At 40.9% G+C, this 115,262-nt stretch overlaps 1 protein-coding gene across 4 annotated transcripts; it reads right to left on the reverse strand.

Moving 5' to 3' along the window:
- Window positions 1-1,114: 1,114 nt before the first annotated feature.
- On the reverse strand, window positions 1,115-92,655 carry PDS5A (PDS5 cohesin associated factor A). 4 transcript variants are annotated; one of them, XM_061583796.1, is made up of 34 exons: window positions 92,026-92,655; window positions 91,005-91,175; window positions 64,275-64,478; window positions 63,370-63,456; window positions 62,415-62,512; window positions 60,872-60,998; window positions 56,507-56,587; window positions 55,229-55,369; window positions 54,743-54,858; window positions 53,745-53,839; window positions 53,105-53,250; window positions 51,090-51,241; window positions 49,341-49,454; window positions 47,751-47,832; window positions 46,583-46,631; window positions 46,360-46,499; window positions 44,854-44,969; window positions 44,326-44,431; window positions 32,100-32,260; window positions 30,422-30,545; window positions 28,065-28,223; window positions 27,841-27,909; window positions 22,633-22,769; window positions 21,435-21,558; window positions 21,008-21,212; window positions 20,622-20,736; window positions 19,645-19,777; window positions 18,580-18,699; window positions 16,812-16,874; window positions 14,756-14,901; window positions 10,202-10,307; window positions 9,132-9,487; window positions 6,497-6,656; window positions 1,115-2,242 (listed from the first exon to the last, which is right to left on the reverse strand). In XM_061583796.1, the coding sequence occupies exons 1-34, from the start codon at window positions 92,050-92,052 to the stop codon at window positions 2,150-2,152; spliced, it is 4,323 nt and encodes a 1,440-aa protein (XP_061439780.1). In that variant the 5' UTR covers window positions 92,053-92,655; the 3' UTR covers window positions 1,115-2,149. The 4 variants fall into 4 exon arrangements, with proteins under 4 accessions (XP_061439780.1, XP_061439779.1, XP_061439781.1 ...); XM_061583795.1 differs by having other exon boundaries at window positions 6,497-6,659; XM_061583797.1 differs by lacking the exon at window positions 92,026-92,655 and adding an exon at window positions 91,895-92,010 and having other exon boundaries at window positions 6,497-6,659.
- Window positions 92,656-115,262: the final 22,607 nt, after the last annotated feature.

Consider the following 115,262-nt stretch of genomic DNA (forward strand, 5'->3'; position numbering starts at 1 on the left):
TGGAGAGGCTTTTCATGGGTTGCTAGGAGGAGACTGGAAAGGAGAAGACTGGTTGCATAAGGGTTCTCCCATGCCTACAACAATTGAATGCACCCTAATAATAATGAAGAGGTATTCTGCTTCATTAACACTGGGTAGAGTCCAGTGGCATGCAGGTCAACAGTTGCATCCTGTGGTATCACCTTAGTGAAAACATGCTTTCATTTATTCATCTCTTCTAAAGTCAAGCAATCTGCAGAGAATACAGAGCATAGTCAAGAGTGAGGTGTCCTTAAACTCCCCATGCAAATGCCTTTCTGCTAATTATCTGCTCACAAAGCTCTCCTAGACCCCTGCCATCTCCAAGATACAATCAATCATCAACAAAATAAATCATGGTACAAAACCCTTCATATGTAAGATTTCTTGTGAGATCACATTCAGTAGCTGTTATCATGGCCTTCAACCAAAAGGAGCTAATTAAATATAAACACTAGTTGACAAGTATTTGTTACATTCCCTGATCAGTGCTAAACTTTAAAAGGTGACAGAATTCAGTTTTCAGAAATAATATTCTGAGATAGTCCTAAGACCTTAAAGTAGACTGGTTTTGACTGAGCAGATCAAAAACCACAATTTTCCACAGCTAGCCTTAAATTTGAGAAATTGGCCACGTCTTAGTATCATATTTGCGTTGCAATCTCTGCCATTTCTGTTGACTCCCCTGACATTTTGGTGCTTTATAGCGTCTTTGAAGTGTTGTGTGCCACCCTGGAATGTTCTTTGCTTTCTGAACATTCCAGATTATGCAAGTGGTCTTACAATGAAAAATGTGACCAGACGTTCAGTTCACAATGCAAAGTCTTGCTATGCTGCATTACCCAGCTGGAGTAATGCCTGATTAGTTGTTCGATGCCTATTTCATTGTTCTTTTAATCCATGAAATCCAATGGATCAGGGCACAATTATTTACACTGCCATCTTGTCCAGTGGCAGGCCACACACTTCCCCCAAATGTCCAAATCTTACATGCCAATATAAATGTAGGGAGTTTCTTGGTCCTACACACATCTAAAGATGAGACATAGAGCTGAGGCCCAGTAGAAATTACTTAAAAAAAAATACAATATGACACCTAGAAGCATTTATTTTATGCAACAAACTTAAATATGATCATGTGTACATTAGAAGTGTACATTTTATGCTGAACAATGCCAGGAAAATCAATATTGATGCAAGTCTTCTAAATTAAACATTAAAAAATGAGCTTGGCCAGGAAGACAAAAATGTAAAACAGACTTACTTTCAATCAACCAATGCTTAAAATTGAGAGCAATCCTAAACATTTCCAATGTTCCTTACAAAGCTGCCAAAAGTTCAACTATTTTTAAAAATTGATTTTTTACATCAATAATAAAAATCTGGTGACAAACATTATAAAATCAAATGCTGGGCTGTCTTTACTCCATTAAATTTAGAATATTCCAACAGAACCACAGGAGTAAACCCACTTAGAAGTGATAAATGTTTTTATAAAACAACCAACGATATGTACATTTATTGCAAATTATATTAAACTAAAATGGAGAGGGAAATTAAAAAAGATGAAATGTCTACTTGCAAATCAATCAAGTGATTAGTCTCCCACTCTGATAAAAAGTCAGAAAGCAACATGTATAAAAAAATTGCCACTATGTGACTTTTCATAGCAGGAACCAAAATCTGTACATCTTATTTTGCTGGAAAGAATTATACATAGAAGTCTCCAAAAGGAAAGCAGATGCGAATTCAGGTTATTTTTCTTCTGTCTTGGATTAAAATTCATTCCGTAAGCTTCTACATTTTCTTGCAAAAAGTTGGGCAGTACCTGATTCCATGTCTGAAATTTTTTAAACATTGCTATAAGGATCTCCCTCTTTCTTTTAAAAAATGCAGCATGAAAATTAATGAAGTAAAATGCCTTTAAACTCCAGATATGCAGAAACTGGAATCAAGTGTTAAGCAATTTGCTTAATTATTGACTTTTCATAAAAAAAGTCTCTGGGGAAATAAGTACAGATGCTTTTAGCCTCTCTCAAGAGTTTCTGCAGGTTAATTTCATCTGAAAGGGAAACAGATTTTCCTTCTGTTTTCAGAGCTGAAAGCTGTGTGATCTGGGTATTTTCAGTTCCTATACAGGAAGTTTCTTGTTTTTTGCAGAAGCTTGGAGCACACCTTCTTTTGGCTCTCCTTTCCTCCCTTTGCGAGTAAGTTTTCTTTTTACCTTGAAGAGGGAAAAAAACAAATTTTAGAAAAAGGAACTTAATGAAAAAAGTTCAATAGGTAGGGAAGGATTTTGATTTACTGATGTACACATTTGGTTTCATACAAAAAGGCTGCAATCCTACTATTTTTAATTTTCTTAAATTTATATCCCACCTTTCTTTGATCATGGAACCCAAGGTGGCATACATGCGGTTTCAGGGAAGTCACCCATCCTATGCATACTTAGCTGAGAATAAGCCCCACTGAACACGGTATTATACAGCCAGCATGGATTTTTCGCATTCTGCAATGTTAAATTGAAAATACCCCCATGCCATTCTGATGCTTCCCATAAGCTCATTTTAAACAAAACCTTACAAAACATATAGTCCTGAAATCAGAAACATTTGTTTAACAACCCTCTATATTTTCACGGCGATACACAAAACAGAGAGAATCAAGAGTTCAAAGTGTAAAGAGAGAAAGAAAAAAAACCAGACCCCTTTTGGACTTTTTTCCTGTCAGAGTTCTCATAATTTGTTGAAATTAATTAAAAATCAGCCATGTTCACAGAGTACCTGTAATCCTTTTACTGACCTGGCCCCATACTCTGACCTTCATCTTCTCCAGTTTAAATGTTAAAAAAAAAAGAGTCTAAGCTGATTTTTAATTAATTCAAGAAATTTAGCACTGAACTCAATGAAGCCCAGGTATGCTCAGTAAGAACCAACTGTCAGTGTTGTAAAGCCAAGCTCACAGTGGTTTGGCTTGGCTAATCAGGGGACCACACCAGACCTTTTTTCACTTTAGACAGCCATGGCTTTCCCCAAAGAATTCTGGGAAGTATAGTTTGTGAAGGGTGCTGAGAGTAGATTCTTATTTCCCTGACAGAGATCCAGGGGCCAGAGTGGTTTAACAGTCAGCCACTCTGATTGAAGCTCTGTGAGGGGAACAGGGCATCTCCTAGCAACTCTCAGCACCCTTCACTAACTACACTTCCCAGGATTCTTTGAGAGAAGCCATGACTGTCTAAAGTGGAATAAAGGTCTAGTGTGCATGTGGCCAGTGACAGCTTTGGTTTAAATTTGAGTGGGAGGCTACATGTGCCTGCTGTAGAATAAAAAGGTGGGGGAAACGTTGAAAAAGAATGATACTGTTTACAATGTTTTCCTTTCTGAAAGGAAAGGGGCTTCCCCTCTGCTCAGTGCCCACCTACCCAATCTCCTCTCCTCCCCCTTCCTGCCCTTCTCCTCCCCTCGGTCAGTTTCACCTATCCTAAGCATGACTGCAGAGCAGTAAATCTCACTGAACTCAAAAAGCATGCAAATGATCAAACCTCACCTCCCTCCTCCTATCCCCTCTCCCTCTTGCCCCTTCCCTCCCACTTCCTTTGCCCCTCCTTCTCCTTCCCCATCCCCTTCCAATCTCCTCCTCCTCCTTCCTCTCCCTTCCTCCATGGTCAGTTTTACCTATTTTAAGCATGATTGCACAGGAATAAATCCCATTGAACTCAATAAACATGCAAATGATCAGACTTACCTTTCCCCTACTTCCCCACTCCTCTCTTTTCCTCCTCTCCCCTCTTCCTCCTCTCCTGCCCACTCCAGCCCTCCCTCTCCCATGGTCAGTTTTACCTATCCTAAGTATGATTGCACAGGAGTAAATCCCACTTGTAAACCGCCCAGAGAGCTTCAGCTATGGGGCAGTATATAAAGGAAATAAAGCATGCAAATGATCAAACCTGTCCTCCTCCCCCTCCTGCCTGCTCCCCTCCCCCTCTGCCCTTCCTCCTCCTCCCCTTCCCATCCCCTGTGGTCAGTTTCACCTATCCTAAGCATGATTACAGGGGAGTAAATCCCACTGAACTCAATAAGCATGCAAATGATCAATCCATTCTTGGCAAATTTGCACAGGATCCCATGTCTTACCTCCAGGATTAAAAAGCAAAGAAATTCACTCATAGGCAAAAAAACTTGCAGTTTAAGAATGTACCTATAGCCAACAGATATTTCTATTAAACTTTAAAAAGCAGGGAAATTGGGCAGGTATAATGAATGCACTAGGGGAGCAGGAGACCTGAACTCTTCTCTGAGATATTGGACTGCCCTAACAAATTTGTCAAAATGCAAACACAATTTGGGTTGGTCTTTCACAGTCCAATCCACTTGCTGTGTAGCTTGGAAGAATTTGGTAACATGTGCCTCTGAGCATATGGTGAGTGGTGGCAACACCTGTAATCAGCCCAAATAATAGAAAAAAGATATGTCCTGTGCTGATCTTGTTTTACCTGGGAGGAAGCAACATTATTAAGACAGTTGATATAGTTGAGATGGTCACTTTAAATATGTCTGATTTACTTTGCAATTTTAGTGAAGTTTCCTATAGGAAATCATTTTATTTTGCTTTTGTTTCTATGAATATGTGAAGTACAGCAACACTTTGCAAAATTTATACTAAAAAAACTCAAAATTGGGCAGCTATAGTGAACACACCAGGGGAGCAGGAGACCTGACCTCCTCTCTGAGATATTGTACTGCCTTACAAATTGGTCAAAATGCAAACACAATTTAGGTTGGTTTTTCACAGTCCAATCCACTTCCTGTGTAGCTTGGAAGAATTTGGTAACGTGCCTCTGAGCATATGGTGAGTGGTGGCAACACCTGCAATCAGCCCAAATAACAGAAAGAAGACATGTGCTATGCTGATCTTATTTTAGCAGGAAGGAAGCAACAATATTAAGACAGTTGACAGAGTTCAGATAGTCACTTTAAATATGTTTCATTTACTTTGCAATTTTAGTGAAGTTTTCTATAGTAATCATTTTCTTTTGCTTCTGTTTCTGTGAATATGTGAAGTACACCAACACTTCGCAACACTAAAAATACTCCAAGAACATTGTGGAATAATGGCACTGACTATTCTGCACAATAGTTTCCAATGGACATGGGGAGTGCCTCCACTTGCACAAGACAGAACAGTGGGAGGTGAAATATATTCTACCAAATTCTAGGTGTGCTCCATGTTTTTAATCAACCATGTCCACCTTTCCTTTACTGGAGTGGTTTAAGCATAGCAGGCTGAAAACATGCATCTCGGGCAGGCTAAGTTTGTTTTTTCCAACAGCTAAAGTAGCAACGTATTGTAATCAGTCTGATTTTACATCAAACTGAAGTTTCAGATTCAATACACCCAGAATAGAAATAAAACATAACCACCAGTTTAAAACACAAAAGGCTGTTTTCACCATCATATGACACTGACCAATCAAAAGGCTTTGAAATTAATACAAATAAATTTGACACAGATTTCTAGGATGAATGATGATGAGAATATAATTTTCTAGGTTAGATGCTCTGTAGTAACACAGGAAAGAAGCAAAGTAGGAAGAACACCAACAAACATACAAAAATGTAATTCTCCATCTTTGGAGATGACAAGTGTTGCCACCACTCACCATAGGCTCAGAAGCATGTTACCAAATTCCTCCAAGCTACACAGCAAGTGGATTGGACTGTGAAAGACCAACCCAAATTGTGTTTGCATTTTGACAAATTTGTAGGGCTGTACAATATCTCAGAGAGGAGGTCAGGTCTCTTGCTCCCCTAGTGCATTCACTACAGCTGCCCAATTTCCCTTCTTTTTAAAGGTTGATAGAAATATCTGTTGGCTATAGGTACGTTCTTAAACTGCAAGGTTTTTTGCCTATTAGTGAATATGAATATACATGCCTAGGATTGCATTGCAAGTTGTGTTTGTATCAAAGTCATCTGTGTTATAGAAGATAAAGGTCTAGTCCAAATTTCACTGAAGTCAATATTGTGCATTTACAGGAGGCTCAGAAATGTTGATTAACTGATAAGGAAAAACACGTTTTATTTATTTATTATTTGATTTATATCCCGCCCTTCCTCTCAGCAGGAGCCCAGGGCGGCATTTTAAATGTAAAGCACCAACATTTCACTCCACTGCAATAATTAAAGAATAATACTGATCATAAAGATGATTTAACATTAGTATAGAAATGCCCAGCAGTGGAAGCTGTTATTAAAGAAAGGAATGGTGTGTGTGCACGTCAGGGGGGACGGGATGGGGACAGGGACACAATAGTACCATGTACTCCTAGTTTATCAATTTTCATTATCTAACTTCCATTAAATAACATATATATTTTGTGATGCTCAACATCTATGTCAGCCACTTTTATACAAGGACTGACCAACAGCACCTACAATTATATAAACAAACATAGCCCTGTATAATCTGCCTGCTGCACCTTCAGGAAGCCTCTCTCTGTTAGATCTGTATCCTCAGTATCTTCCTGGCTGCCTGTATCCTCAGTGTCACAAAGTTCAAAAAGGTCCATTTCACTTGGAGAATATCCAGGACTTGATTCTATCTCCAACACTGAATCTCCATCACTTCCCAGCACCTTGCTTCTGAAACATGTTAGAATGGGAATATCATTTGGGAGTAAAATTCTAACTAATCAAGCTAGGAATTATGCTTCTGTCTTCAAGTTGAGACAAGGTGATTTCTGCTTTTTAGAACCTGTCAATGTCCGTTGGCATGAGATTTTTCTTAACTTACTTTGAAAGGGCAAACAAACAGTCTACATATAGAATATCCATGTACTTTACAAATGTGTACGACTGGGTTCTATAGTATTTTTAAAAATTATATTTATTGGAACAACATATGTTAAATAAACACTGGATTTATTGGAACAATGTATCCTGTTAAATATGCTAGCTAGAATGTCAAACCAAATTTCTGATATAAAAAACTCCTCAGTCTTTAACTAGATCACAAAGAGCTAACGTGTGACCCACCAAGCCCGACAATTTAGTAGCTATGTACCAAAGTGACACACCATGATAAATCGGTGGTGAGACTGCACATGTCTGATAGAATTTTTTACTTTATACTTTGAACACCAGACCCTTATGCCACAACTTTGGTTGCTTCTGAAGCGCCTCCCATTTTCAAAAATACCATGCCACAAAACACGGATGATCCACATATTTTGCTTGGCCTTTGCAGCCAGCCATTATTTGTGACCACTGACCCCATCTCTTCCCTGAAGTACTCTAACATATTGGGGGGGGGAGAAGGCAGGTTCAGGACTTGATAGTATCTCCAATTAAGGAATTAAGTAGCTTGTTCTACTCCTGCTAACTCACTTGGGGAACAGCTAGTTTTAAAAAAAGAAACAATGTTTTAAAATCGACCAAGGGCTGAACAACTAACAAGACTGGTATGGATCCACAAATTTTGACTGCCTGCCAACCATCCCCACCAACCCCTCTCTTTAAGTCTTCCAGTGTATGCAGAGAACTTGGGAACGCCACAGATCTCGTACCACCACTTTGCACTGCTGTAACAGAACATATTCTGTCCTGTCACACTCCCTGACCCCAGTGAAAGCCGTCCCCACTAAACCCTCAGCCCCATACCTATAGGCAAAGCCCCTCTTCTAAAAGATGTCTCAATCCCATCCTGCTGTGCTGTCACTATCCCCCAACAACAGAGGACAATGCAGGAAGGAAGTGAATAGTCCAAATCAGGAGAAGGAACCACGTTGCTCAGATGCAAGTCCAGGCTGCAGCTGCAGTTCTTCACTGTGTATTTGGGGAACTCCTGGCAGGAAATAGGTGAGCCCAAAGTGCAAGAGCAACCCTGACTTTCCCTGATTCGTTTGTATGCACCAGAGCATTCTGAAGGAAAGCAGAGTTTCTCTCATACCCCAAAAGAGTTATCTTCCTTCTCAAGAGTTCTTTACCCTGGAGAGTTGGGATTATCTCTGATGGGAAAATTTGTAGAAACTTTTACGTTGACTTTCCTCACTAATTCCTATGTGAACTAAGTCACAGGCAAAGGATTCTAACTCGCACTCCAATTATGAAGAGTCTTCTTCCCTATGCATTTAAGCTGCTTACTCTGATATGTTTATGTCTTGTGCAAGGTAAGCAACACCTGAGATGCATAATACCTAAGAGGAAAGATCTACCAAAGTCAGTATTGTTTTTTAAACATGTGTTGAAATAACATGTTACCTGCATCTCAACTTTCACTGAAGAAAGCAATCAAGGTGCATAATGGCAAGGGAGAAACTGGAGGGGAGGCAAACTGCACCTTCAAACTGCCTACTCTTAACAAGAAGGGACTGGGGCAGCTCATATGGTTGCTTCTTTTGATTCTGACAAAAGCAAATCTCAACGAGTTGGCCACTCCCTACTTAACAGCAGTCACTGCTGGTTGAAATGCTCCTTTTCAGCGGGAGAGAAACACAAGCTTTTATAATGAAGACAGCCAAACTTTGGTAAGCTGTCTTCCACACTCCTTGACCCTGACATTCATCTATAGTCACACAGAAATAAAAAAAAAGCTTTGAGGGTTGTCTTTCGCATATCCACACAAATCTAAATATTTGTGCCAAAGAAAACCTATATTCTGCAAATGAACTAGTTGCATTGATTGAAAAAATGTAATGGAGTAACTGGATTTTCTGTGGAGACATGGGAAGGACTAGGATGACAAATAGTAAACACAAAGGAAATAGGAGAAGGTTTAAATAATCAAGTGACACGGGAGCAGGAAGTAGTACAGGGAGCAGCGTGCAAGTGGGTGCACAAGAAGATGTTCTAGAGCTGAAGCCACAATCTAATCACTGATTTCAGAGCTATCAACACACAGTTTGCATCTTATAATGTTTGGAAACCTGAAAATACCACCAGATTCTTTATTTCCACACTGGAAATGTACACATAGTGCACACTGGTCACGCTCAAGTTAAATTAAAAGTTAAATGGAGGAGGTTTTGATTTACTGTTATGTCAGTTTGTATTTACAGCAAATTATTACCAATTCAGGATGATTTCTCAGAGAAAGAAAGCAGTATATTTTTTTACCTTTGCAGATCAATCTGTCTCTGTGCTGGTACTGCTTTTTTTGCTGTGTCTTGCTGTTTTGGTGCTTTGGCATTACTTGCCTCTAAACTCCCTGGCCCTTCTTGGCTGGGTGCTGCCCTTTTCCGTCCCCTACCAGATGGCTTACTTGCTTCAGCATTTTTTGCCATAGTGCCCTGAGATTCAGACTTTGGGGGGCGCCCTCTTCTCGGTTTGGGAGGGGCTGGCTGGCCCATTTCATCTGGGTTTTTTTCTTCTGACTTCTGATGAAAATTTTCTGCTCCAGCTGCTGTTGTAGTTTTTTTTTTCCCACGTTCAGTACTAACATTTCCTTGTGTTGCCTGATCAGAATTTATCTCCTAGAACAAAAATGGCTTCTTAATTTGTTGTCAACTGAGTCCCTAAAGGTCATGTGGGAGTTATATCTGTTTCCAAAACTTGCAAGCATTTTAAAAGCACATTTTCAAGGGCAACTACAATAACCTTGCAAGCACTTCGACATAATTAATCCAACGGGATTTACTGTGGCAATTGGGAATTCTCATTTCCCCCAAATAAAGAGCAGCATTTGGAAAACTCAATATAGAAATACTTTCAACTGTTTTCCAAAAACATGGTTGAACAGCAAGCCCTGGTAGAAATTAACTTTGGTTAAGTACACACCTAGCACAAGCAATACCCATCAGTATAGTATCTACTGCTTAAAAAATATTAAATTCAAACTCAAAACATTATGAACATGACACACACCATTAAATGTTGGCATGACAAGTCCTTGTGTAATATTATTTAATGTACTTCAACAGTGCAATCTGTCCCATACTCAAAAGAAGCTCAACTGGAGCAAAAACATTTACAACATTAGAACTGGATATTTGAATAAACAAGGAAAATCTTGTTTAAGGTACTCAGTTTACTTCTTCCCATTTGTAAAAAATTATCAGCATTATTAATTTGGGGTCTATTTTCATGGTATGGCAAAGAAAATATTATACAGCAATTCCAAGTTACTATTTTTAGTCAGATTACCAAAAAGAAAAAGAAAAAAGGGCTTTTAAGAAAATCAACCATACCTTGTTTTTTACAGGTTCTATTTTTGCTGGAGTGACAGAAATAATTCTCACCGGATTTTCATCATTTTCACTGACACCAGTTTCTGATATGTCTGAGTTCTGCTCTCTGTTGGATAAATTTTTTAAAAATCAATATATTTTTCTGCTTAACCATGTGCAGGTGAAAGATATTTCCTCTATTTCAGCCTAACTGATTAACAAGCTAAAGGTAAAAGAACTGATTGAGATGTACTTCATTTGAAAGCTGATAACTTTAATAAAGGTTTTTTTTGAAAGGGACCAAATCAAAATTATTCTGTCACCTCTGAAGACTGTAATTTGAGCTAATAGTAACTTTATGAACTCAAACTTCTTCCTTGGATGATGAAGGTTCTCAAATGGGATGTAGCATCATCTAGTGTTCGCAGGCAGGAAATGAAGTGCTCCTCCTCTCCCTTAATTTCCTGCCTTCACCTGGAGATTATTTTTTTGTCTCACCTATCTGTTCCTTGTCCATCTCCCTTGGGCTTCTCTTCGTGTAAATGCTGTGTATGAACATTTTTCTAGTAAGTTTTATCTGGTGTTGCTTATTCAACAGTTGTAACTTGACAAATTTCTTTTAGTTTTTTGCATGGTTCTGTTACCTCTTATTCTTAATCCCTGCTTTTACCTAAGCTTCTGCTATTCGGTCTCTGTGTTTTTACCACAGCCTTTTACCCCTCTCAACCTTTACCATTTCTTTGATAGTGCTTTCCTTAAATGTTCATGGATACTTTAAGAGACTACTTTTAGAGTGTTCAAGAAGAGGTCACAATGCTGCCAACACCGGGTGCTGTGGCAAATGCAGCATAAAAACTAAGCAGTTTCAGTCCAAGATTCAGGGTGGAGATCAAAAAGTGATTGAAGGATTTTCTTCATCAAAAGATTGGAATACTAATAATCTGATAAGAATGCAGAAAAAAGTATTTTCAATGGAATGCTTGGATGGTAAATCAAAAGTTTACATCACCATCGTCATCTGGAGTTCCCTTCTCCTTCACCACTGAGGTTCATCCCTTCCCCTGTCTTCCTCTCAGGTCAAGAGGGCCAGGATGCAGGAAGAATGTGAATTCATCTTCTGCAAATCATGGCTATAGAGCCAGTGCCTCCAGGGAAGAGGTTCTCTGGAAATTATTCCACCTTCGTTACTGTGCCAAAAAAGATGGCTCCTACAGGGTGGTGCTTGACCTGAAAAATCTGAAAAAATACATCTCCTACCACAAGTTTCGTAACCTTAATATCGATCAAAGATGCCCTGAGACGGGAGGATTTTCTCACCTTCATCAACTTAAAGGAGGCTTACCAACATATTCTGATATTTCCACTTCACAGATGCTACCTCAGGTTTGCAGTGAGGGATGACCACTTCCAGGACAGGGCCATGCCCTGCGGTCTGTCATCTGCACCCAAGGTATTCACAAAGACAGAGATTACCCTAGTGGCGTTCTTCAGACTGCAAGGGATTCATGTGTATCCCTATCTCAATGACCTCTTAATTTGGTCCCCATCTCTACATTAGTTGTGGGATGATCTGCACATGACTCTAGCATGCCTGAAAGATCAGATTCCTAGTCAACCATGCCAAGAGCCAGTTATCTCAATCTTGTTGCATTGTGCACTTGGGGGCGACAATAGACAGGAAGCTAGGAATCATAGTATTATCACAGGACAGAATGTGCAAGGTACAATCAGCGATGCTATCCATCCCTGCTCTACAGTTGACAGACCTCATACAACTGGCAGCTGCGTTGGGTCTGAAGGTATCAAAAGTTTCAAACAACCCCATGGGCAAGATACCATTCTTGACCCCTTCAACGGGCACTGTTACTGTTCCAGAACGCCATATGTCACCATCTGCCAGATGCCACCATCAGGTGGTGCTGTTCATCAGTCCCTCCTATGGTGAGTACACAATCCCAATCTGCAGAAGGGAGTTCCTATTCGAGACCTTCCATGGACAATAATCACATCACATGCCAGCCTGACAAGCTAGGGAGGCATATTCAAGGAACAGATGGTGCAGGGGGTGTGGTTAATGGAAGAGACCTTATTCCCCATCAATCTCCTGGAGCTCCGAGCAATTCATCTGGCATTGAGGCATTTTGCCACGTTGAGACTGTTGAGGGTGATGCTCATCCGATCCGACAACATGACCACCAAAGCCCATGTGAATTGTCAAAGGCACATGCAGTCAGTTCTCCTTCAACAGCAGGTCTCGGAACTCTTCCAATGGGCAGAGTCCCACTGGGAGTTGCTCCTGGCAGAACATCTGAAAGGGGACAACAACATGCAAGTAGATTGGCTGAGTTGGGAACAAGTCCATCAAGGAGAATGGAAGCTTCATCCAGCAGTATTTGACCCACTTCGGCAGAGTCAAAGTGGATCTGTTTGCCACTTACCTCAACTGTCAGGTCAAGAAATTCTTCCGATATGCGGTACTGTCAGCGGAGGCAATAGATGCTCTCATGTCTCCATGGCCTCCAGGTTGCCTGTATGCCTTTCCTCCTGTTTCAATCATTTCCAGGGTTCTTCAGGTTCCACGACAAGAGGGCTACTGTTCTACTGGTGGCTCTGTTTCGGCTGCGGAGATCGTGGTTCTCTGAAATTCTTGATCTAACGGTCACACAACCTTGGGAAATCCCTCAGAAGAGACCGACCTCCTTTCATAAGGCTGACTCCACTATCCCAACCTGAGGTGGCTAGCTTTTCATGTATGGAAGTTGAGAGGCGATGTTTGTTGAAAAGCAGCATACCACTACTGGTGGTGGATACCATGGTGGCTTCTCGATGTCGCTCCACTGTACGGATTTATGAGGGTACATGGAAAGTTTTCTCCACTTGGCCAAGAAAGAAGAAGCTAATTCCTAGGAAGGTGGGCCTTAATGATATCCTGGGTTTTCTGCAAGATGGCCTATCCAAGGGGTCAGACCCAACACCTTGAAATGTCAGGCTTCAGCCCTGTCAGCAATTCTATCTAAATCTCTAGAGAAATCACTTATATCCCATCCTTACATTAGGTGTTTTCTGCATGGAGCCACAATATCTGCTCCACCTACCCAGCACTGCTACTCAACTTGGGGCTTGCATAAGGCATTAACTCCTCTTCAAAACCCTCCTTTTGAACCACTCAGTATGGTGTCTCTTTGTGTCATCTCCTTTAAAGTTGTGTTTCTTGTGGGTATCATCTCTGCTCGAAGAGTGTCTGAGCTGAATGTTCTGTTGACAAGCGTTGCTGTGTTTTTCAAAAGGATAGGGTCATTTTCCGCACTAACCGTTCCTTTCGCCCTAAGGTTATTTCTAACGTTCAGTGTCAGCAGGAACTCATCTTACCTTCTTTCTGTCCTTCTCCTGTCCATCCCACAGAGAAGGCGTGGCACTCCCTTGCAGTGTGGAGAGCTTTAAAAGTTTACTTATCTAGAACACAGCCTTTCCACCAGACAGATAACCTTTGTTTCTTTTCACCCAATTTCATTAGGGAAAAAAGTCTCCACCTCAACGCTGTCCAGGTGGATTAAAGCATGCATCACCCTGGCATATACATCCTTGAAGTTGACACCACCTTCTAAAATAGTGGCACATTCCATGAGAGCGGCAGCCACATCTGCCGCTTTTTCCCTCAGTGCTTCTCTTCATGAGATCTGCAGAGATGCAACATGAGCTAGTCCTTACACTTTTAACAAACATTAAAAAACAGATGCTTATGCATGAGCTGAGGCTGCCTTTGAGAGTACTACAGCATGTTCTCCCACGACAGTAGCATTGTATAGCCCAGCTTCTTTCTTTCCCTCCCTACATGGGTCAGCTTTGGTATGTCCCATCTAAGATCCATCTTCCATGCACAGGAGAAGAGACATTTGGTCTTCCCATGAAATGGTCTTCTCTGTGCATGTAAAGATGATCTCAGGGCCACTCCCTATGGAGTGCTTGGCTGCCAAGTTTATTTCTATTTTTCTTTTATTAGGAGAGAATGTTTGGGTGCTGTTCTGTTTTTCTTTGGTTGATGTTATGTACCTTTATTTGTCTAGTTGGCTTATCATCAAAGAACTGTTCCATGTAGCCAGACAGAGCTGGAAGACCAGCAAAATCAAACAGCGCCCTTTCTGCCTTCAACCGTTAGGTGGAGCTAGCTACCCACCTGAGATCATCTTTACATGCACAGAGAAAACTATTTCACTGTAAGACCAAATGTCCCTTTAAGTAGAATGGTGGAGGGTGAATAAAAAGTTTCAAGGAATTTCCTTCCTATATGACCCTGGGAGTTTGCAAACTCTGAATTTATACTCTGAATTTTAAAATTAGGTTTAGAAAAATAAAACAGAAAAAATGTAATCTTCCACATAAATAAGGTGAGTAAAGTATAATTTTTGTAAATTGTATTGTTTTTATTGTATTTTTATACCTGTGTTTATTTTTCTTTGTAAGCCACCTTGAGGGCCTTCGGCCGAAAGGCGGGGTATAAATAAAATTTAATCATCATCATCTTAAAATAAGAACATGCTTTTATAATCTGAATTATGTTACTGAAAGGTAGTGTACCTTGATCTGTTTCCTGCAGGAGAGCTCAGTTCTGAGTTTACATTATTATTGCTTCCAGTTTCTGATCCTGTGCTTCTGATATATGGCCTCCTTCCAGTTGCAGATAAAGGTTTATTTACAGCACCTAGTACACCAGTTGGTTTGGGCTAAAATGCACAAGAGTATGATTATTTAAGTTGAAATACTTACAAACACACAATTTACAGTAAATCAATTTTGAAAAAAAAAAACCCTCTACCGTGCAGTAGTTTTAGTGTACAAAATGGCCCTTTGAATTTGGGTCCATAAGACATATTTGATATAATTAAATAGCTGCAGCTGCACACAAATGCAATATAGCCCCATGGTTATTTTGAAAAACCTTCATCTTTCCCTCCAAGATCAGAGCATACTTAAATAGTATAGCAGCAAGTTGTCTAAAAGTAATAGAAGTAAGCCCATAATTTCTACATAATCTTAGAATAAATTTACTCTTTATAATAAATGTAAGAGTGCTCACACCTGCTACATAAAAATAAAAGTTATTGTTTTATCTTCCACCAATTTGCACTGAAATCAAAGGGGCTAAGATACTTTAGGTGGATGCATGAATGATTTAACAGCGCAGTCCTGTTTTGCCAGAGGCAAGAGGTTCAGGGAGGGGATTCCAAAGGCAATGATCAGACCAATGGAAAAGATTTACAATGCTTTAATTGAGAGCACTTTGTGTTTTCACAGCAAGCAAGGCTCTAAACAGATAAAAGCAGCTCCTGAGCACAGTTATCTTACATTTCCTTTCTGTTGTTGGAAGCTCCGGATAACACAGAGATCCCAACTGATGGCCAACAGGTACAGAATACCTCCTCCTGTCTAGGTCTGTATTGAGGCTTCCCAAACAGGAGTTGGGGATCCTTATTTATACCTAAAAGAGCCCCTGGACCTGGGTGCAGGTTTGCACCTGTGACTTTAACTAGCTATACCTATGGGGATGTTTCTTTACATGCTTCTGTCTTTGTTTATGAATCCTGTTGGTCAGTGTCTTTGGGCTTTGTCGCAGCATGATTCATTGGACCTGCCTTGAAGGCCAAGTTCCCAGGCATTAGCAGTGAGAAAAAACATCTTCACTACCAAGTGACTGGCATCCACTGTCTACTTAGAGCCTCTCCTTACCTCATCTGTTACATAAACAAAGCTTATTCTACATAGGCAGGGTGAGAAAGCATGCAAAAAGGCCCACCTGGCTGGCATGCAGGGGAGTGAGACAGGAGCATGGGACAGGGGAAATGAGCATGTCATCCTATCTCCTTGTTACATCAAGATGGCTTCTGGATTTTCCCATTCAAGTCCCATGCATGTTAACTAAGAAATAAGTCCTAATAAATTCAACAGGATCTGCTCTTAAGTAAGTGCAGCCTAAATGAGCTGCAGATGGTACTTCATTTAGTGGCAGAGCAATCCAAATGACAGGGAGCCAGTGGAAGGGGGCCAGCAGAAGAGGAGCCAATGGAAAGCCTGATTGGATCCTCTTCCTGCTTGGGAGCTGCTGGCCCGGCTGAATGCTGGCTCTGTTGGGAGCTGCATGCATGAACCGGCCAGGAAGCATCGGCTCCCGCAACAGGCCTCCCAGGGTGTAAGTGCTGTGCCAGAATGTTTACACTATGTCGGCTTTTTGGCCAGCAGAGTTTCTGGGTGGATCAGGACCCAGGGGAAGGCTCTGAACACAAGGATGATCTTGCACAAGTCCCTCCCACGGCTCTGCCCCACTACACCCTATTTTTGGGACTTCAGCCAGCTTCTGCTGGCCCCCCATCTGCCAGGCTGACCATCCCCTAGGGACCCCAGGCAGTGCTGGCAGGCTCCTGGATGCGGTGCAGGCTGTTGCCAGTGGAGCCTGGCGGCAACAGAAGCCTGCCTACACAGTCGGGCGTCTGCGGCATCCAACTCCCCCCAGCCAGCGGAAAGGTGAGTTGGATTGTGCCCTTAGTTGTGTACTTCATTTTATTATTTCTCAAACATTTGAAGGTTCATTGGTAAATACTTCAACATTTAAATCAAAAACTAGAACCAAACACAATACCTTTCCTGTTAAGAGAAGAACTCTTGTCTCTTCTGAAATATAATTCCTGTCATTGCAAAAATCCTTTAGGGAAAAAAGGGAAGTTATTTAGTTGTTCATATTAAGTTTTTTAGGATGTTTTGTTAAGTTCAATATTGTCAGGATAGGATATGTAATTTGACAGGCAGCAGATTGAAGTTCTTTCCAGTGTTCAAGAACTGGTGCTTCTAAATCAGGGATGGGGAGCCTGTGGCTCATCAGATGTTGCTGGACTACAACTCCCTTCACCCCTGATCACTGGTCATTTTAGCTGGGGCAGATGGGAGTTGGGAGTCCAACATCTGGAGGTTAAAGGCTCCCCATCCTTGTTCTAAATAATTCTTTCCCCTACCCAAATAAAGTAATCTTCCTATAAAAAATGGACAAAGAACTGTGTAACCAGTTCTCAGCCCAGGGTGGTAGTGGGGGCAAGCAACAACTAGCAGGCTATATCATCTGAGCTAGGGTGACAGACTGTATCCCCTGCTTTTAGAACATCTTCCCAACTGAACACTTTAAGTGCAGTGGAACTTTTCTGGCACCTCAAGCGTGCAGGTAAAGGGAGATGATGCCAACCCTGATCTCCAGACCAGCAACATCTGAGCCAGCTCTGGGTACTTCCTTGGGAGGGCTCTGGCTGGCGCTTGCAATAGGGATAAAAGGAGGTGCTGCTGTGAACCTTTTCCTGGCAGCAGCAACTAGCAGAGGCTATAATTTCTGAGTTGGAGTCACATACTGTTTTCTTGTATTTTTGTATTGGAATGCTTATTTGTCAATTGATAGGTTTTAATTGATTGTTTTGTGATGACTTAAATATTACAATACTCATGTAATCAAATTGAGTTATATGGAAGTTATGTTTTTAAATGATTTAGTATTTGCTGCTGATGAAGTGATTTTATTCTGTCATGAGCCGCTTTGAGCATATTTATATGGAAAAGCAGCATACAAGTTGTAATAACAACAAAAATAATAACAGAAAACTGCTTTCCAAAAAGAGGCTCTGCTAATCTCTCTCATTATGTTTCGACAAATGAAGAAAACCTTTCTTGTCTAACAGGCTTTTGTTTTACTGTACAAAATAATTTTCTCTCCAAGATTTCCATTTTATCTGCCAAATCTGTCTGTTTTGTATTGTTATTTCATAGAATGTTTTGGGGTGATATCCAATGGTAGTCATACTCGGGAGTACGCCAACTGAAATCAATGGATTCCAGTTATTTCAATGGTCTACTCTGAATATGATTAACAATTGATCTCACCTATTATATTTATAACTGGTTTTAATTGTTGATAGCCATCCTAAGGTGTGTGTAAACATTAGAAAACAGGATATAAATCCCTATATAGAAACAAGTCAGCTCACAAATGCAAGCTCCTAAGATATTTTATGCACTAAGCTAAACAGGGTAACATTTTGTCCAATTATGCGTGTGAATACTATTGAACCCACATATTATAGACGCATAGATTTAATTTCTTTAGGTTGGAATTTATAAAAAAAATTAGTTATGACAGATAAATATTTAATATTATTGAATGTCCACAAAATATGTCTGCAAATAAGTTTTAGTAGCATTTTTCTTTCACTGGAGAGAAAGAGAACAGAACAATATTTAGAGAATATATATTTATCTAAATATGTAATTTAGGAAATACAACCAAGAAAAATTCAAACTTCTTTTCCCACATTTGAAGCTATGCTTAAGTAGAACAGAAAGCTAAAATATTTGCTTTTTTTCAAAGTTACCTTTTCAGGTTGTGTAAAAAATTTGGTTGGCAATACAGGATCCTTAGGAGAATCTGCATTACATAAAGCACTTTTGCTGTTGATTACACATAGGGCCACATCACAAACAGTATAAAGTTTCTGTGGAGGGAAAAGGTTATAACAGGATGTTGGAAATCACTATACAACTTGAAAAAAAACACAAATTATGCTAACCCCATCACACATAGAAATCAGTAAGCCATCTATATTAAAGACTTATTTTATGCTTTTTTAAAAATGGGATTCCCCACTGGGATTCTCCCAGTGCAAGTCTTGGCTTTTTTTCTATACTATATTTTTGAAGAAAACAAAAACAGGCCTTTTCTAAATTATATGAACATATATGACTATTGGTTTAGAAGATTCCAGTAACAGTTCTTTTAGCTTCTTACTATTTCAATATGCGAGTCGGTCTCATTTTCTCTCCTCACTCTCCCTCATTCCCCCCCCCACATAACATTATCTTGCCTACAACATAAAGCAGGGTGAGAATGGAACCAAGAATTACATGTAGACTGAAGTGGATTAAAAATGATCACAATTTTTATCGATTACACAGCCAATGATATTTGAGAAATTTGCTTTCTATGAATTCCGATGTGATCCAATCCACACCTCCTGACTAATTTTACATATTTTGTGATAGTTCTTGGCTCAGTAGAGTACCAAAATATGTTAAAAATGAGTATTTTAGGATAAAATAATGTTTAGAAAATAGTACATAGAGATAAAATTGTATTTTATAATAATATATATATGCATTTTTGGTGTGGGTTTTAACTTTAGTCAGAAAAGAAATATTCAACATAGTAAAAAAAACCACTATGATAACTGAATAAACATATTGCTCCTTGCTTGACAACTATATTCTGCTGGATGAACTTTTTTGCTCTGTAAAGATGAGATTGCTAACCCAAAATGTTTACAACTAAAATTGTCTCTAGAGATAAATGAGATTCTGGCTTAGTGCTTGCTCTGAAGCATTCTGTCCATCTTGTTCAATAACTGATTTCAAAACCCTTCTCTTTCCATCACATTTCTTACCTCATTGGCTTTTGGCTCATCTGGTGACTGTCCATCCCGTGTAAGTTTGATACTTTCTGTCATCTTTTTCATGAAGGCATGACTATTGTTCTCATTCTTTGTCATTAAGACTTCTAACATGAACCAAAGGCACCTAATGAAATAAAAGCATCCAAAAGTAATGCATCAAATGTAACACCACCACCACCACCTTTCCCTATAAAGAAAAGTCCAAGAACATCTCCCTTCAAGCTCTGCATTTTATGTCCAGGAAGTCCACATTGCTTGATTTTAGCAATGTAATAAACTAGATTCCCCCCCCCCAAAAAAAAAATTAAGGCAAAAGGAGGGAATTGTAGGCCAAAGGAAGAAAGTTCTACAAAGCAAGGGGAGAATGCAGTGGAGAGTGTGAATATTTGGAAAATATGGTCTGGAATGTTAGTGTGGGGCTTTGAATGAAGTGGAATCCTCTCAAATTAGTAGTATTTTGGAAACAGATTTTTTTAACCATTTATTGGTAATCCAATAACCAAAACATCTAAAAAGAAGCCATCATGGGAGCCAGTCTGCATTCAGCAAGCAAGTGCTCAAGACTGCTGTTACATAATTTTTCAGGGAGTAATCCTTGTCTAGATAGTGGCCTGAAAACACATGATGCAGTTCTACTGCTGAAGCCAAATAGGTCTGCTCCAATAAGCTGCCTGTATGGGAGACTGCTTGTGAACAATATCTAGACAGCACTCTGAACTCCTCAGAGTATATGTGAACATAATAAAACACACAGCGTGAGAAAAAAACACCAAAATGAACCCTCCCATTGAGAATTCCTGATGAAGTCCTAATATTGCACAGTTTAACATAAAGCATTGGTGAAAAAACAGGCATTGTTCTCTTTATAATCAAGAAAGGAAATGAATGTTCAAAATGTCCAGACATATCTCCAACATCAAAATTTGTACCTACAGTTTTTCAAATATCTAATACAGAATGACACATACTCTTTGATATCACGAAGTTGATCAACATCTTGAGGTTTTGTAAAATCTGGATCATGAGCCAGCAAGTGAATCATGTATGGTACCACATATTCAGGCAGCAGGGACAACAGCTTTTCTGGAATAATAAATAATAAACACTTCATAAGCATAATACACAGACACATACCAAATATCAGAGATTTCACAGATTTGCTATTATGTAAGTAGGTAATACATCTGCAACCCATTTTACAAAAGTATTGTGAAATTAATTCAATTATATGATTAATAAAAATTAGGAATGGCCTTAGAATATATATAAATGTAACTACTTCATTCTTCACCCACAAAGAGTATTTGAAATAAAAATGTCATACTATAATTTACTTGTAAGCAAATTTACTAACCATTGGCCATAGGATTCTGTTTAATGTACTCTCGCCGTATACTTATATTTTTAAGCAAGCACTGTCTGGCATGTGCTCTTCTTTCTTTTACAGGGTCTTTGGCACACAATGCAAATATTGCCATGTACTCCAATGGGAGCAGTAATTTTACCAGTGCTTTATGTAGCTTCTGAGCAAATATCTGCCTCACCTGGTAACATTCATCCTGCAAGACGAAAAAACATGACAAGTGCAACTGAGCCACTAAACAAACCATATGGGTGTCAACAGAAAGAACTCTGTGAGATGTTATGTTTACATACAGCGTGATACCTGCAATGTTTAAGAAAAGGAAAATATGTAATCTTAGCCAAATACTAGTTTTATAACAGAAAATGTGCCCTACCTTAATTGTTTCCCTCACAGCTCTTCAAAGGTAATTACTTACATTAATGACCAGTGCACAGAGTTGGAACTGCTCTGGGGTTATAATTTCATGATAACAGGGCTCCTGTGCAAGTTTCATTATGGCACTGCCAGCAGCCAGACGTAGACGAGACATATCAGATTTGCTGCATACAAAAGAAGACAATCATTCCTGTCTCTCAGAAGACAATCTTGTCTCTAAAGATGCATGAGCACTACGAAACTTCTAGTATGTCACATAAATTCCATGACTTCTGGCTATCACCATTCCATAAACATTACCATGTAAAAGACAACACATTGACATATTTCAGGTGCTCATTAGCAACTCCATCTTTTAATGAGATCTGTTAACTATTATGCTCTGCTGCAGACTTAAAAGATTTAGGATTTGTGGAAATGGGTAGGAGGATTGCATAGGCAATTTGTGCCCTTGATAAAAATACACACCTCTACCACCTGGTATGCGTGCTGTCTGTATGACCTGGTATGCATGCTGTCAAGAGCATACAACTCTCAAATGAATGCAAAAGCAATAAACAAAATGGCACCCAAAGCAGTAACTTGAGTACGTATTAAACTACAAGTTTAACTTAACTGCTGTGAGCAGGGGGTTGGACTCGATGGCCTACAAGGCCCCTTCCAACTCTATGATTCTATGATACAAGAGACTTGCTAAGCTTATAACGAGCTATAACAACTGCAAATGGCACAATTCTTATGAACCTTCTGGGAGGAAGGGTAGGATATAAATGTAATAAATAAATACAAAATACAATAACATTCTTAAGATGTCAAAGTAGAAAGTACTACTTCTACTACCTCTCTTTTCGATATGAACTGACAGACTGCCCCCCATCAAGTAAGCCTTAAAAATTGCTTACAATGTTATTCTTCAGAGAGAAGTGGACATACAACTGGGATGAGAATGAAGTCAGGTCTTTCCACAAAAGTCTCTTAATGGATTTTGATAGCACCAGCTCCTCGTTACTCAAATGGGGTTCCACATCACTAGCTGCTTTCAAAAATTACATTTTACTCACACTGCAACACAAATGAGAATGCTCATCCCAAAGCACACTATGTAAGGTGCAGTCTGCATCCGCTGTTCTGAAGCCAACAAGGAAATCTGCAAATGGAATCCGTACTTCTGTGTGTGAAAATCCCTTGCTGGACCAAGGCACACATATAAACTAATGAGAATTTTGGGAATGTCTTACCTGATTCTCTTCTGTTCCGTCAAGTCTCCTTCACTGACCAACATGGCCGATAATAGCCGGAGCGTTGAATTTGCAGATTTTGACTGGTTATTTTTCATACCCAAGAGCCAGCGTACTAGAAGTTTAATTGCTTGAACCTATTAATAAATAAAATGTTTGTTCACTGCCTATAATTTGACAGCCAACTCTGCACTGAAATATAACAATTGAAAAGAACACAAATTGTATTCATCTTCAATTTTAGAACAGAAGAAATGTGTGTGATTTTCATGTTAAGACAGGGGATCTCAACTTTTTGGGACTAGTGGGCCCAGTTAAATTTTTGAGAAAGTGCTGTGGGTGCCAGTCAGAAAATGGCTGCCAGGGGGGAGTGGGGGCATAGCATAACACAAGATTAGAGAGTGCAGTCATCGCTGCTTCCCCCCTCCCCTCAGACAACCTCATGCTTGCTATGGAATGTCAGGTATGCCTTGCTGGTCTTGATTGTGGAAGTCACACGATATTGATTGCCCACACATTGCTGTTGCTGTCTAATAACAACAGGGAGCATTTCCCAGTATCAGGAAAAATATACAAAATATACATTGTATTCCCTCTTTCTTGCAAACACACACTCAGCACTCACATACAGATCACAGACCCCCCTCTCTCTGCCAAGTACACCTCTCCATCTCTCAGACTACACATGCAGATTGCACACACACCACATACATCTCTCCTCTTACAGACCACACATGCATACATACATACCTTCTCCTCTCTCACACACATTTCACATAAACACAGCTACACTTACACCTCACTCTCTCTGCCAAGTGCGCCTCTCTCACACACAAAGACCACACATACAAATAGACTACATACATCTCTCTCACACACACATACACAAAACCATACAAGGTACACAGAGGAGAGGAGGAGGGCTAGTTACATCAAAGCCGTTGCCTCCTCTGCTTCGCCTGCTATATTACAGAATTTGGGGATACCAGTCAGCTGACACCTTGGCATTGGGTGGTGGTGGTGGTGGTAAATGCCAGGTATGCCCAAAATAAAACATCTGTCATCCACAATTTGATCGTGGATGAAGGAGCAGACTTGGCATGTATAACCGGGCGGGTGAGTTCAGTGGGCCAGTGCTGACCCAGCTGTGTCTGCCTGGGTACTCAGCGCAGCACCATTCTAGGTCAAAGGGAGGGAGAGGGGGAGTTGCAATCATCCATAAAAATTCCATCTCCCTCACCAGAGTAATCTTTATTGCGTCTGGGTTCGAGGGATTGTTTGTGGTGGTGGGCCAGAGAGACAGAAAAAGTAGTTATGGGAGAGGTCCTGTGGTTATAAACAATAAAAGTAGTTATTGTTTTGCAGCATGGGAGCTATCCTCTGGTGTTCCACAGGGTCCCATCTTGTCCCCCATGCTATTTAACATCTATATGAAGCCACTAGGAGCTGTCATCAGGAGATTTTGAGTAAGGTGTCATCAATATGCAGATGACTGTCAGCTCTCTCTCTCTCTCTGTTCCATCTGAATTGGGAGAGGTGGCTGAGGTTTTGGACCAGTGTCTGGAGGCACTGATGGGCTGGATGTGGGCCAATAAATTGAGATTGAATTCTGAAAAGACAGACGTGTTGTGTGTCCAGAGTTCTCATGCCTGGGAGGAGGGGAGATGGCCTGTTCTGGACAGGGTTGCACTACCCTAGAAGAAGCAGACTGCAGCTTGGGGTACTCCTAGATCCATCATCACTGGAGGCTCAGGTGGCCTCAGTGGCTACAAGTACCTTTTTTCAGCTCCAGCTGGTTCGCCAGGTTTTGCTTCTTTTGGATAGAAATTACTTGGACTCAGTACTCCATGCTCTGGTAATTTCCAGATTAAATTATTGCGATTTGTTCTATGTGGGGCTGCCCTTGAAGACGAACAAAAACTCCAATTGGTCCAAAATGCAGCAGTCAAGATTTCTGGCTGGGTTCCCTTTAGAACTCATATAACCCGTTCTAAAACAGCTGTCTTGGTTGCCAGTTCATTTTCCAGGCTTAATTTAAGGCGCTCATGTTAGCGTTTAAAGCCCTAAACAACTTAGATCCTAAATATTTAAAAGGCCGCATCCTTCCCTACAGCCTCCCCCTAGGTGTAGTTCCACCACCCTCAGGAACTGGGAGCTGGTGGCCCAGGAGAAGGCATTATCTGTGACAGATTTTAAGTCGTGAAACTCCCTCCCCACAGAGTTGCATCTGGCAAATTCACTGTACAGTTTTTGTCGAATGCTGAAGATTCATCTCTTTACCCTGGCCTTAAGACACCTGAGATGTATATTTTTAGAACCCACCCTATGTTTGTGGTGTTGTAATTTTAGGTTGTTTTAATTGTTTTTAATGATGTAGTAATTGTTTTTTTTAAGTTAGTAGCAGTTTTAATTGATTTAAATATGTTTTAATTACTTGTTTTTAACTGTTTTGTTGATAATGTTAATGTTTTTTGTAAACTGCTTAGAGGTCTTTGCATTCAAGCAGTATATACATTTTGTTTAAGTTTTTTTTTTAAATTACAACTGTTGTAACCTACCCTGGGATCTCTGGGTGAAGGGTGGATAATAATAATAATAACAACAACAACACCTCCCACGCAGAGATGACACATACTTCTTTGTCTCTCCCAGGGCTACACATACACAGACCACATGTTCTTACATACTTCCCCTCCCCTCTCACACTTACACGCAAACACACAATCTCCCCTCCCTCCGTCCAAGGGCATCTCTCTCTCTCTCTCTCTCTCTCTCTCTGAAACAGGAGTGGAGAAAAGGAAGATGAATAATTTTACATCATTTTCAGTCACTTTGCTGTATTACCTATTTGAATAGATATACACATGTACTGCATTATGAAAGAGAGAACTGAAACATTGTGAATTCATTCTTTAAATAGATGTGATACAATTCCATTTTTAAAGAACTTGCAAGTTTTCTAACTTTAGCTTCAGGGGATAGTTATTCTGAAGTCTAAGCAGTTATGTATTTTCTTACCTTGTTCCATTCTCTTTTTTTTTTTTTTACAAAATCATTATAAAAGGTTAATAATGAGAAGGTGCCATTGGCCTTCCCTGAACATATTTTCTCCTGGATAACAGGAGCTCTAGTCTTTCTGTGCACCTGATTGGGGCTTTCCCCATATATCCTGCATTTTGATGCAGAGGCATACAACTGTAGAATTTTCTCTCACAGCCCAAAGGAGAATCAAACAGCTCAATAACAATGTGCCTCCCCAGTTGGGAATCACCAGAAAAAAGGCTAAGTGGCATGCCCCCTGGCATTTGGAGATCAAGGGAGGTCCAAGCAGCTAAAAACAAAATGGAGGCCGCCACTGTCTTCTTTGCCACAACACTGGGGTTCAAAAATGCTCTGATATGCCAATGTAAAAAGCCCTCCTAGGAGCCCTGGATTTAGACTTTGCCTCCTGAGGCTTGCTGTTTGACTTGCGCTGAGCACTGTCAGTAGCATGACCACGAGAGGTAGCTTTGCAATGCTTTTTCTTTTTAAGTGCCTTTTTCTGCTGTTGCACAGATGTAAAGGCAGACACCTTTGGGGGGGCAGGAAAGTGGCAGGTGTCGCAGAACCAGAAGGCACTGAGCTACTGGTGTCATCTGGAGGAGCTGTACCAATCACCTGGACCTGGCCATCAGCTGCAGCAGGTTCAGCCACCGTGATAACTTTGCTTAACTCATGCAAACAGGTGGGGGGCATGGAGGAAGCATATTCTGAATTAACTGCTCAACTCACACACACAGGTGGAAGCATATTTCAAATTATCAACTGCAAGGCACTAGCCTGCTTATTTGGGGGTGGTCATGCAAGCAAATGGGCACTAACACGGCCCCACGAAGACTCACCTTGCTGCAGAACCAGGGGAGGATTGGAAGGAAAAAGCAGGAGGGTTTAAAAAAAAACAACCTTTGAGAAGTGGACACACAAGGAACACGTCAGGAGGGTGGGGTCCAACTACAGGGTCAAGAGTCAATAGAAAAGACTGAGGTAGACGAAGATATAGGAGAAAAAGGAAACAAAGTGTGCACTTTAAACACAAACCATGAATCATGGTTAAACAAAATGGCGGCACTGTACTGTTGCTCGAGAAGGGAAAACAAACACAACAAAAACGGGCGGCCTCACAAGGAGACAGAAAACAAGTGAGGGTAGGGAAAGAAGGCAGGAGGAGCTGAGCTGTAAATAAATCAAACTGAGGAAACCAATTTAGAAAAACAGGGAGGGAGCAATTCACAAGGTTCAAGAATGGAAACAGAGGACTAAAAAACGAGACTGAAAAAGAGTGAGTGAATAAATGATCTGTTAGGAAGCAGGAGGCAGGAACGGTCTAGAATCTTGTGAGGCTTGCTACCTCCTCAAAAAAATGATTCCTGCTGTGGACACTAGGCAGCAGCGTTTCCCATCTGATGGGCTGTTCTCTAGGGAGAAATGATTTCTGCTATTTCTTAGGAATGTTAACAGGTCAACAATATATTAATTTATCATATGTACCTGTATTAATTGAATAGAAATGAAATAGACACTGGTAACAAGTTAATTCCACACAAACTTTGAGGGGCATTTACAGAGCAATCCAACTCAGGGGAAGCTGCACACAGGGACTAGAAATTAAAAGCCTGCTCCCCAAATACCCCTACTAGGGAGTCAGCCCTCTCCATTGACTTCTATTGTATTTATTTTCTTAGACCAACCTTTTTCCTGGCGTAACTTGTGCCTGAATTGGGACCTGCAGGAGTGCTCCAAACATGAGTTGGATGTGACCCAAGTCTCCTCACTTCTGCCCCTCCCCAACACACCCTTTTGTCAGGACTTACACCAGGTTATGCCAGCTTCATTTACGCTGGTTTTGGTTGAGCTGGCTAAGGCCTGGCTGAGCCCGGCTGCTGAGCTGGAACCCAGCTGGCTCAGCTGGAGACAGATCCACCACATCCAACTCCCCTCAGCCCAGCATAAATGTGAATTGGACTGTGCCCTTAATGAAATCATTTATCAGTCAGCAGACAGAAATCAAAGTACATGTATGAGTAGACACACTGAAACTGAATTTCTTTGAAGGCTGAGATGTTACAAAGGCCATTCTATATTGTTTATACTGATTAATAGCCTTAGTAGTGGTCTATATTTTATGTGAGAAATTGCTATGCCTCAGTTAAACGGAATAAATTAATCTACCTTTGCTAGAACTTCTGGAGACACTTCTTCATCTGGGGACCACAACTTCCCATTTTTCTCACCTGTAGACTGCAAAGATTTATGCAAGATTGAAAGCAATTCAAAGAAATAAATGCACAAAATAATTTTGAGAAGAATTCTTTTACAGGTTCATCTAATAGCAGATATTTACATCACATTTCCTCATTCTCACCATAAAGTCATTGTATCATTCTGACCCTTACCCTGTCATTCATCAGGAGATCTTTCACAATGAAATTTGCAACTACTGATTTCATTGGTGATGCAAACTGATCTGGTGCCAACATGGAAATGTGACCCAAAGAAACTAACGGAGTTATAAGTTGCTCTGGAACATCAGCATTCAAACTTCTACTTAGAGGCTGAGGAATGAAAGAAAATGAATCTATTACACATTAATTAGATGTTTACTTCCAAAACAGTATATTGACTTGTATAATTTGTTACAAATATATATATCAAGATCCAAAATGCAACTTCAGTTTCTTATGCAATATATTAGTATGGACTTTAAAAAAAAAAGACCTTAAACATACCAGGAGAGCAATTTGTGCCCTATATCCCATCTCACTTTCATAAGCCGTATATACTACAGTTTGCACACCTCTATAAAGTAGTATTGGTTAAAACAGATCATGTCCAATGAGCTCCTTAGAAGAAGGGTATGATGAAGACAAAGGGTGAGATCCAATGTAAAACAAGTGTGTATCTGCTCATGCAGTGGGACTTCTCTTTCCTCTCCTCCCCCTGCAGCACTCCCTCTACCCCCAAAATCTGCTCTGGTGAGTTGGAGGAACTTCTGGAGCAGTTTTGGGGGGAATGTGGGAGGCTGGAGGGGGAAGTGAAAAGAAACTGGAAGTCCTGTTGCACAAGCGGGCACACATTACTTGAGGTCAGTATGCTGTTTGAGAGGGCTCAGTACAGATGCTCTAATTCGCTGCAATACATCATCTTCCTTGAACAGTGAAAGGTCACTGTGAAGGTCAGCATATATATTTATGACATACTTCAAAATCATAAAAGCAACCTCGCTCCAAGTGTGGGGAACCTTTGGCCCTCCAGATGTTGCTCCCATAAGACCCAGCAAACATGACCAATGGCCACAGATGATGGATGCTACAGTTCAGCAATATCTGAAGGGCTAAAGGTTCCCCACAACTGCTGTATTCCATTCCACACACATTTCCAAGGGGCAGAAATAAGATGCAAAATAGAATGTATTTTTCCTTGCCTGTTTTAAAACAGGTACAGGGGTCAAGCCGGGGTTCATGCTTTAAATGGAGAATTATGTTGCTAATAAACATAAGTATTATTATGATCCCTTAGTGCCCAGTATCAAATTACAATCTTTCCTGTACTCTTTGGAAATGGTTATGGGGTTGATCTCACATCTGAACATGTAGAACTGTGTCCTGAACATGCATATTTAAATTTCATTAAACCAAAGGCTTCACTTGTTTGGTAAATAGATAAATACACAAAGTGTTCACTTCCTGTTAAAAATTGGAAACCAGACGAACTATCGAGACAGGGATTGGTTCTGGCATTATTTTTCCATACTTTGTCTTCAAGAAACAATTTTCAAAGTCATGAGCATAGATTCAAGTAGATAAACAGCTGAGCTTTCCAGTCTTCATAATGGTCTGATAAACAGGAAAAACATTGGAACCAGCTCTAAATGGGGAGAAAATTTTATAGGTTTCTTACAGGATTAGACAAAATTCATGGAAAATAAGGCTATCAATAACTACTAGCCATGATGGTTATGTTCTCCCTCCACCATTGGAGGCAGTATGCCTTTATATACGTTGCTGGGAATCACAAGTAAAGGAGAGCACCATTTCACTCAGGTCCTGCTTGCAAGCTTCTCAAAGGCATCTGGTTGGCCACTGTGAGAACAAAATGTGGGACTAGATTGGCCTTGGCCTGATCTAACAGGGCTCTTTTTATGTTATAAAATGATTGTACATGTGTGCACACACAATACACACCAACTTTCTAACACCAGGTGTCAGAAGAGCATGCTGATACGGAGAACTTCTCCATTCCATCAAAAGATTATAGGTGAGGAATATTGGCAGAATCTTTGAAATGTGCTTGAAACACTTACCAAGTGAACCAGCAGCTGTTAAACAATGATTTTTAGTTATCAAGTACCTGTCTCTTAACTGATGGTTTCAATTTACTACTTGCATTAAGCCAAAGTTCAATACTTTTCAAGACACTTAAATTTAAGATGGCATTTATTTATTAAATTATAATTACTTTCACTTTCTTCTTCACTTGTTTTACAGTACATGAGAACCAAAAAAGTTGACAAATATGCTCTTAACTTTGAGCCCACCAATCAATCAAATATAGCCCAATTGACTAATTTACCAGTACAACTTGCTGCCCAAGCTTTTATGGAAGAAAAATATTGCTCAATGCTAATGGATACTGCCCACTTCTTATAGTGTTATATATTTGAAGAGCCTAGATTATTTGAACAATTCCCAAAAGCCAAGTAACTGTGATTCCATCCTTTCATGGCTTTTAAAAAGAAGTCAGACAAACCTACCTCAAAGATTTGTGCAAGCTGAACTTCTTTATTTGAAAATATTGCATGTATACAATGGACAGCTTGTTTTGCTTGGTGAGGTGTTCCTCTCTTTGCTTTCTGATGCAAAATAGGAATAAGGGTTCTGTACAGATTTAGCACAAAAAAGTTATACCAAAAATAAATTCCTGTAATTTTTGAATGGTCAGTGCAAGATTTTTAAAAACATCTGTAAAAAGTCACTATATAAAATTAAATTAAGAGCACACATTCTTGAGTGGAAATGTAATTCAAAAGCATTGGCCATTAACACACACACACACAATCTTCTACGTATAGCCTTAATATGCTCCTTTTCTTTGTACATCCATTCAATAAATTTCTTATTTGAAAATATTGAAAGGAGGTACTATGCAGACAATACAAGAGGACAAGTTCACGTGTTTTTTTAAACACAAATTTAGCAACATTGGACAATATCCATCTTCACATGAGTGGATGGAACAGGACTTCCCCTTCCACTCCTCATCCCTACAGCCCCCTGTTGTCCCCCCCCATCTGCTCTAGACACTCCTCTAACTAAAAGTGCATTGTACAAAGATGTTACCTTTTCTATTTTTCCAACAGTAAAATTTCTACAACTGCCATCAAGGTGAAGAGGAACAATTTTCACTGCTAAGACAAAAGGTGGTAGCTCTGGTACCAACTTGAATTGTATTTTTCTCAAATCTCTGCTATATACTCACTCTCTTCCAAATATATTTTATTTTTCTTAATCAAAATTAATGTATAAAGAAGAAATCTGCTAAACAGTTGCTCACCTACTATTAATAACTTTCATTTCTTTTAGTTTAATAATTGTGTGTATTTTGATGCATGATAGCATGTTTGGCATTCTTATATTCCATCTATTGTATGCTACATTTTCTTTGATTTTCAGCATTATCACCCCAAAATTCACTAACACATTTTGGCACTCTCTTAAGACCTTGTCTGTAATTGGACTGGTGTATTGCTTAACAAGAAATTTATCTGGTGAAATGTTAGTTTTTAGTAAATTAATTCACCCATAGAAGGAAATACACAAGCCTGTTAATATAAATAAATCTTCCTTTATTAATAAAAATATTTAGTACAAACTCCCCCCATCCTCTTAGGTCCTCCTAGAAGACTTTTTGTCAATAAGCTGTTTTTATTATGGCCAAATGCCATTATATCAGTTTTATCTAACTTATGCTTGTAATCCAATATCTCACGGTAATATACTTCCCACTTTCATCCCATCTAAGGCACAGACTGTGATCCAATATGTCTAATGTAGGAGCTAAATAGTTACTAGTTGTATCAGCTTTTTGCAAACTCCAGGATCACAGGCAACATGCCTCTGAATTCCAGCTGCCGGGGAACAGCAGGAGAGGGCTATTGTGCTTATGTCCAACTTGTGCGCTTCATGTAGACACCTGGTTTGCCACTATGAAACAGGATGCTAGACTAGAGATCCAGCAGGGCTCTTCTGAGGTTCTGAAGCCATACATGTGCACCCAGGTTTTTCTTTTTCAAAAGTACAGCTGCAAATTAAGGGATGTAATAGTAATGGGCAATGATAGGAGGTTATATATATTTGCACCAGCAAGAAAAAGACTGACATAAAAAAATTGAAAGACATAGTATCAAAAGCTATGCGAAGAAATGAACTCACGATCTTATCTGTGGCAGATCAGTTTCTATTTTGTGTCCAGTGTTTCTGAATATCTGAATGGCTGCCTCTGCTACCTTATCATCTTCCATCCTGAGGCACTGCAGGAGAGATTCATATGTCTCTGCAGAGTGGAACGAGGTAGGATGCGTGAAAGACAGAACCTATGGACACACAATCGAATAAAAAATAACTTTAATGAATGCATCCTGAATATTTGGGAGTAGGACAGGCTATAAATCTAAAAATACATTAATTTTCCATTTGAGCTTGCCTTAATAAAGGAAGGGGAAGGCAACATGAGGTATCAAGTTATCTTGTGAAATCCTAATTTTTGCCTTCCATTATTTAAGATCTTCCTAAAATAGGTTTTATCCTCATGAATGCAGCTATAAATTTATGATGGCAACATTCTTGAGATGGTTCCCATTTCCAGCATTAAACAAGTCCATTCATTTTTATGTCAGAGATTATCAATACCTCAGCAGAGTCATTCACCAAAATGGAGACAATAGTCAAGAAATCAGAAGAAGGCTAGGACTGGGGAGGGCAGCTATGAGAGAATTAGAAAAGGTCCTCAAATCAAAAGATGTATCACTGAACACCAAAGTCAGGATCATTCAGACCATGGTATTCCCAATTTCTATGTATGGATGTGAAAGTTGGACAGTGAAAAAAGTGGATAAGAGAAAAATCAACTCATTTGAAATGTGGTGTTGGAAGAGAGTTGCGCATACCATGGACTGTGAAAAAGACAAATAATTGGGTGTTAGAACAAATTAAACCAGAACTGTCATTAGAAGCTAAAATGATGAAACTGAGGTTATCATACTTTGGACACATAATGAGAAGACATGATTCACCAGAAAAGACAATAATGCTGGGAAAAACAGAAGGGAGTAGAAAAAGAGGAAGGCCAAACAAGAGATGGATTGATTCCATCAAGGAAGCCACAGACCTGAACTTACAAGATCTGTACAGGATGGTTCATGACAGATGCTCTTGGAGGTCACTGATTCATAGGGTTGCCATAAGTCGTAATCGACTTGAAGGCACATAACAACAACAAATACATTTTAATGGTATATGAAATACATGTATTAAGCACACTTCAATATTTGTCTTTTCTTCTTTTAAAAACCTTTTATAAACATGTTCAAATTCATTTCCAAAGAATTTTGGAACTAGTTTTATGTGCCTGTGTGTGTTTTCATTTTGTATTTCTCTAGTCCTCATGCCACATGGCAACCAGTTTTTGAAACAGAAGAGACCTTTGGTCTTACTGTAAAACGGTCTTCTACGTGCATGTAAAGATGATCTCAGGTGGGTTTTGACCTCCACCTTGTGGTTAAAGGCAGAATAGCACTGTTCGATTTTGCTTGCTTCTTCTAGCTTCCCCTTAGCCTCAGGAAACCAGATTTCAAATGACAAGCCACACCAAAAACATGGAAAAAACCATAACTGTTAACAGTGCATACAAACCAACAAACAGCACTCTCTGCACACCAGAAGACAAAAACAGGTGAAGAAACAGGCACATGTTGGGCCTCACCAGTACCAAGCCCAGATGCCCTAGCATGGCAAAATGTTGTAGAGCCATGTGGATTGCAAATAGCTCCAGCAGGTTGATAGGCAGGAGTGACTCCGATGCTGACCAGTTGCCTTGAGCTATTCTGCCATTGCATAGGGGCCCCCAGCCTGACAGACTGGCATCTGTTGTGACCACAGTTCTCAGTGGATCTCTGAATGGAACCTGTTTGTAGATTTGCAGCCTGCATCCACCAGTGGAGAGACTTGAGAACCTGAGATGACATTGATACCTGAAGATGTACCTTGGCTGCTATCTGTCTCTGGAATGGCAGCAAGGTGCAATGCAGGGGTCGGCAATCTCTTGCCCATGGATTTACCTGAAATGCCAAGGCCATGAACCCCAGGATCTTTGCCAGTTTCATCAGGCCCACCGAGAAAGTTGTTGCGATGGATTGTACCATCTGCATGATCTTAGAAACTTGTTTGGGAGACAGAACCATCATTCCTGTGAAGAGTACGGTATAAAGGACAAAGATGACTCTTTCTCTGGTTGATAAGAAAACCGTGGTCTTTGATGCATACCAGAGTGGAATAAAGATCCTCCCACACCTTCTCCAGAGTTGGTGACCGAATTAGAAGATTGTCTAGATAAGGGTAGATGTGAATCCCTTGTCGTCTGAGGAATGCTACTAGGCTGACCAGAATCTAGGTAAACACCCTGGAGGCTGACACCAGATCAAAGGGCATCACCCTGTACTAGTACTGCTGACCATTCATTGCAAACCAGAAGTAACAATGATGGGCTTGGAATACTGGAACATGTAGGTAAGCCTTCTTGAGGCCTATCAATGAGAGGAGATCCCCGTCTGAGAACCTCCTTGGACATCAGGGTGTCCATCCTGAACCTGTGGTACTTTATGAATGTACTGAGCTGTTTTGAATCCAATATCGCTTGGAAGGAGCCATCCTTCTTGGCTACTGTAAAGAAGATGGAATAGATATCCAAGCAGTGCTCCCTGGCAGCACTGTCTTGATTGCCACAATGTCAAGAAGATGGTGAATAGCCCCCTGAACTCTGGCTCTCTTGACCAGATTTGTTGGAAAAGGAGATGGGATGAACCTGTGAGGTGGCAACACAGTGAGTTCTAGTATGAGACCCCAAATAAGACTGAGATAGCAAGGCTTAGAAACCTACATTGGAGATTTATTACAAACCACCTCCGACATGCAAGTGCTCACTGGGGGAGACTTCAATGCCAGACTGGGACCAAATGATAATGACCTTTATGCACACCATCATGTGTGCCTTCCAGAAAGGCCCTTCTCTTCCTTGATAAATATACGCCAATCTAAAGACAATAATTGTAATTATGCAGGACTTCAGCTGGCCCAGATGACACAACGAATGGACCTGTGTATTCTAAACGGCAGTGTAATAGGTGACACCCCAGGAGAATTTACATTCTGGTCAGGTGACAGGATGAGTGTCATCGATTATGTAATTTCCTCCCGTAACTTGCTAAATTTTGTGGTCCAACTGGAGACAGACAGTCACCCAGACAGTGACCATCTTCCATTGGCCCTGGCTTTAAAGCCTTTAGACTGGCACATGTTTGCAGTAGCCACCTTCCAGCCTAATACTGAGGCTAACATTAAAACCACCAGGATTAGATGGTCCCTGAGGATCGAAAGAGCCTTTACACAGCTTCTATGCACTGACCAACTTCACATGATCCGCTCTTTGATCACTACAACAGGCCCATATCAGGGGATCTTAGATCACTATGATATACTGGTTAAAGAGCTGAAGGACCACCTAACAGCAAACTGCACAGGGAAATCATGAACCAACCAACTCAGATCTAAGAGCTGGTTCGATCATGAGTGTATTGCTGCAAAAAATGCTCTCATTGTGAAATTCAAGTCGTATAAGAAAAATCCCTCAATGGTACCATTGAGCGACTTAATATACTGTAAAAAACAATATAAAACCTTGCTTAAGGCAAAAAAGGTGAACACACAACGAGCAGCATATGAACAGCTCATCTGCGCAATTCAGTCCAATGATATGGCTTCCTTTTGGCATTTAACTGCAGCTTCATCTGATTCTGGTCCATTGTGTTTTGACTGTCACATTCCTGCTGAGGCTTGGAAAGCCCACTTTTGTGGATTGTATGCAGAGGGGGAGATACCAACCTTACCACTGGAATGCATCTTGGATCTCTACCCAAATGGCCCCCCATCTCAATTTCTGAGATAACTGACCTGGTAAACCAAATAAAACCAGGCGAGGCACCAGGCTGTGATTAATATCCCCTCAGAGCTCATTAAAAGAAATATCGAATGGTGGGCCCCAATACTAGCCAACCTCTTTATCTATATAGACAAAAACGCTCACATCCCCCATGACTCGGGCCTGGCTGTTATCATTCCTATTTTTAAAAAGGGAAGGAAAGATAACCCAGCAAACTATCGCCCAATTAGTTTACTGTCTATAATCAGCAAGCTATAAGCTAGACATCTTTATTGGAAACTTCTAGCTTGGATGGACCACGAAAATATTCTAGCTGACTAACAGGCTGGATTTAGAGCAGGCTGATCCACAATGGACCAGGCACTAATTTTGCAGCACCTAGTGGAGAAATATAGCAGCAAACCCAAAACACATCTGTTTGCTGCCTTCATTGACCTCAAATCTGCCTTTGAGTCTATCTCCCGAAACAAACTCTTGCAAAAACTTGAGGCCTCCACCATGGACCGTTGCTTGCTACTTCTCATGTATAAACTACATGAAAGCACCTCCTTAAGAATTAGGTGCAATCCAGAGGGCCTCCTTTCAAGCCCTGTTCCAACCTCTAAAGGAGTAAAGCAAGGATGCATACTAGCCCCACTGCTGTTTAATTTTTATATAAACTCACTGCCTACAGCACTTGATTGCCTAAATATACATCCTCCAAAGTTAGCCCACAGGCACCTATCAGTGCTACTGTATGCTGATGATGCAGTAACTTTGTCCCAGTCACCCACAGGACTGAAGAGAGCCTTGTGTGCCCTTGCGCAATACTGCAATGATGAACAACTACAAATAAACTATCAAAAAACAAAGGTCATGGCCTTTGCTAAACAACCGAAGATGTACAAATAGTCTATAAGTGGGCACAAGATTGAAGAGATAAAGACTTTCAAGTATCTGGGTGTTGTTTTTCAGGCAAATGGCAGCCGGAAGGCCCAAGCAGAGTATGTTGCCCAGTCAGTCCAAAGGAGTGCTTCTGCCATATTAAACTTTATCCGCACCTGAGGTGGCCATTATGTACCAGTGGCAATAAAGCTGTTCAAGACTAAGTCTTTAACGCAGCTTTTATATGGAGCACAACTTGGCCCTTATCCCAGTTTCACACCTCTGGAAGTAGTACAATCCAAATTTTTAAGGGCCGTCTTCCAAATACCTCATTGTGTCCCAAATGTTGTCTTATGATTAGAGGCTGGCCTGCAAAAGGTCGAAACCAGGGTTTGGCTCGCTGTCTTCATATTCTGGCTGAAACTAATCTTTTTTCTGACTGGTTTGGCCCCATTTACATTACAGGACAAGTTCCAGTCATTATGGAAACAAACCTTGCCTCAAAAGCTCCAGCTATATGGTCTTTCCCTGGGCTACCTTATTTCCCAAGGATATGATATGGCTTGGTCAACATTTAGACAACGCATTGCTGATATCGAGCGCCAACAAGACTTGGGCTTGTCCTCTAACTATGCCTCAATGGATAGAGCACTATATTTCAACAAACCTACAAATTATCTTTTTACACTCTCAGTGCAAAAACATCGCAGAGCTTTCACATTGGCACATTTTAATGACCTTCCCTCTGCTGTCCTGGAGGGCAGATATCATAAAAAACCCTACTACAATCGTAAGTGCACTTGTGACGCTGGAGAGGTGGAAACAGTGACCCACGTCCTCCTTCACTGCCCATTCTATTCTGATCTACGAAGATCTTTAATTGTACCTCTCCTATCAAATACCCTAGGTCAATCAGATGCATTTTATGTCCTCCTACTTCTCTCTGATCAAAATACTTCTATCACCTCCAGTGTTGCTAAATTTTGTGCTGCAGCGATCAAAATCCGCCACGAACTGACTCCAGCCGCCTTGTAATTCTTGGTTGTTTTGTTTTTATAACTATGCCTTTGACAATTTCTATTTTATAGTATTGTGTTTTAACAATTTTATCTGATTACCTCATGCTGGTCATTGACCGTAACAATAAAGATTATTATTATAGTATGAGACCCTGTTTTAGCATCTGTAGCACCCATTGGTCTGAAGTGACATTGCTCCATTTGTCTGAAAAAATCTGCAGATGACCACCCACAAGGGGAAGGGCATAGCCAGGATTGGTGTTTGTTCCCTCATGTCTGCAGACCAGAGCTCAGCTTCCCCAAGAATTGTTGCTGCTGGCTACGGAGAGTGAAATGCTGCCTGTCCCAAGGGCGAAAGGTCTGAACATCTCTGCCCCTACCTGGTTATCAAAAGGAATGAAAGGACTGGAAGGACTGATTGGTTGAGGATGGGTGATAAGCTTTTCAAAAACTGTGCTTGCCCCCCCCCTTTTTTTTAAGGAAGGCATGACCTTCTTTTTATCCCTGGACTCCACTGAAACCTTCTCCAAGCCTGCATCCCTGAATAACTTGCCTCCTATGTATGGCTCTGAAGCTAGGTTTGAACATGCTATGGGGTCTGCATCCCAGTGCTGAAGCCACATGGTTCTCCAGGCAAACATGCCAGCACCCAAAGCTCTAGCTGAAAACTGGACTGCATCCATTGAAGCATCTGCCATAAAGACCACTGCCTGTGAAATTTTCATTAAGGATTTTTGAACCCAGTCAGGATCTTGCTGAGAACTGTTGAACAGCTCCTCCAACCACAGCATAGTAACTCGTGCAAATACTGAAGCTGAGGCTGCAACCCTTAGCAATAGAGTGCTGGTGTTGTGCACCTGCCAGAGGCTTAAGTCCACTTTCATTCCATCACATCTTTGAGCTGTGCATCCAAGTTTTTAGGTTTTACAGGGTGGCTTACCAAACCTTGCATGGAGCATCAATGAGCGGGAGCTTCAATTGGTCCATAAGTGACTGATACAGAAGATAATATTTATTTGCAATGGGTAGACTTTTTATATTGTAAAGGTGTGTCAAACTTTGTTTTAATGACCTTCAAAAGCAAAGATGGGAGCTTAAGCACTCAGGCTTGGGGTTTGGATACATGGAATCTTGCAAAGGAGCCTCCTCTATAGTGTTAAGTTCAGAGCCTCCATGGCCTTACAGAGCAATGGGAAGTAATGTTGTTCCTGAAACACTCCATAGGAAGAGACCTCTCCACTCCACTCTTCTTTGTCCACTACAATTAAATCTGTATTGGACACCTCTGAACCTTCAGTAGAAGGTAGCTGATAGGCCCTTCCCCTGGATACCACAGGAGGGTCCAGTGAGGCATGCCTATGAATCCTCCAAACTTGCTGAGGGTGCATGCTCTGGGCCTGAGGATTTTGTGGCTGAGCTGACTGAGGCTGCTGAGTCCCTTGAAGTTGTGACCCTGAGGGATGAATGATGATATTAGGGCTATGTGCAGCAGCCATCAAAGGTCGCCAGGTAGGAGACAGTTCTTTAGACAGGTATGCTAACAAAATATCTTTCAGCAGCACTAGTACGTCTGAAGTCAGCTGCATCTGCATAGGAGGATGAGTCTGCAGACTCTCTGAGGAAGTGTGCTGTTGAGCCCATCCTGACAAGAGGGATGCTTGAAACGAAGATGTGAAATGGCTAGACTGCATAGTGGCTGAGTCCCCAAATCCACAAAAGGCATCAGGAGAAGACTGCTGCTAAATCCCTTCTGTGTTGGTCTCCTTCATTCCTCAATAATTGCTCCTCATCTCTTAAAGAGTCCTACTCAAGTCGCCCTCAGAGGCAAGCTACTCACAGTCTCCGAGACCAGCTGTAGTAAAGGGCAAAAAACTGGCATGAAAGCTGCTGCTGACCTGGAGAGTCCCTTCCTATGACCAATGAGACTGCCAAATTACCCGCTGGGCTATTAGATGAGAGGTTGGCAGTAGTAGTTTGAGTTCCTGCTGCACTTGTAGAAGCGGCTTGGGGGTTGGGAAGTGGCGGTAATGGCAGCAACAACCAGACCTTCCTTACGGGTGCGGCTGACTTTTCCTTAGATTTTCCCATAGCAGGGTGGGAGATTGTGCTGCAGTGCAGCTGGCTGGCTTGCAGAGTGGCAGTCGGGTAGCTAAGAGCTTGCTCTGCCAGTTTGTTGGCTGTGCTGTGCTGTGCCAGTTCGCTCGCAATACGAGGGGTGTTGAGAGGGGATGATGGTTGTGGAGGAGAGGACCAAACGTGATCTAGCACAAGAAAGGAAAATGGCAGGAGCAATAAAATCAGTGCTATTCTGCCTTTGACCACAAGATGGAGCTCAAACCCACCTGAGATCATCTTACATGCACGGAACAAAAGGCTTTTAAAGGCTATACCAGTGGTTCCCAAACTTTATGAGTATGGGACCCCCTTTGTAAGCTCAAAAAATTTAGTGACCCCCCCCAATGCTAATTGTAATTTTAGTCTGTTAATTGAAAAAATGATGCATGACAAAATCATATTTCCAAATATCCCTTTCTATTAAAAGCTCCCTACAGATGGGGAGGTGTTGCTTTCTTTTCTTAATTTATTTATTTATTTCAATTTATATACCGCCCTTAGCAGAATAGCTCTCAGGGCGGTGAACAAACAAGATAAAATACAATATATCATAATAAAAATCATAAAAACATATACAAACAAACAACAAAAAACACTACAAAAACACAATACGACAAAAAATTAAAAATACGGATTAAAAGATTAAAATGGTTAAGAAAATTAAAAATTAATGCAAAGGTCTAATCAAATTGGTATCCCCTCCCCCCATACACAGTCTGAAGATGTGCAGTCCTGTCTCTCAACACTAGTGGGTTACACTGTTGGACTAAGAACCAGGTTCAAATCCCCATCCAGCCATGGAGCCCACTGGGTGACCTTGGACTACAGGGTTGGTGTAAGGATAAAATGGAAAGAGGGAAGGAACCATGTGCACCACCTTGAGCAATGTGGAGGAAAGATGGGATATAAATGCAATAATAATTAAATAAATAAATACATTTCTTCTGCAGCACCAGGACCCCAGCCTCAGCCAACCTGCTGAGCTTTTTTTCTCTTTTAAAAAAATAATAATCAAGAAGCAGCAATGTGTTGGTGATGCGGATGCTAGACTGTGCACTGCAAACAAGGTGCACAGACTGAGGAGAGTTAGTGCTTTTAGGCCTTGGGATGATCATCAAAACTGATGACTTGATTAGCGTGTACTTGGGGAATGAAAGCAGAGGAGAAGACAGTTTAGTGGACACGCACGCACGCACACACCCTGACCCTCCTGCAAGCATCTGCAGGAGTGCATGCATTCGGGCACATGGGGAGGAAGCCCTCAACTGCCACAGCATCTTAGAGAGAGAGAGAGTGGGGGGGGGCAGAGTATAGGTGGAAGAAAGGAGGGATGCTGGCGCACACACACAGCCTCAGAAATGGAGGGTGAGCAGGTCCTGTGCTTCCTCCCTGCTTCTTGGCTCTGTCTGGGCTGAAGGCGAGATCTGGGCGGCCTTGCAAATAAGAATAATTTTTAGAAGGAGGTGGCAGCGAAGCAGGAGCCAAGAAAGGCAGGCAGGCAGGCTGCCAGGAAAGAAGGGGGAGAACAGCCTTTTCTTGCAGCCTTGTTTCTTTTTGCTTCATGAAAAGCCCTCTCCTCTTGTTCTGAGCAAGGGCAATGTCAGCAGTGGCAGCATGAGGAGATGGGAGTTGGGATAGTAATCCCCTCTCCTTCCTGGTAGCTCTGCCCTCAGCCTCCTTTGGCATCTGCCTTGTGTTTTACAGGCAGAAACCTGCCCTTGACGCGCCTGAAAGACACCCTGCCACTTCAGCAAAAGTCCTCCCCTCTTGTCTGGAGCAAGGGGGAGGTGTCGTCTGGGGAACAGACAGCATCCAGGGAGGAAATATTTTTTAATAAATAAATAAATGCATTTCTTTATTGTTCGTGCCCCCCCATTACTTCACAGCCCCCAGGTTGGAAATGACTGGGCTATACTAAATATGCAAACACAAAATGCACAGGGTGAGGAGGAGCAAGGAACCTGTGGCCCTCCTGATATTGTTGGACTCCAACTCCCATTGGCCCAGTCAGTATGTCCAACGGTCAGGGGTGATGGAGATTGTAGTCCAACAACATGTGGAAGGCAGTTCCCCATCCTTGCAGTTAGGGGAACATATTAACGAGAAGCCTAGCAGGATGCAAATATTTTACATTCTCAGCAATGGATTTCCTAGACCAGCTGCAAACCTTGTGCATAATCATCAAAAGTAAATCCAACTCATAATCTAATCTGATTTCTTCTTTGTACCACTGCAGCTTAACTTGGCTTGCATTTCCTTTCTAAAATACAGCCATTTCTGTCTCATTGCAAAATTCAGAACAGTCTTAATTGGTTCACATAATTTTTCACCCTAGTTTCTTGCAAATACCATTTGTCTTTTGAGTCTTCCCATTTAAACCCAGAAACACTGAAATCATTTACAATGCATCATTCCATCTACATCCATCTTCTAAAATCTCTTCTGTGGCTTCATGTTGCCTTACACAGAATACTTTCACTACACTCAGCTTGGCTCCCAAGACTGCTGGCTTTTCAGCTCCTGCTGGGCAGACTTCCATTCCCTCTGTTGTTATGAGGGCTATTCAGCAGCTGCTATCTCAGATTAGGGAGGACTGCTTGAAATCCTTTAAGGTCCTAAGCCAAGCATCAGAATCATACATCTGTTCTGAGAATGCTCAGAGATGTTCTCTGAAGGCCAGATAACCTCATAGCTATTAGTATGTTCTGGTAAACAGAGAAGCAACAGGGAGTGTATTCTACCTTGATGTGCTTTTTGTTTGGTTTAGTATTTGTTTTGTGACCTTGCTAGAGAGAGAGAGGAAACAACCAATCAACCATGGACACAGTGCAAGCCTCTTTTTATCTACCTAAATATCTACCTATTTTTTACTTAATCGTTTTGCATTTATTTTTGTCACTGGACTGGGAGTAGAAATGGTGGATGGCTTATGTATGTGTTGCAACAAAGTGGGTTAATTCAGTGAAGTCCTACTCATAGTAAACCCACTGAAATTAATGAGAGTCATGTCTATTAACTTCAATGGGCCTACTCTTAATAGGACTACCAGCCTCTGCAGTAACCATTTCCTTGCATTCACTCATTAAAAGCTACAGCAACTACTGGGTGGGGTAAGGCAGGTTTATCCGAGCCATGTGCAATTCCAGAGTATTTTTCAGAGTATTGCCAGAAAAAGTATGTGGATCTGGTTCCAACAAGTCCTTGCCCTTGCTTAAGTTCAGAATATTTTGAATGCAGAACTGAGGAGAATGCTGCTGCTATTATTTTTTGCTTACTTTTTTGTAAGTTTGTCAGTGAATTTCTAAAATGAAAAGTTTGGGTTCTATGCCTTTCTGGATATCATACTGACTTCCCCAAACCGGGAAGATATTCTCCCTAATCTCAGTTATTAGAGACTGATTTATGATTACTCTGGTGTGATGTACTCTGCAAAAGAACAGAGATAATTACTTCACATTTTCAAGACTTAGCCATGCATTACAAATATGTTCTGCTGTGCTCTGATGTGCCCTGCCTCAAATGAAACAATCACTTTTTGTCTACTGGTTGGAATATCTCATTCTTTTAATTTAGAGAAAAAAGTGTGTTCGATAATGAAAAGTTAAATTAATTGTTTTTGGGCAAGGAGAGAACTGCATATAATTGGAAGCAAGTGTTCCTCACATTTTAAAAGTTTGTGTGTGTTTAATTTTTTGGCAATGGATATGTTGGTGTAATCAATACATGAATTAAAAAACTTATGTCATGTGGTATGGCTTAATTTCTAAATAAGAGACATAGTGTCAATTTTCTTCCCTTATCTGTAGATGTGCAGAGAATAATTGATTTTTTTTAGTGAAGAGACAGTTGCAGTCTGCACATTTATTTCCCAAATAAATGCTCTATAAGTCCTATTGTGATGAAAAAGCAAGGTAAAAAATTGCAGCCCTAACAAGTCAAAATATTACTAGCCGCCACTGATCATAACTTTTATTTAATTTTAATTCTAAATCTCTGCTTCTAATGTAAATGGATATTGATAGCAAGAGGGAGGGGTGCATAATATATAGTTTGCACTTGGCACTGTTATGGTTAGTTATGGCATTGGCTCGCCTTAATTTTGTTTTATGCCATGCCTCCCATGGCAGCTATTTTGTGACTGGTGCCCACCAGTCTACAAAGGTTGGCAACCCCTGATTTAATCTATCTTCACATAATATAATTTACTGTGCTATTACCTAGAACAACATACCTCAACAATCCACTGCACTAAGCAATACACAAAGATTAAGAGGATGATTGCAGTTGGTCCATTCCACAGTTTTCTTCAAATGAATGTCAGAGTTTGAAGAAAGGTTTTAAAATGTCAAGAAGCAACAACTGACTCTTTGAAATAAATCTTATTAAAATCGACTGTGATTCAGTCAATTTAGATGTAGTATTAAATGCCTGTTTTTACAGGGAGTACCTTGAGAAGTTCAAGCCCTGAACGAATAGCTGTATCGGGGCTTACGCCCTCCTCTTCATCATCGGCTGTCCCTTCTATTGATTTATTCATCAGCTTTACTAATGCACTAAAACAAGAATTGGGGGGGAAAACTCTTATATATACACTCAATCATGTGAAGAATCATGACTTACATGTTATATACATGTTCAATCTACTACTTTTTGTAAAAACTGACAAAACTATGTAACAAAGTCAATCTAATATTCCTCTCCTGAAAAGAGATTCTCTTGCTTACCTTCAATACATTCTTAGTTTTGTGTTCAACTTATTTCTTTTCCTTTTTTTTAGTTGACCATACATTCAATATGCAATTTTATTTTAAAAAGTAAATATGATTCTTGATGTTTTGGTTTAAATTTAGCTTAATTCTAAGCAACTTTTCAAGGCATAAATCAGATTTTTAAAAGATACTCATATCCACCCTGAAGTAAATGTGAAGAGTTGTGTTGCAAAAACTAAGTGGGGCAAGCCCTCAGTCATGCTTACCTGATGGCTTCTGAGTCAATGTGTACAGGGGCAATTCTTTCTAAAAGAAATTTTACCATCTCCAGGAAAGGATTGGTTGGCTGCTTAGGATTTGCAAGTTTCCGCGCTATCTCCCTCTGCATAAAACAAAATAAGGGTTGAGTTGTATGACAAATCAGAAATAGATTTGTACAAGCGATACTCTGAACGAATAAAAAAAACCTAAATGCCACACTAGCTTCAAAACTCATAGTACATTGCTTAAAATCAAATACTGCTGAACAGAGATAGATTTCTACCATTATTATTATATTTATTTGTCACTTACTACAAAATGTTTTGTCTCAAAGCACCTTACAATTTTTCTTAATTAAATATGTGAACTAGATGGAACGTTCAAACATCAATGGCTGATGTGTATGTATGTGTTTGCCAAAAGGTATATTAAACTATCACCCCTTCTGGACTATCTCCCATCTTTCAGAACTTGGAAGATCACATCAGCCAACACTCTACACTGGTGTTGCAGTAATCAATGCCAGGTCAGTCCAAAGCCAGTTATATGTCCTCCACGATTTTAGTATGATCTTATCATGGAGGAGAGGGCCAATATGATGTGCATTAGCGAGACCTGTGTATGTCAGCTGGGTGGATAACCTTTATTCTAGCTGAGCCCCGCACCAGGCTAGATGGGAGGTGGGGGGGTGGAGGTATCTAATTCTGAACAGAACCACGCTAAAAAATTCTGCTGGAAGACTACTCAAGGATGCAATGATGGTGAAGAAGTGTTCTTCGTAGGCATAATATGCCCATACTTGTTTTTGATCGAACTTTTCCCACAATTTGTGCCACTTAAGCTATAGCCATCAACCTACTTGCTTCACCACTCTCAGTTCCCTGAAAACCAGGGTGCTTTGCAGGCTCCACAATGTTAGAGGAGACACTTAGGGCTCTCAACAGAACTGCTACTTTCCACCTAGTCATTCCATAATGAGACCAGGGCTTCATCTACAGCACCATGTCGCTCAGAAAATCCCCCAGAACATTCAAGAATCCTTCAGGTTTCATAAGTCGGTGGGGGTGGACCATAGGTTCCCTACCTCTGCAGGGCTGTGTGCTTCTTGCTACTGACAGTCTAAATCTCACCAAGAAGTGATCCATCCAAGACAACAGGGTTCATACCCCACTAATGGATCTATACCTTTCCATCCTGTAGTAAACACCAGATCCAAGGTTCCTGTAGCATGGGCTCAACCCTCGATGTAATGAGACAGCTCCATAGGAATAAGACCAGTAAAACCTGCTTCTGGGTAAACATTTAGAAGGCCCAGGGTATGTGTATGTACACTTCTTAAGTATTTTCCATTGTCAAGAGTGTTCAGAAATGAGCTTAATTTTTTTGACTCATCTTTCTGTCCCTTACTATCATGGCAAAGCCCACATTTTTACTGTTGTGTTCCTGTTCAGAAATGTATAAAAGAGGCATATAACATCTACTGGAAACAATACAAAAACTCTGGTTCTTACCACACAGACGTCTGCCTGTTTACAGGAACATGTAGGACTGATTAATAGCTCAAGCTGAGAACGAAGCTTCTCATCATCACCAAGAACCTGATTGAACTTTTTCACAAAGTCTTGTGCCTTCCCAGGGTCAGGAAGATTTTCTACAGAAAATTTGAAAATTTAATTTACAGGAGCAGTTTCAGCTGTACTGAAAAACACTGTAATACAGATCTACATATCTTACTTGCAATGGTCATCAGCTTTCCAAACATAGCAGCACTGTTTGCTTCGGACTGAAAAGAGAAGTTCAGAGTGAGCATTTATACAGAAAACTTCCTATGCAACATGCTTGCTCAACTTGCTTCTACTGTTGCAGCATCTCTTTCCCTCCCACTCCGCTTTAGTATTCAGGAGAAAGAGGACATATGTATGATTATCAGAGTAATAAAATAAAATATCATGCAAAATAAATATTGAGCATTTTCCTATCATAAAAAAGCCAAATTGCAACAACAGAGCAATCCCAACCTAAAAGTGGGGAACAGTGGAGCTTGATGGAGCAGCGTAGTCACTACCATATCTGCAGCCCTGCCAGTCACAATGGCCAGAGTGGAAGACAGAGAGGTAGGCAAATCCCTAGAGATGGCATACTGACTGGGCCCAATGCTGTCAAGAGACTGCAATGGAGCCAGCTCGGGATCCAGTGAATCCTGTGCTGGCTCAGCCCCTCCCCCTCCCATTTTGGAGCTTACCATGGACTACCACGGGCTACCCCAAATGGAAACCACACCGGCAGGAGCAACAGGGAGCTCCACATCAGAGTAACATCAGCAGAGCTGTTTTGGGTTGGGCAAAGGGATACATTCACCCCATCCAACTGCTCCCAATACAGTAGATCGGGAGTTTGGATTGCAAGTTAATAAAAATAAAAATAAGTTAATAAAAGGAAATACTGGGTTATATTCATGTCTATTAAAGTTAGTAACTTACAATAACTTTAAACTAACATTGAATACTACCTCATTGTTGTTTCCTCTGCTATTCCTCAAAATAATCTTAAGGAAAACACTAAGTATTATTTTGCTCATATATTATTCTGATGCATTACATTAAATATTGCTGCGAGTTTGTTCTTGCAGGAATATTAGAAAAATTTAATGCAAGAAGACACTAATTGTGAAAGATTGACAGCAAACATTTCTGAACACTGTGGATTCCCACTTTAAAAATTCCAGTAAGGAATGATTGCTAAGCTCTGAACTAAGAAACATCCTCAAACACAAAGGCAGCATTAGAATCTAAAAATAAGTTTGAAACCATTATTTAATGTATTAATTCTAAGTTATGTTCAGTAGCTGTATTACAAAGAATTAAATATAAAACAAAGCAATTAAGTTATTCTGAAACCGTACAGTGGGTTGCTTATGCAAATCTAGTAATTCCCGCATGTGACTCCTAAGCATGTTCTGGCATTTCCACATTTCATTCAGTGCCCTGGGCATAAAAGAAATGACAAATGTGTTAAAATGTGACAAAAGCAGTGCGATTCTATAAACACCACAATAGGTCCCAAGGCCACAGTTCATCCATCACCTTCTCTCTTGTAGGCCCAATATCCTACTCTCAAAAACTTCTCCAGCAACCAGATAAAGCTGGTTGCATATTATGTTTATATGGAGACCTAGTTTCTTCCCCATCTCTTAATTTTTAAACACTGTAGGTGGGTGGATGTGGGTGTAGGTGTGCACATACAAACACACAATATGAGAGCTCATTATTCAACTAGCACTTCCCAAATACCGTATTTTAAAATTCATTAAAGACAAAATATAACCTTTAAGACTTGACTTGAACTATGCTAGATATTAGGAATGTGCATTGGATCTGTGAATACTGTGAATAATGGGGCAAATTGGGATGAGTAGGGGAAAGTTTTCATATTTCTGAGTTGGATCACACTGTTAAGAAAATGTCTTGAGGTGGATCAGGGACTCTCTAAGCTTCTGAGTCACTCTGTGGCCTTGACTGTCCAAAAAACACACAATCAGGTTGGTTTCTTTCAGAGAAGCAAAATCAAGCTGACAAGGGAATTGCCAAGAACAGAGGGGCTGGAGAGGTAGGGTTTAGTTTGTTTTTGTTTTTAAAAAAGGATAGGTCTAGCTTTTAATCACAGTGAATCATTTTCCCAGAGCAATCTAATCACAGTGATTTGTGGGCAGGATTAAAAATTGATTGTTTTTCACAGGTTCTATGCCTTCCCCTTTGCAAGTCTATGTAGAGATTTCCATTGTTCTCATGAAAATCTGGAGGGAGGGGAACAGAAACCCACCCCCCACTAATGATCCTTGGGACAATACGGTCCTTGCTGAGGAGTGACAGTTTCCCCAACCGAGTCTTTCTTGGAGATTTAAACTTTTTCCACCATCCCCTTCCGCTATGCAAGTCAATGGAGAGACACCACTGTAGCCCCCAAAATTCAGGGGAGGGGCAGAATCCCCCCCAACAACCCTTGGGGCAGGGGCAGAACTTCCCCCACTCCAGTCTTTTCTAGGGATGTATGCTATTTCCCCCCATCCCCTTATCTATGATTCCTACTGCATCCACCCCACTTTTATGAATAGAAAAAGTTAGTTGCTTTTAGATCCCTCATTAAAGTGAATGGGGGGGAAAACAGACCTTCATATTAAACAGATCTAATTCTGTCCCGAATAACAATTTGAATTGACAAGAGACACAGCAGCTTCAAAACAGATTGGGCTGCTTCCCAAAGCTACAGTTAGAGAAACAAATCATATCTTGTGGCCAGCTCACACCCCTGCTACATATCCTATTTTGCAAATTTCTTAAACTAGTTAGCTCATCTCAACAAGTCATCTAAGAAATCATGCTGACTTACAAGTCATTTTGTTTTTGAATTTCCTATATGCTATGGAAAGGGATTCACAGGATTGCTGAAGCCCACTTGAAACTCTGAGGTATTCCCTCTGAGGAAGTATACTCACTTAACAGCATTTGGGTCTAAGCTAGCATACAAATAATATAAGCACTTCATCCGCTCTTCTGTTTCCAAGTTATGAGGAACAAGATACTGAGCAAAGATTTTCTCCACCAATAACCTGCAAAGGAAAATGAATTGAGAAACTGTAGATTTTCTAAACTATTCATACATTTCAAATTATAAGCATAACCCTAGATATACTGACAGATCATCCTCTCATTTTCACTTTATCCATTATCCCCAAAACAAGCAGGCTTGATTGAATCCAGAGAAGGGTGTGGTGGAAAGTGACTTTCTTGCCCATTCTTTCCCTTCAGCAGCTTTCCCGCCCCCCGCCTCCCAATCCTCTCCTAGGAGGTTGGGAGAGTCTCCGGAATAGGAAAAGTCTGAGGGGGAAGTCACCAAAAATTGTGTGGAGTCACTTTCCATAAGTAAGAGCTCCTGCTCATGGAAGATGCCTCTGCTTGATTTTCAGCCGCTGCCGCCAAAACGCTACAGCCCAGCCCGTTCAACAGGCTGAATGGGGAAGGGGGGACAAGAACGTAATCTTCTGCCCACCCCCTTCTGCTGCACTCTTCTGAATCTAAGCCACAGAAAGCATGTCTTGCTGCTGTAAAGAATGTAGAATATCCATTATTACTATTAATTATAATAATAATGGGGATCCTAATTAAGGTAAAGGAACTAAACAGCCCCTTTTATTTATCTGGAGTAAACTAATACATACATTTCTCTCATCTCATGAAAATGGAACAGTGAAATGGCCTACAAAATATTGAGACATCTAAGAGAAAGACATCAATTTAAAGAAGGCATGCACTTTTGATTATGAAAAGACAGAACCCTGTTAAACAGGAAGAATTATCAAGAAAATAAAATTCAATTTTTAAAAAGGAATGTTGTGTACACTATACTATAAGCATGCATAAGAGAAGAATGTCACTGTATCTAATAGCTCCCTGGATTACATCATCGTTCATATGTGAGCTAAAATAGCCTATGCTGCATTGGGTTGCTTGCACCAGTGTGCTTCTTGTGCACACTACAACCCTGCAGTATTCCCTTTGGAAATCATTATTTATTTCAAACAACTGTATCTCATTGTCCTGTCAAGATACTCAACATGGCAATCAGGGACAGAAACATCTAACAGATCTGAGACCCAGCATACATCAATGACCCTTCCTTGCATGGTTTAAAGATAATTGTAGCATGCTATAATGTCTGAATCAGAGAAACTAGTTGGCGGTAACCAAAGATTATAAATAAACTAGGACTGAAAGACTGCATGTTTTGATCTCTGGTTTGCAGGCAAGCTATACTTAGTGATAACCATAGTTTGCCCAATTCAGACATCTTGGCAAGTTACCGTCATCGCAAACCATAGAAGAAAGAGGGAAGGAGCATACAAGCCCATAGCGGCATTCCCAATTACCCAAACTATTGTCTGGCAATAGTTCCTTAATGGCTAAACTGAACCACGTGGAATTTTATTTAAGTTTCTTTGGAACAGCAGCTACTCTGGGGTGTTTTTGCTGGGGTGTGTTTGCCACCAGTTAAAGTATCTATTTACCCTGGCTTTCCCCAACCAGCAGTACAGATCCTGGTTGCCCTTGGTTATTGCTGTTCTGATTTTTTTTACTGATAATCATTTTACTGGATTTCTCTATTGTTTTATGTTGTCCTTTGTTATTCGCTGTAATGAACAGGTTATTGGGACACATCTTGAGAAAGTGGCTTAAAATTGACTCACTTGTCATCGATGCTATTCTGATAATATATATGCAAAAGTTTATCCTTTATCCAGCTCACTTTCTCTGCTGCATCCTTCCCAGCTTCGGCATGAAGACAGTATTTCTTGTATAGCTGGGCGAGACCCATCATTGCTTCTTTTCTTACCCGCCACTTAAAAGAAACAAAAGAAAACATTTCTAGGTTTTACAGAATCAGCTACTCTCCTTTTCTTCTTTAGCGTGTCCCCCTTCAGTCTGGGGGAGTTTGTAGTTATTCTTTTGTGAAATTTTTAGAACCAAAACGTATTTTGTTATAATCCTTTTAACTGTTTTTTTCTTAATCGTTTCCCCAGCACTGTAGACAGGTTATTTACTGTTTGTTATTTTTGCCCTTATTATGGATACAACAGTGGCTTCTAAATGATGAATTTATTTTTTACTAGCTGATTGCATTTAAGTTTTCATATTTTTCCTAATCCTTAATGCTATTTTTAAACTTCTGTTTATCTTGTGGGTGACACCACAATTAAACTTTCCCCCCAATATTATCTGGCCAATTGGGCTGAGATGCACAGAAAGAACTATTTTTTTGTATGTTATATGAGAATAGAGATCTTTGTGACTTTACTAGACCACCGAGGAAGACCAATTATGGCTGACACATGTTTGGTTGTTTGCCAAGAATACTTTTATGTTTAACTGCTCACAAGTTGCTATTAATCTGCTTGCTTTAATTTTTGTGGTTATAAAATAAAAAAGGTAACGGTGTCCCCGCACTTGTAGTGTGAGTCGTTTCCGACTCTTAGGGTGATGTTTTGTGACATTTACTAGGCAGACCATATATATGGGGTGGGATTGCCAGTTCTGTCCCCGACCTTTCTTTACCTCCCAGCATATGCTGGGTACTCATTTTACCGACCACGGATGGATGGAAGGCTGATTGGACCTCGACCCCTTTTACCGGAGATTCGACTTCCTCCTTCCGTTGGAATCGAACTCTGGCCGTGAGCAGAGCTTTGGCTGCATTACCGCCGCTTACCACTCTGCGCCACGGAGGATCGGTTATAAAATACAATGGATATATACAATGTTTGCAAAACATATTTAACTTTTTTGATATTGTACACTCCAACTTGAAAGCTAATTCATTGTAGTTTGGGTCGAATTCCTTTGTGTATTTTCCAATTACTAGAACATGACTAAAGCTTTTGAAATTTAAGTTACTATGGATGAGCCACCACTGTTTTTCCTTTTTCATGGCATGCAGGACCATAGAAGTGCAAAAGCATTTTACTTTGCCCCAAACAGAAGCCTGACAAGACAACTATCCACAACGGTAGCCGTCTTCAGGTTTGATGACTTTGAATAAAGTTGACAGGAATAATAAACTGAAAATCCTTTGTCTAAAATGTTATTATAAATTTCTAAATAATTAAATAGTGAGAAAAGAAATTAACATTGCACAGCTTTAATACCACAACTGGTCAGCAATCATTTTTACTTTGAAAAAGGTCAGTGTGGTGATAGTGAGAGCATATTTTGATCTGACGCAAATAATATATTTAGCCAGGACATGCTGCTGTTGCATTTTTCAGCATGGAGAATCACAAACTCATCCCCAGAGTAAAAAGGGATACTGACAGTTAAATGACCATTTCAATAACTATCTTTCATCTGTTGCTCTGACATGCAAAAAAATACAAAACAACTTAAAACATCCATGCAACTTTGAAGCATGAATTGGCTACATTTTCAGTTTTATTTCCTTCTGGGTAATATCCAACTATGCCTTTTCAACTGTGCAACTGATTTCCACTTGCCCAATGGGGCTTCCCATTCTTCTTTTTCCCTCTGTAACCCCTGGCACTCCCAAAATCTGCTCTGAAGGGTCTCTAGACTAGATTCTGGGGGAAGACAAGGGGTTGCAGAAGGGAGGAGAGGAAGGGGAAGCTCCACCGCATAAGCAGAAATCTACTAGTGACAAACTGGCTGTCACCCAATGAGTTTTAACATTATTGCATTCTGTTCATCTTACCCTTTTGTCCAGTGTTCTCTCTCTGACAAAGCCAAGTAACTGGTCATTGACTAAAGAGAGGTCCCTCTTGCCAGCAGTTATTATTGTAACAATGACATCATGTCGAATGGCTTCTTCTGGATCATGTGATCTAACTTTTAAGTACTCTATTACAGGGGAAAAAAAGTTATCAGTTCTACTGATGTGCTTCTGACTTGGCTGCAACTAAAAAGCAACGAATTAGAAAAAACTGAACCCCATCCTCAGCCCATAATCCTAAACGCACAAGTTTAAGGAGAAATTAATATTATTAAATCAAATAGGAAAGTGACTGAACACAGAAAAGATTCCATTTAATGCAAAGCCTGCTGTAATAAACTGAAAATTTTCAAGGATACTGAAATGTGTTGATAAGCTACTCTTATTTTATATTTTGAGCTCTGCAAAATACCAGAAACATCACACCAGCTCCAATCCTGTTTGAAAATTTGCCTTCAACAATCCTTTTAATCCTTCAACTGATTAACAGAAAAATCAAGCCAAACATTTATATGTTTTGTAATTATGTTGATATTTGTCATGCCACCATTTTATGTACTTGAGCTATTATCTCTGTGCTCTTCTGTTTAATGAGTCTAGCATATGAGATAAGAGATCTTACCAGTGAGGTCTTTTGCTAAATCTGGATGGTTCATTAAACAATGACTTGCAAATTTCACACTTTCTAATCTCACAGGAACATGGATATCATTAAATCTGGAGAAGGGAAAATTAATTCACAATTATAATAGACAAATAAGCTGAATTTGTTTTCATAACAATTCCATCATTTAAAAGCGTAACATAAGGCAAAGTAAACACAACGTAGGACAAAATGTACAGCAATACTTTGCATTAAAATACAATATAGAAAAATCACATAGAAAATTGCACTGAAACAGCTGAATGTATTAATTTATGCAAGTCAACCTGATCCCTTAGGATACAGCACAACCTAACTATCTAGTAGCGGTGGAAAACCTCTTATTCACAAAACTAATTAGGCCCAGAAGGCCATTTTCCTCAAACCAAACCCACCTGCCCTCACAGCTAATGTTATATGTGATGTCAGGTGGGAAGCAGGTAAAGATATGGTTGCAAAGGAACAATGTGGTTGTTCCTGATTATTTCTTGACAAGTGGGGCTTGCTTTCATTGCTGATCAGCTGCTTGGTAGTGACAGTGAGCCCCAATGAAGTTTTCCGTTTGCAGGTGCAGTTTAAACCCAATGGTCGTCAAAGGGGTTCACTCTCCACACCAGTCATTGTCCCTACTCACCTGTCAAAATTGGCCCACAGTGCCCCATCCCTGCTATATGGCTATCAAAACCACAAATGCTACCATTTGCATTTACTGTACATAGTTAATATGTTCAAGGAAACAGTATACCCTATAAAAACAGCAGGGGGGAAATACTATTAGTATCACTTAAATTCAGCTTTGTTTCAAGAAATGAGACCTTCAGATGTCCTGTCTGAAAACAGAACTAGGTCTAACAGTATGTAGCAGATAATCATTACCATATGAAAAGAAATTACAGATTTTTTAAAACAGAGAAATGGTAGGAAAAGAGCTGTTTCCGAGGTCAAAACAACTGAAAATACATCTGTATGTTTCTCACCGGCCAAGAAAACACTGCCAAAGTGGACGGTTCTGCGTTGCAAGGTCAGAATCTTTAGAGCCAAATAGCTTAGCTAAAAGGCGAACAACAGCTAAACGTTCCTCTCCATCATTGCTCTATACATTGAAGACAAAAGCAGCTTTTGAGTAAGATGCCATCAAAACAAAAACAAAACGTAGATATTAATATCAAAGTCATATTATTCAATGATTGGATTCTTGCCTTTATCCACAACATAATCAAAATCAAAAACAATACAGGAGTTCTGAGTTAAAGACCCCCAAAAAGTTCTGTCCCAGTGTGTATTATGCCACTCTGTCTTAAGCCACACAGCATGTAAAGCTACTGTTACAGAAACATGAATCCAAAGCACCATTAAACATGTGGATCTAGTTGCATGGTTTTTGGAACCTGACTAAACTGTAGTCATAGCCTCATGTTGGGGATCTCTACATACTTAAAAAGCACATGAGTAATTTCACCTACCTTCAGTTTGAACTCAAGCTGTGGCATGACAGATAGCAATAAATTAGGATCAATAGCAAAAAGCTCCTGTATTAGATCAAATACATGCTCTGACAGGTCACTTACAGAAGACTTTCCTAGTACCAGGACCTGATTAAAAAACTAGAAAAAAAGACATTATTAGTAAGGTGGTTTTTTTTTTTTAAAAAAGTCTATAAATAGAGGTCCACAAAGTTTGGCTGGTCTTGGTAGCTAGTCAGAATTTGTGCTCGCCACCAATCCTGATCCTCCCCCATCACACTGAGCTTCAGAGGCACTTAACAGTTAACAGAAATGACAGTTAAACGTGCCTCCAATGCCCACAAGATCACAGAAGAGCTTCTGTCCATCTCCCATCTTGTTCTGTGACAGACTGCGGGGTCGGGAAACTGTCAGAACCCTGCTCAAGAAGGCAACAAAAACCATTGAGATCGCTTGCCCAGAGCTGCAGGAAGGAACTTTGTCCTACTTAAATGAATTAATTTTAGTGCATAACTGTTTTGCAGATTTCAAGGTTTAAAACTAGCTTTCATCTTAAAGCTCACTCTTTTAGAATTCATTTATTATCAGCATAAGCAGTGTTCCAGCAAGAGAAAATTACACAGTTCTATGCCTATATGGACATGACTCATTTCTGTCTATGCTTCATCAATATTTATATGTGCTAAATGTCTTCTAATCAGGAACTTGCCTGGCAGCCTATGGAAAGTAGCAATTGGTTCCATGAAACCAAGCAGAGCCCCATGTCAAGTTCTCTCTGTCGCCTGCCAGGAGAGCGAGAGAGAGAGAGAGAGCGAGAGAGAGAGCGAGAGAGAGAGCGAGAGAGAGAGCGAGAGAGAGAGCGAGAGAGAGAGAGAGCGAGAGCGAGAGAGAGAGAAAGTCCAACATGTAGCAGCCACAATGTTTCTCTGTTTCCCCAACAGGAAATGACAGCTTATCAAGACTGGCAACAGCCCCAATGTTCTGCTATATATCCCTCAACACCATGGTTGTTGTATTTGCTCTCTCGTTTGCTGAAATAAGGAGAGGGAGAAGAGCATGTGCACTGAGAGTAGCATAGCCACATTATCCACTGCAATTCCATCGCTGGGTACCCACAGAGGAGTGCTGTGGCTGCTATCCTAATTCACATAGAGCATAAATAAAGGGAAACCCCTATTTTGATGTGTTCAATAGATCCAAGCGAACAAAAGATAAATCAAAGCAGTTAAGATTTAAGAGGGTAGCTGTCACTGATGTGTTGATGCATGTATTACATACATTGGCAATGCATGGCTCAATCGTCTGGACTGTCCTTTTCAACAGGACTTTTGCAAGATCAAATGCCTGTTTATTTAAGTTCTAGAATAAAGAGAAAAAAATTAGAGAAGAAATCCATCTATTTGTTAGTGACCAACATAAAATAGTACCGTTCATTCTACAGAAATGGATCATTCTGCGCTTAAAAACGTTCTTATGTAAAGAATATAATATACATGTTAAATTCAAGTTGAGCTGTTTCAACTGCATTTTGTACATTATCTGACCAATATGCAGAATCTCCCCAGCAGGCCTTGGAGAATGTGCATATATCAACTGTATTTTGTACACTCATAATCTCCCAGAACTATAATTCCCAGAGTGGTTTAAACATCAATTTCTCTTCTGGGAATTGTAGCTCTGTGAGGGGAATAGTGGTCTCCTAACAATTCTCAGCACCCTTAATAAACTACAGTTCCCAGGATTCTCTGAGGGAAGCTATGACTATTTAAATTGGTATGATGCTGATTTAAATGTATAGTGCAGATGGGGCTTGGGAAACAGGTGAGAATAGTGAAAAAGGGGCTTGATTGCAGACAAAAGTTAATCTTTTTATGGAAACCCAAACTTTCTGCTGCTCAGCTGATCAGTGGGAAGATATGTTGTGGGCCATGTAAGATAAGGAAGTAGGCCAGAAGCAGCCAAAGGGGTGCAGATTTCACACTTTTGATCAAGAGATAGAAAAAAGGCATGGAGACTATGCATACTGACCGGAGAACGTGCATGTTACCCGGAGAATGTACAAAATGTAGTTGAGACATGTATGTTTCCCAAGGCCTGTTGGGGATTATGTATATTGACCAGGAAATGTGGATAATTGCCTTATTTATAATGACCACATTATATCAGCTGACCAAATTCAGTTGATATACACACATTCTCCAAGGCCTGTTGAAGTTTATGTATATTGGCCAGGAAATGTGGATAATTCCCTCTTAGTGTACACATTCTCCATGAGGCCTGGTGAATGTACACGATGGCTAGTTATTATGCACATTAACCACTCAACTTACATTTCATTTAACATACATACTCCTACTTATATAAACACATAACTTACAGTTTTATATACTATTGCATTCGCTTTAATGCAAAACACTTTAAATCTAAAAGCCCATACAATGAATATATAGATGACTACAGGGACGAGAAAATGTGTGAACACCTTAAGATTGTCACGTATTTCCAACCTAAAATGTTAATAGATCTTAACCTAACCCCATAATCCTAGATAATAAACAACAGATAACCTGATTAAAGAAATGGCACACAAACATGATGCATTTCAACATTTATGTATCCATAACTGATTCAACAGTCAATATCCATGTGTGAAAAAGTAAGTGAACCTTTATATTCAGTACCTGGCGGCACCCCCTTCAGCAGGAATGACTTTAAGTAAGCATTTCCTGTAACTGTTGGTCAGTCTCTCACACTGGTTTTGAGGAATTTTGACCCATTCCTCCTTACAGAATTGCTCCAACTCAGTGACATTTGTGGGCTTCCTTGCATGAACAGCTCACTTCAGGTCCTGCCATAACATTTTGATGGGCTTAGGTCCAGGCTTTGACTAGGCCATTCTAAAACATGGAATTTCTTCTTCCGCAGCCATTCTTTGGCAGATCTGCTTGTATGTTTAGGATCACTGTTGTGTTGCATGACCCACTTTTGTTTCAGTTTCAGCTCTTGGATAGAAGGCCTGACATTCTCATCTAGAATCTTCTGATACACTGCAGAATTCATGGTTGTGTCAATGATGGCAAGCTGTCCAGATCCTGAGGCGGCAAAACAGGCCCAAACCATCACATTCCCACCACCATGCTTGACGATTGGGATGAGGTTCTGTGTCAAACATAACATTTCTCACTGAGGCTATAAAGTTCTATCTTTCACTCATCTGTCCAGAGAACATTGTTTCATAAGTCTTGGGGATCATCTCTGTGATCTTTAGCAAACTTCAGATGGGCAACAATGTCTTTTAGAGAGTAGTGGTTTCCTAAACACTCACATTAACCAAGGCGAGAGTGTCCTGCAGGTTCTTGGATGTTACTCTGGGGTTCTTTACGACTTCCTGGATGATGTGCCAGTTTGTTCTTGGGAGAGATATTGGTAGGACGACCACTTTTGGATAGAGTGATTGTTGTCTTGAACCTTCTCCATTTGTAGACTATCTGTCTGACAGTAGATAGGTGGAGCCCCAAATCCTTAGAAATGGTTTTGTAACCCTTTCTAAACTGATAAGCAGCAATAACTGCTTTTATGAGGTCCTCAGAGATGTCTTTTGATTGTGGCATGATGTGTTTCCACACAACTGTATGGTGAAGACCCAACTCACAGTTTCTGATCCTTTTATCATAGAATGGGGCCTCCCAAACTTACCCCTGCAGACCTACTTAATTATTTAAGCACCTGATTCTAATTATTATTATTTGATTTATATCCCGCCCTTCCATCCAGCAGGAGCCCAGAGCAACAAACAAAAGCACTAAAAACATTAAAACATCATAAAAACAAACTTTAAAAAATGTTAAAACGAAACTTCTTCAAAAAGTTACTTAAAAAAAGCTATGAAAACATCTTCTAAGATTAAAAACATTTTTAAAAAGAAAGTTTAAGAACATATTAAAAAGCAACTCCAACACAGATGCAGACTGGGATAGGTCTCAACTTAAAAGGCTTGTTGAATGAGAAAAGTCTTCAATAGGTGCCGAAAAGATAACAGAGATGGCACCTGTCTAATATTTAAGGGGAGAAAATTCCACAGGGTAGATGCCGCCACACTAAAGGTCCATTTCCTATGTTGTGCAGAATGGACCTCCTGATAAGATGGTATCGGCAGGAGGCCCTCACCTGCAGAGCGCAGTGATTGACTGGGTATATAAGGGGTAAGACGGTCTTTCAGGTATCCTGGTCCCGAGCTGTATAGGGCTTTGTACAACAAAACTAAAACCTTGAACTTGCTCTGGTAGCAAATGGGCAGCCAGTGCAATTCTTTCAGCAGCAGGGTGACATGTTGGCGATACCCTGCCCCAGTGAGCAGTCTCGCCGCTGCATTTTGCACCAGCTGCAGCTTCTGGACCAACCTCAAGGGCAGCCCTATTATAATCATCCTATTTAACTGAGCTGATGCAACCAGGGGTTCACTTACTTTTACACCTACCCTGACTCTTATGTATTCATTGTTTGCAAAATTTACACATTATTTTATTTCATAAGATACATAACTGGTTGAGATAAACCCTACTGGTTTTTTAAAAAATGTTCTTTTAAAAGATGTTTTGTTTTAATATGTTTTTACAGATGTTTTGTTTTATATATTTTAAAGTCTGTTTTTAATGTATTTTAGAGGGCTTTTGGTGTTTTGTTTGCCACCCTGGGCTCCTTCTGGGAGGAAGGGCAGGACAGAAATTAAATAAATAAATACTATTTAGAAAAGGACTGGTTTTGACTCACAAAGGCTATCATGGTAAAATGGTGGCATTTCTGCAATTATCATTAGGGTTCACAAACATTTTCTCGCCACTGTATATAAATCTTATTACCATTTACCTTAATGGCAAGAAGAAGAAAAAAAGACAAATGATTGGTATACGGGGGAATAGACATATGTCCCTTATAAAGGAAGACCTAAGTTGTGTTGCTGTATTTTTTCTCCTAGAATGGAATGAGCTTCCCATTTACCTACACATCCACATACACCTTCACTCCCTCACTGCAAGTAGAAAGCAATATGACTCAGCACAGTATTGTTTTCATATGTACTCAAAATCTCCCTGAACCGGTTTTCTGAACCCCCCTTCCAGTCAGGAAGAAATGTAACACATTTTCTAATTCAGATTCTTGAACTGAAACAATTGTTTTCATTCAGCCTGGCAAGTTCACTGATTCTCAAGTTGTCAACTATACATATATAGCCAATATGAAAGTGTGGCAAATCCCTAGCCCAGCCATCTCCAATCTGTCCTAAAGATGTTTTGGACTACAACTTCCACCATCCCTGACCACTGGCCATGTTAGTTCAAACCATATGGAGGGCACAAGGTTGGAGAAGGCTACCTTCAACTTTATCTGGCTTCCTGCATAATGATTTTCCATATTCAGATCAGCACACTCTCCTATGAATCAACTGAATATCTTTACATCTAAAAGCAAGGTACCAGCAGCAAGATATATGCATAGATGGAACAATGAAAAGCAAAGGAGGGAAGCAGCAGGCAGCAAAGCCTTCTGCTGCTCTTGTAGTTCTCTGAAACATCTAGTCGGACAAGGGAATAAAGCTGTGCTACTAATAGGAAGGGGGAGATTTTTTTTTTTAACTTTTCAAACCTTGTGTGCAGGAATGAGGTTGATAAGAATTGAGTCCAATAGTTCTTGAGTCACTCCATCGCCTTCCATGATGATAGAACTCATCAAATCTAGCATGTGCATTTGTACTTTCTGGTTGTGGCTATTGCTAAATATGACATTAAAATTAGAACAGATTAATTTAGTACCAATATAGCCAATTAATAAGAGATCCTTGTTACTAAATGACACAATTAAGTTATACATCACAACTTTTAACATGAGTCTGTTAATAAAAGCAATTAAGTCATTGTAAGTTAGACCTTCCTCTTAAGTCCAGTCACAATTGTTCATATAAGTGCCTCTTCCTGACCAGCACCCCAGACTGGGAAGTACCTTGGAGAGAGGTTACACTATGCTAATTCTTCCCCTGACCCAAATCGTCTCAATACAGCCTTGCATACTTTATGACAGTGCTTTACTTTAACAGCAATGCTGATTATCAAAATCATATTTTTACAATGAGGTGTGGAGAGTAGCTATTACAAGGGTTCCTAGAATAGCGATTTGCTACTCTGTGCACAAACACAAACTATGGAAACAACCCCACTCCAAGTGGAGTCCCAGTCATCCCAAAATGAAAGTACCCAGTGTCAAGGGTAATGGTCAGGTTTTGCTCCCAATATAACAATGCTCCGAAGTGCAGCATCCACTTCTGTGGTGTGCTTCTATGGGAAAAAGTTGACATCAATATGAAATTGAGCCTTCAGTGTCATTGGCCCAGTTCTCTGGAATGCTCAGCAGGCACCTTCTGTTGTAACTTTTACATGCCTGCTGAAAACCTTTCTGTTCCACCAGACTTATGCAGGCAATCAAGAGATGCTCTTTTTGGAACAGTTGACCTTCGTTTTTATTGTATTTTTAATGTTTTTATTCTATGGTTGTTTTAACGTATTGTAAGCTGCTTTGATGTTTTTAATGAACGGTATACAAATGTTTTACTGAGCAGTATACAAATGTTTTTATAAATAAATAAATATAAAGTAAAGGGGACAATACTGGGACAGAAGAACTAAAACTGTCTCCATTTCTTTGGGAGAGAGTAAGATTTTGGCATTTCTCCAACTCTTTTGCCAATTACATCTAGTTTCTTTTGTCCCCCAGAATTTAATGGGAAATATGATGAACCAAACCCATCCAGTCTGCATAGCCCTCTCCAGTTCTCACTGATTGGTCATTGTGAATGTGGGGCAGAACTCTGGAAACTAGCTTTTGTATCTTATATATATCAACTTTCAACCTAAGTGTAGCTAAGGGCAACAAAATACAGTTCTCAGCTAAATAATTCCTTTACCATAGAAAAAACAGAAAATTGCAACTCCTAAGGTTCATTTTTTTATTTCATTTTTTATTGTTGTTAGCATTGCTTTATAATGTAGAATTGTAATAAATTATAATCACCATGTAATATTTCTGTCCTGGATCATTAAAATTCAAGCCAATCATGGAATACACATACCATCATTATGTTATTTTTGCTACATCCATTTTTGTTTGCACAAGAAGTCAAAGTAATCCAACTTACTTGATAACTGAAAAGAGAGTCCTAAAAAGCTGAATAAAAATTTCATTGCAATCTTCCAACTCAAAGCAGATGTTGTAAGATTTAACCCAAGCTAAATTCTGTAACAAAAAAGAGCACTGAATTACAGTTTTGATTTGAACTGTATATCTGTAACTGTGGTTGTTAGTGTGCCAATGTAATCAATTAAACATAATGTTGAAAGACCAACATCCTAACTTCTAAATTTAGGAACCGTGGTTTTTTCAATTAATGTAATGTATACTCTTGGATAATCTAACTATTTAATACTTTTGTAAGATGTCATTTGGGGGGGGCGATGGCAGGACAGCAAGCAACCAAGGCGGGTGGGCAGCAGGGACGGGCAGCAGCAACAACATGGGAAGTAGGTAAACAGTTGAGGTGGGGAAGTGGTGGCAGCCTGGGCAGGCAGGAGGCCAGTAAGCTTCCTAAACAGGGTGGTGGCGAGTACCTGGGAGGCCATTTTGGAAGTTGCCTGGGGGTGGGAGGGGCCTTTTGATAGCTGCCTGCGGGTGGGGGGATGTTTTGGGCGTTGCCTGGGGTGTATGTTTGGGCGTCCCTGTTTATGTGTTTGGGAGTGCTTGAGGTGTGTGTTTTGGGGGGGTACCTGGTGTGTGAGTGAGGGTGCCTGGTGTGTGTGTGCGCATGTGCTTGTGAGTCCTGGGGGGGTTGGAAGTCCCTCTGTATGTGTGTTTGGGAGTCCATGGGGTGGGGATTGGCGCACAAAGGGCACAGGAGCAAAGCCCCAATGCTCTAATAATATGCAAATAGCTTCACACATTGATATATTATCTGATTATCATTAAAATAAATGTAGGATCAGAGCTAGATGTATTTTTTGTTTCCATAACAAGCACATATTAAGCTGCAGCTTTCATAAATCTAAATTCTGCTGACCAAAAGGTATTCAGATTTGTAAAAGAAGAGTTAGAGTTACCTCTAGTAAGTAAAAGTATCTGTTAAATTGGGGGCTCTTTGTGTCCTCCAATCCTTTTAACTGTCTTGTAATAAACAAGAATATATCCTGCAAAAGAAGAACGAAAAGGAACTGAGAGCCTTTTAAGGATGTTCTCTGATATGCTAACATTCCTATCATTACAGTTCAGTTCTTTTCATTATAAATATTATACTAACTATTGGGGAAGTTTCACATTTGCCTTGTTCAGTCTAACAATGGTTTAAAAGGAACAAGCCACAATGAGCCTCTGGCTTGTTTGCTTCCCACACTCCAATGCAGTCCTTGTGGCTTCCCCTTTCATTTTTTTTATTAACCACGGGTTATCGTTATATCTGAACTCAGACAAGCTTGCACTAGCGAATGGCAGAGATTAAACATTGTGCAACAAGAAAATCTAATACAATGTTTGTGCAACAGAGTCAATTCTTGTTGTGCAACAGCTGATTCTTGTTGTGCAATCTGTTGGACAACAATCTTCAGTAATGTACTTGTTTTCTTTTGCACAACATTCCACCAGTACAACAAGTATACCACTAAATAAATTAGGGCTAGACTGGATACAACCCTATGCTTTGTACAAAAAAGCTAACTTCAAATCATAGGTTATGAAATGTTTTGTTTCTATAAACCATAGCTAAGATTAACCACTTTAGGGTTAATCAAAACAGATGCAAAAGCTTCTGATCTCCTCCATGCAGCTGCACCAGAGAGGGGTGAGCATGAGCAAGTCAACTTGAGGCTTGCTGCAGCATGTTCCCATAATGAGAAACCGTATTTTTATTTTTATAATTACATCCAAATGAGGCCAATATCTCAGTCTCCAACATAATGAGACAACTTGCCCATTTGATGAAATAGGTAGATTATTTGCAAATATCTTTTACCTTGAGTTTGTCGTGGGAAGTGTATGGTGCTTCTGGGGCATAAATTCGAAAGATATCAGCCAAGCAACATGCTACAAGGAGACGGACATCTTTATTGGGATTCCTGAGGAAGAATTCTGATGCAAGGTGCAAGGCTAACGGGAGATATTGTTGTTTCTCATCTTCTGAGTCTTGGTCCATGTCCATGAAAGTTTTCACTACCATCTAGGAGTTAAAATAAAATATTAACACTACTATTTCACTCAGCATTGTTAGCCCCAACTTCTAAAAGGATTTACTGCAATGAACAATTGTTTCAACGTATATTGGCTTTGCAAGGTTACTTTGTTGTTGTTATGTGCCTTCAAGTCGATTACGACTTATGGCGACCCTATGAATCAGGGACCTCCAATAGCATCTATCGTGAACCACCCTGTTCAGATCTTGTAAGGTCAGGTCTGTGGCTTCCTTTATGGAATCAATCCATCACTTGTTTGGCCTTCCCCTTTTTCTACCCCCTTCTGTTTTTCCCAGCATTACAGTAGGGCCCTGCTTGTCAGCGCCCTGCTTGTTGGAGTTCTGTTAATACAGCCGTGCCAGCGGGGCGATCAGCTGTAGCGAGGGGTGCTCCAGGCACCACACTCCAGCTGACAATGATCAGCTGTAGCGCGAGCTCCCTGCACTCCAGCTGATCACGCACTCCAGCTGACAGGGATCAGCTGGAGCACGCAAGCTCCCCACGCTCCAGCTGATCGTGGGGACCTCGCATGCTTCAGCTGATCCCTGTCAGCTGGAGCTCCCCGCGTTCCAGCTGACCACATGATCAGCTGTAGGGCGGGGAGCTCCTGCGCTACAGCTGAGTAGGGTTCCACTTTCCAGCGGTTTTTGCTTTTTGGCGGGGCCTGGAACAGAATCTGCCATATGAGTGGGGCCCTACTGTACTGTCTTTTCTAGTGAATCATGTCTTCTCATTATGTGTCCAAAGTATGATAACCTCAGTTTCATTGTTTTAGCTTCTAGTGATAGTTCTGGTTTAATTTGTTCTAACACCCAATTATTTGTCTTTTTCACAGTCCATGGTATGTGCAAAGCTCCAACACACCAACTCAGTATTTACTAAACTTCATTTATTTTACTGTAATTCATACCTTGCACCGTCAACATTATTACAAGGCTCCCAGAGCACCTTATAGTTAAAATACAATACAAAAGATAAAATACAATGCAGCATAGAACAGTTTAAAAACAGCAACCAAATCCAGCACATAAAATTTCAAAGGAACACAGCAACATACCAAGCACTGCCTCCAGGTGACTAAGGCACTGGGGATTTTTTTTTAACACCTGGGAAGAAGATAATAAAGTCTTTACATGGCACCAAAAATAAGATCAATTTGGGTATCTGGTGAGCCTTCATAGAGAGGTAATTCCAGAAATGGAACATCACCTCTAAAAAAGCTGGTTGCCATCTGCTGCATCTTAGAAGGCGGAGGCATCTAGAGAAAAGCTTCAGATGACAACCTCAGTGAAAGGCAGATTAGTATGGAAGAAATGATCCAACATCTTCCCTTATTAAAATTTATTTACTAACCATTCTCTAATTTAAAGTACTCAAAGCAAAGCAAGGCAAAAATACACTGAAGCAGCATGATACAAAATGTATCAGCAAATGAAAACAAGAACCATCATCCATATTTACAGTCATAAACAAAAGTTTAAAATCAGTTAAAATGCCAAAATATAAAGCATAACTTCAGTAAAAAAAAACTTTTTTAAAATCCCATTTTAATCTGTGCAGTTCTACAGCAGCAAATCCTGGCTCCTTCCCACAGCTTCACAACTGGCAGCCTAGCCAGCTTCTGCTACCTTCTTAAGCGGGGCATCCACAACGCCTGCACAAGTGAGACAAAGATTGTCTTCTCCATCTTTGTGCCAGACTTTGGATGCGCCCAGAAGCAGCACCTTGGAAACTCAGCATGGCAAGACCCCTCCCCTCCTCCAATTCAGCAGAGAAGCAGAATTTCAGTGGCAAACACAATTCCAATGGCTAATAAAGACCCAGTCCCAGGACATAAGAACAAAGTATCACCACTAGACAAAACCAGTGAAGCAGTAAAGTCACAGCAGGGCTTTATAGTGCTGCAGCAGCAGCTAAGCTGTATTGTGCCCAAAATGGGAATTGTTCTTTGAAATCTGGCCATAATATTGTATTTTATTAATTCCATAATAGTTATACCTTGAACAAGACAGCCAGTGTGGTGTAGTGGTTAGAGTGTTGGACTACAACCTGGGAGACCAGGGTTTGAATCCCCATACAGCCATGAAGCTCACTGGGTGACCTTGGGCCAGTCACTGACTCTCAGCCTCAGAGGAAGACAATGGTAAAACCACCTCTGAACACCGCTTACCACGAAAACTCTATTCATAGGGTGGCCATAAGTCGGAATCGACTTGAAGGCAAGCCATTTCCATTCCTTGAACATGCAAGAAGCCATCATTATCATCTGATGGACAGCCAGTGATCTCATAACATTCTGATGTAGCTAGTGAGGCAGAACTGAATTTGAATTTTAAATTTACATATCTATATACCAATACTAATTTGAGTGCTCCTGTGCTTATGCATATGCAGCCAAAACTACACTATCCATGCACTGGGTAGCCCTGGAGCGGGCACAACATCTTCAGCACAAAAAAATCTCATGGGAAAATTCCAAGGGGGGCAGCCCCATAGTAACTCAATGACATGGAATGTTGAGTGAGGGGGGAAAACTGACAACTAGATGGGAGAAGAAATAGAATGGCATGGCTGAAACAGGAGGACAGAGAAACATAGATAAAGAGTACACAGAACCATCTCAGTATCTCAACAGCTCATTTTCTTATTCACACAGAGATGGTACTTTAAAATGTCCTCAGATAAACAAGAGAGCTGCCCACAGGTATCAATGGCGAAATTAAAGAATTTGATGTAGCTGGAACTGGCCACTGGTGTGTCTATCCCACTTCCACAAAAGCAAACAAATCCTCAAACTGCTTGATTCAGACTGAGCACACTCAGTAGGCATAACTGATTGTTGGGGGAGAGGGGGAAGCAGGGATAGAATGAAATGGCTAGAATCTTGAAAAGAAGCACTTCACGCTACAATATTTTGTTGCACGGTCTCACTTGTGAATACTAATTTATGAGGTTTGCTGCACTGTCTTCAGATTACTACTCTGATTTTGAGAGGTACCTTGTATATATCTTTTCAGTTCTGAACAACTACCTCTGATAAATATATTTTTCTTTAGAGAAAAAATGTTTCTAGCTGTATTCTTCTAGAGCTATGTGATTCTAAGGAACCAATCTAAAAGTGATCTAAAGTATCAGGTTCTATCAAGTCTTAGTAAGTATTTAGGTTGTTAAATTTTGCATTTTGTTGAATAGTAGAGAGGACAAAGATCCTTTGATTCTGGTTCATCCCCTAAGTGAATAGAAACAGAAAAGAAACTGCAGAACAAGGCCACGATAGCAATATTTCTCTCTCACAGAGTTTAATTGACCGTACTTTCCCTATATTGCTTAATTTACATTAGCAGGTTTTCTGGAGATTTAACTGCTGATTAGATCAGCACTAAACAAAACTAGTAAATTACCTTTTGTAATCTGAATTTAATTTTTTAAAATACTGATTCCTGGACTATACAATTATTTCTTTTGTACTAAAGATTTGACAAGACATTTGTGCTTTCTGGAACCCTAGCTATCAAAGCTATGTAAAAAAACCCTCCTGCTACACAAAACATAATCCAAATACACACAAAAAATCACTTTAATTTTCCCTTCATATTGCTACAATATTAGGGATTTGGGAATATAGAACTGCATAAGTGAAAATCATTACAAATCTGTAACACTGTATGTAAAACAAACACCAATAATTACTAGATTATAGTTTTATAAAGACATGCAACAATATGTTTTCTATTGCAGATTAGCATGTACTCATTAAGCAATAAGAATATTCCTGTTAAGACTGTGTTATAAAGACAAACTCAAATAGATCTGTTTTGAATACCAGGACACTTTGTTAGTTATTTAAAGAATTCCCACTATTTTTTCCCTTTTAACATTGTTTGCTCTCTACAAGCTGCTTCTGCAATAGTCTCCATTATCCATAATCCAAGTTTAAGTGATTATGTAATTGAGCAAACAATTGTCTGTAAAGCAATCTAATGCAGCCTCATAATTTTCTATTCACCTTCTCACTTGGGGCAGACAGCCAAATGGCAAATTGCCCAAGCAACATGTGTGTCACTAGCAAATATTTTGCCAAGTCTATGTATGGTAGGAATGTGCGCAAGTGCTATGAATACTTGCTACCATGTCAGGTTGTACGCACAGCTCAATCATAATTTTGTCTTGAATCTTGAAAGCAGAATTAAGTCATGGTGCACATCAACAGCTCAGACAGAAAGTAACTGGTTTGCTTAAATTCAGCACAAGATTCAACTCCTGAACTTGTGCTGCCCTGGGCTCCTACTGGAAGGGTAGGATATAAATCAGATAGACAGATAGAAGTGTGTCATTGTCATATTTTGAAAAATTGTTTGTTAATACACTTATACATTCATACAATGCTTAATATATCTTAACCAAATTTGGCATGAGAGTTCATGAGGTCATGGAGCAGGTATTTATCTGTTTTTGGAAACCATAGGGTGCCATTTTGAAACAAAATGGCAGGCTCAACCTTTCAAAACTACACTGATTTAGACAAGATATCAACCAAACTTGGCTCAACTTGTCCCGGAGACTGAGAATCATAGAATAGTAGAGTCGGAAGGGGGCTATAAGGCCATCAAGTCCAACCCCCTGCGCAATGCAGGAATCCAAATCAAAGCATTCCTGACAGATGGCTGTCCAGCTGCCTCTTGAAGGCCTCCAGTGTCGGAGAGCCCATTACCTCTCTAGGTAATTGATTCCATTGTCATATGGCTCTAACAGTTAGGAAGTTTTTCCTGATGTCCCGTCGAAATCTGGATTCCTGCAACTTGAGCCCATTATTTAGTGTCCTGCACTCTGGGATAATCAAGAAGAGATCCCGGCCCTTCTCTATGTGACAACCTTTCATGTACTTGAAGTGTGCTATCATATCTCCCCTCAGTCTTCTCTTCTCCAGGCTAAACATGCCCAGTGCTTTCAGTCGCTCCTCACAGGGCATTGTTTCCAGTCCCCTGATCATCCTTGTTGCCCTCCTCTGAACCTGTTCCAGTTTGTCTGCATCCTTCTTAAGTGCGGAGACCAGAACTGGATGCAGTACTCAAGATGAGACCTAACCAGTGCTGAATAGAGGGGAACTAATACTTCACACAATTTGGAAACTATACTTCTGTTAATGCAGCCGAAAATAGTATTTGCTTTTTTTGCAGTCACATCACACTGTTGACTCATATTCAGCTTGTGATCAATGACAATTCCAAGATCCTTCTCACATGTCGTATTGCTGAGCCAAGTATACCCCATCTTATAACTGTGCATGTAGTTTCTTTTTCCTAAGTGTAGAACTTTGCATTTATCGCTGTTGAATTTCATTCTGTTGTTTTCAGCCCAATGCTCCAGCCTATCAAGGTCCCTTTGAATTTTACTTCTGTCTTCCATGGTATTGGCTGTGCCCCCCAATTTTGTATCATCTGCTAATCTGATAAGCATGCTCTGTACCTCCTCATCCAAGTCGTTAATAAAACTGTTGAAGAGTACTGGGCCCAGGACAGAGCCCTGTGGTACCCCACTCGTTACTTCTGCCCAGATTAAAACATAAAAAAGGCTGGCACACATACAACAATGGAAGACCTTAATCCAGGCCTCAAAGAACAAAGAAGTGGCCACTTTCTGGTGACTTGTAGCCAGGGGTTGGCCTAAACCTCCCCCTAGTCCTGAATATCACATTTCCGTGGAATCATGGGAATTGTACTTTTATAACATCCATTCTAGGGGGCAGGAGCGATTCCAATATACTGTGAACACTCCTGAAGATCTTCCTGACTGGCCCGTGGTATCTCCAAAGGAAATATCTTCTCATATTACAAGGCTGAAAATGGGCAAGGCACCAGGACCCGATAATATCCTTCCTGAAATATTTAAGTGCAATTCAGAGTGGTGGGCTTCAGTCCTAGCAGTACTCTTTACAACCATCGACCGCACAGCCCGAGTTCCAGAAGACTGGGGTCTAGCCACTATTGTCCCAATCTATAAAAGAGGTCCCCGTTCTGACCCTGCCAATTATAGGCCAATTAGCCTCCTAAACATAGTCAGCAAACTATATGCCACTCATTTGCTCGATAAGCTACAAAACTGGCTGGCCCAGGAGAATATCCTGGCCAAGGAGCAAGCAGGGTTCAGAGTGGAACATTCTACTGTGGACCATATATTAGTACTCCAGCATCTAGTAGAAAAATATTCAACTAAAAGGGGGGGATCTCTCTACACGGCTTTTATAGATTTTAAAACCGCATTTGATCTCATACCCAGAGACAAGCTCTGGGAAAAGCTTGAGTCAACTGACATTGACAGACGCCTCTTAGTTCTCATACGCTGTCTCTATGAGAACACCAGACTGCGTATTAGGTGCAACAACACAGGCCATCTAACTAAGCCAATTTCTACCTATGAGGGTGTCAAACAGGGCTGCGTCTTAGCCCCAACCCTATTCAATTTTTATATAAACTCCTTGGTTGGCTCCTTGGCACAGATTGCATCTCACCCTCCTATACTCGTCAACAAACCCCTAGTAATACTACTGTATGCTGACGATGCAGCCCTGCTATCGCGGACAAGTATTGGTCTACGTCGACTACTACGGGCCTTAGCAGATTATTGCTCCAAAGAACGGTTAGTCATTAACTATGAGAAGACGAAAGTACTCGTGTTCACCAAGAAAAAGGTGAGGCACAACTGGCAACTTAATGGACTTCAAATAGAACAGGTTTCTTCATATCGATATTTGGGGGTGACCTTCCACTCCTCAGGAGCATGGCATCTTCATGCAAAGAATACCATCACTAATGCCCGGAGGACCTCGAAGGCTCTACTGTCATTTTTTCATACTAAGCGAGGTCAATATGTTCCCTCCGCTTTACAAGTCTTCGTGGCGAAGGTCATCTCCCAAATGCTCTACGGCTCTCAGGCACTGATATACTCCAAATCTGTGTCCTTTGAACCCGTCCAAACCCAATTTTTAAGATCCATTTTTGGGACACCGACGTGTGTCTCAAATACTATTCTAAGACTGGAAGCTGGTCTCCCTACAATTGAGGCCCGCATTTGGAAATTAAGAATAAAGTTATGGTTAAAACTGCGGTTCTGCCCCATGGGCTTGGCCCCACTGATACTTTCTGACTCTTATCGATCTAAATGGCATAAGTCTTTGATTGAGAAACTTGCAAACCTTGGCTTTTCTCCTCCCGCGATTTCCACGCTGGACTATTCTAAAGCTTGGCTGGCCATATCACAACGAATCATGGATGTAGAATTACAAAGTCATCAATCGTCGATGACATTTAAGGATGATTTTCTTTCCCACACCAGGGGCTTTGCGCTCCTGCATTACTTCAGCTCGCTCCCTAATGTGAGATACAGAAAAGCATTTACAATGGCGAAGTTCAACGTGCTCCCGTCTGCTCTTCTTGAGGGCAGATATCGGGGAGTTTCACGTACGAAGCGATTATGCCCTTGTGGGATGGGACAAATTGAAACAGTAACCCATGTACTCTTAATCTGCCCTTTTTATCATGATCTCCATCTCCTGCATATAACTCCAACTTGATTCCAGGCCGGGACCTTTCTTTTTACACCACCTATCTTCTATCGGATCAATATACTCAAATCATGTGTAGTGTTGCAAGATTCTGTGCTATGGCAATCATCCATCGCAGAACATTGTTAGCCCAACTGCCTATACAGCCATGATTATAGTTAGCAAATGTATGATTTTTAACCAGTTTTATAGGATGTTTGATATTGTGTACTGGTCTATGACCGCAAGAATAAATTCAATTCAATTCAAGGAACCGTTGATAAGCACTCTTTGAGTACGATTCTGGAACCAACTGTGGATCCACTTGATAGTTGTTCCATCCAGCACACATTTAGCTAGCTTGCTAATCAGAATATCATGGAGCACTTTGTCAAAAGATTTGATGAAGTCAAAGTATATTATGTCCACAGCATTCCCACAGTCTACAAGGGAGGTTACCTGATCAAAAAATGAGATGAGATTAGTTTGGCAGGATTTGTTCTTCATAAATCCATGTTGGCTCCTAGTAATCACTGCATTGTTTGCAAGGGGCTTACAGATTGACTGCTTTATAATCTGCTCCAGAGTTTTTCCAGGGATTGATGTTAGGCTGACTAGTCTGTAGTTCCCCGGTTCCTCCTTTTTGCCTTTTTGAAGATAGGGACAACATTAGCTCTCCTCCAGTCATCCGGCACTTCACCGGTCCTCCATGATTTCACAAAAACAATAGAGAGCGGTTCTAACAGTTCTTCAGCCAGTTCCTTCAATACTCTAGGATGCAGTTTATCAGGCCCTGCTGATTTGAACGCGTTCAAAGTGATTAGGTATTCCTTGACCATTTGTCTATCAATCTCAAGCTCCAATCCTGCTCCTTCTACTTCATGTTTCCCAGGAGGGTCACAGAACCTTTTTTGGGAGAAGATTGAGCCAAAATAGGAATTGAGCACTTCTGCCTTTTCTTTGTCATCTGTTTTCATTTTGCCATCCTCATTGAGTAGCTGTGCCACCGTTTCTTTTTTCTCTCTTTTACTATGGACATTCCTGAAGAAAGCTTTTTTGTTGCTTTTAGCGTCTCTTGCTAACCTCAGCTCATTCTCAGCTTTAGCCTTCCTGACATCATCCCTGCAATTCCGTGATACATGCCTGTACGCTTTCTTTGTGGCCTGGCCTTCTTTCCACTTCCTGTATGTATCCTTTTTTGTTTTCAGGTCATCTCTAAAGCTTTTTGTGAAGCCACATTGTCGTCTTCTGCTGTTTTCCCCTTTTTTTACTTGTTGGAACTGCTTTCCATCGCGCTTTTAGAATTTCCTTTTTTAGAAACTGCCACACATGTTCGACTCCTTTTCTCATTAGGGTGGCTTGCCATGGAACTGTACTTACAATTGTTCTGAGTTTATTAAAATCAGCTTTCCTGAAGTCCAGGGTGTGCGTATGGCTACCCTCAGCTTTTACTTCTGTTAAAATCAAGAATTCAAGTATGGTGTGGTCACTTTCCCCCAGAGTTCTCGTAACTGCCACTTCATCCACCAAATCATCTCTATTGGTTAGAATCAAGTCCAGGATAACTGGTTGCTTCCTCCACTTTCTGTAGGAGAAAGTTATCTGCAACACAAGTCAGAAATTTCTTGGAGGGGCCGTGTTTGGCAGAATTTGTCTCCCAACAGATATCAGGATAATTGAAATCCCCATTACTACTACATCATGCCTCCTCCAAACATTGGCAATTTGCTGTTGAAAAGTTACATTTTCGTCTTCTCCTTGATTGGGTGGTCTGTAGTAGACTCCAAGCACCACATTCCTTTTGTTACTTGCCCCTTTAATTTTAATCCAGATACTCTCGGTGGAACTACCAAGCTCATCTTCCTGTATTTCTGTGCAGGAATATATATTTTTAACATATAGCGCAACCCCACTTCCCTTTTTATTCCTTCTGTTCTTCTTGCACAAGTTGTATCCTTCAATTGCTGTATTCCAGTCATGGGAGTCATCCCACCAAGTTTCAGTTATATCTATCAAGTCGTAATTTCCCTCCCGTGTAAGAGTTCAAGTTCGTCCTGCTTGTTTCCCATGCTCTGCGCATTAGTATACAGACATCGAAGACCATGTGATTTATGGCTTTGCTTCCTTACTACATTTTTCTGAGGACTGTTACTGGGCCCTATTAGAGCCAATCTCTTTGGTCCCGCTACTGTGCATAAGCCTTCCCTCTTGGAGAAAGGTGGAAATGTATCCCAGGAAATGTAAATTTAGAATTAAATCCAATTTGAAATGCTAATTATGAAAAATAAAAACATACTTCAGAAAAAAATCTCATTAAATATGGCTGTGAGGCAGAGTAGGTAAAATAGCTTACAATCAAATGGAAAAATACCAGGGAAAGAATTCCAATGAAAGTAGGGTAACATCTTTGGGAAAAGGCATACAAATTTTCACTGAACACAACCATGAGAGTAAATTGCTATAAAGTAATGAGCAGATGGTATATTACCAAAGTAATATAAGTAATAAAAAATATTTGGCAACATGCTGGAAATGCCAAAAAGAATATGCTTTATATGGTGGAAATGTGAGCTGGCAAAAATATACTGGGGGGGGGGGGGACAAGCCAATAAATGAAATTTCAGATTATCAAATTATGTTACATCCAGTGATTTTCTTATCGAGTTATGTGCAGGAATCTGTAGTCCAAACATTAGGAATTAATTTCTTATATATTAGCAGCAGCTAGGATTCTTTGTGTGAAAAAGTGGACACAATCTACTATTCTGTTTATCAAAGAGTGGTATGATATCTTAAACTGTGAGAATTTGCCACAATGGCTAACTCACTATTTGAGAAGTAAAGAAAGCAAGCAGTCAAAACTACTTTATAAATAGATGGATAAAATGTATCTCTTAATGTAATAGGAGGAGATGGATATATAGTATAGTCTATGGATTTACAATATTTTGACACATTTAAGATGTCTTATGGAACCATTATGGTAGAACTATAAAAATATGAAAACAATGTGATACATCAGGATATATGAGATATAGTATCATTTTGTTTATCTCATATATATATATTTATATCTTGATACGAGTACTCTCATTTTGTTATATTGAGCTGTTTCAGGTTTATTCATAACTTTGTAACAAATAATATTTGTATAAATATTAGTAAATTTAAAAGGGGAAATTAAATCCAATAACCAGTGGAACATGCTTGTTGCATGAAGCCTTCTTGTTTCCTGTCTATAATTAATTAAATAGCTGAATAGAGGTGTATGTTTGTGTTAGAAATTACTTAAATTATGGTCCATGAGAAGACTGCTGCTATGGGAGGAGGAAATAGATTGTACAGAAATGACTAGGTAGAATGTCCTATTTAAAGCAACAGTGCTTTCTCAGATTCTTTTGCAATGGCACTGCTCTCATCGCTCAGAACAAACCAAACTAGACAGTTCTGGGGCATGTGCAGAGTTCCAGATGAACCACGTTTCTTCATAACAAAACCCCCAAAGCCCCTTAAAATTCATTTAAGCTATCAATTAAAAGAAAATCCTATATGTAAATAGGATGTTTTGTATAAATGCTAAACTTTTCAAATATGGAAAATATGCAAGCCAACAACAAATATAGACAAATAGCTAATAAAAATTTAAGAGTTGTATCCAATGCTGACACAATGGGATTTCCATTTCCTTTCCTTCCCCCGTGCCCCCCAAACTGCTCCAGAGGGTTCACCAACCCTCCAGAGCTGATTTTGAGGGTGCACGGGGGACTCGAGGGTACAGGACAGAAAGAGGAAGCTCTGCTGTGAGCATATTAGTTCTCTGCATCAGTGGAGCTGCAGCCTAAGATTTATAAAAGCTTGCATGAAATTTTTTTATACTGAATAAAACCATGCTCAGGAAAGGACCACACACAGTCTAATCACATATGTGCAAGAATTTATCCACTAACAAAGCAGATTTTCTATACTATTTGAACTTTTAGTCAAGCATTCAAAAGTAGCAAGATACACTTTTTATTATTTATTTATTTATTTATTTATTTGTTAGATTTACATCCTGCCCTTTGTCCCAATAGGAGCCCAGGCACTTGCTGATGGCACTCATGGATGCTTTTTGTAAGACTGCTTTAAGTTTTTTTCTTAAACAAGGACAGAGTGATTATAAAATTAAGATAAATTAACAGTAAGAGTAAAATACTTAATGACTTGCCTTGCATGGGCACAAGACAGATGATGTGCTGGCATGCACTTTACTTGATCCATTACAGCAAGACTGAATGGACCACTCTGTATTGCTACAATCATCTTCTTCCATATCTCAATGCTGTAACTTGGGACTTTTGACACAGAAGGATAAGAAAGTAGTATTCTGAATGCACACTTTGCATTCAAAAACTAAGGGACAGAAGTGAGTGCCTACCCCCACCCATTTGCTACCAGTTAATGTCCTGTCGCTGCTTCTTGCTGAGGTGGTATGCACAACTCTAAGCAGTTCTATTTCAGATAGCTGAGGACTCCCTGAATGCTGCTTCATACAAAGATTTATCTGCAGATAGAAAGCAAGCATGCCATGCAGAAGTTAGGCTACAAACCTTCTCTGTTACATTTAAGTTTTTATGTCAAGGGAACTTTTTGTACAGAAAAGCATTCAGTCATGACAGCACCCACTTGATGTCTGAAGTGGTACTGGTTTACCACTTTAGTAAGAAGTAGGCCTAAGTTCAAACAGCTTTTTACTGCTGGTATCTACCACAATAACCAGCATAAGCTCTCAGGAGGAAGGACAGCATTGAAGATTCTGCATACAAAGGGCACTCCAAAGTCTGTCACTGACACAATTTCAGTCTAAGAACTAATTTAACCAAAATTATTTATAAAGCCCCTAACACTAGATGCAGTATAAAATAAATGTTTTCAATAGAATATAGTTTGATATTTTAAATTTCCAAGGACACAGCCAGTAAAATTATATTGTGTTATTGTCAGCACTGTTTGCCGTTTTGTTTTTTGTTTTGTAATTGAGAGCTCAACACAGCCTGGTTTGCAAGTTACATTAAACCTTAGATAAAAAAACTATGGTTTAATGTGAACATGCATGCTGGTGCATGATGCTAAGAGTTGTTACTCCACTCCTCCCCCACAGCATGCCAGAGTCTGGCTTGTCACATCATCCAAACCCAGGCACATGATTTCTTTCTGGACAAACCATGAGTGGTAACCAAGGTTTATTCTTGGCTTATAACCTCATGGCTTCTTTGGAGTGAAACAGGCCATGAGCCTGTGTTCAGAAGTCATGACAAGTCAGATTCTTGGAACAGCAAAGTGAGCTCTGTGTTAACTGTGTGCACCACATACTGCTCATTCGTACTAAAACAGCTTATTTTTAACCCATTTAGTTATAATATTAAACAGGCTAAGGAGAGAAAGCGGCAGAGATTTGAAAGCAAGAAGGATCAGCTATAGAACAGTAAGAGATGTAAGGGTTGTAAGACATTGGCATAAAGGTGGTATTGAAGATTAAATGAATTGATGATGGGATCAAGAGAGAGTAATAAAATAAATAAAAAAGTACTTTTGCACTTCACCAGAACTCTAGGCATGAGCGTCTCCTTTTGTTGCTTAACATTTAAGTCAGTTGAGGGGAACCTTTGGCTCTCCATATGTTGCTAAACTATAGTTTCCATTGTCCCTGGCCAGTGGCCATGCTTGCTGGGCCTGATAGGAGTTGGTAGTTCAGCAACATCTGGGAGCCCAAATGTTTCCACACCTGCTTTAAGTTGTTGTCAATCTTCAATAGAATGCTGCTAAAGTGGGCAGGATGGTAGCAAGAACTTTTACACTATTTCTATACGCCAGGGGTCACTAACGTAGCACCTGCCAGTTTAATGGTACCTCCAGGCAGGAGCCCCAGATTCTCAGCTTTCATTTATAAAAAATAGTCTCTATCCCTCCTATTAAGAAGTTTATGAAGCAAAATGTGCAGATGCCATCTAAGCAATTTCTGGCTGCTTCTGCCTATCAGCATTTTTAACCAAATAGTGAAGTCAAGAATCTCTGGGGTCCTGAACAGCAGCTTTTCCCCTCCCCTTCACTTCACTTTTCCTGATCCTGTCTCATTTTCTAGTTCTTTGAATCTCCACAGTTTGCCCTTCCATTTCCCCTAGCAACCAGGATGCATCTTCCTCTGTGTGCATGCGTGTGGATGTGTGGGTCATCTGAGATCAAGTAGCCCCTAGAAGTTATTTTCTGTGAATACCACTACTGCATGTGGGGGGGGGGGGATGTGAAAAAATCTCCCCACCCCCAAAAAGACAGGTATGTCTCCTAAAGACATTTAAAGTCACTCATTAATTATTCACAGTACAGTTAACATACAGCACAACAGTATACATATCTACTCAGAAGTAAGTCTCATTGTGTTTAATGGAGCTTACTCCCAGGTACATGGGTACAGGATGGCAGCATAGGCTTTGGCTTAGGGTTGGCATGGGGGAAAATGAGGGTTCTTTTGCACTTAACATTGTATTGGAGGAAGAACTCCAACAGGTTAAGCTTTTTCTAGTATGGAAATACAGTCATGGGAAAAACATCACCATGACTGTACTCTCTCTAGTTTTGTGTTTTGCAATGCCCTCATGGCAGTCATTTTGCAACTGGCCCCCACAGCAAATTCTCAAGTGTGCCACCTAGTCCAAAAGGTTGGTGACCCCTGATAAAAGCAATACACACACCAAAAGCATATGGCGATATCCAATTGGTGCTCTTGCATGATTGCAAAGACTTTTGATCCAGTGGGAGGCATTTGCTCACAGAAAAGGAGGGGAAGCAATTTTTGCCATTTCTTTCTCCCCTGCAAGTCTCCAGCCTACTCACCTCCCAAAAAACTGTTTTGCAGGGTTGAAAGAACTGGGAAGAAAACCTATCTCACTTCCTCTTCTATGAGCAGATGCATCCATGGATGCAACAGCACTAAGAACACTAATTAGATGTCACCCAATATACCATTTGCCAAGTGTTCTTACAAGCTGCTCACCCTCTCTCTAGAAACTTTGGCTTCATTCCTAAACATTTAGTGACTGGCTATGCCAAATCAGAAGAGAGAAGGCCAGCCCATGCGTAGTCAGAAATGCTCTCTTTTGCATTCACACCAAACACTATGCAAGCACAAAGATATGGAGTTGACTGAAAAGAATGCCAATCAAAATTCCACATGGCCTCACCCGACAGCCTTTCCTACAGATTAACCAAAACAGATGCAAAATGGAACCTGAATGAAATTGCCTGAATAAAGAACCAGGGACCTGGAAAGTAAGTATCTGCCACTATTTCTGGGACTCCCATATCATGAATGAACAAAGTAATGAATTGTGGTGTCATAAACACATCAGATTTTTCAAGTGCCATAAACACATCAGTCTTCTAATAACACATCTCAGTTGAAGATCACTGAAAAAATATAATGAACAGCAACCATGTCTACTGTTAATCTGTAACCTGAGATTTGTGTTCAAAATCAAGATCAATAGCTGGACTGACAGGCATTCAGGAGCACTAATTGCTGCAGATCAATCAATCATTCAAAACCTTTCCCAACATAAGGGAAGGTTCAAGCTAATTTTGACTAGACCCCCTAGCAGAATAAGTATCATCATCACTGGATGACTGGAGATGTGATGGCATAGGAAAAAACCTGGGGAAAATAGAAAGAATCTCCTCACCTGATGTTCACTTTTAACTGCTGCAAAAAACTAAGGATGGTGCTCTTAAACAATATTCACATTTTTTAAAAATAATATAATTATAGGCAATTAAAATTCTGCCAAACTCCTAGATCCAAGATTCAAAAGTAGTAACACATCAACAGTGATACTGGTACTGGGTTTGTCTGAATTAGTGAACAAGCCACACTCTTAGGATGACACTAGATGAGTACTTTTTAAAAAATTGAAAAACCTCTTTAGATAGGATTCTGGTAAGGGTGATTGTTCCTTCAAGTATGAGGGTAAGGTCTTTGTGCAACATAGTCTCAGTCTGTCTCTTCTTTTCACATGTGTCAGATCCCTCCACTTATTGAATCAAGTGAAATAAACAATGAATGTTTCAAAGTATACACATATAATCAAGGGAACAAACAAACTCGTGATAAAAGCTTCAGTTTTTTGAAGTCTATGAGGCACAAAGTAAAAGTTCTGAATCAAAAGCTATGGATCTTTCATACACTGTTTAGCAGTGATGTGACTTTCCCACAATACTCTGAATCTGAAAAGTTACCAGAAACTGTCCTTACCCCCTCAACTGATTGGGAACCGATTTAGCATGCAACTTGCATTGGGAAATAAGTAATCATAGTTTGAGTACAGCAGACAAACCATGGTCTACAGTTGCATGTCTGCTTCTATCTTCCATATGCTCAGCACCAGCTTCATAAATTCTTCAGTTCACTTCTGCCTCCATGGCAGAGCAAATCTCCGGGATGCAGCAGTCTCTTGAGATGGAGCTATGACCCTAGCTGTATTTTCTCTCTTTGCACTTTAAAATCTGGAATTGTCCTTCCAGATGACACAAATATTGTTAGGTAAATAATTTTACTTATAAATAAAATTGTTGCATGTCAACAAGAAATAAAATACTTAACAGTCTCATCGAAGTAAAATGAAAACTAACTTCTGAATAATTTGTAAGATTATATATTGTTTTAAATTTAATTTAATATAAATTTAAGATTTATATTGTTTTAAATTGTGTTTTAAATTGTTTTTTAAAAAAGATGTATTTTAAATTGTATTTGTTTTTAGTTATTGTAAACCGCCCAGAGAGCTTCGGCTATGGGGCAGTATACAAGTAAAAAATAAAATAAAAAATAAAACAAATAAATAAATAAACACACACACACTGTTCTACTTTCTTTAATCTACTTTATCAACTCTTTAATCCTAAAGTGCATTTCATACAAGATATTCAAAATAAGTTTTGCCAAGTCATTTATCTTAGATTTACCTTATTCAAAACCTCTGTCCCATTAATTTTAGTAAGTGTACATAGGGCAGCAGCCTTAGCATACTAACTCAATCTTAATAGAGATGTAGAAGAACAATATTGTTAGGCTTTGCCAGACTAATGTCTCAGAGTTCAATTCACACTGGACTGCTAATGTTTTGCTTAGCTCTTTGTCAGCTGTAAAGGCAATGTTAATATTGGGGAACTGATAAAAAGCAGGGCCGAAACATTAAACCTCATCAAAAGAATCCAGTACACTAATTTAGCTTTTCATAGATGAAAGGTCCTGTCACACAATCAAAAGAAAAACATAATCCATTTTGTTTTTTCCCACTGACTCTTACCAACCTTATAAAACTGCAGTAGTTGGAACAAAGATTCAATCATTGATAAGGTTTTTTTTGCTCACTTCATTGTACAAGTTGTTAAAACCAGTATCCATATCAATTTGTGCTAAAAACAAAAAAGGTCAAGTATCTGGGTGGGGTTTTGACCTATGGCATGGATGGCTTATTGGCTATTTACCAAATTTATTATTAAAAGTCTAAATTTCCTAGCATGCTACTGTGATAAAGGTATAGTTTGTTAATGACAGTGCATCAAAATGTTAATTATATTTGATTCCAGAATTACAAAGGTAAGGCAAGAAATGGGTTCTCCATTTATGTTAAGTTCTGGTTGTTTAGGGAAAAAATCTTTGGACACTGATTACTGGTACATGTAACTGGGGAAGCTCCTGCTATGAATGCATTACATCCCTGTTTTTGCCCTTGCTGTCTATTTTGTTTTAAATTGATATGCTACTGTTGGATGACTGAAATTGACTTATATCATTTGAAGAGTTATTTTTAAACAAACCTATTTGTTGCTTTTTTGTCATTTCTTATAAACAATAATTTATTGTATTTACCAAATGTATTTGTAGAATCACATGTAAACAAAGACTTTAAACCAATATAAATAGTAAATATGCCATCCCACATACATTTATACTTTCAACCTAAGACACTGGTTGTTGTTCACATTGTTACTATCACAGTTATTTAAAAGCTGTCTTTTTTTTAAAGTATTTTCAGAAAGCAGAATATGATAAATACAGTGTCTTAACAGATCACAGGAGAAGCTGAACTACCTAAGGCATAGTTCTCACTCCAAATACAGGGCTGATGCATGCATTCAGTCCTTAGGGGCCCCTCGCGTTTCCTGACACTTTCGCTTATGTTGCCAGGAAACCATCATAGTAATCCTGCACATGCAAGTTGGCTGTTAATTACTGGTATACATATGACAGGAATGCCGCTATAGCTGATGACACACTTTTATTTCCAATTCACTTCAAAGACTCAAATGAGTTAGTCTAAAAGTATTTTCTTCAGGGCCAAAGAAATCACAGTATTCACAAACAAGAACCTTTTTAGAAGAATATGCACAAAAATATAATCAAGATGTTTTTACTCACAGACTAGTATTCTGTCCTGGTGAAAATGAGGCACCTGATGGCCATAATACAAACACAAATAACACCCCTCCCCCAAAAAAGATAGAACAATTACTTATGTCAACTTCCAAGTAAATCTGTCCAAGCAGCTTTCACACCATAATTCAGAGGAAGATTACATATACTCTGTTGTACTTGTCTGCGTTGCTCTTCTCCTAGAATGAGACTACCTAGAAGCCTGCTCCATAGCTGCCATTGTTCTGCACATCAATCTCTAACATAGAAATACTAAATAGTGATTTGTTGGTTATATGCATGATTCACATTTATTCTCCCAGTCTTATCTTTAAATTATTACACAGCCAGCAAACAGCAAGGACAGACAGGAAGCAAACCAGAGAGCAGTTACAGATGGGCATCTATATACTTACTAAGGAGCAGCTGCCAAAGCTTTGCATCTGGAACACCATCATGCCTAGCCCTGACTGTGTCCCAGCCACGGAGTCCTCAAAGGACAACCCAGACACCCCACAGATCAAGTGCTCCTTGGATTCAATGCTTAAGATCCCCTTGAGGAGTCTTACGGGTTGATACCTGATTAAGAACCCCCAGAACAGGCACAGGAGGAAGGGTTGTATTGTTCCTGACAGAGCTGGTTTGTAGCCTGTGTGTGCTCTTGGATCTATCTCTCACTAGAGGTCCAGGTAACCTCAGTGGCTAGGAGGGCCTTTTACCAGCTTCAGTTACATCAATTTCTGGACCCAGATAACTTGACCACTGTCATCCATGCACTGGTAACCTCCACAGCTGGATTACTGCAGTGTGTTCTATGTGGGACTGCCCTTGAAGTTGGTCCGGAAGCTATAGCTGATGCAAAATGTGGCAGCTTGACTGCTTACTGGGGCAGGATATCGCCAACATGTTTCCCCACTGTTGAAAGAACTGCACTGGCTACCAATTAGCTACTGGTTCAAGATGCTGGTTCTGGCATATAAAGCCCTATACAGCTTGGGACCAGGCTACCTGAAAGACTGTCTCACCCCTTATATACTCAGTTATTCATTGAGCTCTGCAGCTGAGGGCCTCTTGAAGATACCATATTATCAGGAGATCCATTCTGCACAATACAGGAATCAGGCCTTTACTGTTGTAGCACATAAACTTTGGAATTCTCTCCCCTTTAAGATTAGACAGGTGCCATCTCTGTTGTCTTTTCAAAACCTGCTTAAGACTTCCATCTTCCAACAAACCTTTTAAGTAGAAATCTTTCCCAGTCTGCATTTCTATTGAAATTGTTTTTAAGATTTTTTTTAATGCTTTTTGCTTGCCACTTTGGGCTCCTTCAACAGGAAGGGCAGGATATAAATGTAATTAAATAAATGGTCAGTGCCCCCCCCCGTCCTCAAGCATTAATGCCAAAGCTTCAGGTTCAAGCCAAAGAGCAACAATACAGTATACATGTACGGACCCAGAGTCATTCTTCTACTCATGAATGGGTGTCTACTCATGAGGAAACAATTCCTGATGCTCTTTCACTGCCAGCAGCTGTGGTTAGGGGGTGGTTTAGGAGGCTAGAGTGTATAAGGCCTCCCTCTTGAGACTTCTAGTTGCTGGAAACAACACAGGTCTCCAGCTCCTAGTTTCCCCTGCCTTGCTGTGTTGTACTTTGTATATGCTCCCTGTGATCTTCACCTTGGATAGTTGCCTGACTTTGTCTCTTGATCATGCTTGGATGTAGACTGATTCTCAGTGCTTAGCCTTGGTTTATTTCAACTGTGCTGTATCTACAACCCTGCCCTCACTGGTGAGTACTTTGGTGAAAGACTTGTATCTCCTGTAGGGCCCTTGGCTCCTGAGGGTATCTTGTGGAGTGTGTCAAACACATAATTTATAAGACCTGCAAAAAGTAAGCTTCCCTCTTGAACTCAACAATTTAAAAGCAATGTTTAATAAGTTAAATATCCTGGTAATCTATTGAACAATGTACCACTAAACAATCTCCTATGAAAATACAACATATCCCAACTTATTTAAATCATGTGTATGCACTTGATCATTCTTATTTTTTTTTCTCCTACACCCCCCCCCCCAAAAAAAAAGAGAGTCAGGGAAAGGATGTAGATAAGAATGCATGTCTGGAGATATCAGAGCCAGCATTCCATTAAGACAATATCATGTGGATAGACTGCACATACTGTAACACATGCGTCTGATGTACCCCAATGATCCTATGAGGAAAGGAATATCTGGGCTAAGAATTAACACGCACAAAATTCTATATTCTCTAAGATCAAACCTTCCTTGCAAAAGCCTTACCTCTTACAATTTAGAAGGAATCTTGTAGGATGGATGGAAAGGGAAGAAATAGGGCTTTGAGGTGGTACACCACTTGAAAGGCCAGTGCTCCACACCCTTCCACCAATGAACTTTTAAACTGTCAATGGCAGTCATCCTCACTCTAAAGAATTCCAGAGGCTGGAGTTGAGCTTCTGGAATGTGTGCCTCAGGATGTGCAGAGCATACTATCTCCACTTTAGGGCCAAACTAAGAGTGTATTTTTAATGAACAGGGTTTTTTTTAAAAAAAAAAAAACTACCAATACCAGCAGTAGGAGAAGGCCTGATTATTAGGACTGCAGCAGGAGAACAGGGAGATCTAGCCCATTCTTCTCTTGCTGTGATCCGACAGAAAAATTACTCCTCTGAAGGTGGTACAGTATTTGTAGGTTTCTGCAGGACATGCAGCTTCTATTCTGTAGTAAAACACCCTATCCTTCAATCTAGAAGTAGGCTACATGGTGCCCTCCAGATGCTGCTGGACTACAATTCCCATCATCCTTGGCCATTTGTCAGGGATAATGCAAGCTATAGTCCCAACAACATTTGGAGAGTGCCACATTACCTTCCCATCTTAAACATTCACAGAACTTTTGTAGAGGATTTCATGGATTCCATGTCTTTCTGCTCACTCCATGCATATAACCAAAAATTAGTACAGAACCTGACTTCATGGGAACTTTAACTCTCCCTCTCTCTTTTTTAATGCTAAATACCAGATTTTCATGGATATGGAGAAAAATCTCCAAGTTTATACTGAATTGTCCATATCCTATTTGTCTTAGTAGTGCCTCCTTCCACCTTCTCAAATCTGTCAGGCCCCAGCCAGGGGAGTCCTCTCATCAGAGGGAGCCCAGGAGGCACTGGTCTTGGACCCAGCCCTGTCTCAGGCTCCATCTCAGGGTAAGGAGCCAGGGTCCTGTGATGAGGCCCAGGAGGGGCCGTTGACACCCGGGTCAAGTTTGGCCTCTGATATAGAGGCTGAACAGCCCTGAGCCCAAGACAGAGGCATCGCCTCAAATGCCAAATGGAAACCCAGCCCATCCAGACGAGTGCCTGACCTCAGGCCCGGTCTTCTTGGGAGTAAAGGTCTGACTGCAGGGGATTAATGGCAGTCAGCTGAGGTTTGGGGTGTGGTTCAGCAGCTCCAGCATAAAAACCTCAGTGCTGCACTGGAAGAGCTGCTGGAACGTCTATACACCAGCTCTGTACCTGACCCGTCTGAAGACTGACTGTTGATGCCAGACACAACCTTGGACTACTCTGGACCTATTGGTCCTTGACCTGCGCTGCTTATGGACTGCTTCACTCCAGTCCCTGCACTGCTCTGAACCTTCTTTGTGTCTTTGTTGTTGTGGTAGATTCTGGACTCTGACTTCAGACTGCCCCTGGATACTGCCCCTGAGCTGCTCTCACTTGAGTTTTTTCTGAGAAGTCTCTTGCCTCTTTAGGAGCCTGGTGAGAACAGGACATAACCCTAGCCTTTTACTACTATATTATCAGTACTTTCAGTTGTACATAAACTCAAATACAACAAAAATGTTTTTATATATAAAAATCTCTATTGCTTTTTTAATATAACAAATTACAACAAATGTTGTACCAACATAATACTGAACTGCACTACTTTGTTTTTAGTTATGAATAATTAAGTTGAGTAGCCAACATTGCAAATGAGCCAGTCCCAGCACAAAATAAAAGAATCCCATCAATTGGAACATAACATTAAGCTCTGAGTTCTTTAGATAATGTTCTAAATAATTGATTATGAGCTGCTAATCAACTGTATTCAATATCATTATTTCCAGGTAGAAAGAGTGACAGTATTTGTAAGAATTCTCTCTTAATGAGAGCAATCAGCAATTACCAAAATACAGATGCTTTACAAACATGGTCTTCCACCCCTTAAGTCCCACAACCCTCTCTTAACTACAACCTGAAAAGATGGATTGATCCTAGTTTTTTTGTTTACCATGTATGATATGTGCATGTTCATATGTTTTAATGTGCATCCCTGATACACATTTCTTCTGTATCACACTACCATGTCTTTACAATACACACCTTTTCCCCTTGTGGCATCCTCATAAGTGATACTTCCTCTGTGCCATATAATTCACTTTAACCACTTCACTACAAAATGCATAAATTCCCCTTTTCCACATTTTCTAGCTTCTCATTGTTTGATTATTATATGTATTGTTGTATTTTGCTACTGTTTGATTATTTTTGTTTACCTTTGTTGGTTTGATTCTATCGTATTATTGTATTTATATATTCCTGATTGCTTTATTTTATGTACACCGCCCAGAGAGCCCTTGGGCTTAGGGCGGTATATAAATTAAATAAAATAAAATAAATAATAAATAAACTCTGTATCATCAATTAACAAGCTTTGCAGTATGCTTGCTTTTAGTAGCACACTTCACATAAAAATGTTTGTCTCCTGTGCCTTTTAGCACCACACATTTCCTGTACCACATATCTCCTTCCTCATGACTGCCTTTTTCTTTACTACAGTTCTTTCTGTCACCTTTCACAAGACTTGATTTAAGCCAGAAACCCTGGACCATGCAAAGTAACACTATAGGAGTGTATCTTTGATCATGTGCAGAAGGCATGTTCAACAGTAACCTACACCAACAGCATGGTAACTCCTTGTTTCAGTGCACTCCAATCACAATATAGTGGAAAAAAGGAAAGATTCCTGCTCAGTTATTAGTTTCACACCAGCTAATTGGTTTGTTAGCTTATCCCAAGGAAGGCAAAAACAGTTCCAGTGCTCTGTACCTAACAGTTATTTCTGCTTCCTCAAATCTCCATGAACTGTATTCCAATAAATTGTATTTGTTACCAATATCCTGCAGATGTGGAGAGAGTGGCAAAGGAGAGTTTTTGGCTGGAAGGGGAAGAAGATGTAACACTAGACAAAACTGTTTTCTACTGTTATGAGGTGGCACCCCTCCCCCAAATGCTTCAATGAAAATGGTTACCCCAGAGTTACTACCTACAAAAGGAATAGTAAGCTGCGGCAACTGTTTCATGACTAGTTCTCACCCACACTTATTTAAATTTGTGGAGAACTTGCATTTTCAGGTCACTGGCAGTGCGATGAGTACTAATCAGCATTGCTCAAAAGTATGTCAACTTATTTATGGCTGACTTAGAATTACAGTTCCTCAGCTCATGTCCCCATAGATCTCTTCTCTACCCAATACACACGGATATCATCTGGTCCCAAGGGCAGGATGACCTTGAAAAATGCTCCAGGATTTCAACAATTTTCACTCATCAACCTGACTGTGGACTATCCCATGCAGAATGTTTACCTTTGCAACACAACTGTGCAGCCACACTGGACATGTATGAACTGCCTTATAAAACAGAAACCCACTGGCCATTATATATATCTGCATGCTTCTAACTTCCACTGAAACTATGCCATTGTCTTTGATTATAGGAAGCCCACTTTTTATTACTACTTGGTAACAATTCACATAACAGATACAAACCCAGGGACCAGACTCTGCAACAAACCCTGATGCAAACTCTGTCCTCATATTCACTCTGGCAACACAGGGCCTAATAAAATCACCCAGAACATCAGGGGCTCATGCACCTGCTCATCTCCAACCAGCAATGATCTTCTCTTTTTTAAAAAATGTAGGACAAACTGCTAAGTTTCTTACACAGAATAAAAGGACAGAAATTTGTTATCAGAAGTGCTAACATTCAGAAAGCAGTGAAAGATCACTGCAATCTCAGGCTACTTCACCACTAACCTGAAAATTACCATTCTCCAACTAAGGAATTTCTAAAAGAGACTCCAATGTTAAATTACTGAATTATAACTCAAAAGAAGTTTGAATTTATCTATTTATGCTTGAATCAAGATGTTTCCTGGCCTATCACAGGTAGGAATTAAACTTAGCAAACCACAATTCTCCAAGCTCATATTTATTTATTACATTTATAACCCACATTTTCTCAAAGAAGCTCAAGGTGACGTAGATAGTTCTCCCTTTCATTATTTTATTGTCCCAACAATCTTGTGAGCAGGTTAGGCTGAGAGACTGCTGAGTGGAGACTTGAACCTAGTCCTCATCTAACACTTTACCACACTGGCTTTCCATTGTGTAATATGGAACTGCAGCTTTCTTTTGAGGGCAAAAGAAGAGGAAGGGGAGGGAAAGCAAGCAAGCCCAAGACCTGTTACGGCTCATTCCTAATTTAAATCATCATTTAGAATGTCTGTTGGCTGAACCTGGATATGTAGGAATCAAATCTCAAACTACCATTGATCTTGGCAAAGTGGACAAGGTAAGTCAGGCTATGAAATATCAGGATCACAGGCCCAGCAAAAAGAAGCTTGTGAAACAAAGACATTTTAGCAGGTTGCCAGGTAGAGGACTAGAACTTTAATCATAAGATAAAAATTATACAAGTAGCCAACATAGCATACCTCTGCAAGAAAGGACTTAGAAACTCTTTCACTTCACCAGAAAACTCCCTCACTGGTGCAAAATTAGAATGGAAACCAGATAACATACAGGAGGCACTACAAACCGCTGAAGAGTGGAAGAGGACCAATGCTAGTAGCAAGATGACACCAGTAACTAAAGTGTTCAACTACAATGTTAACAGAGGATAATGATAACCAATACCTACAATATGAATGGAAACCCAACTGTTGTTTTAAGCACAACAGTTTGCTCCAGCTTTGTAGACTACTATGTTATAACAAGACAGTTAGGACAAACCCATAGTTTCTTTGTTGAAATATACTTATTTGGATTTAATCAACAAACTGAAATCTACAAAATACATATTTCTCCATTCATGTAACCTGTAACTAGTGCCAAGATATTAATGTATCTTAGGACAGTTTGCCACAAACACTTATAACCTGCTTCATGTGCAGCTCTCTCAAAACTTCTCAGAATATGGGGCAAAGATTAACTGTGCAAAAAACAGTATACAGACAAAACTTTAAAAGATGGTGCCAAGCTGACATTTTGAAACATCCTGGCTTCATTCTAATGTAATAATAACTATAACACAGCCTTTGGATTCACATGGACTACAATCAAAATCCTCACCAGACAACTCAGCAAAGACAGATTTTACCATGATGACCTAAATATACACACACTGTTTTTCCAGCCTAGTGGCAATCTTTCACAGCAACTGTATAAAAACAGATTCTCAATATGAAAAAAAAAATCCATTCACAGCATGTTAAGGAAATTGATGCATTTCCCAGGCCCTGATTGCTTATTCCTGAAAGTTTCCCAGAGCTTGCAGGTCCAGTTGCCCAGACAATCAAACAAATGTATCTTTCTCTTCCCAGGGAAGGAGCTGCCTAGAGCATGTCCAGCTGTCTTGATAACCAAGACATATCCCTCCTCACTGGAGCTGACAGCACCACTGGACTGCATCTTGGTTGCCACTGGAACCGCTGCCTTACCACCACTCTACAGCAGCTCACCCAGGCTCCTCCCTTCAGCCTTACACTGAATGATTTCACCCTCTCTATAATGGGATATAGGCTTTTGCAGAAGACAGAAGCAGATCTTTCTGCCTTCTGTAAAAATAAGCAAAAATATATATATCCTTCCAAAAATGCACTGCAATTGATGGAAAACTTGGGGAAAAGCACATATCATAAATGACTCTGTAAAGAGATATGTGGAGCCCTGAATATGATCTGAGAGGATATATATTTAGTATATTTCCTTAGATATGACATTTATATAAAAACTTTCTAAACTTTTGTCCCATTGGTATCTTTAGAAAGTAGTGACTCTGTACAAGTACCTACTTTGGGAGCTAGAAATAATTTTATAACTGCTTATCAAATGAACAAAAAAATTAGAATTACCATAATGCTTTGTGTTTCAGTTGACCATAACCCGTATGTACAGTCTCACCTTTTTAGAGATATTTTCTACCAAGTTTAAAAATCATAAGCAATCCACCTCAAAATTTTACATTACCTTCCCACAACACTTTCGAAAATGAAAACAATACTGTAGACACATTAGCAAAACAGGCGTACGTATCTGAAGCTACAAAGTATGACAATAACACTCTAAAACCTTTTGCTTGTTCAAAGCCAATAAGATAAATAGGTAGGGAGGATTTTTTTTGAGGGGAAGAGAAAAATATGGTGAAGGGCAAATTAGAATAAAGAAAAAGCTCTTACCTTCAGACGTTTGACTACTTCATCGTTAGTTATTTTATCAGTGATTTCCTTAACTCCAGGAGGGTAGAAGATGATTTTGCCGTCGGCAGGAGGCTTTGGTTGGGCAGATGGGAAATCCATCCTAGTGCTGCTAGTTATAAAGTTTCCTTCTCCACAGTCCTCTACCGGCCTCTATCGGTCAGAAAACAAAAGTTCAGCGGAATAGAGACTTTCTAAACCTTTTTTTTCCTCTCCCATTTCTAAACCTTGATTCAAAAGAAGGCCTCTGTGTTTGTCGGCGAGGCCCCATGCCTTTCTCCCCTGCAAGTCGCAACCCGGGGTTGACCCGATTCCCCCACCAGCACCACCCAGCGCTCTCCCTCCAACTCCTTCCTTCTCCATCGCCCCCTTTCATTGGGCGGCCGCTCTAAGCCTAGCATGATTAGTTTTGCTGCCTCGCGGTTCACAATGAGATTTTAATCCAGACCAAACAAAAATTAAGAAGAAAGATCCCCTTCCCCTCAAAAAATAATCTCAAGAGAAGAGAAAGGAAAATCCTGGGCCACCGAAAGATTCCAAGACAGGCACTTCCACCACGACAGGAGGCGAGGCCTAAACTGTTAGGCCTCAAAACTATCAGGAGACACAGAAGCCAACAGGAGGGGAGGAGGAGACGGGTGGAATTCCAAAAACAACACCGTCCCAGCCGGCTACCTCCCCAAGTCAAATCTTAAGCTCTCCATCCAGGCAGGCCTTGCCTCTACCTCAGGGATGGAGGCCACACAGTCACCCCCTTCCCCCCAACGGAGGGCACAGGCCACTCTCCATCCACTTCATAGAGCTTTCTCTCAACTTCCAACCTCAGGACCCCTCCTCTAGCCCCCTCACTCAAGTTAATTCTCGACTCTTACAAAGAGATATTGCCACCTCCCCAAAACCTGCCACGCCAGCGGGAAGAAAGAGGGGGAGGACAGCAAACAGCAACAAGAGACCCGCACCCCAGGGGCCGCCTGCCTGCCTGCCTGCCCGCCCGCCTTTTTACCTCATGCAGCTCCGGAAGGTGCAGCATTGAGCGGCCTCCGGTAGTGGCTGTTATCGTGGAGGAAGGGAATGGAAACAGCTACCGCTACCGCTGTTACTCCGCCACCGCCGACTATGATCGGCGCCCTGGCTTTGCTACTCCCTTCCCCCAGTTGCTGCCTCAGTCCCGGCTGCTCAGGCTCTCGGGGAAGGCTCGGGCAGAGCGTGCGCCTCTCTCGGTTGCCTCGACACGGGGAAACAGTGCCGCTCCCCGGCTAGCCAAGGAAGAACAGTCCAGGAGGAGAGTCTTCCACGGACTCCCGAGAGCTGCCTCCTTTTTCCACGCTGCACGCCGGCGAAGGCTGAATGGGAGGGTGCCGCCCTACTTGCCGAGGTTCCATCCGGACGATGAGTTTTGCTCCTCGGGTCTCCCGAGCCACTCCCGGGAATTCATCATGTACTCCGGGACTGAGACAGACGGCACCGGTGACTTGCGGCTTGCTTGGCGCCAAAACCAGACGCTCCCGGGCAAGATAAAACTACCTACTGGTGAGTTAAAGGTTCCAGCGTTACAATCACTAATGTGATAAGATACCACCCTACCAGGATCAAACGCTTCTCTGGTTCCAACTCAGTGCAGTTTAACCGATGGGAAACATTATTATGTACTTTCGGTGGGTGAGGAACCTTTGGCCCGCAAGATGCTGTTGGACAACAGCTCCCATCAGCCGTGACCGTTGGCTATGCTAGCTGGGGCTGATGGGAGTTGTAGTTCAGCAGCATCGTGCGAGCCAGAGGTTCTCCACCCAAGATAGGTAAGTACGTGGTTACCACTAGAAATCGCCCTTTTTGAAGATGGGCATGCTAACAGGGTGTATGTTGAATATTTGACATTTTCTCTTCTGAAGCTGAAGCAAAGTCTTTAAGGCTGCAATTCTGTGTCTGGGGAGTATGGTCCATCTGTGGATGTATTTGAGTAAGCTCCTTCAGGATTCTGTTGCATAGTGTTCAAAATACTAAGGGTTGTATTCAGCTAAGTTCTACTCACAGTAGACCCATTGAAATTAATGAACCTAAGTTAGTCATGCCTATTAACTTCAATAGTAGAACTAGCATTAAATACCACTCTAAATTATAGGTTGTAACAAGCACCAGTCCTTCTCAAAGTAAACCCATTGAAATTAATGGACATGACTAACTTAGGTCTATAATTTTAATGAGTCTGTTCTGAGCATAAAATAGCTGAGTGCAACCCCATAGGTCCACTAGGAGAATAAAAGGTGTAATAAGCAAATTAATTATGTGGTGATACATTACTCATTAGTCTTAAGATGTGAAAAATTAACCCAGTATTCAAAGCCAATTGTTGTTGTTGTTATGTGCCTCCAAGTCGATTACGACTTATGGTGACCTTATGAATCAGTGACCTCCAAGAGCATCTGTCATGAACCACCCTGTTCAGATCTTGCAAGTTCAGGTCTGTGGCTTCCTTTATGGAATCAGTCCATCTTTTGTTTGGCCTTCCATTTTTCTGCTCCCTTTTGTTTTCCCCAGCGTTATTGTCTTTTCTAGTGAATCATGTCTTCTCATTGTGTGTCCAAAGTATGATAACCTCAGTGTCATCATTTTAGCTTCTAGTGATAGTTCTGGTTTAATTTGTTCTGACACCCAAGTATTTGTCTTTTTCACAGTCCATAGTATGCACAAAGCTCTCCTCCAACACCACATTTTAAAGGACTTGATTTTTCTCTTACCCACTTTTTTCACTGTCCAACTTTCACATCCATACATAGAAATCAGGAATACCATGGTCTGAATGATCCTGACTTTGGTGTTCAGTGATACATCTTTGCATTTGAGGACCTTTTCTAGTTCTCTCATAGCTGCCCTCCCCAGTCCTAGCCTTCTTCTGATTTCTTGACTATTGTCTCCATTTTGGTGAATGACTGTGCCAAGGTATTGATAACCTTGACAAGTTCAATGTCCTCATTGTCAACTTTAAAGTTACATAAATCTTCTGTTATCATTACTTTAGTCTTTTTGACGTTCAGCTGTAGTCCTGCTTTTGTGTTTTCCTCTTTAACTTGTCGGAAAGTCGCAATGCTGGGAACGGAGAGTACTGAGTGAGCTTATGTGTGTGTTTGAATCCTTGCTAAAGATTATACCTTACCTGCAAATTAGTCAGAGAGAGACTTTTAAGCTTTAAAATAAGAAATAACTACTTTATTCTGGAAGTACATGCTTGATAGGAAAGAGTCCTATATCTAGCTAACTAGCTAAGTTGGAACTGCAAACACTGAGCCCAGGGCTTGCCCTCATGCTTGGAGGAGAGGGAGAGATAAAGGAATATGTCTGCTCCCCTCTCAAGAGAAAGAAGGAGGGAAGGAACTGTGATCAACATCCTTTGCATATCAGTCTAGCAGGAAGGAAGAGACAGCAGGAGATCAAAGGACAGGTATAGCCTAGCAACCAAGAGGTCTCCTCTCTAGCTACCCTTTTTAACCCCATGCAGCCTCAACCCACAAGTTGGAGTTGAACCACGTATATTCCAACACCCCTTCTCAACGAGAACTTGGTTCATTCTACAAGGTGCATCTTGCCTCGTAGTTTTTGGTGTCGGTGTCGGACTTTGTCCAATGGTTTGGTCAAAGCATCAGCTGTCATCTCTTCTGTTGGACAGTAGGTCATCTCTAGAAGTCCTTTCTCCCTTATGTCCTTGAGGTAGTGGAACTTCACATCAATGTGCTTCATGCGAGAACTTTGCCCTTCTGACTCTGCAAGTCTTATGCAGGCTTGATTGTCCTCAAGTATTCTGATGGGCTCTGGTTCAGATATGCCCAAGTCTCCTAGAAGCTTGCGTAGCCACAGCATTTCCTTGCATGCCTCATCAGCTGATATGTACTCTGCCTCAGTAGATGAGTGTGCTAGTCTCTTGCTTTCGACTTGTCCAGCAGATAAGTGACTGCCCATAGTAGAACAAGTTTCCACTGGTTGACTTACGATCTTTGGTGTCTCCAGCCCAGTCAGCGTCAGCATATCCTAGAAGCTTAGGATCTTGAGTAGCTGATAGTTTTAGTTTTAGGTTTGCAGTGCCTTTCAGATATCTTGCCACTCTCTTGAATGCTTCCCAGTCTTTCTTGTTTGGCAAGCTGGTTTTTTCTGCATAGGTATCCCACTGCTACCGCCACGTCTGGTCTGGTTATTGTGCTGATGTATAGGAGTTTCCCTATAGCTTTTCTGTAGCTTTCATTGTCTTCCCAAGGTTGATTGTTCTGGTCTGGTTTCAAGTATCCTACTTCCATTGGTGTAGGTGCTGGATGTGCATTCTTCAGTCCTAGACTCTCAAGTACGTCTTGAATCTTTTGTTTTTGGTTTAGAAGAAAGGATCCATCGTCCTCTCTTTCAGTTTGTATTCCAAGGTAGTATATGATGCAGGGCTGTGGAGTCGGAGTCGTGGAGTTGGAAGCAATTTTGGGTGGAGTCAGAGTCAGTAGAAATGTACCGACTCCAGCTTCAAAATAAATTTTGATTGACAAATTTTTTAAAATATAAATTCAAAATGTCAAAGAAGCTTCCCATGAAGTCAGCTGTAGTTGAGCATTTCACCATAACTCAAGATGGAAAACATTTTGTGTGTCAGTGTATGACACAGGACCCAGATGAAGACAAATGCTGTGATGCCAAGATCAGCGCATATTCAGGCAGCGATAAAAATCCTCCTATGAGAGCTTCCAATTTAAAAAGACATTTACAGCCCTTTCCAGGGTTGTGGAGTTGGAAGCAATTTTGGGTGGAGTCGGAGTCGGACAGTAGAAAAATAGAGGAGTCGGAGTCGAAGGTTTCGTGTACCGACTCCACAGCCCTGATGTGATGTCGCCTAGACATTTCACTTCAACTTCCTTGCTTAGATTATTTACTAACTCTTGTTTGTATTGTGGATTCTCATAAGCCAGTAGTAAATCATCTACATAAATCAAAATATAAGTCCATTTCTTGTTTTTGAATCTGCTATACAGGCATTTGTCTGCTTCGCCCCTTTTATAGCCTTGTTTCAAGAGCATTTGGTTCAGTTTGTCATTCCATGCTCTTCCAGCTTTTATTTCTAGTTGCTCTACTTGCATCTTCTTGTTGGCAGCGACACTCAGGAGTGTCCTGATTGTTGTATGCTTGACTACAATTTCAGTATCTTTCCTCTGGCTCAGGAAGTTCATCAGCTCTTGCAAGGTAGGACAGTCTCAGTGGAGGTACACCTCTGTTGGTGCATTTAGAGCGTCTTGGTACAGGACTCTCTGCTGCCCCTTCTGGCTGTGCAGGTTCCCCTTCTTGCTCTGATTCCTCACTGTCCTCCAGTGCTGGCATGTTGCTGTAATCTGTAGTACTGTATAGTATTTCTACTTTATCTTCTTCACTGCCGTGGTCTTGGAGTGGTGCCCCTTCTGGTTGGAATGCACCTTGACCTTCATCAAAGTAGACAGCTCTTTGGATTTCAATCCTTTCTGTTTTGGGATTTAGGATTCTATATCCCTTTTGTTTTGAAGAATATCCAACAAAGATTCCTTCCTTTGTAGTGTTGTCCAATTTGGTTCTCTTCTGGTGTGGAATGTGACCGTACACTTTTGATCCAAACACCTTTAAATGAGCCAAACTGAGTATGCGTTCATACCACAATTTGAATGGAGTCTTGTTGCAATTCACATTTGTTAGTAAACGATTCTGTGGATAGGTGGCAGTATTCACTGCCTCTCCCCAATGTTTCTGTGGGAGATTGGCATCTTCTAGCATTGATCTCACCATCTCAATAAGGGTTCTGAATTTTGTCTCCAAGACTCCGTTCTGTTCTGGGTTGTGGGGTACAGTGGTCTGATGCTCAATCCCATGTTCACGCAGAAACTGCTGGGTAGCATGAGACATGTATTCCCCCCCGTTGTCAGAATGTAGAATCTGTGGCTTTCTCTGGAATGTAGTGGTCACCACTGCAATATATTCTTTGAGTTTCTGAAGCATTTGCCCCTTCTCTTTCAGCATATAGATTACAGTGAATCTTGAACAGTCATCAATAAAACTAACAATGTATCTATTTCCACCGTTTGAAGGAATTGGCATTTCACAAATGTCGCTGTGAATCAACTCTAGGGGGCGCTTAGTCTTCTTTTCACTCTGCTTAGGAAAACTCGGTCTTGTACCTCTAGCCTTCACACAACATGTACATCTCCCATTTTCTTGGCAGGGTTCAATTTTCATGCCTCTTACTAAATTATTCCTTTGAAGGGTATTAATCTTTGCAACGTCTTTATGCCCAAGCCTTCTATGCCATAGGTGCAAACATGACTTGCTACAGCAGTCCTCTACAACATTAGCTTCTGGACTTTGCTGATCAATTTCATACATTCCCTTTCTCTGAGTAGCTGCGCATATAATTACACCATCTTGAGAAATTGTGCAGGAATCTTGTTCAAATAGCACTGAACATTCTTTATTAGTTGCCTCACTGACTGAGATCAAATTACCGTATATTCCGGCATATAAGACGACTGGGCGTATAAGACGACCCCCAACTTTTCCAGTTAAAATATAGAGTTTGGGATATACTCGCCGTATAAGACTACCCCTGCTTAATCAAACAAAAAGCAGAGCTTTGCTTAACTCAAAATTTCTTCTCCCTTTGATAACCACATCTACACAGGTTCCACCTCCATACTCAAAATGAAACTGAGCCTGGAAGTATACAACAACCCCACACATACCTTGCTAATTCGATTATCAATGCCAGGATGTCTGTCTTATCGACTACTCTCCTGTTCCCCCACACACACACACACACACACCGGGCATCATGAAAGACCCAGTCCTGGGCTCAGAAAGAAAATAAATATCTGGTCCTCTTCAAAGTATTGATAAGCCTCTTGTTTTAATTGAAATAATAATTATAAATTCTTGTTCTTATCACTAATGGGAGTTAATTATCTTGCATATGCTGCTGTTGCTTCTATGGCTGTAACGGAGTGAGGTTAAAGATAAGTGAAATGCAAATAGGAAAAAAAAATACAGAAGGCAGTAACACTTTCCTAAATGTAATACCATACCAACCACAACAAGATTCCTATAAGGCAAAAAACTAAGCATCTCACAACCAGTCAGGATTCCTAACCAAAAACCAAAAATATGATAAATGAAGAAATATTTATATAAGCATAACTATCAAATATATTTATTATTTACACAAACTGTAAAGATATTTATAGTGCAATCCTAAATTTATTTATTCAGAAGCAAGTCCCAGCGTATTCAATGGGGCTTACTCAAACAGGGACAGAAATGCAACCTCAAGTGAAAAGCAACTTCATTCACACAACCCAAAATTCCGAATCATGCCACTTTACACTGTTTTGCAACTGTTTATACTTGTTTTTATGGTTATTGGATTTTAAATGGCTTTATTTCTTGTTGTGAGCTGCCTGGTTTCCAACCCTACCTCACAGGGGTGTTGGAAAGACTGATGTATAAATACATACAGCCCATATAATAGTTTATTGTCAAACCAATTGGTCATTGCAGAAAAATCAGTATTAGTTTTTTAAAAATCAGTATTAGTTTCCTACAGAATAAAAACTGCAATACCTAAGTAAGCCCTGCCTACTTGCTTTAAAATAGGACTGGGGGGGGGCAGAAAGAGAACACAAACACAATTCTTTTTTACATTCACTCCAAAGTCCCATTGATTTTCAGCACATTCATAATCATGTCTACTCAAAAGTAATTCCTACTGAATTCAATAGGATTTACTCTGGACATATGGGATTAGCACTGTTTTTACCCCCAGAAGCAACTATTGGGAAGGTTTTCAAAACACTGCCCAGGATCTGACTCCTACATACAACAGGGGGAAAAACTGAAATGTATATACCTACCCAATTTATGAGATTTTCAGATAAACAGGAGGGGAAATCACCATTTTCCGGCCTCGCAATGAGGTTTTGCAGACACTGCCACCAAACAAACACTTCACTGATTGGCTGAAATCCTAAACGGGCGGGGTTAAAGCTACGAAGTGCTATACAGTAGTTTAAAAAAAGATTTAACCGGGGGGGGGTGCCTGACGTTTTTATATATATCTCGAGAACCGCACCACCTAGAAACTTAATTTTTTTTTAAATGAAAGCTGAGAATCTGGGCCACCTAAGGGGCTAGCCGGGCGCCGGGTGGCATGCTTAGAATCTGGGTAAAACCCGGCTATCCGGGCAATATGGCAACCCTAATAAGACGACACCCGGCGTATAAGACGACCCCCGACTTTGGAGAAGATTTTCCAGGGTTAAAAAGTCGTCTTATACGCCAGAATATACGGTATTAGAAATTCCTGGGGTCCAGAGTGCATTCCTAAGGTAAATCTCTTTTGTACCGCTTGGCTTCTGGCAGACCAGCTTTGCATCCCCTCCCCCCCTTATGGGCACTTCCCGTGAGTCAGCAACCTTGACTGTGCCTCCACGTGGGGTTAGAGTTTCAAACAGGGTCTTTGCATTTATCAGATGAGCACTTGCACCTGAATCTACATAGACTTTATTATTATAACATTTTTCAACATGAGTTACTTGTACACTGTTGGCATCTTTCTTGTATGTCTTTTTAAATCCTTTATTTTGTCCCTCAGACTTCCCTTTCTGGTCGCACTGACCTTTAAGGTGAGTTTCTGAACCACATAAATAGCAGCGTTTAGATCTCTCCCTTTGTTTTTCAAATCTGCATGTGACTGGCAGTTGGCTAGAACTTTGTTTACTTAGGAAAGAAGAGATGCTGTCCTTTCCTGCAGCATCCTGAAAGAATTGCTCTCTCACTTCTGATACAATTTCATTTAAAGTCTTTTGCTGTTGTTGCATTATGAGACAGAAGGTACTCATTGATTTTGGGAGGAAATCTAGAAACAAAGCAATCTGTATGGGCTGGTCCAGCCTTGTCCCAGCATCCTCTATTCCCTGGGTCAACACCATAAATTTACTGAGCTGTTCTTCAAATGAATCATACCTCATTTGCAAGTTAATAAGACTTCATAACATTGAAATTAAATGCCCTTCGCCTTTTGGCTGGTGGTTAGACTCCAGTGCATTCCACATTTCTCTGGCATTGTTACAGTCAAGGATCAAAGGGATTTGCAAGTTACTCACGCATTTGACTATGAGATCCTGTGCTTTTTCATCTTTCTCCATCCAAACTCTCTTTATTTCCTGAGAGGCATCTGGTCCCGGTTCCGCATTTCTGATCACTTCCATCACCGTCTGTTGCTTTAAGTGACTTCTCATTCGATACGACCATAACTTCCAGTTTCCAGGTGATAGTTTGTTGAGGCTTAGCTGTTATGCCACGGTAGCCATCCTTAAGAAAAAGGCTTAACTCTTTACTGACTAAACTCCGAAGGTCTCTACTAGCTTCTTTGATTCGCAACACAAAAGCTCCTTAATTACTCAGATCTCCTTTTTGCATGCCTGGTGCCCGTAACCTGTCGGAGAGTCGCGATGCTGGGAACAGAGAGTACTGAGTGAGCTTATGTGTGTGTTTGAATCCTTGCTAAAGATTATACCTTCCTTGCAAATTAGCCAGAGAGAGACTTTTAAGCTTTAAAATAAGAAATAACTACTTTATTCTGGAAGTACATGCTTAATAGGAAAGAATCCTATATCTAGCTAACTAGCTAAGTTGGAGCTGCAAACACTGAGCCCAGGGCTTGCCCTCATGCATGGAGGAGAGGGAGAGACAAAGGAATATGTCTGCTCCCCTCTCAAGAGAAAGGAGGAGTAAGAAGGAGGGAAGGAACTGTGATCAAACATCCTTTGCATATCAGTCTAGCAGGAAGGAAGAGACAGCAGGAGATCAAAGGACAGGTATAGCCTAGCAACCAAGAGGTCTCCTCTCTAGCTACCCTTTTTAACCCCATGCAGCCTCAACCCACAAGTTGGAGTTGAACCACGTATATTCCAACATAACTTTCATCAGCATTCTTTTCAAATCATTACTGGTTTCTGCTAAGAGTATGGTATCGTCTGCATATCTTAAATTATTGATATTTCTCCCTCCAATTTTCACACCTCCTTCCTCTTGGTCCAATCCCGCTTTCCATATGATATGTTCTGCATACAGATTAAACAGATAGGGTGATAAAATACAACCCTATCTCACACCCTTTCCGATGGGGAACCAATGGGTTTCTCCATATTCTGTCCTTATAGTAGCTTCTTGTCCAGAGTATAGGTTGCGCATCAGGACAATCAGATGCTGTCGCACCCCCATTTCTTTTAAAGCATTCCATAGTTTCTCATGATCTACACAGTCAAAGGCTTTGCTATAATCTATAAAGCACAGGGTGATTTTCTTCTGAAATTCCTTGCTCCGTTCCAATATCCAATGTATGTTTGTGATATGATCTCTGGTGCCTCTTCCCTTTCTAAATCCAGCTTGGACATCTGGCATTTCTTGCTCCATATATGGTAAGAGCCTTTGTTGTAGAATCTTGAGTATTACTTTACTTGCATGGGATATTAAGGTAATAGTTTGATAATTACTGCATTTCCTGAGATCCCCTTTATTTGGAATTGGGATATATATTGAACGCTTCCAGTCTGTGGGCCATGTCATGAACTTGCAATTTTGTTAACCTGGTTTTCTTGTAACATGGCTCAGATACAGGGAATTGTGGGAATTACATCTTGGGAGGAGATGGGCCTCTGTGAGAGGAAAATTTCAAGTTTCGTTTCCAGCTGCAAGTAATTGGGAGGCCTGAATAGAAACACCTGTTTAGCTCTGCTATTTGCTGGGAGCCTGGTACTCAAGGCCATGCTGGCCTGAGAAGGTTGAGATCAGAGAGGGGGACCTGCAAGGCGTGAAAAAATGAAGAAGCTTCGGGAATATGATTGCATCAGAAGCCCCCTGATTGGCTGATCCATCCTGAACTGTTGCTGGGGTTTTTTCCTTAAGTACAGGGGATGAGACCCATAGCCTTTGTTCTCCTGGTTGTTCCTCTGGATACCATGTGGGGTTCCACTGCTTCTTACTATCCTGATGTTATCTCTTTGAGGAGAGATGAGATTTGCCAACAATTACCTCTTCAGTTAGTAGAATAGGTTAGTTATTTGGTGTTTTCTGGGTGTGAACTCTCTTATGTTATACCTAAACCCCTGGTTGGGTGTGGTTTTGAGGAACTGTTTGGCTGCTATTAATTGTGCACTTATATTTTATTAATAAAGCTACTTATTGTTATCCTTGTGTGTTCATTGAGTGAGACTAATTTGGTTCTGAATCCAGCACCTTGACCACTGACCATAACTACCAGAAAGGAGTGTATTGTGGCTTTAGCAAAGGCTTCTGGACAAGGAGTGCTTGTTTGGCTCTTGTCTTTAGGAATCCTTGGTTTATCTATATCTGAGCTCTGGGTTTCCTCTAACTCAGAGTGGAACCAGTTGAAGGGGTGGTGGCAGCCTATCTTCTACCTTGCAGGGTTGGTGTTGATTGCATAAGCATGGCAAGGGGGGTATTGGGTTCCAGATCAATTGCCCAGGGTGGGGAATTGGGTCTGAAGCATGCATTTGGCACCTGCGGGGGGTCAAAAGCATGACAGGCCATTGTTTAGTTTTCCGTATTTGTTGACAAATTTTTGTCACAATTTGGACAGATTCAGTCTCAGTAGCTTGTAGCAACTCTATTGGTATGCCATCTGTTCCTGGTGATTTGTTTCTTCCAAGTATTTTAAGAGCAGCTTTTACCTCACATTCTAAAATTTCTGGTTCTTCATCATATGGTTCCTCCATGAATGAATCTGTCATCCTTGCATCTCTTTTATAGAGTTCTTCAGTGTATTTCTTCCATCTTCCTTTTATTTCATCTTGGTCAGTCAGTGTGTTCCTCTGTTGATTATTCAACATCCCTACTCGTGGTTTAAATTTCCCTTTAATTTCTCTAATCTTTTGAAATAGGGCTCTTGTTCTTCCCTTTTTGTTGTCCTCTTCTATTTCTGTACAATAACTATTGTAATAGTTTTCTTTGTCTCTACGTACTAGTCGCTGTATTGTTGCATTTAGGGTTCTTACTGTGTTTCTATCTCCTTTTGCTTTTGCTTTCCTTCTCTCTTTAACCATTTTGAGAGTTTCTTCAGTCATCCATTGAGATTTTTCTCTCTTTTTAACTAGAGATATTGTCTTTTTGCATTCTTCCCTGATCATGTCTCTCACTTCACTCCATAGTTCTTCTGGTTCTCTGTCAACTAAGTTCAAATTCAAAGCCAATAGATGTACATAATTTGAAATTTATATAATAATTTCACAATTATTATACACTAAGGGGAGAGACTATAACCCTTACTGTATCTTAATTTGACTTTGAAGGGAGGAGAGCAGGTTGGGATTTAATCTCCACTGTGGTGTCTATGATCTGGGTGTAAAGCTAGCAAGATCTACATTTATTGGAGCGTGATCTGTTACTTTAATTATTCCTGTTTCAGCTCTTTGTACCCTTATTAATAAAGCATCAGAAACAATGATGGAGTCTAATATGGAAAATGTTCCATGAGGCCTTGAGTAGAAAGAATGATTATGGTTTGCAGGATGAATTGTTCGCTAAGCCCTTTTTGGTGAAGCTGCATAAAAAACTTGTATATCCATTTTGTTGTTTTTGTCATCCCCCCACTTCTCCTATCCCTCTTCCTTTTCTCTGCACGCTATCCTTTTTTTTTTGTTGGGTCAAACCCTTGTGTATTCAAATTGGTGTGCCCTCCCAGAATGACAGGCGCTTTTGTACATTTATTCAGTTTCCCCAACAAAGTTTGGAAAAACTGAAGTTGTTTGTTTGTTGGGGGTGTAAAATGAGACCAAAGTAATGGTGATTTGAGAGTCTAAGATTCCTCGAACATAAGCATATCTCCCCTTCACGTCTGTAACTTTTCTACTGGGCATAAAGTCCAGTGATTCATGAATGAGCAAAGCTACCACTCTTGCTTTACCAGATCCTTTAGCCAAGAATTTGTTTCCATTGTTTATTGTTTAGAAACCCATCCATTAATTTAGCTTTGTAAATCTCCTGTAACATTAATACTTTTGGTTGTATGTCCCTTATCATTTTCTGCAGCCTAGTGCATTTAATCAAGGTCCCTAGTCCTTTTACATTCAATGATGTTACTCTCAACAGATTATTTATGTTTGTTTGTTCCATTCCTCCTGTTCTATTATTCTTTTCAAACTCTATACTCCTTACTGTTCTTCTCTTTCCCCCCCCACTCCTCTCCTTTCCCCTCCCTAATTTCTTTCCCCAATTTTCCTATTTACAAACCCAACACAAAGTATACCTATTACCTAAAATTTCGCCTTACCTCTAACCAGAGATGTGGCTACACTTGTGGTTACGTAACTATGTTGAACCACCTATTTAATTCCTTAACAAGGAAATAAAATATTATTTATTCCAGGGCACTACTTATTAACTTATAACTAAATTTTCAGAAACCTTAAAGTGAAGAAGAAAGAATGAAAACTAAAAACGGGCAATCTGATCTATTAATGCATAGATTGGCCATGCAAAACAGGAGACCCTCCCAGCCTCCATCAATAAAGTTATTTATGAAACTCAAGGCCCTTCCCTTCCTCTTTTACTGCCCCCTCTTTTATGTGCTTTCCTATTAATGCTCGGAACATCATAGTTTCACAGTTTACTAATTACATGCTTGGCGATATGAACTTCTGTGATGCTGGTTCTTCCTGAACGCTTCCTGTTAGGCAGATCTCTGAGGTTGCGTGGCAAAGTGGAGTTATTGTTGCGGAAAAGAGCTTCTCCCCATCATCTGTCCTGCCGTTCTCTGTATGGTTTCTTCCTCCTCACCACTTCCTATTAGAGTTACCAGGTCTCCAGTTATTGGCTGGAGTCTCTGGTTTTTTGGGGGGGCCTCCAGCTCTCCAGCTAGCACCCCTTAATCTCCAGACTCTCAGCTTCAATTTTAAAAAAAAAGGTTCTAGGTGGTCTGGTTCCCGAGATATACACCAAAACGTCAGCTGCCCCCGCAACTGTTTCATCTATTTAACTGATACGACGCTGAAGTTGGTTCCTAGTTCCCAGTTCCTTATTTGCTTGAAAGTTCAAAACACTAAAAAAGAAGAGTTGACAACTACAGCAACTTCAAACCAAATTTAACATGTCTCTATATGTTGGGGTACCCTGTATGATATATCACTGTGATCGGGGGACTCTCCCCGTCAAGAATAACAATACATTTATGCACTCAAAATCATCAGGCTTCTGATATTATCATAAATACATAATGATGTCATAAAATCATAAAAAATAAGTGACTGGGGGTGCCCACCCCAAACTCTGTTCTGGGAGAGGACAAATCATATATCCCAGGAAAGGGGAGGGTGTCCTCTATGAGATGTCACTGCGTCCCGCCTGGCCCAGAGCTTCTGCTGGGTGCAGGGTATGGAGGAGGGCATCTATGCAAAATCAAAGCAGGCCAAAACATACCGGAAAAAATAAGTAACTGGGGGTGCCCACCCCAAAATCTGCTCTGGGACAGGACAAATCATATACCCCAGGAAAGGGGAGGGTGCCCTCTATGAGATGCCACTGCGTCCCGACTGGCCCAGAGCTTCTGCTGGGCGCAGGGGAAGGATGAGGGCATCTATGCAGACAGAAAGGGTAGAAAATCTTCTTACTCTTACTCATTACTCAGGCCCCTTTCTAAAGTGAAGGGTCAAATATGTAAAGAAGTTTGGAGCAGCCACATTAAAAGATAAGGGCAGGGCATTCCAGGCAGGGGGTTGCCAACCCTGCTTGGATATGGATATCTTTGCAGAGGATCCCTAGTCAAGCTTTACCAACAGCACAATCCAAACTATATCTACTCAGAAGTAAGTCCTGTTGAGTTCTATGGGGGCTTAGTCCCTTAGTACGTGTGTTTAGAATTGCAGCCTTCAGGGGCATCCATCTTTACTCCCGAATGCTCCCATCTAACATCTGCACAACACTAGGCTCCTTTCTTCCTACAGTGACCTTCTGGTGACTGGCCTGGCCTGAAGGCACTTAAACCCTTCTTGCCGAAAGCAAGTAGGCTAGATTAAATGTTCCCTACCCAGGCTCCATCTTTTAGCTAAAATGTCTAGCTTAATTTCCAGTCAGATTTTTTTTTAATTGTACGCTCCAAGCAACTGTGATTGATGCTTAATGTATCATGTTTAATGACATCACTCCGCCCCGCCCCGTGACATCACTCCGGCCCGCCCCGTGACATCACTCCGGCCCACCCCGTGACATCACTCCGCCCCGCCCCGTGACATCACTCCGCCCCGCCCCTAAAATCTCAGGTTTTGGGATGCTTCTGACCTGGCAACCCTACTTCCCATTCATCTTCTTCACCAGCTTTCTCTATCATTAAGTTCTTCTTCCCTGTTCTCAGTCCTTCTGGCGGGTCCAGGTGTAGGATTTTTAGAAGCTTGGTACTTCTGTTGCCGTTGTAGCTGTATATGTAGTCCCTTTGTACGAGACAACCAGCTTAAATGGGAAACCCCAGTAGTACTTTAAATCGGCTTTTTGCAGCACCAGTGTATATGGCCTCAATTTTCTCTGTCTCTACAGTTTCTGGTGCTAAATCCTGTAGTGCTAATATCACTGTATATTTAAACTTTAGTTCAGCTAGATCTCTCAGACGACAGAGCAGCTCTTCTTTTCTGGAGTATTTAGAAAAACAAGCTATTATGTCTCTTGATCCTTCTTTCCTTCTAGGACCCAACGCTCTGTGTGCTCTTTCTAAATCTTCCTTCAGTTGGAAGTCTGGGAGCAGGAAAGTCAGCCATTTTACTAAGAAGATCTTGATGTCTCTTTGTTCCACCTCTTCTTCCAGATAACGAAAAAGCAGGTCTTCCAGCTTGAGTCTTGCTTCTAATTGTGCTTTTTTTAAGTGTCTCAGCTTTGTCCTCCTGCTCTGCCATTTTTTCTTCAATTGCTGTTGCTTTGTCTTCTACCGTATCTAATCTGGTTCGCATCTCTCCCAGCTCATTTTCTAATATTTCGATCCAGCTAGTCATTAATTGCTGTTTAAAGAAGTGGAACTGACTAGCAATTTCTCCTCTAACTATTTCAGCTATTGTGTTTGTGGTCTCTGTCTCTCCCTCCATTTGTGCGCTTGCAGAGATCATGTTTGATGCAAGCACCATATTTGTTTCCTCCGAGGGCATTCTCTCTGCTGTAGGCCTCAAAGCTACTTTCCATCTTGTTGCTTTGAAATAAAGTTTAAGACCCAATTCTTCATTTTTTTGAGTTCCAGATATCATTCCCTACTTGGGCATAGCAGAGGAAAAGTTGCGTCATTCCTTTTTATCTCTTTCTGGGGCATAAATTTTTAAAGAGGCCAAGGAGCTCCCACTGTATGCCGCCATTTTTCAGGCATCCAAGCCCTGCCCCCCTGACTCCATTACTCAGTCGTTATATTATATATGCATGTCTTTTGCACCAGACTTCTCTTGGTGGACCTTGGGGTTCAAGTAAAAAACAAAATAGACCTTGCAAGCCTGAAGTCAGCCCACTCCTGCCATATAACATGCTACATTGTTAAAAGACATCTAGATGTCTGAGCCCCTTCAAGTAAAGACAATTGAAATCCCCTCCGACAACTGTGCAATACACACACACAAATAATTACGTGGAAAGGCCTTAGAATTTGCATATTTGATGTAGGTCTTTGAAATATAGAGTATCTCATTTTAGATTGGTAGAAGGGTGTTTATTGGAGCAAATACCTCTTGTTTTTTTAAGCTTGTTCAGTAGGGCCCCTTTTCAGTGTTCCACTAATATGGCGGCTTTCAATTAGAGTAAGGCCCCACTTATACGGCACTTGTTCTGCTTTTACGGCGTTTTTTGGGCGTCGGGCACCATTCTGTTGAATGAGTTCCGCTTTTCGGTGGGCTTCACTTTTAGGCAGGAGTCTGGAACGTAACCCACCCTATGAGTGGGGCCCTACTGTACTTTCATTTCCCTGCTTTTTGGCATGAGAAACTGACAACTTTCATAGCTATTTATTCTTCTCCCCCATGCCCTGAATCTACAGCCCATATATCCAATAACACCTTAAAAGGAGATAATGCAAAGGGGAAAATGCGGTTGAGATGCATTGTGCAGGATTGTGTGGATGAGTTCTAAGACAACTGAATAAAAGCAATAGTGAGCTTTGCAGTTTTAACTCCACACTTTCTACCTGAATTTGATTAGTAGGCTGCATCTTCGCATTTGATGGAAGTGGCTGTTGCTTTGAACTGTTTAAATGGCAGCACAGCAGCACTTCTTATTTGCTACACAGGAAGCAGAAGCCAGAGCAGACAGAGTATTTCTAGAACATACCACTTGCTACTCCTCAGCAAGACAGCTCGTAATTGGCCTGTTGTAGGGACGCTCCTCCCCACCTTGGCTAAGCCAACAGCAAACTCTTTAACTGCATTGCTATAAGACTCAGTGCCTTCAAAACTTCATTATACTTTTTGCCCCTCAGCTGAAACTATGAGATAAAGTATGATTAAACAATTTATACTTATTTTTCAACAAATAAATATCATAATTTAGTTTGCCCTCAGTGAGCAAATGCCATTTTCAGGCACTTGTCAAGCTCTGCCACACAGGGCTCATATGTTTAAACGCTTATGTTTGTAGATTTGTAAAAAGAGCACCACCACCAGGGCCCAAACTGGCATTCACATTTAATAACTACCCTGTAAAAAGTATTTCCCCTTCAAACTGTCTTATGAAATCTATGGAGATAACCACATGAGAGGGAGAAATGTAACTTCCTCAATTTGTTTTGCCAAGTTAATTTGTTTTTCCATGTGTAAGAGACCATTCAGTTCACAGCCTGCAGTTGATCTCTTGCCCAGCTTCTGGTTTTAAAATATAATTTTCACATATATGCTATTTTTTTCTTGTGGTATATTCTACGGAACAATTAATGGCTGTGCCTTGTTCCGGTCTCCCCCACAACCACAGGTTTGTTGGTTGTCCTATCAGCCAGCTCTCAGATCTCCGGATGTTGCTTCTAAATGCCAGATCGGTACATAATAAGATCTCTCTCATTCATGACTTAATTGTGGATGAGGTAGCCGATCTGGCATGTATAACCGAGACCTGGGTGGGTGAGCAGGGAGGAGTTAGTCTCTCCCAGCTATGCCCACCGGGGTATTTGATTCAGCATCAGGGTAGATCTGAGGGTCGGGGAGGGGGGGTTGCTGTGGTCTATAGGAGTTCCATCTCCCTCTCCAAGCACCCTGTCCATGTGACTACTGGTCTGGAGTGTTTACATCTTGTGTTGGGCTAACGGGACAGATTGGGGATTCTGTTGGTGTACCGCCCACCCAGCTGCCCAACGGACTCCCTAACTGAGCTGACGGAGGTGGTCTCGGATGTATTGTTGAGATCCCCCAGACTGTTGGTGCTGGGGGATGTCAACATCCATGCCGAGACCGCCTTATCTGGGGCGGCTCAGGACTTCATGGTTTCCATGACAACCATGGGGCTGTCACAATATGTTATTGGCCCAACGGATGTAGCAGGACATATTCTTGATTTGGTTTTCGCAACTGGACAGGGGGATGGTGATCTGAATGTAAGGAGTTTTACATCAGTCCCTTTGTCATGGACAGATCACCGCTTGTTGAGGTTTAGACTTACAGCGGCTTTTCCCCTCTGCAAGGGTGGGGGATCTATTAAGATGGTCCGCCCCCAGAGACTGATGACTTCTGATGACTTTCAAAGAGCTCTGGGGAGTTTTCCGGCTGATAGGACTGGCGCTCCTGTTGAAACCCTGATTGAACTGTGGAATACAGAAATGACCCGGGCAGTTGACATGATCGCTCCTATGCGCCCTCTCCTGTGTAGAGCTCATAAAGCTCCATGGTATACTCTGGAGCTGAGAGCGATGAAACAGTCTAGGAGACGGCTTGATTGCAGATGGAGGCGAACTCCTGATGGATGCAATTATGCACTGGTAAGTGCCTATACTAAGTTGTACTTAGGGGCGGTGAGGGCAGCAAAAAAGTAATATTTTGCTGCCACTATTACATCATTCCATCTCCCGCCCGGCAGAGCTTTTCAAAATTGTCCAAGGTCTATTGCATTCTGGCCCTAGGGACACGGTAGATCCATCTGAGGCCCGCTGCAATGAATTTGCTAGGCACTTCCAGGATAAAATCTCTTGCATCCGCCAGGACTTAGACTCCAATGTTATAGCAGTTGAATCGAATGAGGTATCCAGAGCTCAGTCTTGTCTTGGTTTTTTGGATGAGTTTCAGTTGGTACAGCTTGAGGACGTTGACAAGGTGCTTGGACTGGTGCGTGCAACCACTTCTAGGTTGGATCCTTGCCCCTCTTGGCTGATAAAAGCTAGCAGGATTGGGACAGCCAGCTGGGCCAGGGAAGTGATTAATGCCTCATTGCGAGAGGGAGTGGTCCCTAGCTGCCTGAAAGAGGCGGTAGTAAGACCACTTCTGAAGAAATCGTCTCTGGACCCAGAAAATCTTAATAACTATAGGCCGGTAGCAAATATTCCATTCCTGGGCAAGGTCCTGGAACGAGTGGTTGCCGACCAGCTCCAGACACTCTTGGATGAGACTGATTATCTGGATCCATTTCAGTCGGGTTTCAGGCCTGGTTTTGGCACGGAGACAGCCTTGGTCGCCCTGTATGATGACCTTTGTCAGGAGAAAGACAGGGGGAGTGTGACTCTGCTGATTCTCCTTGATCTCTCAGCGGCTTTTGATACCATCGACCATGGTATCCTTCTGGGGAGACTCGCTGATTTGGGAGTTGGCGGCACTGCTTGGCAGTGGTTCCGCTGCTACTTGGTGGGCCGTCTCCAGAGGGTAGTGCTGGGGGAGCATTGCTCGACATCCTGGGTCCTCCAGTATGGAGTTCCGCAGGGGTCAGTTCTGTTCCCCCATGCTTTTTAATATCTACATGAAGCCACTGGGTGCGGTCATCAGAAGTTTTGGAGTGCGTTGCCATCAGTATGCTGATGAAACGCAGCTCTACTTCTCCTTTTCATCTTTTTCAGGTGAGGCTGTCAATGTGCTGAACCAATGCCTGGCTGCGACAATGGACTGGATGAGAGCTAACAAACTGAGGCTCAATCCAGATAAGATTGAGATGCTGTTAGTGGGCGGTTCTCCTGACCGGATGGTGGATGTTCGACCTGTTCTGGATGGGGTTGCACTCCCCCTGAAGGAGCAGGTTCGTAGCTTGGGAGTTCTTTTAGAACCATCCCTGTCACTCAAGGCACAGGTAGCCTCGGTGGCACGGAGTGCTTTTTACCAACTTCAGATGGTGGCCCAGCTGCATCCCTATCTGGACAGAGAGAACCTCACTTCAGTTGTTCGTGCTCTGGTAGCCTCTAAATTAGATTACTGCAATGCGCTCTATGTGGGGCTGCCTTTGAAGACGGTTTGGAAACTGCAGCTCGTGCAAAATGCAGCGGCCAGATTGATAACAGGGACCCGGCGGTCCGAACATATAACACCGATTCTGGCCCGCTTGCATTGGCTGCCTATATGTTTCCGGGCCCGGTTCAAAGTGCTGGTGTTAACCTATAAAGCCTTATACAGCTCGGGACCACAATACCTGATGGAACGCCTCTCCCGATATGAACCAACCCGTACACTACGCTCAACATCGAAGACCCTCCTCCGGGTCCCTACTCATAGGGAAGCTCGGAGGGTATCAATAAGAAAAAGGGCCTTCTCAGTGGTGGCCCCCGAATTATGGATGATAAGGTACGCCTGATGAGGTATGCCTGGCGCCAACATTATTATCTTTTCGGCGCCAGGTTAAAACTCTCCTCTTCTCCCAGGCATTTTAGTATGTGTTAAAATTGTTTTTTAACTTTTTAAGAATTTAAAAATTTTAAAGATGTTTTAAATTGTCTAAATATGTGGTTCATTGTATTTGATGTATGACTGTTGTGAACCGCCCAGAGAGCTTCGGCTATGGGGCGGTATATAAATTTAATAAAATAAATAAATAAATAAATATAGCACTTACTCCTTATGGAAAATAAATCTAACATGCCAATTGTTTGTTTTCTGTTTGACAGGAGCTTTGGCCATGACAATCCCTTGGTAGCATAAGAAGAAATAACTAACACAGTGGTGAAGGGATCTGTGTGAAGTTCCTTCTTCATTTTTAAACTGATTAAAAATCTTATTGGGAAGACAAAGGGAATATTGATTCTGTGAATACATTTGATTAAAAATGTTTTAGATGGGGGTTAGTACATTTTTCATACATGAATGATTTACAAGCTGGTGATGCATGAAGAAGAATGGACTGATACTGATTGAATTGTTTTGTATGCACTGAGTGAGAAGAGTTTATTAATTCAACAGAATATTAATTCATTTTAAGGGTTAAATATCATTGAAATATAATTAAAATGTACAAGAATGCCATTTATTCTATCATCTTGCTCTGTCTTGAGGCAGGACAATCTGCACATCAGAATGAAGAACGTCTGCCAAAAGAATTAGGATTTTGTGGGGGTAATCTGCTGTGGGTTATTTAATCCTATTATAAAAATCAATTTATAGACCATTTAATATTTTTTTTAAAAACCTCTAAGTAAAAAACAAAACCACAAAGCTAAGCTTGGAAAAGTTACTTTTTTGAACTACAGCTCCCATCAGCCTAATCCAGTGGCCATGTTGCCTAGGGCTGATGGGAGTTGTAGTTCAAAAAAGTAACTTTTCCAAGCTCTGCGAGACACATACTGGCCCAGTTTGCATGCCACAGTATGTCAAATTATGGCTAAGTGTGAATGAGCCAAGCAAGTACTTAGGCAAAAATCTTGACTGCTTTGCTTCTCCCCTGGTTCTGCTGCTGCTGTGCTATCCAAAGCTAAGCAACTGTCAATATCACAATAAAAATGCAGAATGAAAATACTGAGCAGTGCAATCTAAAAAAACAACAGTCAGGAAGTTCCCAAACAAGTAAGTCTTTAACAGATGTCAAACATGTCACAGTCGCCGCCTCTCACATTGAATGGAGAAAGGTGTTGCACAGGGTTGGTGCCACTGTGTAAAAGTCCTGTTTGCATGTTGTGACTAGAAGGCAAATCTGCCGGCTGTGGCACAACCAGCAGAGCCTCCTCCGATTATGGAAAGGTGGCCCATCAGGTATCCTGGTCCAAAGTTATTCAGGGCTTTATATGTTAATAACAGAATCTTAAACATGACTTGGTACCTAAAAGAACTGGACACAGGTGTATTATTTGCATAGTTAGGTGTCCTAGTGGCTGCATTCTGCACTAGCTGCAGCTTCCAAGGCAAGCCCAAGAATAGCCCTACATAAAGTGCATTACAGTAATCTAATCGCAAGGTTACCAGTGCATGGACCACAATGGCTAGACTATCCCTCCAAGGAAAGGGCATAATTGGGGCATATTTAGGGGCAGTGAGGGCAGCAAAAAACCAGTATTTTGCTGCCACTATCAAATCCTCAATCTGCCGCCCAGCGGAGCTCTTCAGAATTGTCCTGGGGCTATTACACACTGACCCCAGGGACATGGTAGAACCATCTGAGGCCCACTGTAATGAATTTGGTAGGCACTTCCAGGATAAAATCTTTAGCATCCGCCAAGACTAAGACTCCAGTGTTATAGCAGGTGAATCAAGCGGCGTATCCAGAGCACAGCCTTGTCCTGATTTCTTGGATGAGTTTCAGTTGGTACAGCTTGAGGACGTTGACAAGATGCTTGGACAGGTTTGTGCAACCACTTCTGTGCTGAATCCTTGCCCTTCTTGGCTAATAAAAGCTAGCAGGGATGGAACAGCCAGCTGGGCCAGGGAAGTAATTAATGTCTCTCTGCGAGAGGGCGTGGTCTCCGGCTGCCTGAAAGGGGCGGTAGTGAGACCACTCCTGAAAAGACCCTCCCTGGACCCAGAAAATCTTAATAACTATAGGCCGGTGTCGAATGTTCCATTCTTGGGCAAGGTCCTGGAACGGGTGGTGGCAGGCCAACACCAGACACTCTTGGATAAGACTGATTATCTGGATCCATTTCAGTTGGGTTTCAGGCCTGATTTTGGCATGGAAACAGCCTTGGTCACCCTGTATGATGACCTCTGTCAGGAGAGAGACGGGGAGTGTGACTCTGTTGATTCTCCTTGATCTCTCAGCAGCTTTCAGTATCATAAACCATGGTATCCTTCTGGGAAGACTGGCTGAGTTGGGAGTGGGAGGGACTGCATGGCGGTGGTTCCACTCCTACTTGGCGGGTCGGCTTCAGAAGGTGGTGCTTGGGGAACATTGCTCGGCACCTTGGACTCTCCAGTATGGGGTTCCACAGGGGTTAGTTCTGTCCCCCATGCTGTTCAACATCTACATGAGACCGTTGGGTGCGGTCATCCGGAGCTTTGGAGTGCGTTGCCATCAGTATGGTGATGACACGCAGCTCTATTTCTCCTTTTCATCTTCTCCAGGTGAGGCTGTCAGTGTGCTGAACCGGTGCCTGGCTGTGACAATGGACTGGATGAGGGCTAATAAACTGAGGCTCAATCCAAACAAGACTGAGATGCTGCTGGTGGGTGGTTCTTCTGACCGGATGGTGGATGTCCAACCTGTCCTAGATGGGGTTGCACTCCCCCTGAAGGAGCAGGTTTGTAGCTTGGGGGTTCTCCTAGAACCATCTCTGTCACTTGAGGCTCAGGTAGCCTTGGTGGCACGGAGTGCCTTCTACCAACTTTGTTTGGTGGCCCAGCTATGCCCCTATCTGGACAGAGATAACCTGGCTTAAGTGGTCCATGCTCTGGTAACCTCCAAATTAGATTACTGCAATACGGTCTACGTGGGGCTGCCTTTGATGACGGTTCAGAAACTGCAGCTCGTGGAAAATGCAGGGGCTAGATTGGTAACAGGGACCAGACAATTTGAACATATAAAACCGATTCTGGCCCACTTGCATTAGCTGCCTGTATGTTTCCAAGCTCGATTCAAGGTGCTGGTTTTAACCTATAAAGCCTTACATGGCTTAGGACCACAATAGCTGATGGAACGCCTCTCCCAATATGAACATAGCTTTGGCTATGGGGCGGTATATAAATGTAATAAATAAATAATAAATAAATAAATGGTACCAACCAAAGTTGGTAGTAGGCACTCTATGTCACAGAGGTCACTTGAGCGTCTAATGACAATTATCATTCCAGGAGTAGTCTTGGACTATTTACCTGTTCCTTCGGAAGGAGTGCAGATGGACATCCTAAT

This window comes from Rhineura floridana, chromosome 9 (assembly GCF_030035675.1).
Source record: "Rhineura floridana isolate rRhiFlo1 chromosome 9, rRhiFlo1.hap2, whole genome shotgun sequence".
NCBI lineage: Eukaryota > Metazoa > Chordata > Lepidosauria > Squamata > Rhineuridae > Rhineura > Rhineura floridana.

What these genes read in the sequence shown, in the direction of transcription:
- PDS5A (XM_061583795.1), bottom strand. Translation starts at nt 92,052, where the DNA reads ATGCTGCACCTTCCGGAGCTGCATGAG. An exon ending in TGGCAGTGTTTTCTTGGCCG is followed by an intron (nt 53,840 to 54,742) that starts GTGAGAAACATA and finishes TCCCTTCTCCAG; the next exon opens with ATTTAATGATATCCATGTTC. An exon ending in TAGAACCTGTAAAAAACAAG is followed by an intron (nt 9,488 to 10,201) that starts GTATGGTTGATT and finishes TTTTTGTTCTAG; the next exon opens with GAGATAAATTCTGATCAGGC.